Source organism: Kogia breviceps, chromosome X (assembly GCF_026419965.1).
Source record: "Kogia breviceps isolate mKogBre1 chromosome X, mKogBre1 haplotype 1, whole genome shotgun sequence".
Lineage (NCBI taxonomy): Eukaryota > Metazoa > Chordata > Mammalia > Artiodactyla > Physeteridae > Kogia > Kogia breviceps.
The window spans coordinates 59,385,625-59,512,795 of NC_081330.1; the positions used below are offsets into that span (position 1 = coordinate 59,385,625).

Sequence of the window (127,171 nt, forward strand, 5' to 3'; positions counted from 1 at the left end):
ATTTTGATGTTACAAATGCCATGGTTAAAAAGAAAGTTATTAGCCCACTTGGAATGTCCATTTGACTTTGATTTATAATAAAATAAACCTGTTTATTTTAGATCCTAAATAATCTGCTTCATTTACCATTGCCAGAAAATGAAAGTGACTAATTGCCATACTTTTTATTGTTTCAATCATAAAAATTAGCAGGGTACACTATGAATGAACTGTAACACCTCTGACTCATGTGTATATTTATAGTCATTTCTAATCTGTTTCAGAATTATCTATACAGAAGCATATGACAATTTTGATATTTTGGTTTTGCTTTTAAAAAGGAGGAGGGAGAAGAAGAAAATAGAAAGGTAGTCATGGTTACTCTACTCACAAATAATTAATTTATCCCAAAGAATGACACTGACAAATATCAACCTTTTTATATAGCTACACAAATGCACATTTGGTGGGTCTTGAAAAAAGGTCTGAGAGGACAGAAAACCAGGGGAAATGCCCTCCCGATGACTTCTTCCTATCATCAGAGTAAGGAATGCCTACTGATAATAGATAACTGTTTTCTTTGGATATAACATGTTAGTAATTCATGACCTCACAGTTAATACTAACCTCTCCTTCAAGAAAGTACTCACCAAGGAGACTGAAGGATTCCTTTGGGTCACGTATGCCTCACCTGCCCATCAGGAAGTCATAATCCCAGTGCTAATGGCTATCTGGATTTTTTTTTAATTGTTCATTACTAATATTTTTAGTTGACATACAGTAAAATTAAATTTTCTTTTAGTGTACTGTTCTATGAATTTTAATTCATGCATGAATCCTTGAAATCACCACCACTGAGAGAATAAAGAACAATTCCAATACCCCAAAGAATTCCCTCATGCTACCTGCTTTGTATTCAGACCCTCTTCTTAGCACTAATCCCTGGTATCCATTGTCCTATAGATTTATCTTTTCCATAAACTCATAAATGGAATAATATAATATGTATCCTTTGGGGTCTGCATTCTTTAACTTAGTAAAGTGCACTTAAGATTCATCCATGTTGTTACATGTGTAAAATCCATTCCTTTTTACTGCTGAGTAGTGTTCCATTGTATGGATGTCCAACAGTTGAAGGGCCTCTGGGCTGTTTGCAGTTTGAAGCAATTATGAATAAAGCTGTAATAAATATTTGCATGTAGGCTTTTGTGTAAACATAAGTTTTAACTTCTCTAGGATAAGATCTGGAAGTGTGATTGATGATTCTCATGGTAAGTCTATACTTAACTTTGTAAGAAACTGCCAAACTCTTTTTCAAAGTGAATGTACCCACTTTGTACTTCCACCAGCAATGGTAGAGTGTTCCAATTGCCTCTTATCCTTGTCAGCTCTTGCTAGTGTCAGGTTTTTATTACTATTTATTTCCAACCTAATAAGTATTTAATGGTATCTCATGGCTTTAATTTAAATTTCCCTGATGACTCGTAATGCTGAGCATATTTCACATGCTTATCTGTCATCCATTTATCTTTGGTGAATTGTTTGTCAAAATCTTTTGTCCATTTTTAGTAATTGGGTTGTTTGTTTTCTTATTGTTGAGGTTTGGGAGTTTTTAAAATGTATTCTGGATACAAGTCTTTTATCAGATATGCAATTTGCAAATATCGTCTGCCAGACTGTGGCTTGTCTTCTCATTCTATTTATGGTGTACTTAGCAGAGCAAAGTTTTTAATTTTGGTGAAACCCAATTTAATGGATTTAATTTTGGTGAAATCCAATTTAGTGAGTTTTTCTTTTACAAATTTTGCTTTTGATGTCAGAATTAAGAAGTCTTTGCTTACCAAAGGGTATGAAAATTTGTTCCTATGTATTCTTCTATGAGTTTTCAGAGTTTTACAGTTTTTTTAATAAACTATAAACTGTAGTTTTATAGTTTCATATATTTAGGTCTATGATCCATTATGGGTTAAATTTTGTATATAGTGAAAAGTTTAGGTTTAGGTTCATCTTTTTTTTTTTTTTTTTTTTTTTGCATGTGTATATTCAGTTGTATATCCAGTATCGTTTGTTGAAAAGACGTGCCTTTCTCCACTGAATTGTCTTTACATCGTGGGTCTATATCTGGACTCTCTCATCTGATTTCATCAATCTATGTAACTATCTTTTCTCCAATACCACATAGTCTTGATTATTGTAGCTTTACAATAGATCTTAATATTGAGTACTGTGTGTCCTCCACGTTTGCTTTTTCTTTTTCAAAATTAGTATGGCTATGGCTATTCTAGTACCTTTATCCTTCCATATAAGTATTAGAATCCACTTGTGTATATATACAAAGAATCATCTTGGAGTTTTTACTGGGATTGCATTAAATTTATAGATAAATGCAATCCCTATCAAACTACCTCTGGCATTTTTTACAGAACTAGAACAAAAAAATTCACAATTTGTATGGAAACACAAAAGACCCTGAATAGCCAAAGCAATCTTGAGAACGAAAAATGGAGCTGGAGGAATCAGGCTCCCTGACTTCAGACTATACTACAAAGCTACAGTAATCAAGACAGTATGGTACTGGCACAAAAACAGAAATATAGATCAATGGAACAGGATAGAAAGCCTAGAGATAAACCCACGCACATAGGCTCACCTTATCTTTGATAAAGGAGGCAAGAATATACAGTAGATAAAAGACAGCCTCTTCAATAAGTGGTGCTGGGAAAACTGGACAGGTACATGTAAAACTATGAGATTAGAACACTCCCTAACACCATACACAAAAATAAACTCAAAATGGGTTAAAGACCTAAATATAAGGCCAGACACTATCAAACTCTTAGAGGAAAACATAGGCAGAACCCTCTGTGACATAAATCACAACAAGATCCTTTTTGACCCACCTCCTAGAGAAATGGAAATAAAAACAAACATAAACAAATGGGACCTAATGAAACTTAAAAGCTTTTGCACAGCAAAGGAAACCATAAACAAGACAAAAAGACAACCCTCAGAATGGGAGACAATATTTGCAAATGAAGCAACTGACAAAGGATTAATCTCCAAAATATACAGGCAGCTCATGCAGTTCAATAACAAAAAAACAAACAACCCAATCCAAAAATGGGCAGAAGACCTAAATAAACATTTCTCCAAAGAAGATATACAGATTGCCAACAAACACATGAAAGAATGTTCAACATCATTAATCATTAGAGAAATGCAAATCAAAACTACAATGAGATATCACCTCATAGACTTTTAATCACTAACTCCTGAGCTGCTTACAATTTCTTACCCAATATACAGGAAGTCTGACCTCTCTGGCACTACTGCCTTCCTCTTTTGTCCAAGCCTGCCCCCAACATGCTGGTATAATTCAGGGATTTTCAAACTTTATTATGCATCAGAATCACCAGAAGATCTTGTTATACAGTTTACTGGGTCCCGGCCCTAGAGTCTCTGACTCAGTAGATCTGGGGTTGCAGCCAAGAATTTGCATTTCTGAAATTTTTCCAGGTGAAGCTGCTGCTTCTGGTTCAGGGACCTCACTTCAAGTATCACTGGTATAGTGATATGGCTGATCAAATGGCCTTTGGTATGTTTTCATAATATTGGTAGAATTATAAACTAGTTATGAATTCCCACCTAATGAGTATAGTTTAAAACATATGGAAGAAAAAAGCGTAGAGAAGAAAAAAGTCTGAAGAGCACCAGTCACTAAAGTTTTTCCACACAAAATATATTTCATCACCAACAAAACCTGAAAACATCTACACATCATTGACCCATTTAGAAGATCACAGTGTCCATTAACTTATGAAAGGCTATAAGAATTATGTCAATAAAGCTACTTCTTGCAATATATTTAACCAAGTGTTTCTTAAACTTATTTGGTCATAAAACACTTTTCCAGGTATAACATGCTGTACACTAGTGTTATTCAGGACACACTTTGAGAAATGCTGTTCTAAAATAATCTCTTTTACAGGAAAGGTCAGGCATCCCTGGGGATCTGCCAGAATCACAGAGGCTTGGTGCCTGTTCAGCTACATTCATATCATACAGAGGAGTTATTTACTCTGTTCAGGATCGAGGTCTGATTTTCTCTAGTGTGACTCTTAGAACGTTGGAATTAGTTATTTCTGAGCAAAATTATGCCACACTTAAAATTTACTTAAGGACAGAGATTCAGAAACCATAATAGGGGATACCAAAGGAGTTTCAGGGATCAACTATCTCTATTCTAAGTATGTGTATTATCAGACACTTGATAATCCGATACAGACTTTTGACCTGAATTGATATCAGACTAAACTGTTAAGTATGTAAATTTCGCCATTCAGTTTTTTAAAAATCAAGACAATGATTTTTCATATCTGATATTCTGAAACATTGCCTAGTCTAAACTTTCCTAACAGCAGTTAAGCAAGCTCAACTTTTACTTCTGTCAGAAGGCTGGAATGGAGTTCTGTTGGATCAAGTGAATTGGACCTATTTAGTAAAACATAGGTGCTTTCCTACAATCATCTCACTACCTTGGCCTTTAGCTCCCTCTGATCATTGTTTGTCGACCCTTTTTATACGAACATACTTCTCCCTGATCATAGAGAAATCAAAAGTAAAAATATTTGAATAACTTTGCTTTTAACTCTATCTTTTGCCATTACACCATTAGCCTGAAGCAATGGACCAGGTCTAGAGATAGATTTGAGAGTCAGCCTCATAAAACAAGAGGTGGAGTACAGGATTAGTTATACACATGAAAACTCCACTGCTGATGCTTATAAAATTCATTTGGTGTTAAATTTATAATTAGTGTTATTATTTAATATTCTAAGATAGTTCTGTGTATCAATTTTGATAAATAACTGAACTATTTTACCTTAATGGTTTTAGGTAGCTAAGCTTTTAAAAAACTAGACCTATAGCCTCTTGGGACATTCATATTTGCTTTGCTTTTCAAAGCCTTCTATTTCACAAAAATCACACAACACCATCTTTTAATAATATATTTAAAAATTTTTGTATCTGGATAGTGTATTACAATTAGCAGGCACTTTTTCATTTAAACCTAATAACACTTTTATGAGGTAAGTAAAGCCAAGACTTCAGATGGCCTTCAAAACAACTTAGTCAAAATGCAAATCACTGTTGTTATTTTTATCACCAGTAATGTATATGGCAGACATTCCTGATCCTTACTCTATCCCTTGCTCTTACCATCAATATGGGAAGTTTCATTTTTGACTTTTTCCATGTCTTTAGTTATTTTAATTTTTAAAGAATAAATTACTTTTATAATAAAAAACACTAAAGGTTTTTGAAAGTCTGTTAGAACTGAATTAGCTTCTAAAGGGATATCACATCAGGGGAAATCAAATTCATCATCATAAATGAGGTTTTTTCAGTACTAAACAAAAAATATCTATATTACTGAGTGAAACAAAATAACTGCCAGAAATATAATTAAGGATTCTCTGAACAAGTCTGGAGCTGAGAATAAGAAATCAACTCTTACTGTCTCATCCACAAGTTTAAGAAGTGTAGAATAATCATGAAGCCTGAGGAATGTAGTGTGTCAAGCCCTTGGGTTTTCAAGTAGAAAACAGAGCAATTACCATTATTAAATGGTCAAATAATTTTTATGCATTTATTAATAAAAAATAAGTGAAACCTTATCTGCATAAAGGAGAAATAAAACAATTGGAGAAGCAGATCAACAAAGGCACAAATGCATTCTCAGAGAAGGAGCACAAACTTTGGTGAGAATGATTGATAAGTCTCTCTGAGGTGTGCAAGGATGGTCAACATCTGTTTCATATTTAGATGTGGTTTGTCTGCCAGAGAGTGTCTAATCTCATTTCTTATATAGTATCCCTGAGCTTCAAGCTCTTTTTTCCTTATATTCAGGCATGTGGAAAAGTGATGCATGAGGCTCAGGGATTGAAAGAGGATGTCAGTTTCACACATTACTCTTTGCCCAACTGCATTAAGCTGGTTGCCTCAAAATGCTATATATCCAAGAAATGTGAAGGGCAGGTATGGATGAAGGAATTTTTAATCTTCATTTCAATCTCTTACTTTAGTTACTAGGTTACAGATATTAGATAGCACTGGATGCAGATATTAATAGCACTGTGTGTATGTGTTTGTGTGTGTTTTAAATTCAGATTTCAACAATCAGAGCTGACTGGATGACCCCACTTAATACCCATTCCCTATTCACATATAAAGCTTATTCAAAATGATACTGCTAATGATATTAACAAGTTATTGATCTGATATTTTGCCAGGCTGTTTGGCAGGTCATGTGTTCCTAATTAAATTTTCATTGATCCTTGAGAAACAGCATTATAATGAACAAGGATTAGATTTGAAATCTCTGCACACAGTATGCAAATATAAATGTAAATATACAATAAATTATTTTAAAGAGTTTTTAACGTCGATTTTCAGCATTTTGCATACCTCTCCTCCATAAAAAATCAATAGCTTATTTTTAAAGTCACTTAACGAGCTAATGGTTCAAAACTGTTTTAGTTTTCCACTTAGAAGATGTATTGGATGTCCAGATACAGAACATAATTTAAATTTTTACTTAACAGTATAATGTAGTAGAGCTATAGGCTCTATGTTCAAATCCCAGACTCATCTTTTACTAGTAGTTTAACTTCGGGAAGTTTTTCAGCCTCTCTGTGTCTCTGCCTCAGTTCCTCGCCTATAAACCCTCATAAATTTGTGAGGATGACAGATATTCCATGTAAAGCTTCTCGCATGGTCAGAGTGAATGACCAGCAAGTCACTACCTTTTGTTCACTTAGCAGATAAAAACCTGGCTAGCCAGCTTGATGATATTCTGTTCCTCTCCAGAATGGTGGTGGTGTGCTGGGTTCTATGATATATATACACACTAGGAAGATGTCCCTTTTTTGAAGACACCCTCAGTGAGTATTCTAGAGTTCCATGGTGCTGAAATATCTTGCAGGGAAAAACCTGGTGGTTAAGTAGGCCTTATGATTGTAATATCAAGTAGTGATAAATATAAGTGCTGAGCATATTTAATCTCATTATATCAGGTAAGGCACTTCTCAGGATTTGCAGCTCCCTGAACAACTAGATATTAAAAAGGCAATCAAACTCAGTGTTTCATAAGGCAGAAATCAAGTCAGGGTACATTCCTTTGTAAAAATGTGAAACAATAAATATAAGTGCTAAAATGCAAAGCGTTTCTGGAATGGTTAGATTTTTCTTGACCAAATCTCCCATGTCCAGACAGCAATTTAATCATTTAGACAAATCTTCCTCAATTTAAATTAGAAAGCCACACAAGGCCTGGAGCAAGATAAACAGATCCACAAATTAGAGAGTGCTGCTGGAAGGATACCTCATAGCAATCTCCCTTAACTGCAATTACTAGCTGGGTTTTGCAAAGAATGCAGATTTATCTGTAAAAACTAATGTGTCCTTAGACTAATACCCCTTATTTTGGTCTGGGACTCTGGAATGATAATACTCATGCTGTAATTACCTTTGCTAAGGTGAAGAACCATGGGAAAGCCACTTTCATGTGATGTTTGTAACCTTTTATCTGCAGTAAGTTTTGGCATGGGCATGTCTTTGTTTGCCTATTTACAGTTCAAGTGAATTTCCAAGACTGTGGATTTGGAAGTTCTGGCTTTAGCCCTGAAATTCCACATTCCTGCTCTTACCAGACTTCCTTAGCCTAGTGGGCAGCCTAGTAGCTATCTCCACAACAAAGGAGGGCCTCTCCCTTCAGGTAAACCTACCCAGTGATTCCGCCCCTCAGGGGCGTGGCAGTACTATTTCCTGGAGCAAACTCACGGGGAGGTTCCACTTTGTATTTGCACTCAACTACTTTGCTGCCTCCTCCTCTGTAGCTGCCAGACCTGATTCTGCTGTTGCTCAGGTAACTGCCATCTCTTGCTGGCACCACTATAGGCAGAGGTGGTTGATAAAGGCTTCTAATGGGGCTTCCCTGGTGGCGCAGTGGTTGAGAATCTGCCTGCCGATGCAGGAGACACGGGTTCGTGCCCTGGTCCGGGAAGATCCCACATGCCGCGGAGCAACTAAGCCCGTGAGCCATGGCCGCTGAGCCTGTGCGTCCGGAGCCTGTGCTCCGCAACGGGAGAGGCCACAACAGTGAGAGGCCCGCATACCGAAAAAAAAAAAAAAGGCTTCTAATGTGTGCCTGCCTGCCTGCTTTCCTACCCCTTTCTTTTTTTTTTTTTTTTTTTTTTTTTTTTTGCGGTATGCGGGCCTCTCACTGTTGTGGCCTCTCCCGTTGCGGAGCACAGGCTCCGGACGCACAGGCTCAGCAGCCATGGCTCACGGGCTTAGTTGCTCCGCGGCACGTGGGATCCTCCCGGACCAGGGCACGAACCCGTGTCTCCTGCATCGGCAGGCGGACTCTCAACCACTGCGCCACCAGGGAAGCCCTTCCTACCCCTTTCTTTCATGATTTCTCTCTGTTCCTTAGAGCATCTGGGGAGTACCTTGCTGACCACTGAGAAGATGATGAGCTCAAACTATTGGAGTGAGATGAGCAGCAGCAGTTGTGGGACTCAGCAATCCCCAGAAGTGCTGCAGTGTCAGCCCCAGCATTACCACTGCTACCATCAGTCAAGCCAAGCCCAGCAGCCTCCAGAAAAAAACGTAGTGTATGAGTGAGTGAGGACCTACAGTGGGCCCATGAACAAGGTGGTTGAGGCCTTGGACACCTTCGGGTCACAGGAGATGTGCTACTCTCTCAGAACTGCCTCCTCCTACCAAAGCTTGCTTTGGAGCGACCGTTCCCGGGTACCACAAAGACAGCTATGCCAGAAAGGGGAAATCTTTGTTGCCTTTGTTTGCTTTTGAACCTCATTTCTTTTCTTTCTGCTTCTCTGCCTCTGTTCTACAGGATATTATCTCTTGGATTGCAGCTATATATGCAATGTATGGTTACCCAAATTCCATCTCTTGGCTGTTCTTTCATTTACTAGTTCTTGTAGCCATTTGTTTATCAGTTCCAGTGATTTTCATAATCTAACTAGAGCATAGGATGGTTCATTTTCTGTTGAATTAGATTGGAATATATGACCTGAGGTATTCTTTTGCTCCTACCACAAAGCAATCCTCAACTTGAATACAGTCATTTTTATAAAATAGGTTCCCACAGATTCACTTCATATCAAAAGTAAACAGGATTTTTTGTATCAAATATGGTGGTGCGGGGACAATGGCATGTATGGAGTGAGGAGCAATTATTTGTGTTTAGCAAATAGTATGCTACTCCAGGATAAGTGACAGGCACAATGTCTATTTGAATTGTCATGTGTTTCATTTTTTGAAAATGAGGCATCGGTTCCTATATAGTCAAGGTGGATAATTTATGAATATTAGTAGAAGGAATATTGAAAGAGTGAATATAAGATTGAGGAAGGCAAGATGTAAGCAATTGTTACATGAAAGCTAAAAATGGTGGAAGTCTAAGACACCCTTTAAAATGAAACAAATTTGTTTTTAAAGGGGTTAGTTTAGCATCAGTATCTGTGTTAATAATCTTGCCAATGAATATGAAAGAACACTGTAAGAAAATATAAAATTAACAGCTCTATGTCTGTTTTCATCTTTGACTCTCTTTATATTAAGTTTGCATATATTTAAGCTTTCTAGAAACTTCCATCCAAACTGAAATTATGTTTCAAGATACAAGTAGTACTGTAAAGAGCTCAAAAAGCAACCATTGGGATGATATCCTATGTTGCATTGCTATGCTGATCTGTAATAATATGGATTATTTTTCCCAAAACAATAATTTTAATTAGGATATGGAGCAACATTTCTAAAGTATATAATGAAACTATTTTAAAAAGACGTTTTTATTTTATTTTTTTAATTTTATTTTTTTAACATCTTTATTGGAGTATAACTGTTTTACAATGGTGTGTTAGTTTCTGCTTTACAACAAAGTGAATCAGTTATACATATACCTATGTTCCCATATCTCTTCCCTCTTGCATCTCCCTCCCTCCCACCCTCCCTATCCCACCCCTCTAAATGGTCACAAAGCACAGAGCTGATCTCCCTGTGCTATGCGGCTGCTTCCCACTAGCTATCTATTTTACATTTGGTAGTGTGTGTATGTCCATGTCACTCTCTCACTTCGTCACAGCTTACCCTTCCCACTCCCCATATACTCAGGTCCATGCTCTAGTAGGTCTGTGCTTTATTCTCGTCCTACCACTAATCTCTTCATGACATTTTATTTTCTTAGATTCCATATATATGTGTTAGCATATGGTATTTGTTTTTCTCCTTCTGACTTACTTCACTCTGTATGACAGACTCCAAGTCTATCCACCTCATTACAAATAACTCAGTTTCATTTCTTTTTATGGCTGAGTAATATTCCATTGTATATATGTGCCACATCTTCTTTATCCATTCATCTGTTGATGGACACTTAGGGTGCTTCCATGTCTTGGCTATCATAAATAGAGCTGCAATGAACATTTTGGTACATGACTCTTTTTGAATTATGGTTTTCTCAGTGTATATGCCCAGTAGTGGGATTGCGGGGTAGTATGGTAGTGCCATTTGTAGTTTTTTAAGGAACCTCCATACTGTTCTCCATAGTGGCTGTATCAATTTACATTCCCACCAGTAGTGCAAGAGTGTTCCCTTTTCTCTACACCCTCTCCAGCATTTATTGTTTCTAGACTTTTTGATGATGGCCAATCTGGCCGGTGTGAGATGATATCTCATTGTAGTTTTGATTTGCATTTCTCTAATGATTAACGATGTTGAGCATTCTTTCATGTGTTTGTTGGCAATCTGTATATCTTCTTTGGAGAAATGTCTATTTAGTTCTTCTGCCCATTTTTGGATTGGGTTGTTTGTTTTTTTGTTATTGAGCTGCATGTGTTGCTTATAAATTTTGGAGATTAATCCTTTGTCAGTTGCTTCATTTGCAAATATTGTCTCCCATTCTAAGGGTTGTCTTTTGGTCTTGTTTATGGTTTCCTTTGCTGTGCAAAAACTTTTAAGTTTCATTAAGCCCCATTTGTTTACTTTTGTTTTTATTTCCACTTCTCTAGGAGATGGGTCAAAAAGGATCTTGCTGTGATTTATGTCATAGAGTGTTCTGCCTATGTTTTCCTCTAAGAGTTTGATAGTGTCTGGCCTTACATTTAGTTCTTTAACCCATTTTGAGTTTATTTTTGTGTGTGATGTTAGGGAGTGTTCTACTTTCATACTTTTGCATGTAGCTGTCCAGTTTCTCCAGCACCATTTATTGAAGAGCCTGTCTTTTCTCCACTGTATATTCTTCCCTCCTTTGTCAAAGATAAGGTGACCATATGTGTGTGGGTTTATCTCTGGGCTTTCTCTCCTGTTTCATTGATCTATATTTCTGTTTTTGTGCCAGTATCATACTGTCTTGATTACTGTAGTTTGTAGTATAGTCTGAAGTTAGGGAGCCTGATTCCTCCAGCTCCATTTTTCGTTGTCAAGATTGCTTTGGCTATTCGGGGTAAAAAGACGTTTTTAAAAATATAGGTAACCCAACAACTACAAAGGCCACATTTTTCCTGTTTTTTTCACTCCTAGCTTAATTTGAGGGAAAAATATGAAGAAAAACCCAGTATTCACTGTCAGTAATTTCCTATTTGAGAAAAACTCCACCTGCATTGAAATCAAAGGGCAGAAAAATAAAAGGTCAAAACTACTAGTTTGTGATAATAATAATGCAAATGTATATTCAGTTCATGAACAGCAAAGTGGGTGTCACCTATGTTCCTGAGTAGCCCCAAAACAATGGGGAAGTTGAAACAACAGTTACCATTATCATACAAATGCTAAAATCACCCCATCTGTTGCAGTTATTTAAATACATTAAACACTTTTCTTATAAACTTCCTAGTAAAAGAAAAATAAATAGATAAAAATTTAAAGAGCTGAAATTTGGCAAATTATAAACATTGACCACAGAAAAACTTTTAGGATCACACTTTATTGTATACTCCATAGTTCAACTTTCCTTTTTAATATTCCTGGGACCAAGCTGGTTGAGTTTTTTACGAGACTCACCTTTCCACCTGATATTTGCTAAGTGATCCTCAAAAGACTAGCTCCATCCTGAAATGTAGTTCCCTGAAGGAGTTTATAAAGAGGCTTCGGGACAGAAAGTGTGGCCGCAGAAACAGGGAAAAGAGATTGGAATGGAGGGTGTTGTGAAGTCTGAAGTGATTTATAATTGAAAAGAAAGAAAAGGACTGGGTGAGGAAGAGGGAAGTGAACTTCTAGATATGTGGTAAAGGAAAAACAATAAGAATCTTCATTCTCTTAGTGAAATAAGAAAGAAAATTTAACTATAAAATTTCAAACCGAGTTCGATATCAAAGGGCATTCATAAATCCACTAAAAGATAATTTGGCAAGAAAGCTTTTAGATAGCTGCCACAAAGAATGTGACTAGGAAAGTATTATTCTATTATTTTATTTCTTTTCTCCCTGTTTAGTGGCAGGATGGCATTGTATAAAGTAGGACCTAAAATTGATCTGAAATTACCTTCATGTTAATGAAATGGGTAAGATGTGGTAGCAGCTTTATTGTATACCATGCCAAGCACAAGCAAGCAGTACACATTACTTAAAACACTTTTTGTTTTATAGTTTAAAATTCTCTCCTTAATATGTCATGTTTCAATGACATTTTGAGTTGGTATATAACAATTATTATGATGCTAATGTTTTCGACCATGACAGCTAGGAAGATAAGTATTATAATCAATTGTTGGTTATCATGAACTCAATTAAACTTTTACTTGAATTATTTTTAGCATTTTTGTGTTTGGATGATAGTAAAATAATTCCTAAGATTAAAAAATATATATAATTGCCAGTAGTAAAATATGTTCCCTTTGAGAAACCGAAATTGATGTCACTCTGCTTTGCTTCCTGAATCTTAATTTTTGCTTATGTAGTAGACATTTGAGATTTAACCAAATGCTTTTTGCAGCACTTTAGTATTTTCTATTTCTGGCTTTATGGCCCACGTTTTTCCTTTTTTGCTTTCTTGTGCACTAAAATAGTGTTTATAGACATAAACATATTTTAAATTTCTCCAGATATATTGTTGCTTTGCTTCTTGTCTAAAATTGATCAGATATATTTTATGATTCCCTCAGTTATTATTTTGTCTGACTGATAAAGTGTTTCTCAGAGAAAACTGAATATAGAAACCAGGTATGGTGAAATTGTCTAAATTGATGGTAGAATTAAAATTACTAAGTTTATCCATATGAACAGGAAAAATCAAAAGCAGGTGTAATCAAGGTCATAGGTACATTTTAAAACTGAATATAGTCTTGTAAATAAATGGAATTCTAGAAACTACATAAAACTAAAGAAAACAAAAACCTTATGGCTCAACCTTTTAAAAGGCCTAAACATTAAACAACCATCATTAACTCAAAATGAAACACTGCCTTAAATGAACAACATTGATGTTAATATGCATTGGACATATGTATTTCTCTTCCATTAATTTTAGCTTTCTCCAAAGTTCAAGATATTGTCCAAGTATACAGAGAAGTTCTGCTGTGAGAGAGAGAAATTGATCAAAATCAAATATTTTTAATACCAGTCATCATTGAACACATATTTATTAAGTGCCTATTATGTAAGAAACACCATGATTATCTGGATAAATAGCATTTGCTTATCCAGGGAGAGTCCATATTGAGGAGAGATATATACGACCTGGTCTGTAGGTGTCCTATATATTTATATTTCATTTTAAAATATAATTATGTGCTTTAGCCATCAATATTTTATTGAATAAAACATTTTGGTGCAAGAAGGGATCTCTTAGAGATTGTGTTTTATGGATTACCATTTTTTTTAATTTGAAAATTGCAACCAAATTTAGCTCCAAGAAGAAGCCCAGGGGAGAAAGTGAGTGAGTTTATGACTGGCCTCTGCTCTCAGTAATTACCCAGTTTGGGCTTTTCTTTGTTTACATGACTTTTTTCCTTTTTCTTTGGTTACAGAGATAGTGGATAGTTCCCTTACTGTGCCAGGAGTTCTATACACTATCAGAAAATTTTCCTGTTCTGTGGGGATGGGTGTGTTGCTTTGAAAAATTGTTGTTCAAAGGAGTGGTCACTAAAGTGAACGATTATTCAGGGAAGTAGGTTGCCTGAGAAAGCAATGAGGTTATAAAGAGGCCCAGTTTTCAGCTTTGGTCATCCCTTTTGTGCTTACAATTAAATGAAGCTATAGAAATTGAGCGCAACTAATTGCTGGGTGAAAATGGCCTTGCCAATTGTCTCTTGTTTAAGGGAGATCTGATAAATTGCTAGGCCTGTTTTGAGTCAATGGCACTCACGAGCTATCATTTTTTTTTTTTTTTTTTTGTGTGTGTGTGTGTGTGTGTGTGTGTGTGTGTGTGTGTGTGTGTGTGAAGGTGGTGGGGACAAAGGGGAGGGCAGTGAACTTTTCCTTTAACTGTTGTGATCCAAATTTTTTTTCTTGACAATTCTTGGTAAAATAACTGCAAGTTTGCCATGCTCTTAAACCCTATTTAAAACTGGAAACCTTTCTAATCAAGTATATTTGAGCTAACTTTTTCTTCACAACAGCAGCTATCTTAATAGCCATCCTTTTTTGGCTTCCAATGGAACGTATGTATTTTCAGCTTTTAAAGACAAAAAGCATGCGCTGCAAAGTGACTGTATTCTTTATTTTCTCCCCTAGTTGCCTTCAAGAAAAGAAAGAATACAGGAATGGGTCTCTTAAATGAGGGATTTTCCTTGGAGGGAAGGGATGAGTGGAAGGAGTTCTATTACTATTATGTTCTATTGCTTTCTTCACATGAGAACAGAATCACAGATTTTATCCTAAATTAAGGAAGTGTTTATTTCATATAAACAGAGGTCATTATAATTTACATGTTTCTTCCTGTACAAAGTTCAGAACAGCATCTCAACAATAACCTAAGGCAAGGGTTTAACCATGTTACTGTCTTTGACAGGTTCTAACAAAAGCATCTCCCAAACTATTCCGAAAATTTATTTAAATGGCCTATTTAAATGGCCGTTTGCCTTGGAAAATTCTGTCAGCATAAATGTCAGGTGTTTTTTAAAGATACTGCCTCTTTTGAAACTATTCAGCCTAGGCTTTTCCTGAGTCACTATTATTACTTTCAGTGATTCTCGTAGTCATTAAAATTGACAGGAGTGTAAACAAGGCTCCCATGGTTTTCCTTCTTGGAACATTATAACATTATATTATGTATTAGGTTTCTTTTTTTTTTTTTTTTTTTTTTTTCGGTACGCGGGCCTCTCACTGTTGTGGCCTCTCCCGTTGCGGAGCACAGGCTCCGAACGCGCAGGCCCAGTGGCCATGGCTCACGGGCCCAGCCGCTCCACGGCATGTGGGATCTTCCCGGACCGGGGCACGAACCTGCGTCCCCTGCATCGGCAGGCGGACTCTCAACCACTGGGCCACCAGGGAAGCCCCTATGTATTAGTTTTTAAGTAAAGTTTTAAAATTCAAATTAGGCAACATGAAAGAGTGCCATGTTTATTTCAACAAGATTCCAAATATTTAAAGAACAAAGTCCTGTACTATGCATGTAATCGTTTCTATTACCTAATTCTTGTTCCCAGCTGTCTTGCTGTCTCTCGTTTACATATTGCACCAAGGTCTTGAACTCTTTGATCAGAGCTATCAATAGGAAAATGAAAGCCAATAGGTATGGACTGAAAATGTTCATATTATGTAAAGCCTAAAGATCAGTTACAGAGAACATTGTGTGAAGAAAATGCCCATCCAAATGAATCTATGTGTAGTGTCCCAGGGAGAGCTACAGATAATAAATGGGCAGTGATGAGGTAGACTTGGGGAGAACTGAAGAATGAAACAGTCAAGTGTAGTGGCTAATAGTGTAAGCTTAGGTTTTAAACTTTTTTGGTTTAATTCCTGGTTCAGGGACTTGCTAGCTATATGCTTCAGTTGCCTCATCTATAAAATGGGGCGATAATAACACCTAAGTCATAGGATTGTTATTAGAGTCAAATGCGATAATATATGGTGAAAAATACACAGAACAGTGCCTGACACATAGTAAGTGTTAATGTTGTATTACCCAGAATAAATGACTTGATCTCTCATGACCTTGTGTCCTCATTTGTAAAGTGGGGACAATAATACCTTCCTTCAGAGTTGTAGTGAGTATTGAGATAATATGTGAAGGTGTCCAGCACACAGTTAGCACTGGATAATTCTTTCTGTTTGTATTATTGATATATAAAAATATAGCCAAAAAAAGCTGTTAGCTGCACAAACTACAGTAATAAACTAAATGAATAGACTATAAAGTAAGGGTTCCTTTGACACTGGGAAGATTAGGTAAAACATATGCTTGAAAGGCTTATTAGGGCTCTACTAGCTAAGAAAGACTAATGAGGAAAAACATTAAAGCAATTTTCTAAAACATGTTATATGATCAAAAGACTGGAGCAGCAGGAATGTATTTATAATGTTTACTGGCATAAATATCCTTTAGAAAGAGTAATTTGGAAGTTCACATGCTCTTAGAGTCTTTGAACTTGAGCCTCAATATTTGAAATGAAGGTTTTTTTAGTGTGTGTTATTTTTCTTTATCTTTTTTAAAATGTAGTGATGCTGAGCATTAAAGCTTGCTTGCAGTCTGCCTCTTACCTAATGCTTCCTCTAGAGCTACACTTCCAGTAGGGTAGTGTGTGGTTATTTACATTTACATTTAAATTAATTCAAATCCAATAAAACTAATTATTCAGTTCTTCAGTTGCAATAGCCACATTTTAAGTGCTCAACAGCCACATGTGGCTAGTGACTGCTGTACTGTACAGCACAGATACAGGGCATTTCCACCACTGCAAAGATTTCTACTGGACACTGCAGATCTATATATTCAAGCTACTCGTTTAAGTATAGAACTACCTCTAAGATCATTACAATTCAAAGAAATTAATGGTGGTGCAAATGTGCGATCAAAGGGCTGCCAAAGTACATGATCAGCTTTAATGGACACATAGGAATGGAACAAAAAATGAAGCCACAAACTTTCAAAGTATAAGTTTAGAATGACAGTTTCAGTAGAAGAAGAATTAAATTCGTACAACGTTTTTAAAAGAGCTGAATGAAACATTTTTATGTATGTATGCATGTATAGTCATCTTTTGCTATCTGAGGAGGATTGGTACTTGGATCCCTGCTCCAGATACCAAAATCCACAGATGCTCAAGTATCTTATATAACCTATGCATGTCCTTCCCTGTATTTTAAATCATCTTTAGATTTGTAAATACAGTGTAAATACTATATAAATAGTTGCCAGAGTGCACCAAATTCAAGTTTTGCTTTTTGAAACTTCCCAGATTTAAAAAAAAATTTTCAATACTTTGTTGGTTGAATTTGCAGGTGCAGAACCTGTGGATATGGAGGAGTGACTGTATCTATCTTTTATATAATTTCCCCAGAACCTTACTTTTTGAAGGAGTAAATATTTAAATAGAGGAAAAAGATGAAATAACCCCCCTCAATCAAAATGCACCTTCCTTTATTTTAGCACATGATCTGGGTTTCATAGCCTCTCTGGAACTGCCTATGTCCCTTAAGCTACTGAATTAATTTTAAACTTTAGTAAGTAAAGTTCAAATATCATTCCCATTTTTACTGATGAGGTAACCAAGGCACAGGAGCGCTATGTAACTTGCTCAAGTTCATGCAGCTAGTATGTGGTAGAATTGGGATTTAAATCTAAGCAGTCTAGTTCTAGGTCTATGCTTGTAACCACCATGCTATACTGGATATTCCTGATCTATACATTTGACTCTTATTTATGTCATACAGTCTCTGATATCTGATTCCTGTATCCAAACTATGATTTAGGTTAAACCAAGGTATGAACAATTATCTCTAGTGATGTTGTAAAATTATCCCAGAAAAGCAGATTGATTTTAATCCACTCTGATCTTAAAATTGGTAATGTCACATGTACTTTATAAGAGGAGGAGGAGGAGAAAAAGAGAAAGAGAAGGGTGAGGAGGAGAAGGAGAAGGAAAAAGGTGGGTGGGGGAGGAGGAGCAAGAGGGCTGCTACAACTTTCCCAAAATAGAAAATGACTTTAGTCATCATGGGAAAAACAGGCTTGGATTTCATACTAAGCTTAAATCTACTAATTATAAACAAAATTATTTTTCAACAAAACTCTACCTGAAGAATGTTGCCAACAGGCAATATTGATGTATTTAGCAAATACAAACCACAGGAATAAATGACTCAATACTACACTGAATATTTGATCAGAAAAAGTAGGGCCTTCCTGCAAAATCAAAGGGCTTAAATGATATGAGAATTAAACAAAAATTCAATGTTTTATTGAGTTTAGAGTTCTATATGTACACCCTGTAAATATACCATGCTGTCTACATTAAAAAACCCCTATTGAATTTGTAGAAGTTTAAAATATTTAATCAGGGCTATTCTCTCACACTGTCAGTTATAGGTGGATTTCTTGTTTTCAGGCACCAAAAAGTTACTTTTGATAGTAAATAATAAAAAGAGTCAAATATCTAGCCTCCTATTATGAGAATTAGTAAAATCTAACAGTAGAATTTTGTTCCACAACTTGAAGAACAGAAAATATAATGAGGCAGGCTATAGGTGTGGGAAAGTATAGTGATAAGGGCATGAGTTCTGGATTTAGTGATTAAGTAGCATCATGCTAGTTGAGTTAGAATCCCAACACCTTGGTATTAGCTGTGTGATCTTCAGCTATCTACTTAACCTATCTTTGTCTAAATTTACTCATATGTAAAATGGGGTTATAGTAGTACCTTTCTGATGGCAGTTTTTCTGAGTGTTAAATAAGATGATCTATGTAACATATTTGGCATAGAAAGCTCTTAATAGGTGTTAGTTATCATTAGCATCTTCATCAAAGGAAAACAAGACTGACACGTTTAAAGGATTTGAAATTGTCTTGTCTGTATGGAAAAATAAGCTGGGAGTGACCTCTTATATTCACAGAATGTCGGAAATAGAATGGGGCTTAAAGATCCTCCAATCCACACACATGCCCACATCCCATTTCTCACATGAGGAAATAAGCTCAGGAAGATGGCATGAGTTGTTCATTATCACAGCTGGCTGGTATACAGTGGTATAACTAGAAGTAGAACCTAGGGCTCTGGACTTCAAACATAGGACTCTTTCCACTATATTATGATAGTCACCACCACCCCTTCCCCAGCCTTCAATTATTTTGTTATAAGGAACATGGGGCTATGGCATAGAGGGCATAAGTACAAAAGATATAACTATTCACTAGATTTAATGATTTCAACATGAAAGATTTAGGGAAGCTCTATACAGATGAGTGACACTGAAAATTAAACATTTATGTAGGTTATCAAGAGAGAGATTTAGATTTCTATTCCTGAGATGCCTTTAAAACTAAGACATCCTCTTCATTCATACATTCATTCATTCACAAACATTTTTGATCACTTCCTGTAGAATAGGCAATGGCTACTTGTGGGATGACTTGCAGCAATCCTGCCTAGAGCTAGATGCCACTGAAAGTAACTTCCATCATCAAGACAATGTTCATTTTGGACCTTTACTCACACTACTTACCTAATTCCATACACTTTCATGGGAAAAGTGTTTTCTTTAGCAAGTTTTTCTGGAATTAATACACCTTATATTCAGATAGGTTTTTTTCCACCTTATGATAAGTGTAATACTGCTGCAATTTAAACTCATGCTGGTCACTGCCATATGTCTTAATCTCTTTGACCCATATTAAGCTACCACCTTAATATTTTACTTTTTGAAGTCATTCCATTTGTCCTTCATTTCCATAAGGGTTGTATGGGAAAAGCCACATTTGCCTAGATCAATTCTAATAATGAAGGATTGGAACAATTAAGTAAAACATAATTTGTGGAATTAATGTACGAGCTTTCCAAATATAAGAAGATTGAATAATTCCTTCATTTTAGCACTAGACTTGTCTTTGTGCAAATACACCAATTTGCCTTTTGAATATCTGCTATCTTGGCATCCGAGGAAAGTAACTGCCTATCAATATATGCCCTAAATATGTAAGATACATATACACAAACACACACACACACACACACACACACACACATATATATATATATATATATATATATATATATATATATATATATATATATATTTACGTATGTGTGTGTATTCCTACTTGGGTTAATTTCAGCAAGTTTATAAAACTTCTCAGTATACTCTTTCATCTTAAAAGCTACTCCATATAGCTAGTTAAGTTTCATTCTGTTTAATTTGCTGATGTCATCAGATTTGAATAAGGTAAAGGGAAGGGGAAAGAACTACCATCTATAGAACCAGGCACCAGGCAGAGTGCACTAACTGTATTCTCAAAATAACCCTAGTATTACTAGGCACAGCCTAAAAAGGCTTAAAGTTTTCATAAAAGCATCTTTCACACATGAGTAATTTTACGCTTTGCTGATGGATGTGGAATTGGCATAGCCATTTGAGAAATCAATTGGGCAGTATTTGTTAAAATGAATAATGCACATACTCTGTGCCCTAGTAATTCCACTTTGTGGGATTCTAGAGAAATACTCACATTGCACAAGGATGCTCTTTACAGCATAGCGGAAACCTGGAAACAATTTTTAAAAGATAGATAAGTAAACTATCAAACAAACATTATGGAAAGCTATAATTTAAAATAATGAATTAAGACATTAATCTATAATATGAGATATAGTTAGGCTTATATTGCAGAATAATAAAATCAGTAAATATTATTTATACATATATGTATAAATATGGATAAGAGATTTGAATGAAGGGACGATGGTTAAGGGAAGATCTTTGACTTTATAAATGTTTATGTTAGAGTGTATTCATGCATTATTGCATAACTGAAAAGCACCTTTTTTGTCTTTCTGAACTTATTCCTGTTGGATCTGTCAGCCAAAGGTGACATAACAGAGGGAGGAAGGATGAAAATGTTACAAGTTGAACCAAAAGGAAAACCACAGCGTGCAGAACATTTGGCAGTCTGAGTAAATGCACAGTCCTGTTTTAAGAACAGCATGTTACACCTACATTATATCTATACTTCGGTATGGGTCTGTCAGTGTTTCCCTTGTAAGTCTGTGATTCTGATTTTTAATACCTCCTTGATCTGAAGAAAACACTGTTTTTATCGTTTTGGTTGTAAATTATAGTAATGTATGAAGAAATTGAGTAATGCTGTCAACTCTTTGCACACTGATGAAGTTATTCAATTTGCTGATCTGGGAAAAATGTAAAGAATGCCAGCATAATTGATAGCGTGAACATTTTATCCAAACATTATCAAAAATCATACTCTCATCTTTATGGATCATTCTTTAACATCAGAACCTACTCATTGAAATTAAACTAGAAGCAGATCACACGAAGCATAATTAAAAATCAGCTTGAAGTAATCTAAGAGCAGTAGTCTTAGTTGAGTTTTCAAAGGTAGTTTCCTATATTGGTTTCAGATTTTTTTACTTTTAAAGTTTTTGTTTGATAAACTTTAAATCTTGTTAATTGCAGACATACAATAACATTGGGGGATACATCAGCCGAGTTCTCAAAAAAGCAAAAAATGGGATGCAAACTAAAAGTGCAAGAAGTATGTATTGTTATGAAAGCATTCTAGAAATTATTTTTCATTAGATTACTTGCAATGCTGACAAAGGAATTAGTAATGTGTTCTTTGGAAAGATGGACATCATCTAAGAAAGCATTAAATAATGTTCTTATTTTTGACAAATTGGGTTATTATAAAAATAAAGGAAATAATAGTACCTTAAGAACCTAAGACATTTAAATGACACTGCTCAGTAACAGTTTCTGAACCCCCTTTTGTTTCTATCAACAGGAACTTCATTCTCCAAATCTGAAAATACCTACTTGTGCCCCAAGCACTCTACATATAACCCCAAATACTGAACAGGTAAAATAAGATATGGATTAGATTAGATTACTTTCTTTTCGTGTAAACCTTGCTTGTATGTCTAAGTGATCTTTAGGCCCTCATAAAGCTTTACACATTCACAAAAATTCAGGAACATAAAACTGGAAAGGAGAGCCTTACATATGAAAGTCAGCTCAGCCCATTATAAGAATGTGAAGCAAGTGCTGTGAATTGAGGTTTTTTCAATTTCATTGTCTACTCAATCTGATTGCTTTTGTTTGAGTGCAGTTTATTTTTTGCCAAGGATCTCCCACTGATTATGTATATTTTAAGGGTCCTTGATGTGAGCAGAAATGAAGTACCTAGATCTTGGATTGATTGAGGACGTGGCTTTGTGAATGATAATGCTGTACATTTATATCCAGAGAGAATAACTTACAGGGTCAGAACTAGCCCTTCTCCAAGGTGCATGATTTGAAAGACACACAAGGTCAAGTTCCCTTAACCTTTGTGACCTAATAATCCCACTTTTAAGATTATTTTTGAGTGTACACATTATATCTCCAAAAGGTACCAGTAATAATAAATATCATATTAACAAATATGTGTTTAATGAGCTAGTCCCACATATTAAAAAGTAAATAAACCATATGACACCCTAAGTTTGTTAGTACACAGGAGGAGAGTATAAAGGTTGCAGGATTTGGAGGATAGGAGGGAGAAAGATACTGTTCTGAGAAAACATGCCTGCCCAGACTGAAGTGTCACAATGTGAACTTGAATAGTGAAGGGACAAATGGACAAAAGCTGATCTCTAGACCTGGGATACATGAGGAAAAGTTGATATTATGCAGAACAAGTAAGATTATCAAAGAAAAGTTTGCCTACCATGTCCCAGTTTGGCCTGGCCTAGAGCTAGGTCAGTTAGAGTCATGCATTTATTCAGCGAACATTTGCTGAGTGCCAAGTATGTACCAAATATTGCACAAAGATGAATTGGAACCAATCACTACTCCCAAAGAACTCAGACTAACATGGGTCATGCACCTAACAAAACATAGGACAGTGGAATAAAGGTTACAACTGAATTAAAAGTGGAGTCCCACAGGATGGACCACCAAGATAGGATTAGCTCAGAAAAGTAAGTCTACTTAAATCACAGAGCTGTTCACTACGCTCAAATCCAGTCATAAAATTGCATTTACTCTTATTTTTCATAATAAAGGTCTCTAGAGTTAAGTTTGCTGTAAATTTTACTTATGACAAAAAATATGTTTATTCTAGAAAATTTGGAAGTACAAAAGAACATAAAGAAGAAAAAATAAAATTCACTTATGACCCGTCCCCTACCCAGAGATAGTACTCTTATCATTTTGTTGTGTTTTCTTCCATTCAAATAAAAAATTAAGATCATACCATATATGCAGTTTTATATCTTCATTCTCACTTAATCTTATATAATATTATGAGCTTTTTAATGTAAATTTATATTATCAAGATAATTATTTCAATGGCTACATATTTCAGCTTATGAATGATTATTTAATCTTTTCCCTCTCTACAGGAAAATGCTCCTCCTACTGTGCCCTCATCAGCATTATTATTTTAACAATTTCCCAGTTAAAATATGGTATTCTTTTGTTATGTTTATTTGATTCTTAGTTTGTTTGAATAATTTTTGTTGTTTGCTGTTTGCTTTTCTTCTTTTCTGCTTTCATACCGTTGGCTCATTTTTCTATTAGTGTGAAGATTTTTTTCTCACTGAGGTATAAAAACTCTCTTTATATTAATGATACTCACTCTTTTTCCATCAAAAACTTACAAATGACTTTGTTCTGGTGTTTTGTCTCCCTTTTAACGTTATTTATGGCCCTCTCCCTCCACCACACTGAAGATTTAAATGTTTAAGTGTACACACACAGTTTTCTCTTTGCATCTCCTTTCATTTTTTAAAATATAGGATGTCCTTTCCAAACAGAAGACCTGATTAATAAATATTAAGCTATATTTTCTTCTAATCATGTGAGGGCATTTACAATGAAACAAATATTTTGAAACTCTCATCAAATATAGTTTGGAATGTGTGATGAATTACTATGCAATGAGCATAATAGAAATACCTAGCATGGTGCTGAACCCATAAACACACTCTTTCATGTGTGTTTTTGAGACTGAAATTAACCAAAACATAAATTCACATGTCATCATTTATGTAAATGGTTTTTAAAATTTCACTCTGAAAATTGCTCCCAATTATTCTGGCTTCAATGTCACTAAATAACTATGATTATATGCAGCTTTTATCTTTTCTTCACAGGAACTCCATTCTCCAACAGTGAAAGTCACTACATATCCACAGACCACAATTAGGCAATATGTAGTGCAAAATCCTGAACAGGTAAGCTATATCATGCAAACTCTTGTTCTAATCTAGTAATTCCTCAGAAGTTGATAGCTTAAACAAGAAGGGTGAGTCAGCTACTAGATTTCTAAAATCAGATTGTTGGAGTTCTTCCAGTTATAAAGTTACTTTCTGATCATTAATATTATTAACAAAGTCATCTTTAGCTCTAGACAACCATGTGCCTCAGAGATGCAACAGTTCCAAGTAGCATGGAAATTCTTGGGTTATAAAGTCTTTCTGCTTCTATAGCACCACCTTTTGTGCACTTTGAACCAAAGAAAAAAGGGACAAAGTTCTTTCATAGGCTTCATATAAAACTATCAACTGTTGCATTGGCGGTTGGAGTCTTTAGTCTATTTAGATTTGCCATTGAGATATGGGCTAGGAAGAAGAAAATGAAAAGTCAAAAGTTCAAAAGTGTCTCCATGCCTTTGTTTCCTACAGTGTGTGAACTTTTGTGCCTAGAAATGAGGTCTTTTGACAATTACATTATTATATTTTCTATAAAGATATTTAACCTTATATTATACAAACTAGGATATTATTCTCTGACTCATTTTGAGGAGAAAATTAAGAAAAACATTTTTCCCACAGTAATAAGCCTTTCTCAACACACACACACACACACACACCTTACTTTAGCTGCAACAGGAGGTTCTTCACTGTGGTTATAAGGACAAAAGTTTCACAAAGAGAAACAGTGTGCCCTGGATAATAATACTGCAATTCTTTGCTTTTCTCTTTATTTTATTTTTCTACTACTGCAGGAAACAATTCTCCTCTCTCTCAAAAATAAAATTGATCATTTGCTTCAGCTGTGGAAAACAAAGGGTTAAATTAGGGGTAACACACGTGGTACTAGTCTAGTTGAGTGGGAATTATATATTAATACTATTCTTCTGCTTGTATCTATCTCCCATCTTTCTTCTTTCTTTATTCATTTAAAAATTATCAACTCATATCTCTTTAGCTAGAGAGCTGTTAGTTGTGCACATGCGTGTGTGTGAACCTATGAGCTTACATGCTCTGTGTTGGAGGGGGTGATTGTTTTGGACATTTCCTAGAGCTTTCTTACATCTATGTAAAGTTCAAGAGAGAATGTGATTATAGTAAAGCAGCTGCTTCCTCCTTTTGCAGAATCAAGTGTTTAAGCAACAAATCTGAAAAATGTGTGTGGGGGAAGGGAGACATGAGGAAGACCTCGGAGATGAGACTGCCTCTTTCTACAACTTGGCCAATCACTTTATGCTTTCCCCTTTTTCCTCTCACTCTCTTTTTCTTCCTTTCACAAATAAACTTGGGAATATGCATACTTGAATGCATATTACACTTGACATCCCTGCCTCTCAAAGAATTAGTTCTAGATAACGCTTTTTTTTCATGATGTGAGAAGTGTTGTGTTTGCCTAAGATATATCCATGGAGAGATTTTAAATATTGAATCATTTGAATTCCAGTCTTCTTTGCAAGTGATTCTTATGTGACTTTTGATGCATTCTTATTCTTTAGTTAATGAGGAAATGGAAGAATTAATATTTATTGGATATACACTCCATGCTAGGAAATTTACATATTTTATCCCATTTAGTTCTAAAAAAGTGAGAAAACAGCAGCACAGAGAAGTTGTAATTTATTCAGTGAATTATTGTTTCCTACAGGTTTAGTGGGTTTAATAAGTTTACCCTTTCAGTTCCTATTTGCAGCACCCAGTATCCTTTGAAATACCAGACAGACCCATAAGTGGCCAACAGTAAAGTTCAGACCTCCAGAGTTTAAAAGTTCAGTTTCTCTGAGTATTCTGTGTTGCAATGGCACTTGTCCAAAATTGATACCTCCCTATAGTTGGGGGTACGTTAAATGTACCAGTGAAAGAAGCTTTTTCCCCTTCAAGGGGAAGAAAGAAAATCACTTCTCAAAACCCAGCAGATCTAGCTGTGAGGTCTTTCCTCCTGTTCCATCTCTTCAGGCTTGTTTTCCTTGCAATGGAGCAAGAGAACAAATGTAACCTGAGTTACAAGAAACAAGACAGTGATGGCTATAAAAGGAGTGACTAGGAGCAGCAGAGCCTCCTTTACCTCCCACATCCAATATATGTATGTCACAGAAAAACAAAAATAACAAGTCCACAAAATACAACAGCTAGAATTACAAAAACCCATTCATCCAAGGGTGGTGGAAGGCAAGAAGGGGAAGTGGGAAGATAAATGGCACAGGGAGAAATTCAAATCAGTCCAGTCACGGCGGCTGGCAAATGCTAGAAAAGAGCTGCAGAAAAACATGTGGTCCTTTCAGACTCACCAGTGTTTAGAATCCATACTGATGTCAGGAAAATTCTGCCTTACCTGCACTGGAGACAAAAATCCCAACTCCTGAAAATGGCAGAAGAGTAGGACGTGGAGATAACCTTCCACCCCACAAATACATCAGAAATACATCTACATGTGGAACAACCCCTAAAGAACACCTGCTGAACGTTGGCAGAAGACCTCAGACTTCCCAAAAAGCAAGAAACTCCCCACGTACCTGGGTAGGGCAAAAGAAAAAAAAGAAAAAACAGAGACAAAATAATAGGGATGGGACCTGAACCTCTGGGAGGGAGATGTGAATGAAGAAAGGTTTCCACACACTAGAAAGCCCCATTGTGGGTGGAGACTGTGGGTGGTGGAGAGGGGAAGCTTCAGAGCCACGGAGAAGAGTGCAAAACAGGGGTGAAGAGGGCAAAGCAGAGAGATCCCTTCACAGAGGATCGGTGCCAACCAGGACTCACCAGCCCCAGAGGCTTGTCTGCTCACCACCAGGGTGGGTGGGGGCTGAGAGCTGAGGCTTAGGCTTCGGAGGTCAGATCCCATGGAGAGGATGGGTTAGCTGCATGAACACAGTCAGAAGGGGGCTAGTGTGCCACAGCTGGCCTGGAGGGAGTCTGGGAAAAAGTCTGGAGCTTCCAAACAGGCAAGAGAATTTTTCTTGCCTCTTTGTTTTGTGGTGTGTGAGGAGAGGGGATACAGAATGGTGTTTAAAGGAGCTCCAGAGACAGGCGTGAGCTGCGACTATCAGCGCAGACCCCAGAGATGGGTATAGGATGCTAAGGCTGCTGCTGCAGCCACCAAGAAGCCTGTGTGCAAGCACAGGTCACTATCCACACCTCCCCTCCTGGAAGCCTCTGCAGCCTGACACTGCCAGGGTACCGTGATCGAGGGACAACTTCCCTGGGAGAACACACAGTGCACCTCAGGCAGTTGCAATGTCACTCTGGAATCTGCTGCTGCAGGCTCATCCTGCATTCCCATAACCATCGCTCCCCCTGCCTGAGTGAGTCAGAGCCCCTGAATCAGCTGCTCCTTTAACCCTGTCCTGTCTGAGCGAAGAATAGAAGCCCTCAGGCAACCTACATGAAGAGGCAGGACCAAACCCAAAGCTGAACCCCAGGAGCTGTGTGAACAAAGAAGAGAAAGGGAAATCTCTCCCAGCAGCCTCAGGAGCAACCAATTAAAAATACACAATCAATGTGATGTACCCTGCATCTATGGAATACCTGAATAGATAAAGAATCATCACAAATTGAGGAGGTGGACTTGGGGGGAGAAATATGTATATTTTTTCCCTTTTTCTCTTTTTGTGAGTGTGTATATGTATGCTTATGTGTGTGATTTTTGTCTGTATAGCTTTGCTTTTACCATTTGTCTTAGGGTTCTGTCTGTCTGGTTTTTTTTTGTTTGTTTGTTTTCTTTACTATAGTTTTTAGCACTTGTTATCATTGGTGGATTTGTTTTTTAGTTTGGTTGCTCTCTTCTTTATTATTTAAATTTTTTAAAAAATTATTTTTTATTTTAATAACTATTTTATTTATTTTATCTTTTTCTTTCTTTCTTTTGTTCTTCCATTTATCCTGAGCTGTGGATAACAGGTTCTTGGTGCTCTGGCCAATCGTCAGGGCTGTGCCTCTGAGGAGGGAGGGGCAAGTTCAGGACATTGCTCCACCTGAGACCACCCAACTCCATGTAATATCAAAGGGCAAATATGTTCCAGAGATCTCCATGTCAACATCAACACCCAACTCCACATAACGACCAGCAAGCTACAGTGCTGGACACCCTATGCCAAACAACTAGCAAGACAGGAACACAACCTCACCCATTAACATAGACGCTGCCTAAAATCATAATAAGGTCAAAGACACTCCAAAACACACCACCAGACGTGGACTTACCCACCAGAAAGACAGGATCCAGCCTCATCCACTAGAACACAGGCACGCATCCCATCCCCCAGGAAGCCTACACAACCCACTGAACCAACCTAAGCCACTTAGGGCAGACACCAAAAACAACAGGAACAATGAACCTGCAGCCTGCTAAAAGTAGACCCCAAACACAGTAAGTTAAGCAAAATGAGAAGACAGAGAAACACAGCAGATGAAGGAGCAAGGCAAAAACAAATCAGACCTAACAAATGGAGAGGAAGTAGGCAGTCTACCTGAAAAAGAATTCAGAATGATAGTAAAGATGATCCAAAATCTTGGAAATAGAATGGAGAAAATACAATAAACATTTAACAAGGACTTAGAAGAACTAAAGAGCAAACAAACAATAATGAACAACACAATAAATGAATTAAAAATTCTCTAGAAGGGATCAATAGCAGAATAACTGAGGCAGAAGCAGGGATAAGTGACCTGGAAGATAAAAGAGTGGAATTAAATACTGTAGAGCAGAATAAACAAAAAAGAATGAAAAGAATTGAGGACAGTCTCAGAGACCTCTGGGACAACATCAAATGCACCAACATTCAAATTATAGGGGTCCCAGAAGAAGAAGAGAAAAAGAAAGGGACTGAGAAAATATTTGAAGAGATTATAGTTGAAAACTTCCCTAATATCAGAAAGGAAATAGTCAATCAAGTCCAGGAAGTACAGAGGGTCCCATAAAGGATAAATCCAAGGAGAAAGACACTAAGACACATATTCATCAACCTATCAAAAACTAAATACAAAGAAAAAGTATTAAAAGCAGCAAGGGAAAAAACAACAAATAACATACAAGGGAATCCCCATAAGGTTAACAGCTGATATTTCAGTGGAAACTCTGCAAACCAGAAGGGAGTGGCAGGACATATTTAAAGTGATGAAAGGGGAAAAAAAAATACAACCAAGATTACTCTACCCAGCAAGGATCACATTCGGATTTGAAGGAGAAATTAAAACCTTTAAAGACAAGCAAAAGCTAAGGGAATTCAGCACCACCAAACCAACGTTACAAGAAATGCTATAGGAACTTCTCTAGGCAGGAAACACAAGAGAAGGAAAAGATCTACAATAATAATCCCAAAAGAATTAAGAAAACGGTAATAGGAACATACATATTGATAATTACCTTCAATGTAAATGGATTAAATGCTCCAACCAAAAGACATAGACTGGCTGAATGGATACAAAAACAAGACCTGTATATATGCTGTGTACCAGAGATGCACTTCAGATCTGGGGATGCATACAGACTGAAAGTGAGGGGATAGAAAAAGATAATCCAAGCAAATGGAAATCAAAAGAAAGCTGGAGTAGCAATTCTTATATCGGACAAAATAGACTTTAAAACAGACTATTACAAGACAGAAAGGACACTACATAATGATCAAGGGATCAATCCAAGAGGAAGATATAACAATTGTAAATATTTATTTACCCAACATAGGAGCACCTCAGTACATAAGGCAAATACTAAAAGGGGAAATCTACAGTAACACAGTCATAATAGGGGACTTTAACACCCCACTTTCACCAATGGACAGATCATCCAAAATAAAAATAAGGAAACACAAGCTTTAAATGATACATTAAACAAGATGGACTTAACTGATATTTATAGAACAACAGAATACACATTCTTCTCAAGTGCTCATGGAACATTCTCCAGGTAGATCATATCTTGGGTCACAAATGAAGCCTTGGTAAATTAAAGAAATTGAAATCATATCAAATATCTTTTCTGACCACAATGCTATGAGACTAGATATCAGTTACAGGAAAAAAATCTGTAAAAAATACAAACACAATGGGGCTAAACAATACACTACTAAATAACCAAGAGATCACTGAAGAAATCAAAAAGTACCTAGAAACAAATGACAATGAGAACACGACGACCCAAAACCTATGGGATGCAGCAAATGCAGTTATAAGAGGAAAGTTTTTAGCATTACAATCCTACTTTAAGAAACAAGAAACATCTCAAATAAACAACCTAACCTTACAACTAAAACAATTATAGAAAGAGGAAGAAAAAAACCCCAAATATAACAGAAGGGAAGAAATCATAACAGCTGGTTCTTTGAGAAGATAAAATTGATAAACCATTTGCCAGACTCATCAGGAAAAAAAGGGAGAAGACTCAAATCAATAGAATTAGAAACAAAAAAGGAGAAGTAACAACTGACATTGCAGGAATACAAAGGATCATGAGAGATTACTAAAAGCAACTGTATGCCAATGAAATGGACAACCTGGAAGAAATGAGCAAATTCTTAGAAAGGTATAACCCTCTAAGACTGAACCAGGAAGGAATTGAAAATATGAACAGAGCAAGCACAAGTAATGAAATTGAAATGGTGATTAAAAATCTTCCAATAAAAAAAAGCTCAGGACCAGATGTCTTCACAGACGAATTCTATCTAACATTTCAAGAAGAGTTAACACCTATCCTCAAACTCTTCCAAAATAGAGCAGAGGGAGGAACACGCGCAAACTCATTCTATGAGGCCATCATCACCCTGATACCAAAGACATACAAAGATGTCACAAAGAAAGAAAACTACAGGCCAATGTCACTGAGGAATATAGATGCCAAAATTCTCAACAAAATACTAGTAAACAGAATCCAGCAGCACTATAAATGGATCATACACCATGATCAAGTGGGATTTATTCCAGGAATGCAAGGATTTTCAATACACGCCAATCAATCAATGTGATACACCATATTAACAAATTGAAGGAGAAAAACCATATTATCATCTCAATCGATACAGAGAAAGTTTTCAACAAAATTCAATACCCATTTACGATAAAAATCCTGCAGAAAGTAGGAATAGAGGGAACTTTCCCCAACATAATAAAGACCATATATGACAAACCCACAGCCAACATCATCCTCAATGGTGAAAAACTGAAACCGTTTCCACAAATATCAGGAACAAGACAAGGTTGCCCACTCTCACCACTCTTATTCAACGTAGTTTTGGAAGTTCTAGCCACAGCAATCAGAGAAGAAAAAGAAATAAAAGGAATCCAAATTGGAAAAGAAGTAAAGCTGTCACTGTTTGCAGATGACATGATATTATACATACAGAATCCTAAAGATCCTACCAGAAAACTACTAGAGCTAATCAATGAATTTGGTAAAGTAACAGGATACAAAATTAATGCACAGAAAACTCTTGCATTCCAATACACTAATGGTGAAATATCTGAGAGTGAAATTAAGAAAACACTCCCATTTACCATTGCAAGAAAAAGAATAAAATATCTAGGAATAAACCTACCTAAGGAGACAAAAGACCTGTATACAGAAAACATTAAGACACTGATGAAAGAAATTAAAGATGATACAAATAGATGGAGAGATATACCATGTTCTTGGATTGGAAGAATCAACATTGTGAAAATGACTCTACTACCCAAAGCAATCTACAGATTCAATGCAATTCCTGACAAACTACCAATGGCATTTTTCACAGAACTACAACAAAATTTTTCACAATTTATATGGAAACACAAAATACCCCGAATAGCCAATGCAATCTTGAGAAAGAGAAACGGAGCTGGAGGAATCAGTCTCCCTGACATCACACTATACTACAAAGCTACAGTAATCAAGACAGTATTGTACTGGCACAAAAACAGAAATATAGATCAATAGAACAGGATAGAAAGCCCAGAGATAAACCCACACACATATGGCCACCTTATCTTTGATAAAGGAGGCAAGAATATACAGTGGAGAAAAGACAGCCTCTTCAATAAGTGGTGCTGGGAAAATTGGACAGGTACATGTAAAATTATGAAGTTAGAACATTCCCTAACAGCATAGACAAAAATAAACTCAAAATGAATTAAAGACCTAAATGTAAGGTCAGACACTATCAAACTGTTAGAGGAAAACATAGGCAGAACACTCTATGACATAAATCACAGCAAGATCCTTTTTGGCCCACCTCCTAGAGAAATGGAAATAAAAACAAAAATAAACAAATGGGATCTAATGAAACTTAAAAGCTTTTGCACACCAAAGAAACAAATAAGATGAAAAGACAACCCTCAGAATGGGAGAAAATATTTGCAAATGAAGCAACTGAAAAAGGATTAATCTCCAAAATTTACAAGCATCTCAAGCAGCTCAATATCAAAAAAACAAACAACCCAATCCAAAAATGGGCAGAAGACCTAAGTAGACATTTATCTAAAGAAGATATACAGATTGTGAACAAACACATGAAAGAATGCTCAACATCATTAATCATTAGAGAAATGCAAATCAAAACTACAATGAGATATCATCTCTCACCATTCAGAATGGCCATCATCAAAAAATCTACAAACAATAAAGTCTGGAGAGGGTGTGGAGAATAGGGAACCCTCTTGCACTGTTGGTGGGAATGTAAATTGATACAGCCACTATGGCTAACAGTATGGAGGTTCCTTGAAAAACTAAAAATAGAACTACCATATGACCCAGCAATCCCACTACTGGGCATATACCCTGAGAAAAGCATAATTCAAGAAGCGTCATGTACCACAATGTTCATTGCATCTCTATTTACAATAGTCAGGACATGGAAGCAACCTAAGCGTCCATCAACAGATGAATGGATAAAGATGTGGTCCATATATACAATGGAATATTATTCAGCCATAAAAATAAATGGAATTGAGTTATTTGTAGTGAGGTGGATGGACCTAGAGTCTGTCAAACAGAGTGAAGTAAGTCAGAAAGAGAAAAACAAATACCATATCCTAACACATATATATGGAATGAAAAAAGAAAGAAAAATGGGGTTCCCTGGTGGCGCAGTGGTTGAGAGTCCACCTGCCAATGCAGGGGACACGGGTTTGTGCCCTGGTCCAGGAAGATCCCACATGCCGCAGAGCGGCTGGGCCAGTGAGTCATGGCCGCTGAGCCTGCGCGTCCGGAAACTGTGTTCTGCAACGGGAGAGGCCACAACGGTGAGAGGCCTGCATACCTCAAAAAAAAAAAAAAAAAAAAAAGAAAGAAAAATGGTCATCAAGAACTTAGGGGCAGGACAGGAATAAAGACTCAGACCTACTAGAGAATGGACTTGAGGCCATGGGGAGGGGGCATGTTAAGCTGAGAGAAACAGAGTGGTATGGACTTACATACATTACCAAATATAAAATAGATAGCTAGTGGGAAGCAGCTGCATGGCCCAGGGAGATCAGCTCTCTGCTTTGTGACCACCTAGAGGGATGCAATATGGAGGGTGGGAGGGAGGGAGACGCAAGAGGGAAGAGATTTGGAGATATATGTATATGTATAGCTGATTCACTTTGTTATAAAGTAGAAGCTAACACACCATTGTAAAGCAATTATACTCCAATAAAGATGTTAAACAAAAAATTCCCGATTTCTCAGAAAGAGGAGAATATGCACAGGGCCCTTGGCTTAGTTGGTGTTTCCTTGCCTGGTGGGGGAAGTGAACAAGGAAAAGAGCTACCATGGCGCCCCTCCAATCCTGCCCATCCCCTCTTGAAGGCAGGCGACTCAGTGGCCTGCAGCAGCTTTCAGTTCGGCAGGACATGGGTGAGGTGAGGGGAATTTCTCTGCAGAATTTGAGCCACTCAGGGCAGATTGCAGGTAGACCATCTTGTGGAAGAATCTGTTGCTTAAGAAAACCACCAATGGGAAGAGGTTCAATTGGAAAATGTGCTGATAATGAATAAAGGAAAGAGGATAGAGAAGAGGCAGCCACTGACAATGTAGGAGGACTGCATTGTTGTGAGGAAAGACAAGGGCAAACCAAATGCAAAGTAGTAAGGCCAATCCTTTCTATGTTTTACAACTGCTGGTGAATTTCAATTCCTTAATTGAACCAATGATATTCGATGCAGTATAGTGAGTAGAGAAGAGACATGTGCAGGAGATTAACCAGCTGATCAACAAGATGGATGAGGAAGAGACTCATAAACATCCCCTGGAGAAGAAAAAGAGCTTGCAGCAAAAGGTTGAAGAGCATGTCAGCAATTATTTTGCTGAAACTAATGAATGGGTGAGCCTTCCTGCTTGATACCTCAGATGCCAGATCAGCTATATCCTGTAACCAGATTGTGTTTACAACTTTGCTAAGCACAAACAGGGGGAGCACCCAAAGAACACTGAAAATTGACATGAGGAAGAATTCTAGCCACAACCAAACATCCCCAGGAATTGATGGTTCACTAAAATTTGGCCCACTGCTGACTGAAGCACAGGAATAAACACTCGATAAAACAAGAGGAGACAACCAGGATACTCCACCATTCCAAGCGCAACACTGAAAATTTCTACTAACAATATGTGGTTCACTGTCTTGCTTCCTCTCTATACTCTGGGCTCTCCTCTGAGCCAGGACACTGCTTGCCCTTCTTCAACACTGCTCCTCTCTCTTTTGTTGACTTTGACCATCTAGCTTTGAGATGGTACAAATTCCCCAGATGGAGTCTTTGATTCTCCTGGCAAGGTCCTGCAGAAAAGTTTTGACACTGTCCGCCATCTCTTCACTGCCCAAACTATCAACTACACAAAGGAGAGAGAAATGTCCCCAAATCTTGCACCATGAAGGACCCGGCAGGTTTGCTGCCACATCTTTGGCTCCAGGCCCACTGCAGGCCGGCTCAGCTCCTCCACGCCCCTCCGTGTCCGGCCGCCCACTATCACCTATCAGTGAATTTTTATTGATTACCCACTATGCACCAAAAATTACCCCAAGAACTGGAGATAGAGTAGTGAACAAAGCAAGGTCCCAACCTTCTTGGAACTGAAGTTCTTAATTGGCCCCAAACCATTCGGTTACAAAACAGCAGAGTTGGAACTGAAATTGAACAATGCAGATATGGAAGAGGAACATTTGCGAATTAAAGACGATTGATGATGTAGGTGAATTAGGATCCAGAGACCCACCCACATACCACTTCTCTCCCCCATCCTCCCCAGCTAGAGTGTAATCACAACAAAAGCAGAGAAATCAGAAGTATGTATGCAAGTACATAACATATTTGTAACACTGAGCCTGCCTCATTATGGTTGTGCTCAATTGCAAAGAAGTAAATAGTTTCTCAGGGAGAAGATGCAGCAGAGGGTTAAAGAAAAATGATCACTTTAACTTTAACATTTTCAGCTTTTAACTCTACATTATTGAGGGATAAAACAAATTTCAATCCCCATGCTTTGTAAACAAAAATAATCTAACTGGTTTTGCAGAGCAGCTTGAAAATCCTGTCCAGTTACATTTTATTTATCTAAGTATATGCCTTTTTGTTTGTTCTTTTAAATTCCCTCAGGAGAAGATTCTGGCTAAATTACAGTATTTATAATAAGCTGAGCCTCCTAAATGGCAACTTTATCCTCTTTCACCTTCCAGTTTGTCTAATCTTTACATCTTCTCCTTGTAATTAAACTGATCCCAATCAACTTCTCTCATGATATCCTTCTAACTCTGGTCAGCCTTTTTATTTTTGGTTGTTCCTGATCTTCCTTATTTTCCATTTATTGTCATTTTAGTCAAGGGATTTATGCATTCTGGTATATAACTTGACTCAGAAATGGGGAGATATTTTTATTCCATCAGTAGATATAATCCAATTTATATTAATCATTTTAATTAATTTTCCACTTGCAGAGCTCCTACTTTGGGAAGGGCACTCTACAGCCTTCAAATTGGAAAATAAAAGGAAATAAGACGTGGTTCCCAAACCAAAGAAACTTACACTTCCTCTCAGGAAGGGGAATAAGATATGTCCACAAACAGCTATATAAAATATATGGTGAGGTGTATGATAGATGCCATAAGAGAAATACAGATGAAGTCTTACTGAAGTTCAGAGGCTGGAGATAACACATTTGTTTGGGAAATCAGAGACGGACTTATTGTGGTATTTAAGGAAATATTACAATGAACATCGTTACTGGTACTATTTTACTAATGTGGAAACAAACCTTAAATAAGTGTGACTTGCTTAGGTCTTCTGACTAAATGTGTCACTATCTTTTCTGACAGTTATTCTGGGGGTAATTTTGACAAGTTTGGATAACCTATATTGGATTTGGGGTTAAAAGAAAAGTCAGATATTACTTAAGCTTTTCAGTTTGAGATACTGGGAACATGGTAGCCCAATTAAAAGGAGTAAGAAGTAGGGGAGAGGAGAAGCTGGCTTGGGAAAGGGGGAGACTGTGAGACCTGTTTGAACTAGTAGCCTTTGAGACACATGGCAGGGAAGATGCCCAACAGGCAGTTAAAAAGTGACTTGAGGAAGGTCACATTTGTGATAGGGACATAGGAGTTATTCCTCTTCAAGTTATCTTTGTAGCTGTGGGAATGAGTGAGATCACTGAGGGATAATGGAAGGGGTTGTGGTCAGAACCTAAAATGCCTACTCTAAAGGAACAGAAGGAAGGACCCACTTTCACAGGTAGAGGAGCTGTCAGAGAGGGATGTGAACGCAGACTAACTGAAGCAAATAGAGAAAGGGGGTGGTCAACCATCTCAAATGGCGAAAGGGCCAAGGAGGATGAGGTTTGAAAATAGAGTGTGACCATTAAGAAAGCAATGGTGATGTTTGAGAGAGCAGTTGTGGTATACATACGGAGGCAAAATCCAGATGCAAAAAGTTAATGGGTGACTGGATCAAGAAGTGGAGGAAATAAGTGAGGATTACTCTCCTAAAAAGAATAGTGGTCAAAGGAGGAGAGAGGGATAGTAGCACAGAATCTTGGAGATCTGAGAGATTTATAGGCAGAGGGAAATAACTAATAGTAAGGAAAAGTTAAGATGCAGCAGAGAAAGGGAAGAAAGGGGACACAATTCTTGAAAAGTCAAGAGTGGATAGGATTCCAGGTACAGACAGAGAAGTGACTTCCAGATAAAAGAGGTATGTTATTCCATAATGAGTGGAAGGAGCAGAAACTGAGGAGATTTTTGAGGTGGGGAGGAAAATGGAGGAATCTCATTGGACAGATTATATTGGTTTTCTCAGTAAGTAGAAGGTGAATGAACAAACATGAGCATGGGGCTTTCAGGAAAAAAAAAAAAAAAAAGATTTGTAAACGTAGTTATAGAGAACTTGGTGAATACAAGTATGACCATGAATGTCGGAGGGCCTCTTAAAGTTGGATAACTTGAATTCACACTGAGCCACATCAGCAAATCTTTTTTAAAAAAATGCTCTCCAACAAGGTTTCATGGCCTGGGAACAGTAAGGTGGATACTGGGGATTATGTACTTTGTTAGATGTGAGAACTACTCCCAGAGGTTCTAAAAGTAACAATTAAATTATAAGATCAGCCATCTTTGAAAACACCTGTTAATTTTTAGGGTGGGTCTGGCACCAATTCCAATGTACAGGTAGAAAAATAAAATAAACTACCAAATAGTGAAACTGTTTAGCAACTCATTTGTTAGAAATCTAAAACTTTTGATTAATTTTGCTGACCTGTTTTATGCAGAGTGATCTATTCATATTAATATTTGGTTTTACTTTCTTATAGATTTGGGGAAAATAATAGTTCCCTAAATTTAGAAGTTTTTCTTTCAGTAGATCATTTAAAATAAGTCCAACACACAGTTTAGGGAGAATTAATACTCTTAGCACCTAAGTCCTTTTTCTTCTTAAAAAATAATAATGTTTCAGCATCTATAGTGAATTTTAGTTCATAGAGAAGAAAATTTCATGCTTTTGTTATTTTTCACCCTATTAGAAGATGCTTATATCCTTATATAAAAGTTCATATCGGGCTTCCCTGGTGGTGCAGTGGTTGAGAATCTGCCTGCTAATGCAGGGGACATGGGTTCAAGCCCTGGTCTGGGACGATCCCACATGCTGCGGAGCAACTAGGCCCGTGAGCCACAACTACTGAGCCTGCGCATCTGGAGCCTGTGCTCCGCAACAAGAGAGGCCGTGATAGTGAGAGAGAGGCCCATGCACCGCGATGAAGAGTGGCCCCTGCTTGCCACAATTAGAGAAAGCCCTCGCAAAGAAACGAAGACCCAACACAGAAAAAATAATAATAATAATAATAATAAACTCCTACCCCCAATATCTTAAAAAAAAGTTCATATCATCCCTTCTCATCCAATCATCTGTTCACTATGGGGTATTCAAGATGGATAAAGTCCCTGCCCTCAACAAGCTTACTTTTGTGTATTTTTAACTCAATATCCTAGAAAAGTTCTAACAAGAGTCTCATAAATTATTTTAAAATCAGTATTGATTTTAAATATTATATTACTGTATTATTCAAAACCAATGCCTTTTATACATTAACATGACAGATTAAAGGTACTTTAACATATATATTTTGCTTGGTATAAAGTACGCTGCATTACTATCCCTATGATAAATGAACTGAGCCTCAGAGAAGGTAAATGAATTACCTAAGTTTCCACAGCATGTAGGTGATAGAGGCAGAACTGAATACAGGTTTTATTAACCCAGAAATTCTTTCTATTATACCTATTTCCACTAATTTTAATAGTCAAATCCAATAGATTCATAGTAGTTCAAATCCAATCTACTTTGTAATTCTCACTTGTTGACCTCCCTGAAGCATTTATACCTTCACTCACCTTCCTATTGCTTCATAAAAATTTCTCTTCTCTTGACTGTATGACATTTTTTCTCTTATGATTCTCATATGTCTGAAGATTTGTAGTTCTGTCTTTGATCATCATATGCCTTTTCAGCAATTGCATGGTTTTAACTAGAACTTCTAAGCATATGATTCTGAAATCTAGAACAATAGCCATGAAATCCCCACTTAGTTCCAGACATATGTTTTCAACTGTGTGCTGTAAAAGAGTTCTTTTGCTAGTTATTTGCAATAAGTTAATACATGTTTAAGGGATTACTATGCAGTAAATACTTTGCTAAGTGTTATGAGGAATAAAAACATGAATCTGACCTAGTTTCTTACCAGGAGCACAGAAAACTCCATGGGTTGCCACTTTTACTGTTTTAGTTTTTGAGCCCATTTACCATATAGTAGATTCCTCAGGTTCAAGATCTCAGAGTCTTCTTTGAAAAGTGCTGTCCTTGATGATTTAGGATAATTTTCTAACTGCTCTCCTCACCTGTATTCTTTCCATTCCCCAATTAATCTTCCTGAAGTAGACTTATGTTCAAATCACAGCCCCGTTTAAGAGCATTCAAAGGCATCTCACTGCTTGCAGAACCAAGCTCCATCTGCCAAGTATGCCCCCTACATATAACTACACTTTTCCAACCTTGGTGTCTTGACTTTGTTTCCTTCACTTCAAATACCATTTTATTTCACCTCCTTATATTCAAAGCCCACCTTTACCTTCTCTTAAATGCTACCTGATCCAGGTAACCTATCCAAGCACTGCCAATGGAACTCGGTTTTTCTTCTTCTGAATTCCATCCCATAAGTTATTTCTCTGTACTTTTTATTGGCCCTTGCCTCTTTCTCCCTTGTATTATAGGTATTTGTGCTCATATATCATCTAGACTAGGGATTAGCACACTTTTCCTGTAAAGGGCAATATAGTAAATATTTTAGGCTTTGTTGGCCACATGGGGTCTTGGTCTTCTTTCTTCTTACTTATAGCCCTTTAGAAATATAGGGTCTTGGTCTTCCTTCTTTTTACTTACAATCCTTTTAAAATATAAATACCATTCTTAGCTTGAGAACATTATAAGTATAGGCTGCTGGTTATAGTTTGAACCCTGATCAATATTCAATGCTCCTAGTAATAATCTAACTTTGATTCATGCCTTATAATACTTAGCAAAGTATATTGTGCATAGTAAGCTCTTAAATGTGAGTTACATGAATGTAAACATGTGTTACATGTATTACCAAAGAGGCTTTTTTTACAAAAACAAACACAAAATAGTTTCTAGGGGAATTTTAAAATATATATCCATCTTTAGATTTGGCAATTCATCAGCTAGTCAAAATGAATCACTTATATGTTTGTTTTACTGAAGTATCCCAGGAACATTAAGATAAAGCACCCTTTATCCAAACTTGAATACAAGAAGTGTATACTTTGGGTTCAAGAGTGTCTTGCCTTCTCAACAACCAGTGTTTTAGTCCAGTTGTTCTAACAGTTTTTACAATAGCAGACTACAAAAATGCTATCATATTTTGTTGGTTTTGAAATGGTCCTAAGCACATAAACTGGTAATAGGTTTAGCCAATCCCCTTCTCTACTGTTCCCTTGCATTACAAAAATAAATGAATGCAATTTTTGGTTTGTAACAAAATAACCCCTACTCCCCCTATACAAGTGAAAAGTCATATGAAAACCAAAAGAAAGGAGAGGAGTATAGTACACAGTACATTTATTTTGGACTCCTGGTCTGATTCTTATTAGCCCTTCCTGGTTTCTTTCAGATCTTGGATATGTCACCACCCATTATTTCATTGGTGACAACTTCTAAGCACTTGGATAATCCTACATCAATTTAGTTGATTATATGGAGATACAGTGGCTCTTAAAGCCTCTACTCTGTTCTGAGTATTCAAAACATACTTTGTACTGAGAGCCTTAGCTTTGATTGTAATCACAAGTAGAAATTGTACACTTCAAGGGAACCCAAATTGAGTTCCAAGAAAAAAAATCTTTAATACAGTTCTACCTACTTTATGGCTCAGTGGTGCTGAATTATGTTTATTTTGCATTTCTCTAATAATATTTTGGTATAGAAAGTAACCTGCCAGTGAACCCAGTTTACATGAGGTTGACCTCATGCCTGTCTACCTCAGAGGAAACTTATCTTGCTTTAGGAAAAGAAAAAAAATATTTCCCACTCTTTTCCAATTTCCCCAAAACACTGTTAGGCCTAGTAAAATGTAGTGGGAGATACAGTTTGTTCTGTTTGAGAAAATGGACTATTTTTATTACTATATCCTTATATCTCTCAGAACCTTATTGGGATGTCATTCCACTTCCCTCCTAAAGTCTGCCACTACCTCAGAGTTTATTGGAGAATGCATATTTGCTTAAGTTCAGATTCCTCTAAAAAGGTAACTTTCAAAGCAAAACACAGTCTTTACTGTCTTTATAGGAACCACTGTTGCCATTCCTAAGAGGAGGCCATTTCTTTCCAGGAAATAATGTTATTTATGAAAAAACCATGAGAAAAGTGGAGAAGCTAAATACAGATCAGGTAAGTGAAATTTGTTTTAAGGCTTATTTTATAAGTGAATACTTTTGAACTATGAATATTTTAATAGAGCTAAAATGGCCTTCAGTTGTCAAGTGCTAGGCAAGCTGGCTATGTCATAATGATACCTCATTATATCTACAGCCCTTTGTATCATCCTTAACTCTTTCATTTCCATTTCCTCATTTGAAGTATTATTGTCTCCATTTTACTGAAAGGGAAACAAATAAAGATGTGTCCAGTCACGGGGAAAATTAATGGTAGAATCTGAACTTAATATAGATATCTCAATGTTTTGTATGTTTCTTTTAAACAAGGCTCACAAAAACCATAATTTAAAACTTTGCGGGACACCTCGCACGCAACTTTGTCTTGCACGCCTTAAGAGTGCAAGCGAGTCTTACCATTGGGCAATCTACCCGTCTTTCTTCTGCAACGCCCTCCTTTCTCCCTCCCTCATTGGGCGGGGCAGCAGTGAAGGGGCGGGGCCTAGGACAGGCTTGTGGCGCGCTGCTCCCTCCTCCTTACCCCCCCTCCCTGTCCGGTCCGGGTTCGCTTGCCTCGTCAGCGTCCGCGTTTTTCCTGCCCCCCCCCAACCCCCCCGGACAGGACCCCCTTGAGCTCGTCCCTCGGCTGCCACCATGAGCGACCAAGATCACTCCATGGATGAAATGACAGCTGTGGTGAAGATTGAAAAAGGAGTTGGTGGTAATAATGGGGGCAATGGTAATGGTGGTGGTGCCTTTTCTCAGGCTCAAAGCAGCAGCACAGGCAGTAGCAGCAGCGGTGGAGGAGGAGGAGGGCAGGAATCCCAGCCATCCCTTTTGGCCCTGCTGGCAGCAACTTGCAGCAGAATTGAGTCACCCAATGAAAACAGCAACAACTCCCAGGGCCCAAACCAGTCAGGGGGCACAGGTGAGCTTGACCTCACAGCCACACAACTTTCCCTGGGTGCCAATGGCTGTCAGATCATCTCTTCCTCCTCTGGGGCTACCCCTACCTCGAAGGAACAGAGTGGCAGCAGTACCAATGGCAACAATGGCAGTGAGTCTTCCAAGAATCGCACGGTCTCTGGTGGGCAGTATGTTGTGGCTGCCACCTCCAACCTACAGAACCAGCAAGTCCTGACAGGACTGCCTGGAGTGATGCCTAACATTCAGTATCAAGTAATCCCACAGTTCCAGACCGTTGATGGGCAACAGCTGCAATTTGCTGCCACTGACGCCCAAGTGCAGCAGGATGGTTCAGGTCAGATACAGATCATACCAGGTGCAAACCAACAGATCATCACAAATCGAGGAAGTGGAGGCAACATCATTGCTGCTATGCCAAACCTACTCCAGCAGGCTGTCCCCCTCCAAGGCCTGGCTAATAATGTACTCTCAGGACAGACTTAGTATGTGACCGATGTACCAGTGGCTCTGAATGGGAATATTACCTTGCTACCTGTCAACAGCGATTCTGTAGCTACCTTGACTCCTAGCTCTCAGGCAGTCACGATCAGCAGCTCTGGATCCCAGGAGAGTGGCTCACAGCCTGTCACCTCAGGTACTTCCATCAGTTCTGCCAGTTTGGTATCATCACAAGCCAGTTCCAGCTCCTTTTTCACCAATGCCAATAGCTACTCAACAACTACTACCACCAGCAACATGGGAATTATGAACTTTACCACCAGCGGATCAGCAGGGACCAACTCTCAAAGCCAGATACCACAGAGGGTCAGTGGGCTGCAGGGATCTGATGCTCTGAACATCCAGCAGAACCAGACATCTGGATGCTCACTGCAAGCAAGTCAACAAAAAGAGGGAGAGCAAAACCAGCAGACGCAGCAACAACAACAAATTCTTATCCAGCCTCAACTAGTTTAGTTCAAGGGGGACAGGCCCTCCAGGCCCTCCAAACAGCCCCACTGTCAGGGCAGACCTTTACAACTCAAGCTATCTCCCAGGAAACCCTCCAGAACCTTCAGCTTCAGGCAGTTCCAAACTCTGGCCCTATCATCATCTGGACACCAACAGTGGGTCCCAATGGACAGGTCAATTGGCAGACTCTTCAGCTGCAGAACCTCCAAGTTCAGAACCCACAGGCCCAGACAATCACCTTGGCCCCAATGCAGTGTGTTTCCTTGGGGCAGACCAGCAGCAGCAGTACCACCCTTACACCTATTGCCTCAGCTGCCTCCATCCCTGCCGGCACAGTCACTGTGAATGCTGCTCAACTCTCCTCCATGCCTGGCCTCCAGACCATTAACCTCAGTGCATTGGGTGGTTCAGGAATCCAGGTGCACCAGCTTCCAAGCCTGCCCTTGGCTATAGCAAATGCCTCAGGTGATCATGGAGCTCAGCTTGGCCTCCATGGGGCTGGTAGTGATGGAATACATGATGACCCAACAGGAGGAGAGGAAGGAGAGAACAGCCCAGATCCCCAACCCCAAGCTGGTCGGAGGACCCAGCGGGAAGCATGCACCTGTCCCTACTGTAAAGATAGTGAAGGAAGGGGCTCTGGGGATCCTGGCAAGAAGAAACAGCACATTTGCCACATGCAAGGCTGTGGCAAAGTATATGGCAAGACCTCACACCTACGGGCACACTTGCGCTGGCATACAGGCGAGAGACCATTCATGTGTACCTGGTCATACTGTAGGAAGCGCTTCACACATTCGGACAAGTTACAGAGGCACAAACGCACACACACAGGTGAGAAGAAATTTGCCTGCCCTGAGTGTCCCAAGCGCTTCATGAGGAGTGACCACCTGTCAAAGCATATTAAGACCCACCAGAATAAGAAGGGAGGCCCAGGTGTAGCCCTGAGTGTGGGCACTTTGCCCCTGGACAGTGGGGCTGGTTCAGAAGGCAGCGGCACTGCCACCCCTTCAGCCCTCATTACCACCAACATGGTAGCCATGGAGGCCATCTGTCCGGAGGGTATTGCCCGTCTTGCCAACAGTGGCATCAACATCATGCAGGTGGCAGATCTGCAGTCCATTAATAACAGTGGCAATGGCTTCTGAGATCAGGCACCCGGGGCCAGAGACATATGGGTCATACCCATCAACCCTGGGATGCAAGGTAGCATGAGTCCAAGAGACATGTGGGAGAGAGAGCCATGAGGCATTAAAAATGCATGGTGGTGGGAAGAATTGGGGGAGGGATACAAGAGAAGAGATGGGGTCCTGGTATCCACCTGTATCATCAGTACCTCCTTGAAGTGGGAAACATTAGTGAAAATTCTGTTGGTGCCACCCTTTGATGAGCATTTGTTTGACCCCAGTTTCTTAACACTTCTTACCCCAGCCTCCACTTCCTGCATTTCCCTTCTCAGCTCCCCCATGATGGATCCCCCCCCTTTCCTAAAGCCATCATGCCTTGATAAATATATATGATCATTGAAATACTTTTTAACAAAAACCAGATTCTATATTATATATATATATATATATATATATATATATATATATATATATAAAAGATATAGAGAGATGCATTTGCAGGGGTTGGCTGGGAGGAGGAAGGAGACCATTCTGTGACCAAAAGAACTTGGTCATTTTTTTTTTATATTGCCTTATTTCCTTATGGCTGAGCCTTGTTGTGACACATCAAGATTTTCTACAGATGTTGTCTTGGCTTCCCACCAGATTAAGCATTTATATGCTCTGCTTTTAGTTTATATATACATACATAATGTTTTCCTTTCTTAATTTTGTCTTTTAATTTGGGATCAGCTTCTTGCACTCCTTCCTTGACTCAACCATTTCTGTCTCCCCTTCTCTCACCTGATCACTTCATGCCTTGTTTTTGGTAGTGGTCCCTGGATGAGGCACTTCTGTCATTCTTTTAAAGTCCTTAATCCCAGCAGCAGAATAGAGAAGCCTTGAAGCTCAGGCGAATGCTTGAGGTAGCTGTGAAGAGAGTGTTCAAAATACTACTGACGCAGGCACCCTCTTGGCGCTGGAGAGTCAAAGGCACCTCTCTCTTCATTAGCTGCTCTAAGCATCAAGAATCAGAAGTCCTTCTATGGAATTGTACAAGAGACCCTTTGAAGGTTATAATCTGGGATCAGTTTATATAAACTGAAAAGATGGTCAAATAATAGGTAGGGACTTTCAATAGGAAAATGATGTGCTCAGAAGCAGAAGTGACTGAAGTAGTCCAGTTCAGGAGTTAGTGGATTATTTGGACCTTTGTACAACTGTCTTCCAAGGTAGCTCTCAGCTTTGATGTGTGGGCTTCTGAGTTCACATTCTGAAAGGAAATACACTTCCTCTTTTGAACATCCCCAGTAGTTTCTTTCCCATTATGTTATTAAGGAGCATCAGCCAATGAACCTGTTCTGGGTTTCCATTCTGCAAAACTCCAGAGCATGGACCAGTGGCAAGGCAGTGGTTCTTTGATCTTTTCCCTTAACTCTTCCTTGTGTGGTTCCTAAAGGGAAAGGAACCACACATCATCATGGGAATGATAGCCCAGAACAAAAAGAAATCTTGTCTTACCACTGTGGTTTATAGGAGAGATCAGGAAAAATCATCCTGCTTTCTCTGTGGCCTGATTGCTGAAGAGACTGATCCAAAAATTATAGCGGCAGGGAACTCTTAGTGCACTTGGCACTGAGATTTAAATGCAACCAGAGTTGTCCTCAAGGCCCAGCCATTAAAACATTGTCTCTCTCGACCTTCTGGTATCTTGTCAGAGAGCTTTTCACTGTGAGGAAGTGTGGAAATGGCTGTGTGTATGTGTGTAATCTGTTAGGTTGGGGATAGGTTTTCTGTTAGCCAATACTATAAGAGACCTGCAATAAAAAAATTACCCTAGGGCTTCCCTGGTGGTGCAGTGGTTGAGAGTCCGCCTGCCGATGCAGGGGACACGGGTTCGTGCCCCGGTCCGGGAGGATCCCACATGCCGCAGAGCGGCTGGGCCCGTGAGCCGTGGCCGCTGTGCCTGTGCGTCCGGAGACTGTGCTCCGCAGCGGGAGAGGCCACAGCGGTGAGAGGCCCGCGTACCGCAAAAAAAAAAAAAAAAAAAAAAATTACCCTAATCTGATAGAAAGTGAAGTGTTTGTGTGTGAATGTGTGTTTGTGCCTGTATATATCTGCACGCAGATGAGAAATTAATATTTGAAATTGTTGGAAAATAAATTCAGATCAAATGCCTTTCAGGCCCATTACCTAGAAATCTATCTTAAAACCTGGGTATGTTCCTGAGGTCATTTCTTTGCTTTTGCTAAATTAGTTACAATTATGAATGGGGGATATTCTACTGCACTTTTAAAAGAAGAAACTATTTTTGTGTTTGAAAGTGAAACCAACATCCAGATCTATAGCAGAGTCCTAGTTCCTTTCATGAATCTATTTACCTTGACTACAAATAGATGATGCTATAATTCTACTATATATTTTATATAAAATCTATCCAAATTAGGGTTTGGGTAAGTTTGTGTTGTTGTTTAACCTGAAATACAATAACTTAATATTCTAAAAAAAAAAAACTTTGCAATTTTATCTTAATTCATTTAATATGAAGAGAATTTTTAAATGAACACTATCTATGAACAGATCTGTAAAATACTGTATACTCTTAAAGGTCTAGAAAGCTAAAACTTGAAGTCAGTTTTTGAAATTCCATTAAGCTTAATTGAGAGACCAAGTACAGAGTACAAAACTGCAGCAGGGTGATGGTAATTCCATGGCATCTAGAGCTCCTCTCTCCCCCTTCCCTTCCATCCTTTAAGCAGAGTTGTTACTGTAACCAGCAGAGGTTTCACATTGATCTCCTCAGTGGGTACAAGCATTCCCAGCCCAGACAAATCCTGGGATTTATCTCTTGAACTATGACAGTGTATTATTTTCTTAGGGCTGTGGTAACAAAGTACCACAATCTGGGTGGCTTGAAACAACAGAAATTTATTGTCTCACAGTTCTGGAGGCCAGGACTATGAAATTGCCATGTTGAAAGGGCCATGCCCCCTCTAGAGCCTCTATAGAAGGAACTCTTCCCTGCCTATCTCCTAGTTTCTAGTGGCCTCAAGTGTTCCTCAGGTTGTAGGTGCGTAATTTTAATTCTCCATTGTGACATAGCACCCTCCCTCTGTGTCTTCACATGGTCTTCCCTCTCTGCATGTCTGTCTCTGTCCAAATTTCCTCTTTTTATGAGGACACCAGTCATGTTTGATTAGGACCCATTCTAATGACCTCATTTTAACTTGATTACCTCTGTAAAGACCCTGTTTCCAAATAAGTTCACATTCCGAAGTACTGGGAGTTAGGACTTCAATGAATCTTTTTTTTGGAGGCACAATTCAACCCAAAACAGGCAGTTAAATATTATCAAATGAATTTTGATCACAAAATCATTTTTCTCATATACAACTGAAACATTAAAATATACTAAATTCTCTTTTTTTCATTTTTCTTGGCATGAGAACATGTCTTATTTTTATGAGCATTTATGGGCAGTTGTTACCCAATTCATAGGAACTAATACATTATTACTCATTTGATACCCAGTAAAAATGAAAAAGAGTAAACTCTCAGAATCATAAATATCCAAATCTTTAAGATTCTAGTCTGCTTGGAAAACTGTATATAGTTTGAAGGGTTTCGTATAGTACATATTAAATACATATTTTCCAAAAGAACTGAAGAATATTTCTGGACATTATGATGCCAAACAGAAAAATTTCTCGAAATATTTTAGTTCTTCAAAAGTCACTTTCCTTAAACTACCAGATTATAACATCTGTCCTTTATATAACTGGACAGCTAAAACAATATCTGACACACTTTAAATAGGAAGGAATGTTTGAGACACATCATTTCATGCTGCTTCCAACTTCTTGTTTCAAAGAGAATAAACAGCTTTTCTAAATCTTGGCCCTAGAAAAAAATATTGAATATCCTGTACATTATTATTGCTATGCATCTGGAACAATTAAAGAATTCCTTTAAGAGAACATTGCTGCTACTTACTGTTAACTAGAATATTTACTTTTACAAGTCCACTTTTCTTATTAATGACTTAAATGATTTGGGAGTTTTGGAACTGCCATGGGAGGCTGCCCAAGGTAAAAGGAAGCATGCATACAACTGCTTTGACCTAGTTGAGTTTCCTCAGTGACAGAAAGACGGTGGGATGAGCTGGATAAAGCCAGAGTCTGGATGAACCTGTTTAATGTCATATGAGACTAATCCAAATAGGACTAGCTCTTAGGAGATGGGACCTGTCCAAAAAAAGAGGTATTTATAGTAGAAGGGTGGTAAAGTGGTGTCAGTTGCAAGATAATTATCCAATTCATATAAATTGTACTCTGTATATTTTTTTCTTGAGCAAAAATGGTAAGATATATGGTAAATCAGAAATGTTTGATCTTTTGTACATTAAAAACTCATCTTGTGGTATGCTTCAAAAGTATGAGAAATGTATGAATATCTTGCTTTGGAACAATGATTTTAGTAGTCAGGTGTGAGGAATGGAAACTGAAAACCTGTTAAGACTTTCGTGGTACCAATGAGTGGTTCAGATGCCAAATAGGCTCAGGAAAACCACAAGACATCCCAGATGGAGAGACTGTCAGCATTCTATTCAACTGATGCGTTAATAAGGAAAGATGATTGAGAAATGGGTTTTGTTTTATTTATTGTCCTTTCAAAGTTTTTTCTAATCTGCTTTTTAAGGGACATATTTTTTTTCAAGAGGAATTCTACTTCAGTAGTGTAGAAGCTCCCCACTGGTGAAAGCTTTCTCTGACTATCACTCTGACTTTATCCTAATCTAGTGTATGAAGGTATTTTGTAACATAAAAGAACAGATGATACATTCATCCCCCAAATTTGCACAGAAGTTACTGATAGTACACAGTCAGACTTCTAAACTGTAGAGCTCTTACTTAGTGCTAGCATATAATAGGTCATATTTGTAGTAGGTCATATTTGAAAAGAGCCAAGAGAAAATCATTCTATGAACTGATTCTATGACCTTTATTATCTATATGTCTACCAAGGCAGTGTCTATTTGTAAAATGTGTTTCTTTATATATATATTTTTTTCTTTCAAAAACTTTTTTGTATACAGGGTAAAAAATTTCATAGCATAAAAAGTATAAAAAGGTACAAAAAGAGTGTGAAAAGCGAATAAAAATGTATATAGTGAAAAAACAGCTTCTCTATCTTGATCCTTTTGTCCCTCAGTTCTTCCTCCCAGAGGCAGTCACTCTTAAAATGTTTTTTGCTCTATGCATACATTTAAAAGCAGCTGTATATATTTGTAAATACACATGTATGTACATTAAAAATATTATACAAGGGCTTCCCTGGTGGCGCAGTGGTTGAGAATCCACCTGCCGATGCAGGGAACATGGGTTCGTGCCCCGGTCTGGGAAGGTCCCACATGCCGCGGAGCGGCTGGGCCCGTGAGCCATGGCCGCTGAGCCTGTGCGTCGGGAGCCTGTGCTCTGCAATGGGAGAGGCCACAACAGTGAGAGGCCCGCATACCACAAAAAATAGAAATATATATACAAAAGGAGCATACTATATTAATTCTTATGCATCTTGTTTTCCTCATTTAATATAGCCTGAAAACTGTTCCATATAAAACTTTTAAAATTTGAAGTGCCTTACTTTATTAATATGTCACCTTTCCAACAGTCAAAAGGAAATAGAGTATTGAATTTATACTTTCAAAGTTAATTATATGTGCATGAATGTAATATTATGATTCAAATAGAGTACTTTTTTCTTTGAAAACTGGCTTTCAGGTGCCTGCTTTCAAAGTACAATAATAAAATAATATAGAAAATTCAAGCATACCTGAAATCCCCCAAACTGAAATAACCAGATATCTGTTTTTATTCTGTGCTCTAAACTTACCAGAAAAAAAGCCATGGTAAATAAGCAAGCAGATAGCAAAGATTTAGTTTGAAAACAAGCTCCAAAATATTTTGAAGACAGTACAAATTCAGTTTAATGTTCTGACAGAACTCTGAGCAAGAAATCATGACTTCCAGTCCCAATTTTGCCATTAATTATTTGTGACATTATAAGTAAATCATCTTACTTCTCTGGACCTCATGGTTATTTTTTTTTTCACCTGCAGAATGAACGGGGTGGATGATGATTAAGTTGATGATGATGATGACAATGATAATATATGATAATAATAATAAATGTTAATTACCCACTTACTTTGCACTAAGCACTTAACAAACATTCGTTAATTTACTCCTCATAGCAACCCATGGAGGTACATACTATCTCCACTTTTACACATAAGGAAACTGAAGCTTATTAAGGTTGCATATACAGTTTTGCAAGATCACAGAGTAAGTGGTAGAATAAGAGTTAGAATCCATGTTTTCGGAATCTGAAGGCTCAGTCACTGTTTTACAATCTTTTTTCTTAATTTATGCTTGATTTTCACAAGCTAAAGAACTTCACCTGGCCCCACTGTGTTTCTTTTTTTAAAAGTTTTTTAATTTTTTAAACATATTTATAATAATTTCTTTCAATTCTTTTTTTAACATCTTTATTGAAGTATAACTGTTTTACAATGGTGTGTTATTTTCTGCTTTACAACAAAGTGAATCAGTTATACATATACATATGTTCCCATATCTCTTCCCTCTTGCGTCTCCCTCCGTCCCACCCTCCCTATCCCACCCCGCTAGGTGGTCACAAAGCACAGAGCTGATCTCCCTGTGCTATGCGGCTGCTTACCACTAGCTATCTATTTTACATTTGGTAGCGTATATATGTCTATGCCACTCTCTCACTTCATCACAGCTTACCCTTCCCCCTCCCCATATCCTCAAGTCCATGCTCTAGTAGGTCTGTGTTTTATTCCCGTCCTACCACTAATCTCTTCATGACATTTTTTTTTCTTAGATTCCATATATATGTGTTAGCATATGGTATTTATTTTTCTCCTTCTGACTTACTTCACTCTGTATGACAGACTCCAGGTCTATCCACCTCATTACAAATAACTCAGTTTCATTTTTTTTTGTGGCTGAGTAATATTCCATTGTATACATGTGCCAAATCTTCTTTATCCATTCATCTGTTGATGGACACTTAGGGTGCTTCCATGTCCTGGCTATCCTAAATGGAGCTGCAATGAACATTTTGGTACATGACTATTTTGAACTATGGTTTTCTCAGGGTATATGCCGAGTAGTGGGATTGTGGGCTTGTATGGTAGTTCTATTTGTAGTTTTTTAAGGAACCTCCATACTGTTCTCCATAGAGGCTGTATCAATTTACATTCCCACCAGCAGTGCAAGAGTGTTCCCTTTTCTCCACACCCTCTCCAGCATTTATGGTTTCTAGAGTTTTTGATGATGGCCAATCTGACCGGTGTGAGATGATATCTCATTGTAGTTTTGATTTGCATTTCTCTAATCATTAATGATGTTGAGCATTCTTTCATGTGTTTGTTGGCAATCTGTATATCTTCTTTGGAGAAATGTCTATTTAGTTCTTCTGCCCATTTTTGGATTGGGTTGTTTGTTTTTTTGTTCTTGAGCTGCATGAGTTGCTTATAAATTTTGGATATTAATCCTTTGTTAGTTGCTTCATTTGCAAATATTGTCTCCCATTCTGAGGGTTGTCTTTTGGTCTTGTTTATGGTATCCTTTTCTGTGCAAAAGATTTAAGTTTCATTAGGTCCCATTTGTTTATGTTTGTTTTTATTTCCATTTCTCTAGGAGGTGGGTCAAAAAGGATCTTGCTGTGATTTATGACATACAGTGTTCTGCGTATGTTTTGCTCTAAGAGTTTGGTAGTGTCTGGCCTTACATTTAGGTCTTTAACCCATTTTGAGTTTATTTTTGTGTAAGGTGTTAGGGAGTGTTCTAATTTCATACTTTAACATGTACCTGTCCCGTTTTCCCAGCACCACTTATTGAAGAGGCTGTCTTTTCTCCACTGTATATCCTTCCCTCTTTTATCAAAGATAAGGTGACCATATGTGTGTGGATTTATCTTTGAGCTTTCTATCATGTTCCGTTTATCTATATTTCAGTTTTTGTGCCAGTACCATACTGTCTTGATTACTGTAGCCTTGTAGTATAGTCTGAAGTCAGGGAGCCTGATTCCTCCAGCTCCAGCTCCATTTTTCGTTGTCAAGATTGTTTTGGCTATTCTGGGTCTTTTGTGTTTCCATACAAGTTGTGAAATTTTTTGTTCTAGTTCTGTAAAAAATGCCAGTGGTAATTTGATAGGGATTGCATTGAATCTGTAGATTGCTTTGGGTAGTAGAGTCATTTTCACAATGTTGATTCTTCCAATCCAAGAAAATGGTATATCTCTCCATCTGTTTGTATCATCTTTATTTTCTTTCATCAGTGTCTTATAGTTTTCTGCATACAAGTCTTTTGCCTCCTTAGGTAGGTTTATTCCTAGATGTTTTATTCTTTTTGTTGCAATGGTAAATGGGAGTGTTTTCTTAATTTCACTCTCAGATTTTTCATCATTAGTGTGTAAGAATGCCAGAGATTTCTGTGCATTAATTTTGTATCCTGCTACTTTACCAAATTCATTGATTAGCTCTAGTAGTTTTCTGGTAGCATCCTTAGTATTCTCTATGTATAGTATCATGTCATCTGCAAACAGTGACAGCTTTACTTCTTCTTTTCCTATTTGGATTCCTTTTATTTCTTTTTCTTCTCTGATTGCTGTGGCTACAACTTACAAAACTAGGTTGAATAAGAGTGGTGAGAGTGAGCAACCTTGTCTTGTTCCTGATCTTAGTGGAAATGGTTTCAGTTTTTCACCATTGAGCACAATGCTGGCTTTCGGTTTGTCATATATGGCCTTTATTATGTTGAGGAAACTTCCCTCTATGCCTACTTTCTGCAGGGTTTTTATCATAAATGGGTGTTGAATTTTGTCAAAAGCTTTCTCTGCATCTATTGAGATGATTATATGTTTTTTCTTCTTCAGTTTGTTGATATGGTGTATCACTCTGATTGATTTGCATATGTTTAAGAATCCTTGCATTCCTGGAATAAGCCCCACTTGATCATGGTGTATGATCCTTTTAATGTGCTGTTGGATTCTGTTTGCTAGTATTTTGTTGAGGATTTTGGCATCTATGTTCATCAGTGTTATTGGCCTGTAGTTTTCTTTCTTTGTGAAGTCATTTTCTGGTTTTGGTATCAGGGTGATGGTGGACTCATAGAATGAGTTTCGGAATGTTCCTCTCTCTGCTATCTTTTGGAAGAGTTTGAGAAGGATAGGTGTTAGCTCTTCTCTAAATGTTTGATAGAATTCGCTTGTGAAGCCATCTGGTCCTGGGCTTTTGTTTGTTGGAAGATTTTTAATCACAGTTTCAATTTCAGTGCTTGTGATTGGTCTGCTCATATTTTCTACTTCTTCATGGTTCAGTCTCAGCACATTGTGCATTTCTAAGAAATTGTCCATTTCTTCCACATTGTACATTTTATTGGCCTACAGTTGCTTATAGTAATCTCTAATAATCTTTTGTATTTCTGCAGTGTCAGTTGTTACATCTACTATTTCATTTCTCATTCTATTCATTTGAGTCTTCTCCCTTTTTTTCTTGATGAGTCTGGCTAATTGTTTATCAATTTTATTTATCTTCTCAAAGAACCATCTTTTAGTTTTATTGATCTCTGCTATTGTTTCCTTCATTTCTTTCTCATTGATTTCTGATCTGATCTTTATGCTTTCTTTCCTTCTGCTAAATTTAGTTTCTTTTGTTCTTCTTTCATTAATTGCTTTAGATGCAAAGTTAGGTTGTTTATTCGAGATGTTGCCTGTACCTTAAGGTAGGATTGTATTGCTATAACCTTCCCTCTTAGAACTGCTTTTGCTGTACCCCATAGGTTTTGGGTTGTTGTGTCTCCATTGTCATTTGTTTCTAAGTATTTTTTGATTTCCTCTTTGATTTCTTTGGTGATCACTTCGTTATTAAGTAGTGTATTGTTTAGCCTCCATGTGTTTGTATTTTTTACAGATCTCTTCGTGTAGTTGATATCTAGTCTCATAGCATTGTGGTCAGAAAAGATACTTGATACTATTTCAATTTTCTTAAATTTACCAAGGCTAGATTTGTGACCAAAGATATGATCTATCCTGGAGAATGTTCCATGAGCACTCGATAGAAATGTGTATTCTCTTGTTTTTGAAGGAATGTCCTATAAATATCAATTGAGTCCATCTTGTGTAATGTATCATTTAAAGCTTGTGTTTTGTTATTTATTTTCATTTTGGATGATCTGTCCATTGGTGAAAGTGGGATGTTAACGTCCCCTACTATGATTGTGTTACTGTTGATTTCCCCTTTTATTGTTGTTATTATTTGCCTTATGTATTGAGATGCTCCTATGTTGGGTGCATAAATATTTACAATTGTTATATCTTCTTCATGGATCGATCCCTTGATCATTATGTAGTGTCCTGTTTTGTCTCTTGTAATACTTTTTATTTTAAAGACTATTTTGTCTGATATGAGAATTGCTACTCCAGCTTTCTTCTGATTTCCATTTGAATGGAGTATCTTTTTCCATCCCATCACTTTCAGTCTGTATGTGTCCCTAGGTCTGAAGTGGGTCTCTTGTAGACAGCATATATATGGGTCTTATTTTTGTATCCATTCAGCCAGTCTGTGTCTTTTGGTGGGAGCATTTAATCTATTTACATTTAAAGTAATTATCGATATGTATGTTCCTATTACCATTTACTTAACTGTTTCAGGTTTGTTCTTGTAGGTCTTTTCCTTCTCTGGTGTTTCTTGCCTAGAGAAGTTCCTTTACCATTTGTTGTAAAGCTGGTTTGGTGGTGCTGAACTCTCTCAGCTTTTGCTTGTCTGTAAAGGTTTTAATTTCTCCATCAAATCTGAATGAGATCCTTGCTGGGGAGAGTAGTATTGGTTGTATGTTTTTTTCCTTCATCACTTTAAATATGTCCTGCCACTCCCTTCTGGCTTGTAGTGTTTCTGCTGAAAGATCAGATGTTAACCTTTTGGGGATTCCCTTGTGTGTTTTTTGTTGTTTTCCCTTGCTGCTTTTAATATGTTTTCTTTGTATTTAATTTTTGACAGTTTGATTATTATGTGTCTTGTCGTTTTTGTCCTTGGGTTTATGCTTTCTGGGACTCTCTGTGCTTCCAGGACTTGATTGACTATTTCCTTTCTGAAATTAGGGAAGTTTTCAACTATAATCTCTTCAAATATTTTCTCAGTCCCTTTCTTTTTCTCTTCTTCTTCTGGGACCCCTATAATTCGAATGTTGGTGCGTTTAATGTTGTCCCAGAGGTCTCTGAGACTGTCCTCAGTTCTTTTCATTCTTTTTTTCTTTCTTCTGCTCTGCAGTAGTTATTTCCACTATTTTATCTTCCAGGTCACTTATCCGTCCTTCTGCCTCAGTTTTTCTGCTATTGATCCCATCTAGAGTATTTTTAATTCCATTTATTGCGTTGCTCATCATTGCTTGCTTCCTCTTTATTTCTTCTAGGTCCTTTTTAAATGTTTCTTGCAATTTGTCTATTCTATTTCTAAGATTTTGAATCATGTTTACTATCATTTTTCTGAATTCTTTTTCAGGTAGACTGCCTACTTCCTCTTCATTTGTTAGGTCTGGTGTGTTTTTATCTTGCTCCTTCATCTGCTGTGTGTTTTTCTGTCTTCTCATTTTGCTTATCTTACTGTGTTTGGGGTCTCCATTTTGCAGGCTGCAGGTTCGTAGTTCCTGTTGTTTTTGGTGGCTGTCCCCAGTGGCTAAGGTTGGTTCAGTGGGTTGAGTAGGTTTCCTGGTTGGGGAGACTAGTGCCTCTGTTTTGGTGGATGAGGCTGGGACTTGTCTTTCTGGTGGGCAGGTCCACATCTGGTGGTGTTTTTGGCGATGTTGGTAGCCTTATTATGATTTTAGGCAGCCTCTCTGCTAATGGATGGGGATGTAGACCTGTCTTGCTCTTTGTTGGGGATAGGGTGTCCAGCACTGTTTGTTGCTGGTCCTTGAGTGAAGCTGGGTCTTGGTGTTGAGATGGAGATCTCTGGGAGATTTTTGCCATCTGATATTACATGGAGCTGGGAGGTCTCTTTTGGACCACTGTCCTGAGGTTGGTTCTCCCACCTCAGAGACAGGGCCCTGATGCCTGGCTGTAGCACCAAGAGCCTTTAATCCACTTGGCTCAAAATAAAGGGAGAAAAAATAGAGAGGAAGGAAAGAAAGGAAGGAAGGAAGAAAGGAATAAAAGAAGGATGGAAAGAAGGAAGAAATGAAGGAAGGAAGAAAGCAAGAAAGGAAGGAAGGGAGGAAGAAAGGAAGGAAGGAAGAGAGGAAGGAAGGGAGGAATAAAGGGAGGAAGGAAGGGAAGAAGAAAGGGAGGAAGAAAGGAAGGAAGGAAGGAAGGAAGGGAGGAAGGGAGGGAGGAAGGAAGGGAGGAAGGAAGCGAGGAAGAAAGAAAGGCAGGTAGAAAGGGAGGAAGAAATGAAGAAGACAAAATAATGTCAGATAAAACATAGTTATTAAAATAAAAAATTATTAAGAAGAAAAAATTTTTATATTAAAAAAAACCAGGTCGGTCAACCCTAGGACAAATGGTGAAAGCAAAGCTATACAGACAAAATCTCACACAGCAGCACACACATACACACTCACAAAAAGGAAAAAAAAGGGGGAAATAATAATATATCTTTCTCCCAAAGTCCATCTCCTCAAATTGGGATATTTCACTGTCTATTCAGGTTTTCCACAGATGCAGGGCACTTCAAGTTGATTGTGGAGTTTTAATCCGTTGCTTCGTAGGCTGCTGGGTGAGACCTCCGCCTCTCCTCTTTGTTCGCACAGCTCCTGGGGTTCAGCTTTGGACTTGGCCCCGCCTCTGTGCGTAGGTCGTCCGAGGACGTCTGCCCTTCGCTCAGACAGGACGGGGTTAAAGGAACAGCTGATTCGGGGGCTCTGGCACAGGCCGGGGAGAAGGAGGGGCACGGATGTGGGGCAAGCCTGCAGCAGCAGAGGCAGGCGTGATGCTGCACCAGCCCGAGGCGCGCTGCACATTCTCCCGGGGAAGCTGTCCCTTGATCCTGGGACCCCGGCAGTGGCGGGCTGCACAGGCTCCCTGGAGGTGTGGTGTGGAGAGTGACCTGTGCTCGCACACAGCCCTCTTGGTGGTGGCAGCAGCAACCCTAGCGTCCCACACCATCTCCGCTGTCCGTGCCGACAACCGCGGCTCACGCCCATTTCTGGAACTCCTTTACGTGGTGCCCTTAATCCCCTCTCCTCGCGCCTCAGGAAGCAAAGAGGCAAGAAAAAGTCTCCTGTCTCTTCCGCAGCTCCATGCCGTTTTCTTGAGCTCCTTTACACGGTGAGCTTAATTCCCTCTCCTCTTGCCCCAGAAAACAAAGTTCCCACTGTGTTTCTAATATGCTTCCTGACATTGAAAATCACTACATTATATTATTTTCTAATTTATATCCGTCAACATCTTCAGTATTATTATTATGTAATTAGATCCTGAAGTGCCTGTTGAATCATCAATGAAATATTAATTAATATTAATATTCATTATAGTTTTAGTGTTAAGTATAACTGTAATATTAATTTAATCAGAACATGCAATTATCTGGCCAACTTAGGTAAGTATTTGGATGTTTACAGCCACCTGGTCAAATAAAAATAGAGTTCAATACAATTTTTCCCAATGGAATAGTTGGAAAAAATAATATATCACTTATTAAAACTATAAATCCTAGGGCTTGAATTACCTTGTGAAAGAACACATTAAATTTTTTAAAGTGGATTCAGTTGACTTTTCTTTATTAGTTATTTTTATTCTGAGTGACTGTTTTTGACATGTGTATGTGTTTTAGGAATGCTATCCTCAGGTTCAGTGCCATCATCACATTGTCCAACAGCCCCATATCTTCCACTCTACACTGTCAACAATTCCATTCTAGCCAGCAAATCCAAACCATCACAGGAAGTGATTCAATTTCTACAAACACTGAAATTGAACTGTGTCATAGTGACTCAAACCATACACATGAGCAAGTAAGATTAATGAGCTGATTCCTTGTAAAACTGAAATAATCTCTTAAACCCTGCTCACACCACTGTATATGTACCCACATTAAATTTTCATCAAAATATTGAGGAGTTATACCATGAAGATTCGTGTTTTATTATGGCATTTTTATATATTTATTTTTTAACATCTTTATTGGAGTATAATTGCTCTACAGTGTAGTGCTAGTTTCTGCTGTATAAAAAGTGAATCAGCTATATGCATACATATATCCCCATACCCCCTCCCTCTTGCGTCTCCCTCACACCCTCCTTTTCCCACGCCTCTAGGTAGTCACAAGGCACCGAGCTGATCTCCCTGTGCCATGCAGCTGCTTCCCACTAGCTATTTTTTTTTACATTTGATAGTGTATATATGTCAGTGCTACTCTCTCACTTCATCCCAGCTTACCCTTCCCCCTCCCTGTATCCTCAAGTCCTTTATCTACATCTGTGTCTTTATTCCTGTACTGCCCTTAGGTTCATCAGAGCTATTTTTTAAAATTAGATTCCATATATATGTGTTAGCATACGGTATTTATTTTTCTCTTTTTGACTTACTTCACTCTGTATCACAGACTCTAGGTCCATCCACCTCACTACAAACAACTCAATTTTGTTTCTTTTTATGGCTAATATTCCATTATATATATGTGCCACATCTTCTTTATCCATTCATCTGTTGATGGACACTTAGGTTGCTTCCATGTCCTGGCTATTGTAAATAGTGCTGCAATGAACTTGTGTTACATGACTCTTTTTGAATTATGGTTTTCTCAGGGTATATGTATTATGGCATTTTTAAAACAAAATTTTCCATCTCTTCTCAGAAGACAAAATAATTCAGGTTTATTAATACATTAAATGTATGAGGGGAGTTAAGAACTGATCAATGAACACCTAATTTCTAGCTGATCCTCAGTTCTAAAATGGGTTCTACAGTTGTGCAACATTAAATATTTTCATGAAGTATGATATTTAAGTGAATAATTAATTGGAAGTGATATTGTCTAAGATGATTGTAATTGTCACATTTCACAAGCTGGTAATTACTTTTTATATGCTTTCTTTGAAAATCTATCATACAGAGTGAAGTAAGTCAGAAGGAGAAAAACAAATACCGTATGCTAACACATATATATGGAATCTAAGAAAAAAACATGTCATGAAGAGATTAGTGGTAGGACGGGAATAAAACACAGACCTACTAAAGCATGGACTTGAGGATATGGGGAGGGGGGAGGGTAAGCCGTGACGATGTGAGAGAGTGTCATGGACATATATACACTACAAAATGTAAATTAGATAACTAGTGGGAAGCTGCCGCATAGCACAGGGAGATCAGCTCTGTGCTTTGTGACCACCTAGAGGGGTGGGATAGGGAGGGTGGGAGGGAGGGTGACACAAGAGGGAAGAGATATGGGAATATATGTATATGTATAACTGATTCACTTTGTTGTAAAGCAGAAACTAACACACTATTGTAAAACAGTTATACTCAAATAAAGATGTTAAATAAAAGAAAATATGGCATATTAACTCAAGTCAGAATAGGCGTACATTTTATTATTTGTTACATCAAGAAAATAGAAACTAAAACTTAGTTGCTAAGAAGAAATATCTTGGGATGCAATCATCAGTGACTAATTTATGTTCTGAATACGTTAGAATCTTGTACACCTCTGTTATACATGGGTTAAAGGAAAGAAGATTGTCTTGTATCTTGGAAAAACTAACAATTATAATGGGAACTGTGGGGAATAAGCCACTGTTTGTATTTTTGATATTTTTTTTCTAATGGGAGGGAGGGAGATGCAAGAGGGAAGATATATGGGAACATATGTATATGTATAACTGATTCACTTTGTTGTAAAGCAGAAACTAACACTCCATTGTAAAGCAATTATACTCCAATAAAGATGTTAAAAAAAACAGCTTGCTAAAATTGACCTCTCTCATAGGCAACTCCTACTGAAAGACAAAAGAATAAGAAAAAATAAAAAGGGAGCCTGCCTACATAAGAATATGATTGTTTTATATTAAATATGAATGAGATTATTTCTAAGGACTGAAACTTGAAATATACACTTTGGCCATATTGGTAAAAAAAGAACCACAACATATTTAATATCCAAGTTTTTCCAATCTATAAAAGCCTAAAACTATCATGTATGGAAATTCTGACCTTTAGAATTACTCTAAAACATGGTCCAGATGGTGTTGAATTTCTTAAATTAAATGGATTAATAATAACCATTAGAAAGACATTTTATTAGGTTAAATCATTTGAAATTGTCATTTTTATACGTCAAAGTTGATCAAAGAGCAACAGTTTCATACGGTTCAATCTAATACTTAACTTTGCTACGCTTCAGTTTCTTCATCATAAAATAAAGATTCATCATTCATTTCTTACAGGGTTATTATAAGAATAAATTATGTCTTGTATGTTAAGCACTTAACCATTGTTGAGTGCTGACGGTAAGTACTTAAATGGTAATTACTAGTTTTTAGTAGTAATTATTATTTGTAAGCATTAAATCTTCATGCCAGGTACTATGAAAAATACAAACGTGGGTAAGACATTGTCACATTTCTCTTAGGTGCTTATTGTCTAGTAGGGGAAGTGGCAAACACATAAAACATTATACAAAGCAAAGTGTTGTCTGTTATAAAAGAGGATCATGCAATGTGCTTTGGGAACAGAAGAGAGAAGAAATTAATTTCAGCTGAGAGATCTAGGAAAGCTTTATTGAGGAGGAAGAAATTGACGTGGGTTTTGAAGAGTGAGCAGAATTTACAAATATGTATTGTGGTGTGTGGCATGGACATCCTAAGAACAGGGAATCACATTTAAAAAGTCATATATTTGGGAAAGTACACTGGGTTTCAGGAATAGTGGTTTGGTTTGTATGGCAAGGAAGACATGGGATGAAGAGTACTAGAGTGTAGGGTTAAAATGATACCTTAAGGACACATCATGAGGTCCTTCCCACTGCAGGATCTTAGCTCCCAGACCAGGGATTGAACCCAGGCCCTCGTCAGTGAAAGCACAGAGGCCTGACCACTGGACCACCAGGGAATTCCCGAACATTAAGTTTAAAATTTTGAACTTTATTTGGCAGGCAATGGAGAATGATTGAAGGTTATTGAGTAGGAAAATATTGATAGGTATGATTTAGGAGGTTAATTCTAGAAGCTTTGCACACGATAGATTGAAATATTGATTAGTTTTGTTCTCACAATTATCAGATGAAGAAGGTATCATTGTTGCCTTTATTGTTCAAGAGAAGGAAACTGAGGTTCAGAGAAGTTAAGTTACTTGAGAAGGCTTGCATAGCTAGCATGTGGTAGAGCCAGAATTCATACATAGGTAGCCTGACTCCAGAGCTTATTGAGAGTTCTCTCTGGAAGTTGAGTCAGTAATGTGGAGAGTCCTTGGTCAATAATGTAAACATGAATAGGACAATGAATTAATAGTCTGCCACTGGGGAGATATTCATGCTATAACAGAAAGTGGACTAGCTTCAGAGTAGGAAGACCTGGGTTCCAGTCCTAGCTATGTCCCTTCCAAGCTACTATGTGTTCTTTTTTTTTTTTTTTTTTTTTTGAAGTACATGGGCTTCTCACTGTTGTGGCCTCTCCCGTTATGGAACATAGGCTCCGGACGCACAGGCTCAGCGACCATGGCTCACAGGTCCAGCCGCTCCGTGGCATGTGGGATTTCCCAGACGGGAGCACGAAACCGTGTCCCCTGCATCGGCAGGTGGACTCTCAACCACTGCGCCACCAGGGAAGCCCTATGTGTTCTTAATAAATACTAAGTCTCTCAGAAACATCCTCATCCATAAATTTTGGTAGTAATGTCTACCTCACAGGGTTCATGTAAAGACTAAACGAAAATATATGTTTGACATTCTTTATAAACTATAAAGCCTACAACATGAAAAAATGCCACAGAGAAGAATTTGCAGAGAGATTATTAAAATCTAAATATTTCAGTAGTCAAAGTGTAAAACTTAAACTAGGATAATGACAGTAGAAATGGAGTGAGGAACAATTATCAGAGATGGGAAAAATATCACAGGATTAAGAATCTTGTACAGTGACAATGGTAATGCTATGACATCCTTTCATTAGCTTAGTGCAACTAATAATATATTTGACCAGACCAGATATTGTCTGTTTAGAAAATGGGCAGAGGTGGATAACTAATATATTACTTTCTATTTTATTATTCATCTATCAGTTTGAGATTCCGACTTAGCTTTGTTAAAGGCTGGAGACTTTTTGTATAGATACTTTTCTTCTGGTTTTCCTGTATTTTATGTGGATAAAGTTGAAGTGCTTCTGAAAATGGAATAGTGTCCTTTGAAGCTTAGAGCTGGTAATTTCCACCTATGTGGATTACACAGGATTGGATCCATTTCTGGTCAGAGTAAGGATGGGGTAACCCGATTGTGCAGATACCATGGACAAAGCAGGGCAGAGAATGAGTTGTCTCACCTAGGCTCCTTAGTGTTTACATGTGTCTTCCACATGAGTGCAAGAGTCTCTGAAGAGTAATAGAGCAGATGTCAGTTAGGCTTTTTTAAAACTAAAGGATGATCCATTTTTAATTTGTGTTTAGAGTTAAATTGCAATTCAGAGGTAGTATAATAAGGTAGAAAGAACACAGACTTTCAATTCAATTATCTGGGTTTATAAAACCTGATTCTGCTGAGTTGCATGATCCTAGGTAATTGACTTTAACTGGACTGAGGTAATCGACTTAACTGGACTGCACCTCAGTTTCCCCATCTATAAAAGAGGGGGAGAATCATACTTAATGTGCAGTGTATCTACAATGGATTAAATGAGGTAAAATATGTAGAGTATCCAGCTTAGTGCCAAGCACATACTAAGTACACTAATGAATGTTTGATTATCTGCCTTTTCCTCCCCCAACCCCAGTCCCCAAATCTTTCAAAGCATCAAAATTAAAAAAATTGGTTTCCATTGTAATGATACTCTTTTTAAGATTTATTTATTATTTATTTCCTTATTTTATTTATTTTTGGCTGCATCGGGTCTTAGTTGAGGCACGTGGGATCGTTCGTTGCGGCACGAGGGCTTCTCTCTAGTTGTGGTATGTGGGTTTTCTCTTCTCTAGTTGCGGCACATGGGCTCCAGGGCGCGTGGGTTCTGTAGTTTGCGGCACACGGGCTCTCTAGTTGAAGCGCACGAGCTCAGTAGTTGTGGCGTGCAGGCTTTAGTTGCTCTGCATGTGGGATCTTAGTTCCCTGACCAGGGATTGAACCCACGTCCCCTATATTGTAAGGCGGATTTTTTACCACAGCACCACCAGGGAAATCCCTGTAATGATATTTTTAAATAAAACTAAATCACCTTTAAGGTGATTTCCAAGAAGCAAAAGGCATTACAATGTTTTTGAAAATCAGATGTCCAAAAACCTGGCTTCAAAATATTTTTAATGAAACTACTTTATGTATGTTTTCCATGGTTCTCCTTAGAAAGATCCATTATTTTGGTTTCAAATTTGAAACTGCACCAGTCACATTTCTTTCCCCGAGGACATTACGAATAACATGCTGTGATCATTTTCCTGACATTAGCAAGGAACAGATAATTCCACATATGTTAGTGACAGGGAAAAGCTCAGCTGAACTCGTTTTCCAAGTTGTTATACAGGTAGTGTTTATAAGAAAGAATCAAATAATTATATATATTGCATGTACAACTCTTTTGTTCTTGGCCTCATGTCAAGGGAAGAGTCCTGCTCACTTGGATAGTGTTATTGCCAATGGAAAATTCTCCAACTTGTGATGCCTTTCTTCTGTCATTTGAAAATTTAATTTTTGTCATCATCAAGACAGCACAGATCCTAGTGTCAGGTGCTTTTTCTGACAAGTATCCAGGAAGCTTGTTACAATGTTTATTTAACATAAGTCATTCACTAATTATGGAAACTCTGTGCTGCTTAGATTAATAAACTCAGCATTTCTGCCTGTTCCCTCACTCAGTCACATGTGACTCCAGTCCTTCTCCATCTTTATTGCCTTCTCCATCTCCATTATTGAAAATGAGTGTCCTTTGTGCAAAAGTCTATTCCCTGCTATCCTTTCCCCAAATTTAATTGATATCTGTTTTGGACCCATTTTTTCTCCAACACCACCCTTATCTGTCTCCTGCTACCTCCTGCTCTTGTGCCCTTTTGAACTCTTGTTCTGTGGCAAGCAAGAATTGTTATTTACTCTTTTAAAAATAGTTTTTATTTTTTAAATCAAAATAATGCATATAGATAGCTTAAAAGGTCAAATATTATTAAATGGCATAAAAGAAACAGCAAATTCCTGTCCCAACCCTTTCCATGCATGCCTGATGCCCAGAGGAAACCATTTTTTTAAAAAGTCACGAATAAGATCTTTTATTTGTCACCATTAAAACTCTGATTTTTAAACAGATTCTTGGACTGCTGGCTCATATCCATTAGCTCTTTCAACTTTAGCACCTGTCTCATCCCCAGCAGCTTCTTCAGAACTACTACCTTCACCATGTAGCTCCATGAGTTTTCCCAATTCAAACTTGGACTCTTCAGCATTTTTACTTTTCTAACAAAGACATCATGGAGTGGATAAATAGATTGGCAGGCCTTTTCTATGTCTTTTCCAGTGCGGTCTGGAATCAATTGATTGACCGCCTCTTTCAAGTAATTTGTCTGCACTTCTTGGGTCATGATTTCCATCATCTTGCAGATCTGGCGGACCTGCTCGTGTTGGGCATAAGAGGTCTTCTGAATCTGATTGTTGCATTTTTTAGTAAAACCCACACAGAATAGATGAAGCAAATAACCATTGGTAGTCTTGACATCAACGTGAGCTTCAGTCATTGTCTACCATTTTTTGACCATGGAGCACATTTTGTCATGGGTAAGATCCATGCCATGGAAATTAGTCAGGTAGTTTTTGCCCTGAACATCCTCAGTAATAAGCTTGAATTTTCTAAATGCAACTTCATCATTCTGCAGATCAACAAGGCTCACTTCAAAAACACGACCCTTCAGGTCATCAGATGCAATTTTGGTTCCTTGAGTTCTTGTGACTAGTGTTTTCCCAATATTTCTTATATTGAACATAGCTGGTGCTTTCATATCATACCAGTCTTTCTTAGAAAATGGGTCAATGACTTTCTTCTTGGCTCCCTTTTTACCACCTTTCATAAGGTGCTTGTTCTTGCCAACTACCATGGTGCTGCTGAGAGAGCCAAAAGGGTGGAAGTTAAAGGCAATAATTTTCAACTCTTAGCTTTTTTTCTTCTTGTCTTTACTTCCATATAGCTAAATAATATGGATATACTTATGCTGCTATTTTATGATTTATCAATGTTGTATATTATCTGTTGGTAATTCTGGTACATAAGGATTTAGTTCTATTAATCACCCACCTACCGGTTTACATCCCTTTCATCATCTCAGTATAGTTAAATCCCCATATTTTGGACTAAATCATTATTTAGTGTTTATATTATTATTGCTATGAAAGTATTATTTACTGCTGAACCAATTTGTGTACTATTTTGCTGCTTTTATTAGTACAACTATTATTTGCTGGTTTTAATAATTCCCTAAATGTTTTCATTTGTTTGGTTTTCTATGTATCTATTGCTAATTATTTTCTCAGTACAATTTTATACAGTCAAGTGTTCTGGTTTTTGTTGATCAACCATTTCCTCTCTTTAAAGTCCTGCAATCCATATACACCTCTCCTCTTGGCTCATATTATCACTATTACTGACCTTCTAGTCACTCTCATCATCCTTCTACAGTTTCACTGGCAGGCTTACAATCTTCTCCCCACTTTCCCCTGACCCCTGCCCTGGAATCATCTATTAGAACTTCTCCACTCAAATGAGAGATCTTTCTCATGCTCTGTCCTCATGGTTCTTCATCACCCTTAATTTCTTCATTTCTTCTACATCTTCAGCTCTCATAGACTGGCCAATCCTTGAACCTCCACATCACTTGAAACTGTTTCATCTGGAATTCTGAATCTCTCTCTCTCTTATCATCACTTCCTTACTTCATCTCCTACTCCCTAATTCCCATTGAGCCTTGCCCTCAACAAACTCTCTAACCCTCAGTTCCAAACCAGGCTGGTGTCCCCTGTCAGCTGATTCAACAATGCTCTTGCTAGAAACCCTTAAAATTGTTGCCTTCTCTTATTAGTCCTCACTTTGCTAATCCCTTACTTTGGATAGAAAGCCATCCACTTTCTCTGCACCTAGATTTTGACTTTGTGTGCTAGAGAAAGTTTGCAAACTAGGCCAGTCCTTGGCCTCTCAGGCAGGCAATGGGTCAGCGGTCAGGGATGGGTGGCCAGGCTTTCTCGAGGTCAACCTGCATGGCCTGCAGGAGCCACTTGCAGTACTCGGCTAGCAGGTATTTAGGGTTTTTCCTCCAAGCAGCCAGCAAGGCATCTTGCAGTTGGCTTTCTCGGCAACAAGGGCTCTCAGGAGACTGCCCTGGGCTGCAGTATAATCCACGTCCTCAGCATTGTGCAAACAGCCCTTGTAGGAGGCCAGCTTGTGGAAGACCTGGGGAGACACCACAGGACGGGGTGAAGGCTCCGGGGCTCACATCCCACCCATAGAAATATGGAACGCTTCACGAATTTGTGTGTCATCCTTGCGCAGAGGCCATGCTAATATTCTGTGTGACGTTCCAGTTTTAGTGTATGTGCTGCCAAAGAGAAGAGAGCACTCTTACCATTTGATCTGTGCTTCTCTTCATAGCTCTTATGAACTGGGCAATCTATCATATAAAGTTATTTAGATACATATCTTAGCTCTTCTAAAAAACCATAAGGTCCTTGAGAGAGGAGGAGACAGTATCTTATGTCTTTTTTTTTCCCCCAGTAGCACTTAGAACTGTACCATAAGGCAGTACTTAGTAAGTTCTCAATAAATGTGTGCTGAATGAATGAAAGCATCATGCCACTGAGACCTTGTAAATCCTGCATGTGGCTTGGGGGTATAGGTTTTAGCCTTTGTGTTAAGAAAAAAAGTTAGAATGTAAGATAAATTATCAATACATTGAAAGAACTACTACCTACTTGCAGTGAGTTCCTCCACTGGCTTTGCTTACATAATAAAGAAGTAGTTCCATTCCCTGAATAAATTACATACTAAGGAATGGCAGAATAGAGAAATGGCAGAGAGATGGAGAAGAGAAAAAAGTAGCAACAAAGATGTTTCCAAGAAATTATGCATTAAAAAATACATACTCATTTAAAATTAATTTCATTGGGATATATCTCCCAGTTCATTACAAAAAGTATTTAGAGTGGCTTAAAAGAACAAATAAGATGTAATAGAACAGACAAAGAAATGTCAAGGACAGTGTAAATATAATGGGGCAATAACACCAGAAGGAAAATAGAGTACACAGAAATTCAGGCCACAGAGTTCCATGTCATTAGTAAAAATGGGCTAAAAACTTCGCTCTGAGATTTCTGGAAACCACAAGGGGGGGAAAACATGATTAGTGGCAAAATTCCAATTATTCATGAGAAAAAGCTTCATAAGTTTTCAGTAGTCACGTGTGTTATGGGAAAATATATTTTATTTTCCAGTCAGAGAGAATAATTTAAGCAGTTACAAATTAGTCACCTGGATTCATTATAAAATGACAATCCAAACCATCTACTTTTTTTTTAGTTGTTAGGAGTGGAAGAATCATCTTATTTTATAATAAAATGTCAAAATCTATACATATACACCAAAAAGGGAGCAAGGACAGCATTGACTAGGTTTCGGATAAAGTCAATTTCAGCTGCTTTAAAAAAATTACTTATTTATTTTTGGCTGCATTGGGTCTTCGTTGCTGTGCACGGGCTTTTCTCTAGTTGTGGTGAGTGGGGACTACTCTTCGTTGTGGAGTGCAGGCTTCTCATTCCGGTGGCTTCTCTTGTGGAACGTGGGCTCTAGGCACACAGGCTTCAGTAGTTGTAGCACACGGGCTCAGTAGTTGTGGTGCCCAGGCTTAGTTGTCCCATGGCATGTGGGATCTTCCCGGACCAGGGCTCAAACCTGTGTCTCCTGCATTGGCAAGCGGATTCCTAACCACTGCACCACCAAGGAAGCCTTCTAGTTGCCTTGTTAAAGCACCTCTTCCAACTAGTGCTTTTCCATCTATTATAGTTAACATTTAGCCTAAATTGCATCCTTTATGACAACTTCCTCATGCAACAAATGTTTACTGAGGATCTACTATATTCAGACATTATGGTATGTGCTGTAATTAAAGAAATGTATAAAAGGAGTGTCTCTACTCTCCGGTAGCTGAGAGTCTTGTAGAAAATTTATAACCATCTTCCACTCCTTCTATCATTATTCAAATAGCCAATTGTCCATATGTGTTAAGTTAAATAAAACCATTATTTGTATAATGGTTTTTACATGACAGTTTAATAATTTACCTGCCCCCCTCCAAAGTAATACCTCCAACAACTTTATAAAATAATTACTAAATTACCTGCATTTTACAGTTGAGGAACCTGCGGTTCAGAGAGGTTAAGCAGTACATACACTTAGGCCACAACTAAGAAGTGGGAGCTCCACTTTTGGCTCCAATTTCCATTCTTTCTTCATTGCAACACTTTGCTGCCTAGAGTTACTCACAGAAAATTAAATTAGGTCTTTATTTCAAGTACAGGACTGTTGTTATGAGTCAAGTCTTCATTTTAGAATTATAATTATTGTACAGTACATTCAATTCAGTGACAACATTTATTGAAAATCTTCTGTGTACCAGGTACTGTATAATGCAACATTTCTTTACTAAAATATCTATGGAGATTAAAATAGCACTGAGGATTTTCAGAACCTAAAATTCTGATACTTTTTCTCCTAGGATTTCTTCTTGTGGTACAAAATAGGAAGAGACCAATTATTGCTTTTTTTTTTTTTACCTTGTTAGCCAAATGACGTTGTACATAAAATACATTTCATTTCACAGGGATTAATGCCAACTGGATTAACTATGGTTTCAATCTATCTGACAGCTATTAAAGGTCCCAAATCAAAGCAAAATTAATGAAGCAGTAACCTTATTTATCTACAAGTGTCACCATATAAGGTTTGCAGGATAATAATCTATACATTGTAAGCTTTCCTTAATAGTGATGTTTTCTGTTGTCATGTAGCAAAAAGTTACTACCCAGGAAGGTCTAAGCACAGAAAACCTTATTAGTAAACATGTCCATGACCTTTTAGAGGGTTAGGCATTTATGTATAATTGCTTTTATATAACATGGCATTTTAAGCACTTTTGAATCCACTAAGCAACCATTCTAAATAGGTGAAAAATATATACATAAGCCAGTTACCTAGTGGGGATAAATTTAATTAAGCCAGTGCCCTCTATTACTAGATTACTACTAGATTGTGATTTGTGCCTTCATCACAGGCTATCCCTAGTCCTGAACAGCATTCTAAACAATGTGTGTCACTAAGCTTGAAGGGGGTCAGATAGGAAAATATAGATAGCTCAGCTGAAATCTGCAACTATTGTGTGTCTACTATCGGTAGGACTCTATAATCACTACCACTAAATTTTGTAAATATGGTTGGTCAAAAGTATCATCTTTGAATATCAAAGTTTATATAATGTAGATACTAGCAAAAGAAATTCCACTCCTGGAACCTCATAGGCCACAAATAAGAAACGAAACTCCAGACTGGAAACAGGACAAGAACTTCCAAGGCAGTAGTGAGGTGAAGCCCATGGTTTTCCTTTACAAGGTATTTCCTTTCTATAGATTTTCTGAAAAGTGACTGCTGATTTGCCTCTGGTTTCACACTTAAACATTGTTGCTTGCCTTGGGTTTGTGGCAGTAATTCTAATCAGAGGCTTTTACTAGGAATCAAACACAAGGAGTTGGACTGCTTAACCATAATTATGGTCAAATAGTGATCTGATTAAATGTATTTGATGGATGCATGCTAAAGAATCTTTAATAACTTTTGTAATTTTTTGAGAAATATCACATTTTGTGTATTTGGGAACAACTATTCTTCAGCACAGTTTGTATTCCTGCCCTGTTTGTATGTGAAAACTAAAGCTATTATCTTAGATTGACATTCAAGATAGCTGTCATTCATCAGGCAGAAATGCTGATGTGAGGTAATTTTATTTCATGTACCCTATCAACTCAATATCATCACAGAGAGAAAACCTCCATCCATTAGAGTTACCATTATTCTGACTGAAAACATTCATGTTTCCTTGGGAGGCTCCCTATCTTGGCTTTTTCAAGTCAACAAGAACATGGTTTTGAACCAACTCTAAAAGAAATGTCAAATCACACCTGCAAACAGTTCCAATAAAACTAAAATCTACTGACCTGTGATTTAGTAATGAAAATATTGCTAACTGGCACATCATAGTTTATGGTTAGGAAATTTCATTTTATTGTTGAGTGTAGTCCTGTCAAAGACTTAACAGCAGAAGAGAATCTGATTTTTGTCTGTCCTCTCCCCTCCACACTTTTGAACCCAACTGTGTTTTGGTTTTTACAGTGTTACTCAAATGTTACTGTAAATTGTGGACTGCATACAACTAAGGACGAATATATACACAAAGGAGTGAAATTTTGCTTCTTGCTATTCTACCTTAATGGCTGTTTGGTCAAAAGAACCCATTCTTCAATTTTAATGCTCTCACCTTTCCTGTAACTGATTAAAATTTATTAACTGAACTTCAGCCATATTTTTCATAGTTTCACAATAAGAAAATCAAACTCTTGACTGTTTCAACTCCTAGCCCAGTTAACCTCCAAAATAATGTAGTTAGGGGCAGTGTAATTCTTAAGTTGCTGAGAAAACAAATGCAAGAGGTCTTCTGGGAGGCAATATTGTGTAGTGGTTACAAGAGAACATTACCTCATTTAATCTTTATGTCAAGTTCATAGCACAATGGCTGGCACATAGTAAGAGCTAAATAAATATTAGTTATTGTTATCATTTCTCAAAATAAAATCACCTCCCTTTGGTAACTTTTAACACCTCTTTTTATCTATGAACACAGACACGAGGCTGACGCAAATCATTCCCCATCCTGGACTCTGTGACTCTTTATTTGGGTGCCACGTTGAAATCACAAGAGCAAGAGTTTTAGTAATGGCACAGTTTACTAATGTGGGCAAAGAATTGTATACCCAACATGTTAACTAGTGTACAGTGCAATGACAGGAGAATATTTGTGCAAAAATTAAAAAAAGAAAAAAATACTTTAAGGTAATTTGAAACTATAAAATTACTCTGTCAAATTAAACTGGAAGGAAAAATACCTCCATTGTTTTCACAGCATTACGAGGGCATTATAATTGGCTAAGAGAGAAAAATAGGCAAAATACTAAGTGTATCAAATTACTTGTGGGCAGATTCTAACAGGGAGCTCAGTACTTGAATGTCCTTGGTTAAAGAAATGTCCTTTTCTACTTGGGAATGTTAACGGTTTTGGAAGGGGCACACATAGAGAGGTGAGGCAGGAAGGCATTATCTACCTGGCTGGCTATAGCAATGAGATAACCTGAGGATCAGTGGAATGACACTGACAGATGAATAAGCCGTGTGATGATAATGAGCAATTCAGAGATTTTGATTTACTTGTTTTACTTTTCATTTAAGCATCTATATTCAAGAATTTTTATGTAAATTATTCAAGTTTTGCATTCATTAGATCACTTAGACTTGAGTGAAATGAAACTGAAAATGCCATTACAATGTTGCTTTTCCTTTAAATTCCTCCCATATAGAAAAATGTATACATCAGCTACAAAGAAAATTTAGTGGCTTCATTTATGTGATGACTTTGTGATGAGTTATTTGTATTAATAGGTTATTTCCCTTTTTTCATTTCACAGCAAAATATCTGTGAACGTAATATTGTTTATAATTGTGATTGCTATTTTCTTCAGGTAATAATTCAGGATGATGGCCCTGAAAAATTGGACCCCAAATATTTTGGAGAGTTGCTTGCTGATCTAAGCCATAAAAATACGAATCTATATCACTGCTTATTAGAAGATTTGCAGAGAATTGGAGGAAGGTACTGTAAATATATCATTTGCCTTGGTCTTGTAGCTTTCAAACATTTTACAATACCCTAGTATTTTTAATAGACTTTATTTTTTAGAGCAATTTTAGGTTTACAGCAAAACTTGAGTACTTTTAATGGGGAAACAGGCAACTGTATGAGCAAATCTGAGGAAATATCTCATTTTAAGAGTTAATGTACTTAATGAAAATCATTGAAGATATCTTACCAGCTATTTTGGGGTCAGTAAAGAATTATGTGGACCTTCTTTTCTAACATACTTTGATGGCAAATGCAACCATTTAGGCAAGGAGCTCAAAAAATGCATGGCATACTATGATTTGTTTTAAGATATTACACTGATGATATAAGATACAATCCCATTGCCAACACACTACTGTTTATCTTCCATTGATGTGTGCTCAACATATGAAGACCAGAGTTTAATATACATTTAGGGTTATATATTATTATAAATTTCATGTAATATTTTAATCTTATATATTACATATAATGTATGAAATATACATTATACAAATATCTATTTATAAGTTAATGTAAATATGTATATTATACAATAATATTATATAATAATATATAATACATATTTAAATATATAAACAAACACTTTACCAACTGTTCATGTATAGATGAGAGTACATTATGTCATGTAATGAATTTCATAAGCTATACTTCATAAGTTGCCTTCTACGACATAGTCACATCATATATGTGGTCATCTGTCAGGCCAAATTTAGGAAAACTCCATAAACTCAGAAAAATCTGAAGGATAAAGGAAAGTCAGTAGAAACTTCACCAACTAGATTCTTCTACTTCTCAGAGATCTTTAATCGCTTCTCTCCTTTCTCTCTGCTTATTACAATTCTGTTTATTAGCTCCCTCCTCCCCAACTTTTCTTGCTTTCTTATTCATGATTGCAACCATTCTCTTACCTTCACCCTCAAATGCCTTGCCTCTTTATCATATTGTCCCTTCCACTTAGCAAAATCCCAACTCTGGATTAGTCTAGCTCTCTGCTTTATCTATTTTTTTTTTTTCTCTATCCAATACTCACTGCCCACTACCCCTAGAATTCAGACACTACCCCCTGAGGGCTGTTTCATTTACCCTGGTTTCCTTGGTGCCTAGTGTGGTGACTGATTTAGTGTGGTGCTTAATAAATATTTGTTGAATGAATGAATGAATGCCTTCTTTATGCTACATCCATGCAGTTGAGCACAGTTAGAGAAAAGCACAACCATTTATTTGAATTGGGGTCCTTATTAACGCATGGTTTCCATCTTCAGCTACACCTTCATCGGTGTTTTATACTAATCAATATCCTCTCCCCCTATCCAAACAACTATTTCACACATTCATTCATTTCCATAAGGTCACTACCTTAAAATCTTTCTCCTTATTCTGAGTACTCCGTTATCAATTGAGTGTCCACTATTGTGCCAGACACTGTGGTAAGTGCTTTTAAAATATTATCTAATTTGCACAGTAACCATAGAAAGTTTCAAATGGACACCTGAAGAGAATAAGTTATTAAGATGACATAGCTACTCAGTGCTTGAGATGGATTCAAACATGTTTTTTCATATGTTCTTTTATTTTTCTTTTCTTTTCTTTTATTTTTTAACATCTTTATTGGAGTATAACTGTTTTACAATGGTGTGTTAGTTTCTGCTTTACAACAAAGTGAATCAGTTATACATATACATATGTTCCCATATCTCTTCCCTTTTGGGTCACCCTCCCTCCCACCCTCCCTATCTCACCCCTCTAAGTGGTCACAAAGCATAGAGGTGATCTCCCTGTGCTATGTGGCAGCTTCCCACTAGCTATCTAATTTACATTTGGTAGTGTATACATGTCCATGCCACTCTCTCACTTCGCCACAGCTTACCCTTACCCCTAACCATACCCTCAAGTCCATGCTCTAGTAGGTCTGTGTTTTATTCCCGTGCTACCACTAATCTCTTCATGACATTTTTTTTCTTAGATTCCATATATATGTGTTAGCATACGGTATTTGTTTTTCTCCTTCTGACTTACTTCACTCTGTATGACAGACTCCAGGTCCATCCAACTCATTACAAATAACTCAGTTTCATTTCTTTTTATGGCTGAGTAATATTCCATTGTATATATGTGCCACATCTTCTTTATCCATTCATCTGTTGATGGACACTTAGGGTGCTTCCATGTCCTGGCTATCGTAAATGGAGCTGCAATGAACATTTTGGTACATGACTCTTTTTGAACTATGGTTTTCTCAGGGTATATGCTCAGTAGTGGGATTGCGGGGTTGTATGGTAGTGCCATTTGTAGTTTTTTAAGGAACCTCCATACTGTTCTCCATAGTGGCAGTATCAACTTACATTCCCACCAGCAGTGCAAGAGTGTTCCCTTTTCTCCACACCCTCTCCAGCATTTATGGTTTCTAGAGTTTTTGATGATGATCAATCTGACCGGAGTGAGATGATATCTCATTGTAGTTTTGATTTGCATTTCTCTAATGATTAATGATGTTGAGCATTCTTTCATGTGTTTGTTGGCAATCTGTATATCTTCTTTGGAGAAATGTCTATTTAGTTCTTCTGCCCATTTTTGGATTGGGTTGTTTGTTTTTTTGTTATTGAGCTGCATGGGTTGCTTATAAATTTTGGATATTAATCCTTTGTCAGTTGCTTCATTTGCAAATATTTTCTCCCATTTGGAGGGTTGTCGTTTGGTCTTGTTTATGGTATCCTTTTCTGTGCAAAAGCTTATAAGTTTCATTAGGTCACATTTGTTTATTTTTGTTTCTATTTCCATTTCTCTAGGAGGTGGGTCAAAAAGGATCTTGCTGTGATTTATGGCATAAAGTGTTCTGCCTATGTTTTCCTCTAAGAGTTTGATAGTGTCTGGCCTTACATTTAGTTCTTTAACCCATTTTGAGATTATTTTTTGTATATGGTGTTAGGGAGTGTTCTAATTTCATACTTTTACAGGTAGCTGTCCAGTTTTCCCAGCACCACTTATTGAAGAGGCTGTCTTTTCTCCACTGTATACCCTTCCCTCCTTTATCAAAGATAAGGTGACCATCTGTGTGTGGGTTTATCTCTGGGCTTTCAATCCTGTTCCATTGATCTATATTTCTGTTTTTGTGCCAGTACCATACTGTCTTGATTACTGTGGCCTTGTACTATAGTCTGAAGCCAGGGAGCCTGATTCCTCCAGCTCCATTTCTCGTTCTCAAGATTGCTTTGGCTATTCGGGGTCTTTTGTGTTTCCATACAAATTGTGAAGTTTTTTGTTCTAGTTCTGTAAAAAATGCCAGTGGTAGTTTGATATGGATTGCATTGAATCTGTAGATTGCTTTGGGTAGTAGAGTCATTTTCATAATGTTGATTCTTCCAATCCAAGAACATGGTATATCTCTCCATCTGTTTGCATCATGTATAATTTCTTTCATCAGTGACTTATAAGTGTCTTATAGTTTTCTGCATACAAGTCTTTTGTCTCCTTAGGTAGGCTTATTCCTAGATATTTTATTCTTTTTGTTGCAATGGTAAATGGGAGTGTTTTCTTAATTTCACTCTCAGATTTTTCATCATTAGTGTGTAAGATTGCCAGAGATTTCTGTGCATTAATTTTGTATCCTGCTACTTTACCAATTTCATTGATTAGTTCTAGTAGTTTTCTGGTAGCATCCTTAGTATTCTCTATGTATAGTATCATGTCATCTGCAAACAGTGACAGCTTTACTCCTTCTTTTCCTATTTGGATTCCTTTTATCTCTTTTTCTTCTCTGATTGCTGTGGCTACAACTTACAAAACTAGGTTGAATAAGAGTGGTGAGAGTAAGCAACCTTGTCTTGTTCCTGATCTTAGTGGAAATGGTTTCAGTTTTTCACCATTGAGAACAATGCTGGCTGTGGGTTTGTCATATATGGCCTTTATTATGGTGAGGAAAGTTCCCTCTATGCCTACTTTCTGCAGGGTTTTTATCATAAATGGGTGTTGAATTTTGTCAAAAGCTTTTTCTGCATCTATTGAGATGATCATATGGTTTTGCTCCTTCATTTTGTTGATATGGTGTATCACGTTGATTGATTTGTGTATATTGAAGAATCCTTGCATTCCTGGAATAAACCCCACTTGATCATGGTGTATGATCCTTTTAATGTGATGTTGGATTCTGTTTGCCAATATTTTGTTGAGGATTTTTGCATCTATGTTCATCAGTGATATTGGCCTGTAGTTTTCTTTCTTTGTGACGTCTTTGTCTGGTTTAGGTATCAGGGTGATGGTGGTTTTGTAGAATGAGTTTGGGAGTGTTCTTCCCTCGGCTATCTTTTGGAAGAGTTTGAGAAAAATAGGTGTTAGCTCTTTTCTAAATGTTTGATAGAATTCGCCTGTGAAGCCATCTGGTCGTGGGCTTTTGTTTGTGGGAAGATTTTTAATCACAGTTTCAATTTCAGTGATAGTGATTGGTCTGTTCATTTTTTCAACTTCTTCCTGGTTCAGTCTCGGCAGCTTGTGCATTTCAAAGAATTTGTCCATTTATTACAGGTTGTCCATTTTATTGCCATACAGTTGCTTGTAGTAATCTCTAATAATCTTTTGTATTTCTGCAGTGTCAGTTGTTATATATCCTTTTTCATTTCTAATTCTATTGATTTGAGTCTTCTCCCTTTTTTTCTTGATGAGTTTCGCTAATGGATTATCAATTTTATTTATCTTCTCAAAGAACCATCTTTTAGTTTTATTGATCTCTGCTATTGTTTCCTTCATTTCTTCTCATTTATATCTGATCTGATCTTTATGATTTCTTTCCTTCTGCTAAATTTGTTTTTTTTTTTTTTTGTTCTTCTTTCTCTAATTGCTTTAGATGCAAAGTTAGGTTGTTTATTCGAGATGTTTCCTGTATCTAAAGGTAGGATTGTATTGCTATAACCTTCCCTCTTAGAACTGCTTTTGCTGTACCCCATAGGTTTTGGGTTGTTGTGTCTCCATTGTTATTTGTTTCTAAGTATTTTTTGATTTCCTCTTTGATTTCTTCGGTGATCACTTCGTTATTAAATAATGTATTGTTTAGCCTCCATGTGTTTGTATTTTTTACAGATCTTTTCCTGTAGTTGATATCTACTCTCATAGCATTGTGGTCAGAAAAGATACTTGATACTATTTCAATTTTCTTAAATTTACCAAGGCTAGATTTGTGACCAAAGATATGATCTTTCCTGGAGAATGTTCCATGAGCACTCGAGAGAAATGTGTATTCTCTTTTTTATGAAGGAATGTCCTATAAATATCAATTAAGTCCATCTTGTGTAATGTATCATTTAAGACTTGTGTTTTGTTATTTATTTTCATTTTGGATGATCTGTCCATTGGTGAAAGTGGGATGTTAAATTCCCCTACTATGATTGTGTTACTGTTGATTTCCCCTTTTATTGTTGTTATTATTTGCCTTATGTATTGAGATGCTCCTATGTTGGGTGAATAAATATTTACAATTGTTATATCTTCTTCATGGATCGATCCCTTGATCATTATGTAGTGTCCTGTTTTGTCTCTTGTAATACTTTTTATTTTAAAGACTATTTTGTCTGATATGTGAATTGCTACTCCAGCTTTCTTCTGATTTCCATTTGAATGGAGTATCTTTTTCCTTCCCCTCACTTTCAGTCTGTATGTGTCCCTAGGTCTGAAGTAGGTCTCTTGTAGACAGCATATATATGGGTCTTGTTTTTGTATCCATTCAGCCAGTCTGTGTCTTTTGGTGGGAGAATTTAATCTATTTACTTTTAAAGTAATTATCGATATGTATATTCCTATTACCATTTACTTAACTGTTTCGGGATTGTTCTTGTAGGTCTTTTCTTTCTCTTGTGTTTCTTGCCTAGAGAAGTTCCTTTAGCATTTGTTGTAAAGCTGGTTTGGTGGTGCTGAACTCTCTCAGCTTTTGCTTGTCTGTACAGTTTTTAATTTCTCCATCAAATCTGAATGAGATCCTTGCTGGGTAGAGAAATTTTGGTTGTAGGGTTTTTTTCTTCTTCACTTTAAATATATCCTGCCACTCCCTTCTGGCTTGTAGTGTTTCTGCTGAAAGATCAGATGTTAACCTTATGGAGATTCCCTTGGTTGCTATTTGTTTGCCCTTGCTGCTTTTAATATGGTTTCTTTGTATTTAATTTTTGACAGTTTGATTATTATGTGTTTTCACGTTTTTGTCCTTGGGTTTATGCTGTATGGGACTCTCTGTGCTTCCTGGACTTGATTGACTGTTTCCTTTCCTATATTAGGGAAGTTTTCAACTATTATCTCTTCAAATATTTTCTCAGTCCCTTTCTTTTTCTCTTCTTCTTCTGGGATCCCTATAATTTGAATGTTGGTGCATTTAATGTTGTCCCAGAGGTCTCTGAGACTGTCCTCAGTTCTTTTCATTCTTTTTTCTTTCTTCTGCTCTGCAGTAGTTATTTCCACTATTTTATCTTCCAGGTCACTTATCCGTTCTTCTGCCTCAGTTATTCTGCTATTGATCCCATCTAGATTATTTTTAATTTCATTTATTGCATTGCTCATCATTGCTTGCTTCCTCTTTATTTCTTCTAGATCCTTGTTAAATATTTCTTGCAATTTGTCTATTCTTTTTCCAGAATTTTGAATCATCTTTACTATAATTATTCTGAATTCTTTTTCAGGTAGACTGCCTATTTCCTCTTCATTTGTTAGGTCTGGTGTGTTTTTATCTTGCTCCTTCATCTGCTGTGTGTTTTTCTGTCTTCTCATTTTGCTTATCTTACTGTGTTTGGGGTCTGCTTTTTGCACGCTGCAGGTTCGTAGTTCCCGTTGTTTTTTGGTGGCTGTCCCCAGTGGCTAAGGTTGGTTCAGTGGGTTGAGTAGGTTTGCTGTTTGGGGGGACTAGTGCATCTGTTCTGATGGATGAGGCTGGAACTTGTCTTTCTGGTGGGCAGGTCCACGTCTGGTGGTGTGTTTGGGGATGTTGGTAGCCTTGTAATGATTTTAGGCATCCTCTCTGCTAATGGATGGGGCTGTAGTCCTGTCTTGCTATTTGTTGGGCATAGGGTGTCCAGCACTGTTTTTTGCTCGTCCTTGAGTGAAGCTGGTTCCTGGCGTTGAGATGGAGATCTCTGGGAGTTTTTCACCATTTTTTCTTGCATGGAGCTGGGAGGTCTCTTGTGGACCACTGTCCTGAGTTTGGTTCTCCCATGTCAGAGACACAGCCCTGATATCTGGCTGGAGCGCCAAGAGCCTTTAATCCACACGGCTCAAAGTAAAAGGAACAAAAAATAGAAAGGAAAGGAAGGAAGGAAGGAAAGATGGAGGGAGGGAAGGAAGGAAGGAAGAAAGGAAGGGAGGAAGGAAGAAAGGAAGGAAGGAAGAGAGGAAGGAAGAAATGAAGGGATGACGAAAGCAAGAAAGGGAGGAAGGAAGAGGGAAAGGAAGGCCTGAAGAAAGGGAGGAAGAAAGGAAGGAAGGAATGGAGGAAGGAAAGAAGGAAGAAAGGAAGGAAGGAGGGAAGACAGGAAGGAAAAAGGAAGAAGACAAAATAAAGTAGGATAAAATATAGTTATTAAAATAAAAAATAATTATTAAGAAGAAAAATTTCTATTAAAAAAACAACAAAAACGCATTGGTCTAACCCTAGGACAAATGGTGAAAGCAAAGCTATACAGACAAAATCTCACACAGCAGCACACACATACACACTCACAAAAAGAAAAAAAGTGGAAAATAATAGTATATCTTGCTCCCAAAGTCCACCTCCTCAACTTGGGATATTTTGCTGTCTATTCAGGTTTTCCACAGATGCAGGGCACTTCAAGTTGATTGTGGAGTTTTATTCCACTGCTTTTGAGGCTGGTAGGAGAGACCTCTCCCTCTCCTCTTTGTTCTCACAGCTCCTGGGGTTCAGCTTTGGACTTGGCCCCGCCTCTGAGTGTAGGTCATCCGAGGACGTCTGCCCTTCGCTCAGACAGGACGGGGTTAAAGGAGCAGCTGATTCGGGGGCTCTGGCATAGGCCTGGGGGAGGAAGGGGCACAGATGCGGGGCGAGCCTGCAGCGGCAGAGGCCGGCGTGATGCTGCACCAGTCCGAGGCGTGCCGCGCTTTTTCCCGGGAAAGGTGTCCCTGGATCCTGGGACCCCGGCAGTGGCTGGCTGCACGAGCTCCCGGGAGGGGTGGTGTGGAGAGTGACCTGTGCTGGCAGACAGGCCTCTTGGTGGTGGCAGTAGCAACCTTAGCGTCCCACACCCATCTCTTTTGTCCGTGCTGACAGCCGTGGCTTGCGCCCGTTTCTGGAGCTCCTTTACGTGGTGCCCTTAATCCCCTCTCCTCACGCTCCAGGAAGCAAATAGGCAAGAAAAACTCTCCTGTCTCTTCGGCAGCTCCGTGCCAGTTTCTGGAGCTCCTTTATGGGGTGCACTTAATCCCCTCTCCTCTCGCACCAGGAGACAAAGAGGCAAGAAAAAGTCTCTTGTCTCTTCGGTAGCTCTCCGCCCGTTTCTGGAGCTCCTTTAAGCGGCGTGCTTAAACCCCTCTCCTCGCGCAGCAGGAGGTAAAGATGGAAGAAAAGGTCTCTTGCCTCTTCGGCAGCTCCAGACTTCTACCGAACTCCCTCCCGGCCAGCCGTGGTGCACTAACCCCTTCAGGCTGTTTTCACTCTGCCAACTGCAGACCTTTCCCTGGGATCCGACTGAAGCCCGAGCCTCAGCTCCCTGCCCACGCCCGCCCTGGCGGGTGAGCAGACAAGCCTCTTGGTCTGGTGAGTGCCGGTCGGCACGTATCCTCTATGCAGGAATCTCTCCACTTTGCCCTCCACACCCTGTTACTATGCTCTCCTCTGCGGCTCCGGAGCTTCCCTCTCCGCCACCCGCATTCTCCGCCCGCGAAGGGGCTTCTAGTGTGTGGGAACCTTTCCTCCTTCACGGCTCCCTCCCACTGGTGCAGATCCCGTCCCTATTCTTTGTCTCTGTTTATTCTTTTTTCTTTTGCCCTCCCCAGGTACGTGGGGAGTTTCTTGCCTTTTGGGAGGTCTGAGGTCTTCTGCCAGCGTTCAGTGGGTGTTCTATAGGAGCACTTCCACGTGTAGATGTATTTCTGATATATCTGTGAGGAGGAAGGTGATGTCCACGTCTTACTCTTCTGCCATCTTCTCCAAAAGGTCCAAACATTTTTGAGTACTCTTATACCTATAAACCATGACTCAGCTTTTCTGCAAAGCCTTCCCTAGATATTGTTTTATCTAGGTGTTCCTCTTCTGTGCATTAATCATGTCTTGTGAGTATTTTTGTTCAAGTATCACATGGTAAAATCAAGAGCATATAGAGACATATATTCTTAAGTACCCTGATTGTAGATGCAGGGTTCATATCCTGGGTTCATGTCCCAGCTTTTGTTACATACTAGATGTGTAATATCAGGCAACCTGTTTAACCTGTCTGTACCTCAGTTTCTTCATTTGTAAAATAGGGATTATAATAATACTTATTTCATAAATTTGTTATAAGCAATAAATGATTTATTTAAGACATGTACTTACAAGCAGCAGGAGCATCATGTGAGAACTTGGAAACAGACCTGTAGAATCAAAAATTCTGGGGTAAGGTCAAGCAGCAAGCCCTCTGGAGGATTCTAATACATGCTAAAGTGTGAGAACCACTGACTTAAGGCCACAAAAGTGGCAAATCTGGGCCTAGAACCTATGAGAGAACCTTGTTACCTTAGGCAAATCACTTAACCTTTCATACTAGATATGTGTCTCTACATTATTTAACATACTGCAGACACATTAAAGAAATTATCAATTTTTGAATCATCAAATTTGAAAAGGTTGGAGTACTTAGACCAATTTTACATTGCTCAAATTTTGCCTTAGATCACTTATGTTTATGTCATGTACAGGAAAAGATAATATTAGTGTTTGGCTTGCTCAAATCCAGTTCAGAGGACATGGCCTTGACAAAGTCGCTACTGAATAAAGGCTTATAGAATGAGAGTTAAATATATTCCAAATGTATTAGTATCATAGTAATTAGAAGTAGACAAAGTAGTTGAGCAAGGGAAGTTAAATTGTTTTATAATGATCATCCAGGTAGAGATGTAATCTGGTGTTTTGAAATAACTTCCTGTCATTGAGGGTTTTGATAAATGTATATGGCTGACCTAAATGTGTAACTAAGCATTGCAAAACATTGAGTTTAATTTCTAGAGTAGCTAAAAATACTAAAAAGAAAATAGAAAGCTGGGGTCTCCACATTAGTAAACACTCCAGAGTGGAGAGGGTCTCATAAAATTTTGGTGCTTAAGAGTTTTTGTTTGTCAGAAGGTTGTCAGTTTCTTTCTCTTCATTCCTCCCCTCCTTTATTTCTTCTTTTGTTTTTTTCTTTATTACATTCCTTCCTTCCTGGGAGGTGAGATGACATAGTGAGTGCCTCTCTTTTTTTTTATGCCCACTGTAATTCTAGCCACCATCACCTTGTACTGAATGGAGATGTAAATCCACACTGGCCTTTCCACCTCCCGCCTCTGCTCTCCTTGTTTCCACTCCCTTTCTCTCTCCCCCATCCTTTCGTCTCCACTTTTCTTCTCTTTCTAAATTGCAATTCAGCAATGAGTAGACTGGAGGGTCAGAATTAAGAAAGGTTGTCTTATGAAACCATTTTGGTTACATCTGTAAATTCCAGTATTAAGTACTGTTGATTGTTCCTTGTTTGTTTCTTTGTTTTGTTTTCTTATTTGTAGAAAGAAGTTAAGTGGCTAGGGACATGTGTACTAGGTTGGCATTGGAATTGGGATTTTAAACATAAAAGGTCTATTAATACTGTGATAATAATTCCAGTTAACAGTAATTCAAGACTACTATAACTGCACTGTGAGTCATATTTTAACTTCTTTTAGCTTCCAATATATGTATGCAGTTACTTTAGTAACACACTAAAAAAGTAGAAGATGCTTCATTTTTTTTCACTAGGGCCTCCCCAAAATTTATATTTTGGGTAATCCAGGAAATACCACATACATACATACAGACAATTGCACATATGCAGTCATGCCTCAGGAAATGAAATCTTCAGTTCTCATTCTCCACATTAGCTTGTGTATTTTTATAAATGCATGTGAGAGGTTTCACACAGTGAGTGACCCACTTATCTCTGTAAGCAATACATTACTCATAAGCACTTACTTAGAAGGTAAAGGTAGGAGCTAACGTACTAGCTTATATCTCTAAAATACTTTTCTGTTGTACTTGACGATATGGCAGTCATATAACTTGATTTCCTAAGATAGTCTTACTTTAAAATACTTTGTCTTGCTGTCAGAACATGTGTACAGTTTTTTGTTTGCTTGTTTGAGAAGTATGTTCACCGTATGTATTTTGGGCCCAATTTTTCCATGAAGTGCAGAGGGAACAAGTAGGCAAAAATAAAGGCCTATCTGTTGCCACTGACAACGTTAGAACTGTATCCTTCCCAGCTTTCACCATTCCCCGAAGGAGCCAGTGCTGGACTGGTAACAATTCGCTTGCAGCATTTGCCTACCGAATATGGCTTCACAAAGGGCCTTCCAACCCTCGTGGACAAACCTTCATTTTGATGCTAGAAATTCCACTATCCCACTAGAATTTTGCTCATGTTGCTTCAGCATATGTCCCTATGTAAACATTCCAATATCCTTTTAAGCTTTGTCACCGCTATACATACTGTAGTGTAGATTGAATGATTAGTGTAGATTACTCAGTCTTGCAAGTTTTGGTTTTGACTAAAAGGGTATGAATAATTTAAAGACACTGTAGGGAGAAGCTGGAATCTGCATTGAAAGGGAGCAATACAAGGAGAAAAATGAGGTGGAAATAGAAAATGACTATTATTGTTATTTGTTCACTCAGATAGTTTTTCTTGCCAAACTGAAGACTTCTATATCTAGTCACAAATAAACTGGTGTTAATGAATGGTGCTAATTCTGCATATTATATTGGTTTGTTATTTGGATGTTGTTCATTTTTAATAGATTAGCTAATTCCAGGAAAATTAACTTTATTTTTGTCAAGTGCCATTTTAGTTAGCTTTAAATTTTTCATTAGGATTATAAATTTCATTTGGATATGTTATATATCAAAAAGTAAGGTAAAATATCTAGAACACTAACATTTATATATGATCAATGTATATATTTTCCTAAGGTTGTCTGTTTATTTTTCATTCTTGCAGCAAACAGGACTTTGAGTCTACAGATGAGGTAAGTGCAAAAAGAGTTGAAAATCAGATATAGTTGATAACAAAGCAGATTCTGTTACTTGCAATAATAATATTGTTTTTAGTTTGGTATTTTTATTAGACTGGAAACACAGGTTAGTGAAAGAAATAATGATCCTTTTGCCTTTAAAATGACATAACCATTTATATCTTTGTAATGGCTTTAAAGGTGATAATTGTAAAAGTAATAATCATTCACACAAAAAATGTTTTATCAGCTGTCACCTTATGATTTAACTTGTCTTTGCTTATGAGAACATTCAAGAGTTCATTGACTACATACTCTGTTTTACAAAACTGAAATCTACGTTAACTAATTAAGTAACAAATTTAGTTTTAATGTATTTCGAAACCTTGTATGTCCCATGCCAAATAGCCAGCAACTTGAAGTAAATATTTTCAAGTATCAACTCTAAATATTATGTATATACATTTTGGTAATAGTTACTTTTAATGGAATAAGTCATCAAATAGAGAAAGAACTGATTTCAAAGTAACAATCACAATGGCTTCTTTTGTGTTAATTTTCATCTTTATTTCCAATGTATTGACATACTGCATTTGTTACAATAATTCAGTAAGCCCTAAATTGCCTTTATGAACTACTGACTTCAATTCAGCTTCTCACTTAAATTTTGTTGAAGCTTCTTAATGTTGCTGTGGCAACATCATAATCTTTCAAAAGTCACCACAGTTCTATGCAAATTCTCAGTAAACCTTTAATTTTATTTTATTTCCTCAAAGTTTCATTATTAAAAAAATCAGCCTTTAAAGTGTCATATCTACCACCCAACTAAACTTCCAGTTGCTAAAAAATACATGGAAATAAAGTGGTAATGGGATTTAAGTGACCACCCTTTTGTTTTTAAGTTGCTCTTTTTAAAAAATAGAAATGGGACATCTGATTGATTGCCCCAAACTTCCCCCTAAACTTCCTGGAATTCAGGGTTTTTTCCATGGTGTATGTAGTATAATGAATTTTTTTTAAAGTAAGAACTGATAATGCTAGAAGTAAAGTTTGTGGCAACTATTACCCAGAGAGTGAAATAATCTTCTGATGTCTGTAAAAATATGTCCCTCTCTACAAAAGTCTGCTGACCCTCTGATTAAAACACTAACATGTATCTGTTGAAGGATGAGCCTCTCTTTTCTTACAGTCAGAAGACATTGAATCGTTGATTCCTAAAGGATTGTCAGAATTTACAAAACAGCAAATTCGCTATATTCTGCAGGTGAGATGGGGTCAAGAGTGGCTGTGAAGGTAGCACTAACAAACCGCTAGCCTAGGATGTTTCCTTTAATTAAGAACAGAAAGTCCCAAATAAAATTCCTATTTCACAAGAGTTGATTACATTTTGATTAAACAAGGGTTGCATTATAGTTTGGTCAGACTACCAAACACTAGTATTGAATGACTAGTATTCAGGAAATCATTCTAGAAATATTCCGGGCTGTAGAATGCCCTTATTCTCTCCTCACTGCTGTAGCACAACTTGACTCTAATTTATAAGATTTGCCCTCCTCCTCTCCATTCTACTTTCTATACCTACCTACCCTACCCCTGGCAAATGGAAAGACCAATGACTTGATTTTCCTGAATTGTGGAATGGTAGAGACCCCTGCAGTAGTAAATTCCCCTACACTGAAGGGAGAGACAGACCAAGACAGATCAAGATTGGTGCTAAAGAAATAAGGCTAAAATGAAGAGTACATGTGTTTGCAAGAAAGGATTCTAAACATAATCTAGTTTTGTCTAGTGAGGCAAATTTCTATGTTTGATATTTGGTCTCAAATCTTTGTTGATCATCCAGATATTGGACCTGACATCTTATCTGTGAAACTTAAATGAAATATTTTTTAGTGGCACACAGTCTTTATTATAAAGAGACAGTGGTATGGGGAACACATATGCTCTGCAGAACCTGAATCTTGGATACATCCTTGATATTATTTCTGGTGGCAGAATGTCCATCCAAAGTGCATTCAAGGCCTATTTCCTTGAAAAACTCTGAGAATGTTTGCATCTAAGTTCCTGAGAAACATTAGTCTGTAGTTTTCTTGTGTTTGCTTTGATTTTGGTGTCAGGATAACCTAGCTTCATGAAATGAATTGGTAAATGTCTCTTCCTTTTCTGTTTTCTGGAAGAAACTGTATAGACATGGTGTTAACTCTTCTTTAAACATTTGGCATAATCCTTCAGTGAAAATATCTGGGCAGGGCTTCCCTGGTGCCACAGTGGTTGAGAGTCCTCCTGCCGACGCAGGGGACGTGGGTTTGTGCCCCGGTCCAGGAGGATCCCACGTGCAGTGGAGCGGCTGGGCCCGTGAGCCATGGCTGCTGAGCCTGTGCGTCCGGAGCCTGTGCTCCACAACGGGAGAGGCCACAACAGTGAGAGGCCAACGTACCACAAAAAAAAAAAAAGAAAAGAAAAGAAAATATCTGGGCATGGATATATAGTTTTCAAGATTTTTAAAAAAATCTAAATTCAATTCCTTAGTAGTTACAGGTCTAGTCAAATGATCTGTTTCATATTAGGTGAGTTGTGGTAACCTGTGTTTTTCAAGGAAGTAGTCAATTTCAACTAAATTGTCAAATTTATATGTGCATAATTATTCACAGTATTCCCTTATTATCCTTTTGATGTCTGTGGGGTCTGTATTACTCTTTCCTATTTAACTCCTGACACTAGTGATTTGTGTCTTCTTTCTTTTTTTGTTGTCAGTCTTGTTGGAGGTTTATCAATTTTATTGATTTTTTCAAAGAACTATATTTTAGTTTTATTGATCTCTATTGTTTTCCTGTTTACACTTCCATTGATATTTTTTTCTCATCTGTATTATTTCCTTCCTTTGCTTGCTTTTGGTTTATTTTGCTCTTCTTTGTCTAGTTTCTTGATATAGAAAGTTAGATTATTGATTTCACACCTTTTCTATTTTCTAATGTAAGCATTTAGTGCTATAAATATCCTCTCAGCATGGCTTTAGTTGTGTCCCATAAGTTATGATATATATTTTTATTTTCTTTCAGTTTTATATATTTTTTATCTCCCTTTAGACTTCTGCTTTGATTGGTGGATTATTTAGAAGTGTATTGTTTACTTTCCAAGTGTTTTGAGATTTTCCTATTGTCTTTCTGTTATTCATTTCTAGTTTGATTCCACTGTGGGCAGAAAATATACTCCATATGAGATCAATTTTTTTGAAATGGTTAAGTTTTATAGTCAAGGATATGGCCTATTTTGGTATATGTTCCATGGGAATATGAAAGGAATGTGCATCTGTTGTTGGATGAAGTATTCTATAAATGCTGATTAGATCCTTTGGTTGATGGTATTGTTGAATTATTGTATTATGTATTCTTGCTCATTTTCTGCTAAGCAGTATTAGTTGCCGAGAGAGGGGTATAAAAGTCTTCATTTATATCTGTGGGTTTGTCTATTTCTCCTTTCAGTTCTATCAGTTGTTGTTTGATACATTTTGTAGCTCTGTTGTCTGGTGCATAAACATTTAGGATTGCTATGTCTTCTTGGTGGACTGACTCTTATTATGTAATGTCCCTCTGTGTCCCTGGTAATTTTCTTTGCTCTGAAGTCATTTTTATCTAATATCAATAGCACTCCTTTCTTTTGATTAATGTTTGCATGGTATATCTTTTTCCCAACTTTTAAATTTCATTATGTATATTTTAATTTTCATTATCTTTGAAAAGAATTTCTTATAGAAAACACATAGTGAGGTCATGTTTTTTCTTATCACTCTGTCAATCTGTCTTTTAACTGGTGTATTTAGACCAAGTTGTAATTTTTTTCTTTTATTTTTTTTGCAGTATGTGGGCCTCTCACTGTTGTGGCCTCTCCCCGTTGCAGAGCGCAGGCTCAGTGGCCATGGCTCACAGGCCCAGCCGCTCCATGGCATGTGGGATCTTCCCGGACCAGGGCACAAACCCATGTCCCCTGCAACAGCAGGCAGACTCTCAACCACTGCGCCACCAGGGAAGCCCCCAAGTTGTAATTATTGATATGTTAGGGCTAGATCTGCCATTGGGTTTTCTGTTTGTTCTGTTTTTTGTTTCTCTGTTTTCTTTGTCTTCTTTTCATGTGGATTACTTGAATACGTTTCAGAATTCCATTTTGATTTACCTTTAGTGCTTTTCAGTGTATCACATAGTATAGCTTTTTTAGGGGTTGCTCTAAGTATTACATTATATATCCATAACTTATCCCCATGTATTGGTGTCAACATTTTATCAGCTTCAATGAACTGCAGAAAGTTTTGCTTCTTTTATCTTTCTTTAACCTCCACATTTATAATTTTTAAAATATTTCCTCTACAGGCATTGAGAGCCACATCAGACAGTGTTTTATATATATATATATATATATATATTTGCTTCACTCTTCAAATATAATTTAGAAAATGCAAAAGGAGAAGGAAAGCCCACTGTATTTACCTATATTTTTGCTTACTGTGTTACTTCTTCCTTCTTGATATTCCAAATTCCTTCTTTTATCATTTTCTTTTTCTTCAGAGAACTTCCTTCAGCCATTTTTTGAAGGGTAGGTCTGCTAGTGAAAAATTCTTTTTCTTTTCCTCTGAAAATGTGATTTCCCCTTCATTCCTAAAGGTTGTTTTCATTGCATACAGAATTTGTAGTTGACAATTGTTTTCTTTCATCACTTTAAAAATGTATGCCACTTCCTTCTGGCCTCTATGATTTTTCATGAGAAATCAGCTGTCATTTGAATTGCTATTCCCAATAGTTAAGGTTTCTCTTGCTGCTTTTAAATTTATCTTCAGTTTTAAGAAGTTTGCCTCATATGTCCAGGCATGGATTTCTTTGGGTCTATCCTGTTTAGGGTTTGCTCAACTTCTTAAATCTGTCTATGTTTTTTTGCTAATTTGGGGAAGTTTTCAGCCATTATTTCTTCATATACTTTTTCAGGTACCCCCTCTTTCTTTTTTCCTTCTAGGATTCTGATGACATGAATGTTAGATATATGTCATACTCCCATTGGACACTGAGGCTCTGTTCAATTTTCCTCCAATCTATTTTCTCTCTGATGTTCAGAACTCAGTATTTTTTTTTTTTTTGAGGTACACGGGCCTCTCACTGTTGTGGCCTCTCCCGTTGCGGAGCACAGACTCCGGACGCAGAGGTTCAGCAGCCATGGCTCACAGGTCCAGCCACTCCACGGCATGTGGGATCTTCCCAGACCAGGGCACGAACCCGTGTCCCCTGCATCGTCAGGGGGACTCTCAACCACTGCGCCACCAGGGAAGCCCCAGAACTCAGTATTTTCTATTGTTCTGTCTTCAAGTTCACTGATTCTTTGCTCTATGCTTTCCTTTCTGCTTTTTAGTCCATCCACTGAGGATTTTGTTTTTTAGTTATTGAGTTTTCAGTTCTAAAATTTTCATTTAGTTACTCTTTATAGCTTCTGTTTGTTTTCTGAGATTTTCTGTTTTGTTGCTGAGACTTTCTATTTTTTATTTGTTTTAAATCTTTGTAATTTCTTGTTGAAACTTTTTAAAATTTGGTGTGTTTTTTAAAATTAATTTTTATTAGAGTATCATTGTTTTACATTGTTGTCTTAGTTTCTTGCTGTACAGCAAAGTGAATCAGCCGTACATACACATATATCCCTTCTTTTTTAGATTTCCTTCCCATTTAGGTCACCACAGAGCACTGAGTAGAGTTCCCTGTGCTATACAGTAGGTTCTTTCATTATCTATTTTACACATAGTAGTGTATTTATGTCAGTCCCAATCTCTCAGTTCATCCCACCCTTCCCTTCCCCTCTTGGTAACCATAAGTTTGTTCTCTACATCTGTGACTCTATTTCTGCTTTGCAAATAAGTTCTTCTCTACCATTTTTCTATATTCCACATATAAGTGATATTTGTTTATCTCTTTCTGACTTACTTCACTCTGTATGACTGTTTCTAGATCCATCCACGTCTCTGCAAATGACACTTTTTTTCCTTTTTATGACTGAGTAATATTCCATTGTATATATGTGCCACATCTTCTTTATCCATTCCTTTGTTGATGGACATTTAGGTCACTTTGAAACATTTTTAAGATGGCTGCTTTAAAATCCTTGTCAGATAATTCTAACTTTTCTGATATCTTGATGTTGGCATGTATTAACCATTTTTTCTTATCAAGGTGAGATTTCCTGGTTCTTAGAATAAGTGATTTTTAAAAATTAAAACCTGGACATTTTGGGTATTATGTTCTGACTTTGGATCTTATTCACATCTTCTGTTTTAGCAGGCCTCCTCTGATATTGAGCAACAGAGGAAGTAGGGGCATGACCTGTTACGGTCAGGTGGGGGTGGAAGTCCAGGTTCCCCACTCTGCCTCTGTTGACACAGGTTGGGGGAGTAGCTCTTTGTTCTTCCTCGGCAGGTGTAGGAAGTGTGGCTCTCTACTAGGCTCCCACTGAAAACAGCCTGGTTTGAAAGGGGAGGTGTGTTGTGTTACTGTTCCCTTGTTGGCCTCTACTGAGACTGCAAGGTGAGTGGCCTCATTTCTGTTGGGCAATGATGAAGGTCTTGACACTTCACTAAGAATTCTCTGACATCACCCAAGCAGGGAGGTTGAGAGAGAGAGTCTACGTTCCCTTCTTGTCTTTTGATGGTTTGAGTGGGCATAGAATAGAGTTGCAGATTTTTTTCTGTGGTGTTTGGCTGGAGTAGACTGGTTATTATCTAAATGCTATCTGCCTTGCTAGGCTGCCCTTTTCCTGGTACTTTGGGTAGAGAGAGCAGGCTTTTCTAGGGACTTTTGTTGTCTGTATCCACTGATGTTTCTGTGTTACTGGTTTCCCCAGTACCACTCATATATGAAGCAAAAAGAAAACCCAGGAAATCACTTCTGTATTATTCCTTAGCTCCCAATGTTCTCAACCAGACTTCTTCCTTTCTTTTTAACTTTCAGAGTCTTTATATGTTTGTTTTATACATAAAGTGCAGGGTTTTTAGTTAGACTTAGCAGGAAAAATAGAGAAAAGTATTTCTGCTCCATCTTTTCAGAACCAGAAGTTGACTGTTTTTAAAACCATTTTTCTTTGAAGAAATGAGTTTAACCTAGTTAAAGATTTTTTCTTCTTCTTTAGAATTTGAGATATTTCTATACTTCAAGGTTCAATTTAATTTGTATTAGATCCTTTTCAACTCGGGCAAAATCCATGCATTTGGCAACACACTTAGGGAGATGCAATTTATTACTTGAAGGTTGACTGTCTCATCTTTTTGAATCTTTAAATAGAGAAGAAAAGTAAATTTGAGAATTTGCTGATACATTTCTGTCATGAAAAAGATGATATTTTATCATGGAAAAAATAAGAGACCCTTGTTTTAATAGCATAGCTATGAGCTTTTCAAGGATATTGCTTAGATTACTAATGCATGTTATTGACCAAATGCCCTGCATCACTATTCTAATATTGCCATATCAAAAATGAAATTTTTAATAAGTTTGCTTGTAGGAATAGAAAAATAAGATTATTATTACATATATTGCCTATTTTTAAATGCTAGTGAAAATAAACTATCAATCATTTTCTTCCTCCAGATGAGGGGTATGTCTGATAAATCACTCTGGCTAGTGGTGTCCACATTCAGCAACATACGGGAGGAGCTTGGACATCTTCAGAGTGACTTGACAGTAACATTTATTTTGATTTTTCTTTCCAAATCTTTTCTAGTTCCTAGCTTCATAACATAGAAATCAAAGCATTCAGTATACCTTTTAAAAATTTAATACAACACAACAACTTTGTGCTCACTCAGATATAGTTATTTTCCTGAAACAGTTAATTGGGGTTGGGAGAGAGGAGTAAAGAGTTATCCAATGTGAAAACGAAAGAAAGTTGGGTGCACACTAATTACTTAGTTTACTGCTAAGGTAATTTAATGCTTAAAGCCAGGGAGTAGTTTGTAAAATTACAATAATCTGACTCTGATTCAGAATTTCCCCTTTTCTGTAATAATAAAGCATACTTTGAATTTATTTGAATACTTGAAAACTTCTTTCTCCAAGACCTTAACATTGTCTATTTTCTATTTTAATTGGTGTTGTTCATGACATCAGCTAGATACATTCAGAATACTTTCCATACAATGAATAACTCCTTGAGGACTTTGGAGTGGGTTTTCTTTTTTCTGGGTTCTGATGAACACATTTAGACTCTTAATTTGAAAATTCACCACCTGCTGGGATTAACAAGGGTCTTTGTAGATTGAAGAAAAACATTAAAATAATTCAAAAGGTTCTGCTTCATTGTACTTACAATTAGTCAATTCATCAAAATGTCCATCCATGTGGGTTTTTAAATTTTCAATCCTTTGTATCCCATAGCCTGATTAACTTTTAAGAATTCTGCTCTGTGCTTTGTGACCACCTGGAGGGGTGGGATGGGGAGGGTGGGAGGGCGGGTGATGCAAGAGGGAAGAGATATGGGAACATATGTATATGTATAACTGATTCACTTTGTTTTAAAGGAGAAACTAGCACACTATTGTAAAACAGTTATACTCAAATAAAGATGTTAAAAAAAGAATTCTGTTTTATTAAACAACTACAAATGAAACAAGTGCTTATTTAAACCTTCCAATGTAAACAGGTCTTTGTATTACATAACTGTTGACAGGATTCTGTAATTCTGAGTCATAAGTAATTATGCTTCTAGTCACTGGAAAATGACAAGATAAGACTTGAGAAAGACTTGGCATTCAAAGAAACTCAAATAAAAGAGTATGAAGAACTCTCAGCATCAGTGAGAGCAAATAATTGCCAGCAGCAGGTAAGTTGACATTTTATTTGATAATAAATTTGATAGTTTTTCATATGCACAATTACTAGCATATTGGAGTTATGAGATATAATCCAGACAATTAAAATATAATGGAACAATTTGTTCATATGGGAATTGAGTGGCTTTCGGTATTTCCAATTACTGAAGCCCTCTCAGAAAAATAGATAACCCCAAGTATATTAGATATAAAGTATATACAATATACAATTATCTGTTTTGTTGGGTGACAAAAATTGTATAAATATTGAAAATCTAAGTTCACTCATTCATTTAATCTACTAATGTGGCAATAAAAAAGTTTTTATAGATCTTAACACATGTTTGTGCAATGAATAACTGAATGAATGAACTCTAAAGGATTTCTCCAGATACCTGAGCAGAGAGGATTCTTAGGAAATCGTAATGAGTCTCTGAGGCCAGTCCATTGCTAAAATTCACTCCCATGACAGTCCCAAATTTTGGCTGAATTTTCATTTGTCACATAATCAGGCATATGGTCATTTTGGTGCCTACTAGAAGGCAGGTTACAGTATTGTCAAAAAGCAGCAAGAGGGGCTTCCCTGGTGGTGCAGTTGTTGAGAGTCTGCCTGCCGATGCAGGGAACATGGGTTCGTGCCCCGGTCCGGGAAGACCCCACATGCCACGAAGAGGCTGGGCCTGTGAGCCATGGCCGCTGAGCCTGCGTGTCCGGAGCCTGTGCTCCATAACGGGAGAGGCCACAACAGTGAGAGACCCGCGTACCGCAAAAAGAAAACAAAAAATAACAAAAACAGTAAGAGTCAGATTGCTAGATTGGTACATTGAAAATTCGTCTAACATTGATTCCTTCTCACTCAAGATAGGCAAGTGAGGGTAATGTCTTTCATAGCTGATTTAACTTACCTTTTAGGGTTAAATATATAAGAAAACTGGGCATGGAAAAAATATCAATATTTGCTCTGTTTCATTGAATTAATCAACTAAAAGCACTATCTCCCAAAAAGTAGAATCCATTTGTCTTATTTACTGCGTCTTCTTTACAGCACGGACTTCAAGACTCAACCTCAAAATGCCAAGCATTGGAAGAAAACAATCTTTCTCTTCGGCATACACTATCAGACATAGAATATAAACTAAAAGAACTGGAATACTGTAAACGTAATTTAGAGCAAGAGAATAAAAATCTTAGAGTGCAGGTATTCAAATTTTGTTTTAAATATATGTTATTGCCTTAGTTATATGGTTGTAATCCTAGCATTGGCTATATATATTATATATATATAATATATATATATATATTATATATATATATATATATATAATATATATATATATATATATCCAGTTCATCTTGAGAAAATATCTAGACTGCTTTCTGATGATCTCACATGCAGTTAGGTCTTAACTCACTGACATTTGAGCTGCATAATGCAGTTCCTAAACATCACTCTCATTATTTCAATGTCTTGTTTAATCAAGTGGTTTTCATCTATTAATGTCTTATAATATAATATGTATTTCCTTCATAACAGTCCAACTACAGAAATTTATTTTTTCTTGTGTAGCTTTCAGAGACTTGCACAGGCCTGATGCTGCAGGCTAAAATGGATGAGATTGGCAACCATTACATGGAGATGGTAAAAAACTTAAGAATGGAGAAAGATAGAGAGATCTGCAAACTAAGGGTATGTAGATCCTACACTGCATAAATACACAGTTCAGCACAAACTTTCTAATAAGATAATGATAGTATCAAGTTTAATGCTACAAAGAAAAATCAACCAAAGGTAGAGTTTTAAGAGTATGCCATAGAACCATTTCTTTAAATACATATCACTATGTAGGGAATATTGTTAAATTGTCTTGTATTTTACCTTCATCTTTTCTAGGAAAGCAAAAGACCTTAAGTTCAGGGTTGTTGATTTTTAATTTCTATTTATTTATTTATTTATTTTGGTGATGGGGGAACACTTTATGATCTTGCCTAAAGCCTGCTCTATGCAGCCAAGCAACTTTCAATATTATCCAGTGAAGTCACATTTGACTTCATAAATAACCTCACTTGATTTTGAAGGATGATAGCTAGCAAGAGTTTTGTCAAGCACATGGATAAAAACTGTTGAATTATATACCTGTAATTGGCATCAAAATTAAGGTGATATTTGTGAGAATAAATATACATTGCCTTATTTTGTCATTCTAGGTCAAATTGACTAACCCTTAATTTACTGATTCCTAATTGTAGTTATATAAACTCAAATATTTTAATAGAAAAACTGATCACAGTGTTTTCTCTCCAAATATAATGTACAGTCTTTACCAAAAATCAAAATGAAACAAAAAGAATTTGTTCAAAGTCTGCTGATTTTTGTTGAAGATATCCTCCACTGGTTTATTTTCCATCTGAATGTTACTAATAACACTTTAACCTAAACAGCCATCTGTGCACACATAATGCAGTAAAAAGGGAAATGGACAGGATTTGCAGTCAGAAGACTTGTCATGGAGTTGCAGCTATGTTGCTTACTAGCTGTTGTGCCTTTGTGTCTCTGGATCTCATTTACCTGTTTTGTAAATAAAGATTATAATAATACTTATCTCGGAGGGCTGCTGTGAGGACTGAGATGAGTCATGCAGGAGGAATATGTTGTGAACTGCAAATTATGATATAATATTTGTTATTGAGTTTTCCTTAATTAGTATTTGAAGGAATATAAAGTAACTGTTTTCTTAGCTTTATTTAAATTCTTGTTGCCTAGGACTTTTACTTAAGTAATGCCTAAGCCTAAATAGTAAAGCCACCTTTTAAAAATGAGAAATTTCTTGGACTTCCCTGGTGGTCCAGTGATAAAGGATCCACCTTACAATGCAGGGGACTCTGGTTCGATCCCTTGTCAGGGAACTAAGATCCCACATGCCATGAGGCAACTAGAGCCCACGCGCCACAACTACTGAGCTGGTGCACCTCAACTAGAGAGCCTGCGTTGCCACAAACTACAGAGCCCATGTGCTCTGGAACCTGCGCATCACAACTAGAGAAGAGAAAACCCGCATGCCACAATTAGATAGAAGCCTCAATGAAGATCCCACATACTGCAACTAAGATCTGACACAGCCAAAAATAAATTAAAAAATAAACAGTAAATCTTTAAAAAATGAGAAATTCCTAATTGGCATTTCAGTTCACATATTACATTCATAAAGCTCTTTTTTTGTGTGTGTGGTACGCGGGCCTCTCACTGTTGTGGCCTCTCCGGTTGCAGAGCACAGTCTCCGGACATGCAGGCTCAGCGGCCATGGCTCACAGGCGTAGCCGCACCGCAGCATGTGGGATCTTCCTGGACTGGGGCACGAACCCATGTTCCCTGCATTGGCAGGCAGACTCTCAACCACTGCACCACCAGGGAAGCCCAATAAAGCTCTTTAAATGTTTATAACTATTGGTATTTTGCTCTTCATTTCATAACTAGCTGTATAACTTTATGTCACTTAACTTCTTTGGAACTCAGTTACCCATTTTGTTAAATGAGAATTATAATAATTCTTAGTTCTTTTTAAATCCTTAGACTCAATTAAATCAGTACCAAAAAGATGTTTCAAGAAGATAAGGAAGTTGCAGTGACTTCCAGTTCAAGATTCATGAACTGACAAGCTTGCTGGAAGAGAAGGATTCCCTTATAAAGTGTCAATCAAAGGTAACAGAGAAGGAGTCAAGGTGGAGACGAACCATACAACTCAGCCCCGTAGGATAAATACTTCCCACAAACTATAAAAAGACATGTTTCCAAGACTTACTTTATTCATGAAGTAGAATGTGAGTGCCTACAAGAAGTAGAAGACTCACATTTCAGGAGAAATAATTCAAATGAAAGCTAGAATTGAAGCAAAAAATATGTGCTATTGGGACTTTAATAATTTTAAGACATTGATTTTCTACCTCATTAGCAGTCAAACTCCCTATAAGGCTGTGAGCTGCTTCAGCAAGGGACTGTGTTATATTCCTTTCTATGTCTGTGGCATGTAGCCCAAAATCTGTCATAAAATAGGTACTGAAGGAAGAAACTACCCAAATGGTGGCTAATGTTGTATTGCTGTTATTGAACAAATGGTATTTGTAGTAACGTTCAGTGATAGATTTTCTATTATGAAACAATATCTGCTTCCATATTGAAATTTCATACTTTTCTGCTATAGCTACACATTTAAATCTTTTTGGAACAAAAATTTTCACATCTTCATCTTGAGAATCATGCCCATTCTATCTCATGTTATCCCTTAAGTTTAGAACCAGTTAGTGGATTCCTGCAGAGACTTATAATGTAACTGATTAGGTACCACAAAGCAAGACTATATGGAATTCAACAAGTGGGGTTGGAACATTCTTACCTCAAGGCTAAAAAGGAAGGGAAAAAAGTAATTATTCTTAGTAACCTTGTTAAATGATAGAACATACTTCTTACCTCATGTTTCTGTGGTTTTCAAATGATTATATTGTCTTCTATTTGTAAGGAACTCTCACAGTTGAGACAAGAAATATATTCATCTCATAACCAACCCTCCAGTGGTGGAAGGACAACTATTATCACTAGAAAGTAATGTATTTTTAATGAAATTTGGATATGACTTTTGTTATTATATAATCCAAGTTATAGCACGTTTAACTGACATGTATGCCCCTAGACAGAGTTTGGTGTTTTCTGCTGGCCAATAATTCTACTCAAGAATGAATGTTCACAAAAAGACATAGCTATTATGGTCAATAAAATTCAAGAGCACACTTTTACTGCATTTACAATACAGTAAATACAATGAAAGTGAAAAGCAAATAATTAGTTGTTTAACCAACCATATTAGTTAGGACTCTTTCAGTTGCACATGCCAAAAGCCCAACTTAAACTGGGAATTAGTTAATTCACATAATTGGAATTGCTTGGTGTCCAAATGGATTTGTGTGATCAAAATATGTCTTCAGAAATCTATCTTTTGGCTCTGTTCTTTCCTTCATAGACGTCATTCTTAGTCAGGGTCTCTCCTCATGTTAGCAGTATGACCATAGCTTACATCTCAACAATTTAGCAAAACCAAATAGAAAGTGACTCTTTATGAATGGTTTCAGCAAAAGTCTATTTTGGATATTTCATATAAATGGAATAATCAAAATGTGGTCTTTGTTGACTGAATTCTTTCACTTTGCATGTTTTCAAGATTCATCCATGTTTTAGCATGTGTCAGTACTTCATTGATTTTTGTTACTAAATAATAGTCCATTTTATGGATGTACAACCTTTTATTTATCCATTCATCAACTGATGGACATTTAGGGGCTGTTTTCAATTTTGAAAAATGCTACTGTAAATATCTGGGTACAAATCTGTGTGGACATATGTGTTCATTCCTTTGAATATATAAAGAAGAGTAGAATTGCTGAGCACATGGTAACTCTGTTTAAATTTTTGAAGAACTGCTAAACTTTTCCAAAACAGCTGCACCATTTTACATTCCCACCAGCGGTGTAAGAGGATTCCAATTTCTCTCCATCCTCCCAAACATCTGTTATTGTCCATCTGTTGGACTGTAGCATTCTAAGGGGTGGGAAGTGGTATTTCATTGCACTCTTGATTTGTAGCTCTCCAATAATTAGTGTTGCATAGTATTTTTTCATGTGCTTATTGGCCATTTGTATATCTTCTTGAAGAAATGACTAAAGTCTTTCTATATTTTAAAATTGTATTATTTTCTATTTTATTGTTGAATTGCAAGAGATATTTATATATTCTGGATACAAGTCCCTTATCAGAGATATGATTTGCAAACATTTTCTTCCATTCCATGGATTGTCTTTTCACTATCTTGATTGTATCATTTGCAGCACAAGTTTTTAATTTTGAGAAAGTCCAATATATCTATTTTTTCTTTACTCACTTGTGCTTTTGGTATCATATGTAAGAAACCATTGACTAATACAAGGTCATTAATATTTACACACACATTGTCTTCTAAAGATTTTTCTATTTTTATCTATTACATTTAGATTTAGGATCCATTTGAGTTAATTTTTTATATGTTGTAAATTAGGTATCCAAGTTCATTCTTGTGTATGGGGATATCCAGTTGTCCCAGACTCATTTATGGAATATGCTATCCTTTCCCCCATTAAATTGACTTGGCATCCTTGTCAATCAAACTACCATAAATGTAAGGGAAAATATGTAGACTCAGTTTTACTCCATTAATCTATTTATCTGTCTTTATGCTAGATCCACACTGTCTTGAATATTATAGAATTTTAGTTAAGTTGTGAAATCAGGAGTGTGAGTCTTTAAACTGTTATTTTCAAGAAAGCTTTAGCTGTTTGTGGTCTTTTGCTTTTCCATATGAGATTTAGGTTAAGCTTGTTAATTTCTGTTAAAAAAGATCCCACTGGAAAACAGGGAAGAGTTATGGGAACATATGTATATGTATAACTGATTCACTTTGTTGTAAAGGAGAAACTAACACACTATTGTAAAACAGTTATACTCAAATAAAGATGTTAAAAAAAAAAAAAGAAAATTCATTGAATATGTAGGACACTTTAGGTATTATTGCCATGTAAGAAAAACTGTCTTCTGGTCAATAAGCATGGGATCCTTTTCAATTTAGATCCTCTTTAATTTCTTTTTCAAAAACTTTTATTGGAATATAGTTGATTTACAATGTGTGTTAACATTCACGTGTACAGCAACGTGAATCAGTTATACATATACATATAACCACTCTTTGTTTAGATTATTTTCCCATACAGGCCAGTATAGAGTACTGAGTAGATTTCCCTGTGCTATACAGCAGGTCCTTATTAGTTATCTATTTTATATATAGTAGTGTGTTTATGTCAATCCCAATCTCCCAATTTATCCCTCCCCTGCTTATCCCCTGGTAACCATGTTTGTTTTCTATATCTGTGACTCTACTTCTGTTTTCAAAATAAGTTCACTTGTACCCTTTTTTTAGATTCCACACATAAGCGATATCAGATGGTATTTGTCTTTCTGTGTCTGACTTACTTTACTCACTATGACAATCTCTAGGTCCATCCATGTTGCCACAAATGGCATTATTTTGTTATTTTATGCAATAGTCCATTGTATATATGAACTGCATCTTCTTTATCCATCCCTCTTTTGATGAACATTTCATTTGCTTCCATGTCCCAGCTACTGTAAATAGTGCTCCAGAGAACACTGTTCTGCATGTATCTTTTTGAATTATGGTTTTCTCCAGAAATATGCCCAGGAGTTGGGTTGCTGGGTCATATGGTAGTTCTATTTTTAGTTTTTTAAGGAACCTCCATACTGGTCTCCATAGTGGCTGTACCAGTTGGCATTCCCACCAAGAGTGTAGGAGGGTTCCCCTTTATCCATACCCTCTCCAGCATCTATTGTTTGTAAATTTTTTGATGATAGCCATTTTGACTGGTGTGAGGTGAAACCTCATTGTAGTTTTAATTTGCATTTTTCTAATAATTAGCAACGTTAAGCATCTTTTCATGTGCTTTTTATCCACCTGTATGTCTTCTTTGGAGAAAAGTCTACTTAGATTTTCAGCCCATTTTTTTATTGGGTTTTTTGTTTTTTTGATATTGAGCTTCATGAACTGTTTGTATAGTTTGGAGATTAATCCCTTGTGGGTTGCTTCATTTGGAAATATTTTCTCCCACTCTGAGGACTGTCTTTTTGTTTTGTTTATGGCTTCCTGTGTTGTGCAAAATTTTTTAAGTTTAATTAGATCCCACTTGTTAATTTCTGTTTTTATTTTCACTTTCACTATGCTAAGAGGTGGATCAAAAAAGAGTTTGCTGTGCTTTATATCAAACAGTGTTCTACCTATGTTTTATTCTAAGAGTTTTATAGTGTCAGGCCTTACATTTAGGTCTTTAATCCATTTTGAGGATTTTTTTTTTATATATTTAAAGGAATTTAATGAAGTTTGCAAGTGGGGTGGTTTGGGGGGATTAAATCTGTTAAATGTATGAATGATTAGGACAAGGAAGAGTGTTTTTATTTTTACAGAAAAATTACATTATCAATAAAACCAGACGTCCATGATGACCTTAAAAGCTTAAGAAATCAATTTTTAAGATTTTATGTCTTTAACACATTGAAAATTAATTTAATTATAGTCATTTGAACACATACAAGCACGCTTGAACACTGAGAAACTCAAACTCTTGAAGGCTGTGGAATAACTCTGTAAACACACTTTGTTCAAATGACTCACACATTCATTTAAAAATTGATCGTATCTCTGGAAATTGAGGCTTTTTTTTTAACATCTTTATTTGAGTATAACTGTTTTACAATAGTGTGTTAGTTTCTCCTTTACAACAAAGTGAGTCAGTTATACATATACATATGTTCCCATAACTCTTCCCTCTTGTGTCACCCTCGCTCCCACCCTCCCTATCCCACCCCTCTAGGTGGTCACAAAGCACAGAGGTGAACTCCTTGTGCTATGTGGCAGCTTCCCACGAGCTACCTAATTTACAATTGGTAGTGTGTATATGTCCCTGCCACTCTCTCACATCGTCACAGCTTACCCTTGCCATTCCCCATACCCTCAAGTCCATGCTCTAGTAGGTCTGTGTTTTATTCCCATCCTACCACTTATCTCTTCATGACTTTTTTTTTTTAGATTCCATATATATGTGTTAGCATACGGTATTTGTTTTTCTCCTTTTGACTTACTTCACTCTGTATGACAGACTCCAGGTCTATCCACCTCATTACAAATAACTCAGTTTCATTTCTTTTTATGGCTGAGTAATATTCCATTGTATATATGTGCCACATCTTCCTTATCCATTCATCTGTTGATGGACACTTAGGTTGCTTCCATGTCCTGGCTATTGTAGAGCTGCAATAAACATTTTGGTACATGACTCTTTGAATTATGGATTTCTCAGGGTATATGCCCAGTAGTGGGATTGCAGGGTCATATGGTAGTTCTATTTGTAGTTTTTTGAGGAACCTCCATACTGTTCTCCATAGTGGCTGTATCATTTTACATTCCCACCAGCAGTGCAAGAGTGTCCCCTTTTCTCCACACCCTCTCCAAAATTTATTGTTTCTAGAGTTTTTGATGATGGCCAATCCGACCGGTGTGAGATGATATCTCATTGTAGTTTTGATTTGCATTTCTCTAATGATTAATGATGTTGAACATTCTTTCATGTGTTTGTTGGCTATCTGTATATCTTCTTTGGAGAAATGTCTATTTAGTTCTTCTGCCTATTTTTGGATTGGGTTGTTTGTTTTTTTGTTATTGAGCTGCCTGAGTTGCTTATAAATTTTGGATATTAATCCTTTATCAGTTGCTTCATTTGCAAATATTGTCTCCCATTCTGAGGGTTGTCTTTTGATCTTGTTTATGGTATCCTTTGCTGTGCAAAAGCTTTTAAGTTTCATTAGATCCCATTTGTTTATTTTTGTTTTTATTTCCATTTCTCTAGGAGATGGGTCAAAAAGCATCTTGCTGTGATTTATGTCATAGAATGTTCTGCCTATGTTTTCCTCTAAGAGTTTGATAGTCTCTGGCCTTACATGTAGGTCTTTAACCCATTTTGAGTTTATTTTTGTGTATGGTGTTAGGGAGTGTTCTAATTTCATACTTCTACAGGTAGCTGTCCAGTTTTCCCAGCACCACTTATTGAAGAGGCTGTCTTTTCTCTACTCTGTTTCCTTCCCTCCTTTATCAATGATGAGGTGACCACATGTGTGTGGGTTCATCTCTGGGCTTTCTATCCTGTTCCATTGATCTATATTTCTTTTTTTGTGCCAGTACCATACTGTCTTCATTACTGTAGCTTTGTAGTATAGTCTGAAGTCAGGGAGCCTGATTCCTCCAGCTCAATTTTTCGTTCTCAAGATTGCTTTGGCTATTCGGGGTCTTTTGTGTTTCCATACAAATTGTGAAATTCTTTGTTCTAGTTCTGTAAGAAATGCCAGTGGTAATTTGATAGGGATTGCATTGAATCTGTAGATTGCTTTGGGTAATAGAGTCATTTTCACAATGTTGATTCTTCCAATCCAAGAACATGGTATATTTCTCCGTCTATTTGTAGCATCTTTAATTTCTTTCATCAGTGTCTTATAGATTTTTGCATAACAGTCTTTTGTCTCCTTAGGTAGGTTTATACCTAGATATTTTATTCTTTTTGTTGCAATGGTAAATGGGAGTGTTTTCTTAATTTCCCTCTCAGATTTTTCATAATTAGTGTATAAGAATGCCAGAGAGTTCTGTGCATTAATTTTGTATCCTGCTACTTTACCAAATTCATTGATTAGTTCTGGTAGTTTTCTGGTAGCATCCTTAGTATTCTCTATGTATAGTATCATGTCATCTGCAAACAGTGACAGCTTTACTCCTTCTTTTCCTATTTTGATTCCTTTTATTTCTTTTTTTTCTCTGATTGCTGTGGCTAGAACTTCCAAAACTAGGTTGAATAAGAGTGGTGAGAGTGGGCAACCTTGTCTTGTTCCTGATCTTAGTGGAAATGGTTTCAGTTATTCATCATTGAGAACAATGCTGGCTGTGGGTTTGTCATATATGGCCTTTATTATATTGAGGAAAGTTCCCTCTATGCCTACTTTCTGCAGGGTTTTTATCATAAATGGGTGTTGAATTTTGTCAAAAGCTTTCTCTGCATCTATTGAGATGAGCATATGTTTTTTCTCCTTCAGTTTACTGATATGGTGTATCACGTTGATTGATTTGCGTATATTGAAGAATCCTTGCATTCCTAGAATAAACCCCACTTGATCATGGTGTATGATCCTTTTAATGTGCTGTTGGATTCTGTTTGCTAGTATTTTGTTGAGGATTTTGGCATCTATGTTCATCAGTGATATTGGCCTGTAGTTTTCTTTCTTTGTGACGTCTTTGTCTGGTTTTGGTATCAGGGTGATGGTGGCCTCATAGAATGAGTTTGGGAGTTTTCCTCACTCTGCTATCTTTTGGAAGAGTTTGAGAAGGATAGGTGTTAGCTCTTCTCTAAATGTTTGATAGAATTCGCCTGTGAAGCCATCTGGTCCTGGGCTTTTGTTTGTTGGAAGATTTTTAATCACAGTTTCAATTTCAGTGCTTGTGATTGGTCTGTTCATATTTTCTATTTCTTCCTGGTTCAGTCTTAGCAGGTTGTGCATTTCTAAGAATTTATCCATTTCTTGCAGGTTGTCCATATTATTGGCATAGAGTTGCTTGTAGTAAACTCTAATAATCTTTTGTATTTCTGCAGAGTCAGTTTTTACATCTCCTTTTTCATTTCTAATTCTATTGATTTGAGTCTTCTCCTTTGTATTCTTGGTGAGTCTGGCTAATGGTTTATCAATTTTATTTATCTTCTCAAAGAACCAGCTTTTACTTTTATGGATCTTTGCTATTGTTTCCTTCATTTCTTTTTCATTTATTTCTGATCTGATATTTATGATTTCTTTCCTTCTGCTAAATTTGGGGTTTTTTTGTTCTTCCTTCTCTAATTGCTTTAGGTGCAAAGTTAGGTTGTTTATTCGACATGCTTCCTGTTTCTTAAGGTATGATTGTATTGCTATAAACTTCCCTCTTATAACTGCTTTTGCTGTATCCCATAGGTTTTGGGTCGTTGTGTCTCCATTGTCATTTGTTTCAAAGTACTTTTTGATTTCCTCTTTGATTTCTTCAGTGATCACTTCGTTGTTAAGTAGTGTATTGTTTAGCCTCCATGTGTTTGTATTTTTTACAGATCTTTTCCTGTAGTTGATATCTAGTTTCATAGCGTTGTGGTCTGAAAAGTTATTGATAGGATTTCAATTTTCTTAAATTTGCCAAGGCTAGATTTGTGACCCAAGATATCTATCCTGGAGAATGTTCCATGGGCACTTGAGAAAAATCTGTATTCTGTTGTTTTTGGATGCAATGTCATATAAATATCAAGTAAATCCATCTTGTATAATGTATCATTTAAAGCTTGTGTTTCCTTATTTATTTTCATTTTGTATGATCTGTCCATTGGTGAAAGTGGGATGTTAAAGTCCCCTACTATGATTGTGTTACTGTTGATTTCCCCTTTTATGGCTGTTAGTATTTGCCTTATGTATTGAGGTGCGCCTATGTTGGGTGCATAAATATTTACAATTGTTTTATCTTCTTCTTGGATCGATCCCTTGGTCATTATGTAGTGTCCTTCTTTGTCTCTTGTAATAGTTTTTATTTTAAAGTCTATTTTGTCTGATATGAGAATTGCTACTCCAGCTTTCTTCTGATTTCCATTTGCATGGAATATCTTTTTCCATCCCTTCACTTTCAGTCTGTATGTGTCTCTAGGTCTGGAGTGGATCTCTTGTCAACAGCATATATATGGGTCCTGCTTTTGTATCCATTCAGCCAGTCTGTGTCTTTTGGTGGGAGCATTTAATCCATTTACATTTAAGGTAATTATTGATATGTGCATTCCTATTACCATTTACTTAATTGTTTCAGGTTGTTCTTGTAGGTCTTTTCCTTCTCTTATGTTTCTTGCTTAGAGAAGTTCGTTTAGCATTTGCTGTAAAGCTGGTTTGGTGGTGCTGAACTCTCTCAGCTTTTGCTTGTCTGTAAAGGTTTTAATTTCTCCATCAAATCTGAATGAGACCCTTGCTGGGTAGAGTAATCTTGGTTGTAGGTTTTTTTCCGTCATCACATTAAATATGTCCTTCCACTCCCTTCTGGCTTGTAGAGTTTCTGCTGAAAGATCAGATGTTAACCTTATGGGGATTCCCTTGTGTGTTATTTGTTGTTTTTCCCTTGCTGCTTTTAATATGTTTTCTTTGTATTTAATTTTTGACAGTTTGATTATTATGTGTCTCGGCATGTTTATTCTTGGATTTATCCTGTATGCACTCTCTGTGCTTCCTGGACTTGATTGACTATTTCCTTTCCTATATTAGGGAAGTTTTCAACTATAATCTCTTCAAATATTTTCTCAGTCCCTTTCTTTTTCTCTTCTTCTTCTGGGACCCCTATGATTCGAATGTTGGTGCGTTTAATGTTGTCCCAGAGGTCTCTGAGACTGTCCTTGGTTCTTTTCATTCTTTTTTCTTTCTTCTGCTCTGCAGTAGTTATTTCCACTATTTTATCTTCCAGGTCACTTATCCGTCCTTCTGCCTCAGTTATTCTGCTACTGATCTCATCTAGAGTATTTTTCATTTCATTTATTGTGTTGCTCATCGTTACTTGCTTCCTCTTTATTTCTTCTAGGTCCTTGTTAAATGTTTCTTGCAATTTGTCTATTCTATTTCCAAGATTTTGAATCATCTTCACCATCATTATTCTGAATTCTCTTTCAGGTAGACTGGCTATTACCTCTTCATTTGTTAGACCTGGTGTTTTTTTATCTTGCTCCTTCATCTGCTGTGTGTTTTTCTGGCTTCTCATTTTGCTTATCTTACTGTGTTTGGGGTCTCCTTTTTGCAGGCTGCAGGTTCATAGTTCTATCTATTTTTGGTGGCTGTCCCCAGTGGCTGAGGTTGGTTCAGTGGGTTGAGCAGGTTTCCTGGTTAGGGGGACCAGTGCCCCTGTTCTGGTGGATGAGGCTGGATCCCATCTCCCTGGCAGGCATGTCCACGTCTGGTGGCATGTATGCGGATGTTGGTAGCCTTACTTTGATTCTAGGCAGCCTCTCTGCTTATGGATGGGGCTGTAGACCTGTCTCGCTCTTTGTTGGGTATAGGGTGTCCAGCACTGTTCGTTGCTGGTCCTTGAATGAAGCTGGGTCTTGGTGTTGAGATGGAGATCTCTGGGAGATTTTCGCCATTTGATATTATGTGGAGCTGAGAGGTCTCTTGTGGACCAGTGTCCTGAGGTTAGTTCTCCCACCTCAGAGACACAGCCTTGACACCTGGCTGGATTGCCAAGAGCCTTTAATCCACATGGCTTAAAACAAAAGGGAGAAAAAAATAGAAAGGCAAGAAAGGAAGGAAGGAAGGAGGAAGGGATGCAAGGAAGGAAGAAAGGAAGGGAGGGAGGAGGAAAGGAAGGGAGGAAGGAAGGAGGGAATAAAGAAAGGAAGGGAGGGAGGAAGAAAGGAAGGGAGGAAGGAAGGAGGGAATAAAGGAAGGAAGGGAGGAAGGAAGGAAGGAGGGAAAAAAGAAAGAAAGGAGGGAAGAAAGGAAGAAAGAAAGGGGAGAAGACAAAATAAAGTAGGGTAAAATACAGTTATTAAAATAAAGAATAATTATTAAGAAGAAAAATTTCTATTAAAGAAAAAGAAGGAAAAAAAAGGGGGGGGGTTGGTCTAACCCCAGGACAGATGGTGAAAACAAAGCTACACAGACAAAATCTCACACAGTAGCACACACATACACACTCACATAAAGAAAAAAGGGGAAAATAATAGTATATCTTGCTCCCAAAGTCCACCTCCTCAACCTGAGATATTTCGCTGTCTATTCAGGTTTTCCACAGATGCAGGGCACTTCAAGCTGACTGTGGAGCTTTAACCCGCTGTTTCTGAGGCTGCTGGGAGGGACCTCCCCATCTCTTTTTTCTCACAGCTCCTGGGGCTCAGCCCTGGACCTGGCCCCGCCTCTGCGCACAGGTCATCCGAGGGTGTCTGCCCTTTGCTCAGAGAGGGCGGGGTCAAAGGAGCAGCGTTAAAGGAGCAGCTGATTCGTGGTCTCTGGCTCACTCAGGCGGGGGGTGGGGGCACGGATGTGGGGTGAGTCCGCGGCAGCAGAGGCCGGCGTGACGCTGCACCGGCACGAGGCGCACCACGCGTTTTCCCGGGGAAGCAGTCCCTGGATCCCGGCACCCTAGCGGTGGCGGGCTGCACAGGCTCCCGGGAGGGCTAGTGTGGAGAGTGACCTGTGCTCACACACAGGCCTCTTGGTGGCGGCAGTAGCAACCCTAGCGTCCCACACCCGTCTCTGTTGTCCATGCCGACAGCCACAGCTCACACCCGTTTCTGGAGCTCCTTTATGTGGTGCCCTTAGTTCCCTTTCCTCGTGCCCCAGGAAGCGAAGAGGCAAGAAAAAGTCTCTTGTCTCTTCGGCAGCTCCACGCCCGTTTCTGGAGCTCCTTTAAGAGGCGCGCTTAATCCCCTCTCCTCACGCAGAAGGAGGTAAAGAGGGAAGAAAATGTCTCTTGCCTCTTCGGCAGCTCCAGATTTCTCCCGAACTCCCTCCCGGCCAGCCATGGTGCACTAACCCCTTCAGGCTGTTTTCACTCTGCCAAATGCAGACCTTTTCCTGGGATCTGCCTGAGGCTGAGTTCCCAGCCCCGCCCGCCGTGGTGGGTGAGCAGACAAGACTCTCGGGCTGGTGAGTGCTGGTCGGCACCGATCCTCTGTGGAATCTCTCTGCTTTGCCCTCCGCACCCTGTTGCTGCGTTCTCCTCCGCGGCTCTGAAGCTTCCCCCTCCGCCACCCGCAGTCTCCGCCCACGAAGGGGCTTCTAGTGTGTGGGAACCTTTCCTCCTTCACCGCTCCCTCCCACTGGTGCAGGTCCCGTCCCTATTCTTTTGTCTCTGTTTATTATTTTTTCTTTTGCCCTCCCCAGGTACGTGGGGAGTTTCTTGCCTTTTGGGAGGTCTGAGGTCTTCTGCCAGCGTTCGGTGGGTGTTCTATAGGAGAAGTTCCACGTGTAGATGTATTTCTGATGTATCTGTGAGGAGGAAGGTGTTCCCCGCGTCTTACTCTTCCGCTATCTTCTCGCTCCCCTCGAGGCTTTTCTTGAGTTTATTTTTGAGTATGGTGTTAGGGAGTGTTCTAACTTCATTCTTTTACATGTAGCTCTCCAGTTTTCCCAGCACCAATTTTTGAAGAGACTGTTTTTTCTCCATTGTATATTCTTGCCTCTTTAGTCATAGATTACATGACCATAGGTGTGTGGGTTTATCTCTGAGCTTTCTATCTTGACTGTTGATCTATATTTCTATTTTGTTCCAGTATCATACTGTCTTGATGACTGTAGCTTTGTAGTATATTCTGAAGTCAGAGAGCCTGATTCCTCCAGCTCCGTTTTTCTGTCTCAGGATTCCTGTCGCTATTCATGGTCTTTTGTGTTTCCATACAAATTGTAAAAATTTTTGTTCTACTTCTGTGAAAAATGCCATTGGTAATTTGTTAAGAATTGCATTGAATCTGTAGATTGCTTTGGGTAGCATAGTCATTTTCTCAATATTGATTCTTCCAATTTAAGACTATGGTATATCTCTCCAACTATTTGTGTCATCTTTGATTTCATTCATCAACATCTTGTAGTTTTCTCAGCACAGGTCTTTTACCTCCTTTTGTAGGTGTATTCCTAGGTATTTTATTCTTTTTCATGTGATGGTAAATGGGTTTGTTTCCTTAATTTCTCTTTCTGATCTTTTGTTGTTAATGTATAGGAATGCAAGAGATTTCTGTGTATTAATTTTGTATCCTGCAACTTTACCAAATTCACTGATTAGCTTTAGTAGTTTAATGGTAGAATCTTTAGGATATTCTATGTATATATCATTGTCATCTGCAAACAGTGACAGCTTTACTTCTTTATTTCTGATATGGATTCTTTTCATTTCTTTTTTCTTCTGTGATTGCTGTGGCTGAAACTTCCAAAACTATGTTGAATAACAGGGGTGAGAGTGGGGAACCCTGACTTGTTCTTGATCTTAGTGGAAATGGTTTGTTTTTCACTATTGAGAATGATGTTGCCTATGGGTTTGTCGTATATGCCCTTTATTATGGTGAGGTAAGTTCCCTCTATGCCTACTTTCTGGAGAATTTTTATCATAAATCAGTGTCGAATTTTGTCAAAAGCTTTTTCTGCATCTATTGAGATTATCATATGGTTCTTATCCTTCAATTTGTTAATATGGTATACCACATTGATTGATTTGCCTATACTGAAGAATCCTTGCATTCCTGGGATAAAGCTCACTTGATCATGGTGTATGTTCCTTTTAAGGTGCTGTTGGATTCTGTTTGCTAGTATTTTGTTGAGGATTGTTGCATCTATGCTCATCAGTGATATTGGCCTGTAGTTTTTTTCTTTGTGACATCTTAGTTAGGTTTTGGTATCAGGGTGATGGTGGCCTTGTAGAATGAGTTTGGGAGTATTCCTCCCTCTGCTATCTTTTGGAAGAGTTTCAGAAGGATAGGTGTTAGCTCTTCAGCAAATGTTTGATAGAATTCACCTGTGAAGCCATCTGGTACTGGGCTTTTGTTTGTTGGAAGATTTTTAGTCACAGTTTCAATTTCAGTGCTTGTGATTTGTCTGTTTATATTTTCTGTTTCTTCCTGGTTCAGTCTTGGAAGGTTGTGCATTTCTAAGAATTTTTCCATTTCTTCCAGGTTGTCCATTTTATTGGCATACAGTTATTTGTAGTAATCTTTTATGATCCTTTGTATTTCTGCAATGTCAGTTGTTACTTCTCCTTTTTCATTTCTAATTCTGTTGATTTGAGTCTTCTACTTTTTTTTCTTCATGAGTCCAGCTAATGGTTTATCAATTTTATTTATCTTCTCATACAAGCAGCTTTTAGTTTTGTTGATCTTTGCTATCATTTCCTTCATTTCTTTTTCATTTATTTCTGATCTGGTCTTTATGATCTCTTTCCTTCTGCTAACTATGGTGTTTTTTTGTTCTTCTTTCTCTAATTGCTTTAGGTGTAAGGTTAGGTTGTTTATTTGAGGCCTTTCTTGTTTCTTGAGGTAGGATTTTATTGCTATAAACTTCCCTCTTAGAACTGCTTTTGCTGCATCCCATAGGTTTTGGGTCGTCATGTTTTCATTGTTATTTGTTTTTAGGTATTTTTTAATTTCCTCTTTGATTTCTTCAGTGATCTCTTAGTTATTTAGTAGTGTATTGTTTAACCTCCATGTATTGGTATTTTTTACAGATTTTTTTCCTGTAACTAACATCTAGTCTCATAGTGTTGTGGTCAGAAAAGATATTTGATATGATTTAAATTTTCTTTAATTTACCAAGGCTTAATTTGTGACCCAAGATATGGCCTATCCTGGAGAATGTTCCATGATCACTTGAGAAGAACGTATATTCTGTTGTTTTTGGACAGAATGTCCTATAAATATCAATTAAGTCCATCTTGTTTAATGTATCATTTAAAGCTTGTGTTTCCTTATTTATTTTCATTTTGGATGATCTGTCCATTGGTGAAAGTGGGGTGTTAACGTCTCCTACTATTATTGTGTTACTGTTGATTTCCCCTCTTATGGCTATTAGCATTTGCCTTAAGTGTTGATGTGCTCCTATGTTGGGTGCATAAACATTTACAACTGTTATATCTTCTTGGATTGATCCCTTGATCATTATGTAGTGTCCTTCTTTGTCTCATAACAGTCTTTATTTTAAAGTCTATCATGTCTGATATGAGAATTGCTACTCCAGCTTCTTTTGATTTCCATTTGCATGGAATATCTTTTTCCATCCCCTCACATTCGGTCTGTATGTGTTCCTAGGTCTGAAGTGAGTCTCTTGTAGACAGCATATATTTTGTATCCATTCAGCCAGTCTATGTCTTTTGGTTGGAGCATTTAATCCATTTACATTTAAGTTAGTTATCGATATGTACGTTCCCATTACCATTTTCTAAATTGTTTTTGGTGTGTTATTGTAGGTCTTTTCCTTCTCTTGTGTTTCCTGCTTAGAGAAGTTCCTTTAGCACTTGTAAAGCTGGTTTGGTGGTGCTGAATTCTCTTAGCTTTTTCTTGTCTCTGAAGGTTTTAAGTTCTCTTTCGAATCTGAATGAGATCTTTCTAGGTAGAGTAATCTTGGTTGTAGATTTTTCCCTTTCATCACTTTAAATATGTCCTGCCACTTCCTTCTGGCTTGCAGAGTTTCTACTGAAAGATCAGCTGTTAGCCTTATGGGGATTCCCTTGTATGTTATTTGTTGTTTTTCCCTTGCTGCTTTTAATGTTTTCTTTGTATTTAATTTTTGATAGTTTCATTAATATGTTTCTTGGCATGTTTCTCCTTGGATTTATTGTGTATGGGACTATCTGTGCTTCCTGGACTTGATTCATTATTTCCTTTCCCATATTAGGGAAGTTTTCAACTCTAATCTCTTCAAATATTTTCTCAGTCCCTTTCTTTTTCTCTTCTTCTGTGACCCCTATAATTCTCATGTTGGTGTGTTTAATGTCTCTGAGGTGTCTGAGACTGTCCTCTATTCTTTTCATTCTTTTTCCTTTATTCTGCTCTGTGGTAGTTATTTCCACTATTTTATCTTCCATGTCACTTACCCATTCTTCTGCCTCAGTTACTCTGCTATTGATTTCTTCTAGAGAATTTTAAATTTCATTTATTGTGTTGTTCATCATTGTTTGTTTGCTCTTTTGTTCTTCTAGGTCCTTGTTGAATGTTTCTTGTATTTTCTCCATTGTACTTGCAAGATTCTGGATCATCTTTACTATCATTACTCTGAATTCTTTTTCAGGTAGACTGCCTATTTCCTCTTCATTTGTTTGGTCTGGTGCATTTTTACCTTGCTCCTTCATCTGCTTTGTGTTTCTCTGTCTTCTCATTTTGCTTAACCTAATGTGTTTAGGGTCTCCTTTTCACAGGCTGCAGGTTCATAGTTACCTTTGTTTTTGGTGTCTGCCTCCAGTGAGTAAGGTTGGTGCAGTGGGTTGTGTAGGCTTCCTGGTGGAGGAGTCTGGTGCCTGTGTTCTAGTGGCTGAGGCTAGATCTTTTCTTTCTGGTGGGCAGGACTATGTCCAGTGGTGTGTTTTGGGGTGTTTGTGAACTTATGATTTTAGGCAGCTCTTTGCTAGTGGGTGGGGTTGTGTTCCTTTCTTACTGGTTGTTTGCCATAGGGTGTCCAACACTGGAGCTTCCTGGTCGTTGAGTGAAATGTTGTCTTAACATTGAGATGGAGATCTCTGTGAGAACTCTTGCTGATTGATATTATGAGGGGCTGTTAGGTCTCTGGTGGACCAATGTCCTGACCTTGGCTCTCCCAACTCAGAAGCTCAGGCCTGACACCCGGCCAGAGAACCAGGACCCTGTCAGCCACACGGCTTAGAAGAAAAGTGAGAAAAGAAAAAAAAAAGAAAAAAATAAAATTACTAAAATAAAAAATAAAAATATATTATTATAATAAAATTAAATAATTAATTTTAAAAAGGAAGACAGCAACTAAACCAATAAACTAATCCACCAATGATAAGAAGCACTAGAAACTATGCTAAAAAAAGTGGACAGACAGAACCCTAGGACAAATGGTAAAAGCAAACCTATACAGGCAAAATCACACAAGGAAGCATATACATACACACTCACAAAAATGGAAAAAGGAAAAAAATATATATATATATAAATAAGGAAGAGAGAAACCAAATCAAGAAACAAATCTAACAATGATAATAAGCTCTAAGTACTAAGATAAACATAATACTAGAAACAAATTAGATGCAGAAGGAAAACCCCAATTCTATAGTTGCTCCCAAAGTCCACTACCTCAGTTTTGGGATGATTCATTGTCTATTCAGATGTTACACAGATGCAGGGTACATCAAGTTGATTGTGGAGATTTAATCCACTGCTCCTGAGGCTGCTGGGAGAAATTTCCCTTTCTCTTCTTTGTTCACACAGCTCCAGGAATTCTGCTTTGGATTAGGCCCTCTGCATGTAGGTCACCCTCTGACATCTGTTCTTCACCCAGGCAGGAGGGGGTTAAAGGATCAGCTGATTAGGGGTCTCTGGCTCACTCAGGCCAGGGGGCAGGAGGGGTACAGAATGTAGGACGAGCCTGTGGCAGCAGAGACCAGCAGTGATGTTACAACAGCCTGAGGTGCACTGTGTTTTCTCTTGAGGAAGTTGTCCCTGGATCACAGGCCCCTGGCAGTGGTGGGCTGCACAGGCTCCTGGGATGGGTGGTGTAGCTAGTGACCTGTGCTTGCCCACAGGATTCTTGGTGGCTGCAGCAGCGTTAGCGTTTTATGCCCTTCTCTGATGTATGCACTGATAGCCGTGGCTCACACCAGTCTGAAGCTTGTTTAGGCGGTTCTCTGAATCCTCTCTGCTCACACACCCTTTTGGAAAGTCTGAGGTCTCCTGCTAGCGTTCAGTAGGTGTTGTGTAGGAGTTGTTCCACATGTAGATATATTTTTGATGTATTTGTGGGGAGGAAGGTGTTCTCCATGTCTTACTCCTCTGCCTACTTAAAGGTCCTCTGCCTCTAGTGTATTTTTATTTTCATTATTGTGTTGTTCATCTCTGTTTTTTCTTTAGTTTTTCTAGGTGTTTGTTAAACTTTTCTTGTAGTTTTTTGATCCATGCCTCCATTCTTTTTCTGAGATCTTGGATCATCTTTACTATCATTACTCTGAATACTTTTTTAGACAGATTGCTTATCTCCTCTTCATCTAGTAGTTCTTGTAGGTTTTTTTCTTGCTCCTTTGCCTGCAACATACTTCTTTCTCATCTCATTTTGTCAGACTTACTGTGTCTGTGGTCTCCTTTCCACAGGCTGCGGGATTGTACTTCGTTTTCCTTCTCTTGTCTGCTGCCTGGTGGGTGAGGTTGGTCCATTGGCTTGTGCTGTTATCCCATTGGTAAGGTGTTTGATTGGTGTTGTGGTGATCAGAGCCTGCCCTGGATATTGAGAGGACCTCCACTTTGCTCCCAGAGGCTGTTACTGCCCTGTCAGTGGTGGGGTCTTCTCCCTATTTGTTGGAGTAGAGGTCCCTGGATCTTTTTCTTGGTTGTGATTCTGATGTGTGGTGTGGTGTGAGGTATGTGGGATTGGAGGACTCCCACTGGGAGAGAAGCCAATGAGTGTTCCTCCTCTGGAGGTGTTCACTGTGATTGTGCTCTGTTGTGTCCCCTTTCATCTGTTGTGTGGACTCACAAAGTACACTGTTGTTGGCACTGCTCTTGGTCCCACCTTAACTGTGGGTATGCCAGCAATTGGACCTGGTGACTCTCAGGCATTATTTTCACCCAGTCACTGGCACAGATCCACTGAGGTCAGTTCCTAGAACTGCAGTATTCTTTCACCTGGACCTGCTGTGGGAGTTATGGAGGCTGTTCAGACTCTGGTCTGGCACATTCCCCATGTGTACATGCCCACAAATCCCACAGCTGCTAATGCCATATCCATCTGATTGCAGGAGTTCTTGTTGTCCTTTTGGATGTTTCACAGGTGCTGAATTTAGGAAGCCATCAGCAGAGGTGTAACTCCACAGTTCATTCAGTTCCAAGGAGAGATTTCAGCTCTTCTTCCTTAGTCACACAACCCCTGGCTCTCAGTGGTGGTTTCAGTCCCTACTCTGGGTGGATTTCCTAGTGGTGGGAGATATCCCTCTCCTTCTGGGACAGTGGGGCAGGTCTGGGCACCCACTGTCAGATTTCCCTGTAGCAAGAGCTATCCACATGCTCCCTGGATAGTGGGGCAGGTCCTGGCACCTGCTGATGGATTTCCTAGTAGTGAGAGGTTTCTGTGTGCTCCTGGGACAGCAGGTCAAGTCCTAGCACATGCTGACAGGTCCCAGCACCTGCTGGTGGATTTCCTTGTAGTGAGAGCTATCACTGCACTCCTGGGACAGTCGGATGGGTTCCAGTGTCTGCCCATGGGTCTGGAAGAGGTGGCCAGTGCCTGCCTCTGGAGACCAAGATGGAGGTGGTGACTCACGCCCACCCTGAGAACTCCTCTAGGCAGTGTCCCACTGACTGGGAGCACTCATAGGGAAAGAAGCTTGTGGTCCCATTCCTCTCCTCATGCACCTCTCAGTAATGGTGCCTTGCTTCTCTGGTGGGCCAAGGATTCTTCATGGTATACCTTCAGTTGCCACTGCCAGACCTCTTCAGGCTGCTTCCACACCTAACCCTGGTCCTCTCCCTGGGACCGAACTTCGGAGTCTGAGCTTCAGCACCCAACCCCCACCCTCAACAACAGAGGAGTGTCTCAGGTTGAGGAGTGCAGGGTGGCAGTGCCAACCCTCTGTGCAGGCTACTCTCCATTTTGCCTTACATGAACTGGTTGCTGCTCTCCCCTCTTAGGCTCTGAAACTCCCCCTTGATCCAGTCTGATCTCTCCACTGGTGAGCAGACTTTCCAAGGTGCAGGAATCTTTCTTCTTTCCCAGCTCCCTCCCTGTCCTGATTCCTTTTTTTTTTTTTTTTTGCCTTTTGTCTTATCAGGTTATGTGGAGGTTTTCTTGTCTTTTTGGAAGTTTGAGGTCTTCTGTCAGCTCTGTTTTGTAGTTTGTGTCTCTCGAGGAATTGGTGCATGTCATCTAAGTTATCAAGTTTTCTTGGCATAAAATTGTCATAATACTCCTTTATTATGTTTTCAAGACAAAGGATCTCCTTTAAAAATTTTTAAATTTAGATATAATTAACTTATAACATTATTTTAGTTTTGGATGTACAAAATAATGATTCACTATGTGTATACTGCTAAATGATCACCACAATAAGTCTAGTTAACACCCGTCACCATTCATAGTTACAAATTTTTTTGTGTGATGAGAACTTTTTAAGATCTAATCTTTTAGCAACTTTCAATTATACAATACAGTATTATTAACTGTAGTCACCACACTGTTCATTACATCCCCAGGACTTATTTATTTTATAACTGGAAGTTTGTACTTTTTGACCACTTTCACCCATTTTGCCCACTTCCACCCCCCACCTCTGGCAACCACCAATATATTCTCTTTATCTATGAGTTTATTTGTTTTAGAGTCCATGTATAAGTGAGATAATATGGTATTTGTCTTTCTCTCTCTGACTTATTTCACTTTGCATAATGCCCTCAAGGTCCGTCCATGCTGTCATAAATAGTAGGATTTCCTTCATTTTTGGCTGAATAATATTCTAGTGTGGGGCAGGGTGGTGGTGGGATGAATTGGAAGATTGGGATTGACATATATACACTAATATGTATAAAATAGATAACTAACAAGAACCTGCTGTATTTTTTAAAAATAAATAAAAATTTTAAAAAGCTAAGAAAATATTCCAGTGTGTGTAAATATATATACATATTATACATTTATTATATATATAATATTTTATTTATCCATTCTAACATTGATGGACACTTACATTGATTATATGTCTTGACTATTGTAAATAATGACACAGTGAACATGAGGGTGTAGATATATTATAGTGTTTTCATTTCCTCTTGATAAATACCCAGAAGTGACATTGCTGGGTTATATGCTAGTTCTATTTTTATTTTTTTAAGGAATCTCCATACTGTTTTCCATAGTGGCTGCACCAGTTTGCATTCCCACCAAGAGTACACAAAGGTTCCCTTTTCTCCACATCTTGCCAACACTTGCTATTTCTTGTCTTATTGAAATTAGCCATTCTAAGACATGTGTGAGGTGATAGCTTCTCTTTCTTAATATCTGTAAATTGTGTGCTCTTTCTTTGCTAGTCTTCTTAGAACTATATCAGTTTTAGTGATATTCTTAAAGTTTTTTCATTATTGTTTTTATCTATTTTATTGGCTTATTGGGTATGTTACTTTTTTATGATTGGTATAAGTTTTAAAGTATTCCTTTTTATCTTATCACAGTCTATCTTCAAATAATATACCTCATCACATGTAGCATACAAACTTTATGGTAGTATACTTCCATTTCCCCTTCATGATTTTTTGCTATTTTTTTCATCTATATGTACTTTTATTTTTTTGGTCTGAATATTTTTATTGAGGTACAGTTGATCTACAATATTAAATAAGTTTTAAGGATACTACATAGTGATTCACAATTTTAAAGGTTATATTCTATTTTTAGTTACTATAAAGTATTGGCTATATTCCGTTTTGTACAATATATCCTTATAGCTTATTTCATTTTATTTTTTTAACATCTTTATTGGAGTATAATTGCTTTACAATGGTGTGTTAGAGTTTCTGCTGTATAACAAAGTGAATCAGCTATACATAAACATATATCTCTATATCTCCTCCCTCTTGTATCTCCCTCCCATCCTCCCTATCCCACCCCTCTAGGTGGATACAAAGCACCAAGCTGATCTCCCTGTGCTATGTGGCTGCTTCCCACTAGCTATCTATTTTACATTTGGTAGTGTATATATGTCCATGACACTCTCTCACTTTGTCCCAGCTGACCCGTCCCCCTCCCCGTGTCCTCAAGTCCATTCTCTACGTCTGCATCTTTATTCCTGTCCTGCTCCTATGTTCTTCAGTACATTTTTTTTTAGATTCCATATATATGTGTTAGCATATGGTATTTGTTTTCCTCTTTCTGACTTACTTCACTCTGTATGACAGACTCTAGGTCCATCCACCTCACTACAAATAACTCAATCTCATTTCTTTTTTTGGCTGAGTAATATTCCATTGTATATATGTGCCACATTTTCTTTATCCATTCATCAGTTGATGGACACTTAGGTTGCTTCCATGTCCTGGCTATTGTAAACAGAGCTGCAATGAACATTGTGATACATGACTCCTTTTTAATTATGGTTTTCTTGGTGTATATGCCCAGTAGTGGGATTGCTGGGTCGTATGGTAGCTCTGTTTTTAATTTTTAAGGAACTTCCATACTTTTCTTCATAGTGGCTTGTAGTAATTTACATTCCGACCAACAGTGCAAGAGGGTTCCCTTTTCTCCACACCCTCTCCAGCATTTATTGTTTGTAGATTTTTTGGTGATGGCCATTCTGACTGGTGTGAGGTGATACCTCATTGTAGTTTTTTTTTTTTTTTTTTTCTTCGGTATGTGGGCCTCTCACTGTTGTGGCCTCTCCCATTGTGGAGCACAGGCTCTGGATGCACAGGCTCAGCAGCCATGGCTCACGGGCCCAGCTGCTCTGCGACATGTGGGATCTTCCTGGACCAGGGCATGAACCCATGTCCCCTGCATCAGCAGGCGGACTCTCAACCACTGCGCCACCAGGGAAGTCCCTCATTGTAGTTTTGATTTGCATTTCTCAAATGATTAGTGATGTTGACCATCATTTCATGTGTTTGTTGGTAATCTGTTTATCTTCTTTGGAGAAATGTCTATTTAGGTCTTCTGCCCATTTTTGGATTGGGTTGTTTGCTTTTTTGATATTAAACTGCATGAGCTGCTTTTAAATATTGGAGATTAATCCTTTGTTAGTTGCTTCATTAGCAAATATTTTCTCCCATTTTGAGGGCTGTCTTTTCATCTTGTTTATGTTTTCCTTTGCTGTGCAAAAGCTTTTAAGTTTCATTAGGTCACATTTGTTTATTTTTGTTTTTATTTACATTACTCTAGGTGGTGGGTCAAAAAGGATCTTGCTGTGATGTATGTCATAGAATATTCTGCCTATGTTTTCCTGTAAGAGTTTGATAGTGTCTGGCCTTACCTTTAGTTCTTTAATCCATTTTGAGTTTATTTTTTGTATGGTGTTAAGGAGTGTTCTAATTTCATTCTTTTACATGGTCTTTTCTCCATTGTATATTCTTGCCTCCTTTATCAATGATAAGGTGGCCACATATGTGTGGGTTCATCTCTGGGCTTTCAATCATGTTCCATTGATCTATATTTCTGTTTTTGTGCCAGTACCATACTGTCTTGATTACTGTAGCTTTGTAGTATAATCGGACGTCAGGGAGTCTGATTCCTCCAGCTCTATTTTTCTGTCTCAAGATTGCTTTGACTATTCGGGGTCTTTTGTATTTCCATACAAATTGTGAAATATTTTGTTCTAGTTCTGTGAAAAATGCCATTGGTAGTTTTTCTCACTACTAAGGCAATAGTCTTTTGTAGTATTTGCCTGATCCCCTCTAATATTAGGAGGTCTTTCCACTCTGGTTAGTGGAACACAGACTGGAGTTCACTTTACTATGTGAACTCCAGGAATTTGAAGACTGCTCTTTTTCAGTGTTTCTTTCCCCAGCCTCAGTAGCTTTTTCACAAGCCTACACTGATCAGTGCTCACCCAAGGACTTGTGGGGGAACTCCCTACAGATCCCATGACCTCTCTATGTAACTCTGTCCTGTCTGGTATTCTGCTCCACAAATTCTGACTCCAGGCAGTGAGCTAGGCACTTGTAGGGCTCATGTCATTTGCTTCCCTTCTCTGGGATCACTGTCTTGTGCAGCCAGTGGTCCATTATTGCCAGAAGCAAAAGTACTTCCTTCTTACTCTCTTTAAAATAGCAGTAGTAAATCTTTGTATCACTGAGAGGAGATTTTCTTTTTAGAAAGAGTTAAAAGTCATTCAAAGCCAAATTCATTAAATAAGAAGGATCAAACTAGGAGTGACTAAAAAGTAATGAGAGTTATTTTCTTGTCCAGCTTGTAAACTAACTTCTTTTTCTGTATAGGTACAGGTCACAATATCCAATCCTAGGCCTCCTGTTTGATGACTATGAATATATACCACCAGGGAGTGATACACAGACTATTGTGATTGAGAAAATAGAAGACAAATGGACTTGTGTAAGTTCACTTGGCCATTTCTCGAGTATATAATTAGGGAGAAAAAATCCTAAGGCCATGGTGCTGTTTTAGCAGAGTTTCTCAGCCTCAGCACTATTAACATTTTGGGCTGGATAACTTGATGTGGGGGGACTGCCCTGCACATTGTAGGACATTCTAAAACGGTGTAGAATCTGACTTTTAACACTATGAAAATGACAGCCTTTGTCTTGTTATGTTAAAAACGTCTTAAGTACTGAAACCAGGTAAAACTAATCTATGGTTATTAAAGTCAGGAAGTGATTGGTTATCCTTGAGGTCGGGTACTGATTGGAAGGAAACAAAAGGAGGACTAGTGGGGTCCTAATAATATGCTGTTTCTTTATCTGAGTGATAGTTACATATACATGTTCAGTTTGGGAAAATTCATTTAGTTGTACACCTATATGTGAACTATTCCTATGTTTATTATACTTCAGTAAAAGTCTTAAAATGTTTAAGTATATCATGATGAGCAATAGATAAATATGTCAATCAATTATTCTGTAGAACCTTTTGAGGACATTTTTAAATGTAGATTTATCATTAATAAAATACTTCAGATGTATAACTAATAAATTACTACAGATGTAGTTAATAAAATTAAACATCTGTTAAATAACTCACTTTAAAAAATTATCTTTTGGTTGAACAAGCTCAAATATTTGAATAAACCAAAAAATTCAGAAAGTTGATAGCTCTGAAGCACTTCTCTGACTACAATCAAACCATCAATCTTGTATATATGATTATCTATCATCAGTGAAAGCAACCAACAATTTTATTTTAATAACCCTAAAATAAAAATTTAAGCTTTGAAATATATTGTGCTTCTTAGGTCACTAATTAGTTGAGAATGATTTATTACTAATTATTAATTGATAAAGGGTAGTTGGTGGCCCAAGAACCAGTTGAGCAACAAGAGAAAGTCAGCATATGATTTAAAATTTGCCCCTCAAAGTTTATTTGATTCTGAAATTTAATACTGAGAAGCAATTACTGCTACTAACCACATGTGTCTCAGAGGTGGCATCAATGTGAAGACCTACCAAATAAAGGGTCTACAGAATAATAGTCATTACTTCTCCTTTCATTAACAACATACAGCAATGAACATCAAACTCTATATCTGAAGGGACTAGATACTGATAGCAAATTCAAAATATATTTTAAGTAAATTCACAGATGATAGATCTGTATTTATTAACAGAGACTTTTGGACATATTTAACCTCTAACCATGACACCAAGGAGTAAATATACTCATATGTCCCTCCCTTATGCTTAAAATCATTTGAAACATATACCTCGGCTAAAGTCAGACAAACCATTGTTTCATTGAATATACCTATAAAAAGTGCCAAAACAGTGCCATACATTTCCCTTGGTATTATTCATATCAATTTAAATCATTTTTACAACTGTGTGCAAACAAATACAATGTTTTAAATTAATTATAAGCCATTCTAAACTGACTTACTTTTTTTTCTTTTCTAGCCGTGAATGAATATCCAATTCAAAGGAATTTTTTTTGTCTTCATTAGTACTTTTTTATTTTCCCATAACTAAAACCAATCAATATTTTGAACCAGGCTACTACCCCGCAAATCTAATGGAATTAATTAGATATACAGCTGAGAGTTTCTCCAACCATTTATAAGGCCTGAATCCTTTCTATCACATTTTTGTATTCAGTATAACAACACACCACTTTTTTTAACATCTTTATTGGAGTATAATTGCTTTACAAGGGACAACACACCACTTTTAAAACTCAATTACAGGCACTGTAGGACTTAATCCACTATTTTTCAATAGGGTGCTTCCTAGACACTGAATTAACTTTGTTGGGGTAGAGATTTTACAAGTTATTCCATTAGAAGATTTTTCTATGTTATTAGATGTGCAATTTAGCTACAAGAGTAAATACTGTGTTTTAACAACAACAATAAAAAGCAATACTATTGAATTAAAAAAAAGTTTAGTACATGGTATATACAGCATATATTTGCTTTTCTCACATTAGACCTTGTGATTAAAAGAGGTGATTTATTACATGCTATTTATACCTCTTGGAGACAGAACTAAATCAAAGGTGATGATTAATTTCATTTAGCAGGGAAGCGAGAAGTATATTTTTAAAAATACCTAAATCCACTAAATTGTACATTATGCTATTATGGTTCTAAGTACATATCAGTAGCTTGGCAAATCTGTTCTTTTGAAGCATATCATCCCCAAATGAGCCCATCCATTTCCTTAAAAACCTGTAACACTATTATTGTAGTAGCGGGTGGAAGGAAGGTGGGCTTTTTTTTTTATAGCAGTAGACAAAACAGCATTGAAATACTGTGTAAAAGCTTAGGGAATAAAAATAGCAAAAAAAAATACTTGATATATGTATTCTACTTGGGAGAGATATTATAGTAGAATATTTAATGTACTTAGAAGTTGGTTGATTAATTGGGTTCTAATGACCTACTAAAATTGAACTAAAGTATTTTCTAAATACCTTAGTAGATAAGAATGGAATTTTAAAATGTCAAGCCCTTTGGTTAAAGTTAAGAATTAGCAAAAATTAAAATGTTTGCATTTGACAAAGTATAGATTAAGGTAACAAATAAATTTGGGTTAACATGTGAATGAGATTTTGCACTGAAATGTCTCTGCAAGTAACTATATAGAATTCTGTCATTCTTTATAATTATATTCTAATAATTGTCTATTATACAAAGAAACTGTTAAGATAGAAACATATAAGGCACTACATGAAATCAAACCACAAATGAAGAGAGAAAATGCTTTTAATACTTATATAAATATACAAATAAATCTTGATATGAAGCTAAAAGCCTTATTTTATTTTCTTAATACCTCGACTAAAATGTTAAGCTTGGGGACATCCCAGCAGTCCAGTGGTTAAGATTCTGCCCTTCCACTGTAGGGGGCAAGGGTTTGATCCCTGGTCGGGGAACTAATATCCCACATGCCATGCAGTGTGGCCAAAAAAAGAAAATATATTTAAAAATATTAAATGTTAAGCTCTATAATGTGGATTGATACAATTCCAGTCTTGTTATTTTTGTGATAGAAAATGTTAATATTCTTTATGAGCTGTGTAGTCCTTACAGTTTTTCCCTTGGTGTAGGAATAACAGGGTAGTTACTCCTCTGCTAACTACTCATATGTGTAACTGTAATTATTCCATGTAATCTACCCGTTGCATATAAGTGGAAGTTTTTAGTAGCTTGATAGAAAAGTGCCACCATAACTGTCTGAAAATTAGAACAAGTGTGATTTTCCTAAAATACTCTCAAATAAAAATAACAGTATCCAAAATTTGGGATAGTTAAGAAGTCAGAACTTCATTGGCTCACTTGATCCATGCATAGTGAGAAATGGGGATCATAACAAGGTGCTTATTATACTTAACAAAGTTAAATGTATGCATTTCTTTTCCAATTTTTGATTAAGTTCAATAGAAATAGTAGTGATTTTTTCCTCTCACAAGTTTCGCACAGCTTATCTCTGAAAATTGCAAAGATATTGTCAGATGAGGAATGCCTGTTTATCTAATTGCTATTCCCAGCATATTTTGCATTAGATGTTGAATAAAATGGAGACTGTGCAATGACATGCAAAGTAATTTGTTTAAATGTGTAAATAAAATATATATCTGTATGGTCTTTGTGGAAGTCCTAGTAGGAAACATGCGGGATGGAGTTTTAGTTTAGCTGTATACTTTTGTCAGGAAGTTATTATCATGTTTATGTTAGAGCTAACAAGCACCACTATAAAAATAATCCGGATGTGGACTACTAGAGACAACAGTTTAACATAGTTGGACCTCTAGTTGATGAAGGTTTCTGCTTTAAATGAGAATTTATTTGCTTACAAACCTAGTCTTCTAAATTCTGTAATTCACTAAGTTCATAATTAGATGCCATAAAGCATTCTTCCTATCTTTGTAATGGTGCTTTAACTGTAATACTTTGTCTTTACACAAACAGTACAAAATGAAAAAAATAAAGCTCAAAAAATTGCATGTCACCACCCAATTTAGATCACTTTAACAAAAAGCCATTCTCACTTTTCCTGTTATAATCTACAAAGATAACATGTAGACATAATTCCCTCGAAAGTAAATAATAAGCCATGAAAAGACTTCTCTACAAGGTCTCTCTCTCCCACCACACACCATTACTAAATTTATTGGATTTCTGTAGTACTTTTTTGTCCAATAAAAAAGTTCAATGTATTTCAAGCCCATCCTAGGATAAATAAAATATATTTTTAAAAAACAAAGAATGGAATAAACAACTACATCTGTCTTATAAAACCATTAATCTTTAGTGACAAAATAAGACATACTGCTTTTGAGTCTAGAAAAGAAGACTGGAATCATTGTACGACATAATTATAATACACGATAGCCAGGCAGTCTTGGTAATCTTGGATTGGTCTCTTGTAGATAAGTCCAGTTCTTAATCTGTGCTGTTTTCCTTCAAAAATTCTTAAAAGTCTGTCTGGGATTTACTTCAAATTAAGCCAGTGAGAGAAGGGGGCATCAAAATAAACCAATGAGAGGCAGGTTGGTGAAAGTAGGAGTGAGGAAGAGTAAAAATGAAACAAAATTGGCCATGAAGTGATGATTGCTGAAGCTGGGTAATGGCTATATGGGGGTTCATTATGTTGTATGTGGTTGAAAATTTTTTACAATGAAAGTTATCTGTCATACTACATCTATCACACGTATCTTTAAGGGAAGGCCAAGGTTCAAACTGGTGGTTGTCCTGTATGAGACGTGAATTGGAGAGGTCTACCTGAATAATTCTAAATATTTTCCTCTCCATCATGGCATAGGCCACTTAGAAGTGACAATCAGACAAATTCACCTCCACATAATGACCCTAATGTGACCCTGAACTGTCCTGGAAAAGTACCTTATTTTTTTCTTTTGTTTGTAACATGGGCTGAATTCTTAGGTATTCTATCTTGGCTGTTTTCTAGGCCCAATTTATAAGAAAGAAACCATTTGCTTTTCTCCAGCACCACTGTAACCACGAACAACTGGAATAACCTCTTCACATGGCTGCCTGCTTCCTTTGGCCCCTGTACAATACATTCCTCACACAGCCTTTACAGTGATCTTCAAAACGTAAATCACATCATATCACTCCTTTCCTTAAAACCCTCCAATGACTTCCTATTTCAAATTCTCACAGGTCTCATCCCTTATCAGTCTCCCTTCACCATGATCCAGCCAAAGCTGGTACCATCTCAGGTCGTTTGCATTTGCATGTGTGTTTCTCTGCCTTGAATGCTCTTGCTCTTGCACAAGATTTTCACGACTGGTTCTTTCCTGCCACTCATTTCTCAGCTCAAATGCCAAGTCCTCAGTATGGATCTCCTCTATCACCCATAGATATTTGTTTAAGCAAAGTTGGCAAAGTGTACGGGAATTACACTGGGGGCTTTGTCTAACACCTTACTATTTATATGGTGGTAACACATTGGGGGCTTGCTAGAAATGCAGAATTGTACACCTACGGAATTAGAAATATATTTTAACAAGATCCCTAGATGAAGTCTATAGAATAGAATTAAAGCTTAAAGCACCAGTCTAACATGGAATGACTAATAGATTCTTTCTTTTTCTCTTAGTGATCATTAAAGAATAACCCAATTGACAAAGAGTCTTACCAACAGTGCTATATATTATATCCAGGTACATGGATTCTACTGAATGCTGACTAGTTTGAATACAGCACGTTATTTTTACACT

General features: G+C 37.5%; 1 protein-coding gene, 1 non-coding gene and 3 pseudogenes across 2 annotated transcripts; 2 read left to right on the plus strand and 3 right to left on the minus strand.

Moving 5' to 3' along the window:
• Positions 1-8,511: 8,511 nt before the first annotated feature.
• POF1B (POF1B actin binding protein) lies at positions 8,512-121,402 on the plus strand. Its single transcript, XM_059050178.2, is given in 16 exon segments — positions 8,512-8,796; positions 21,961-22,035; positions 24,314-24,394; positions 41,693-41,794; positions 58,612-58,673; positions 58,675-58,792; positions 72,781-72,911; positions 85,127-85,154; positions 86,329-86,403; positions 92,750-92,842; positions 93,867-93,980; positions 95,015-95,167; positions 95,537-95,656; positions 97,538-97,666; positions 98,481-98,563; positions 121,255-121,402. Coding segments are annotated over 16 exon segments (1,797 nt in total).
• Positions 34,170-35,172, minus strand: LOC131748900 (etoposide-induced protein 2.4 homolog pseudogene; annotated as a pseudogene).
• LOC131748895 (transcription factor Sp1 pseudogene) lies at positions 42,349-44,801 on the plus strand (annotated as a pseudogene).
• On the minus strand, positions 65,260-66,050 carry LOC131748902 (small ribosomal subunit protein eS1-like; annotated as a pseudogene).
• On the minus strand, positions 67,451-67,555 carry LOC131749039 (U6 spliceosomal RNA). The gene has a single exon (XR_009333160.1). It is a non-coding gene; the product is annotated as a U6 spliceosomal RNA (small nuclear RNA).
• Positions 121,403-127,171: the final 5,769 nt, after the last annotated feature.